We start from the raw sequence: 121896 nt of genomic DNA, 5'->3' as shown, positions 1-121896 counted from the left end.
TGGGTAATCTTTGAAATATGTTTTCCAGAGCCTTGTTTTAGTTGAGATGACATTTAGTATGTCCATATGAAATAGATGTTGTTCCAGCAGTGAAATACAAACTTGGCATTCCGTGCACTTGCTTCCAGTAAAAAGGTTATATGAATGCCAACGCCTGTAGCTGCTGAAATGTGCAGCATGTGAATGGTAACACTAGTCTACAGGGCACAACTTTCTGAAATTACATTGACCTACATATTTTTGCATGATGATGATAAATAGTAAAATAAAAAGACGTTTTTCTTCAGAAACTAAGAACAAACAGTAAAACTTCCTACTGCAGAATGGGGTAGATACTAAATGTGTGCATGTGTTCAGAAAATGGTTAGATAAAATGAAAAATCATCTAAAACAGCAGGAGACCTTCCTTCTGGCTCAAGAATGTTCTTAGTTGCAGATCTCTGACTGCTGTTTAATCTGACTTAATGCAGCAGTTGTTGTTCTCTTAGGCATGAAATGAAGGCAGATTTAAAGTGCCCACATAATTTAAGAATATAAGTCGGTCTGGAGGTGCAGGATGTGCATTCCTAAGTTCCTCAGATTTTTTATTTTATTTTTCCAAATCTATGCCTCCAGTTGTTTATCTGTTTTGAAAGCCTATTTATTTATGTATTTTTCCAATCTCAGTTTGTGTTGAGGCTTGCTGGGTCACTGTGTTGTGAAAAATCAATGAGATGTGATGGGATTTCTCAATGCAATTTCAAGTGATGTGTCTGGGCCCTAAGAATGCATTTGTCTTATTCAAAGAAGAGTTCGTGAATGCAGTTTCGCAGTGGTCTATCTGTATGTTGCCTCCTGAAACACCAAGTTTCAAGAGGTGTCTTAGAAGACCTGTTTTTTAAGGCAGGAACTGAAAGAGGAGTACATTGGAGCTTGTCTCTATCATGCATAGACCAACATGGAAGAGAATGCAAGTACTTCTTCTGTTTATTTGACTATTTCAAATAGTAACACAAAATTTAACTTGTGAAGGAATATTTTATCTTCTTTAAATTCCAGCTACCTGCAGTGTCTGTTACAGTACATATACTATTGCTCTGAGCCATTGTCAAGTGATAAAAGCTCTGCACTCCTCTCAGATTTGTAAGGACTATCAGTTTCGGTAGAACAAGCACTGAATTAACCCATCACATCTTCAAGAACTCCCTGGACTACTTACTCCAATACAGTGTTCTTATTTTTTTCTTCTGGTTTGTGAACTCTCTGCAATTTTTCCACTGTAGGTACAAAGGTATTCCTCCTGGTAACAGGTTTCCTTTTGCAGACCTCTTAGATACGGTTGGCAGATTAGACATTGAAAACATACTTTCTAGGGAGATTGCTCTGATAATAACAACATAATTGTCTTGCAATGAATGTTTGCTTGGGTACCATTAAAGTATTCAAACATCTTACACGTATTTTCTTAGGTGATAACTGGTGTTTTACACCAAACACTGCCAACACATAGTCTCTGTGTCAGGATTTTACAGTGCAAAGGTTTTTAGACATTTGATTTTGAAATCAAATAATAAGATTTCTATGTAGCTTAGAGGCAGGCTATCACTGCAAAGCAAGTACAACAGCTAAAATTAAAGGCTTGTTTGTTTATATTGTTGCCAGTAATCTAACAGCAGTCGGATTAATGGTTATTAAATATGCAATACTCTATGCCAAACTAATACTGAATGCAGGCACAATTATGCTATTTTTTCAATACTACATGATCAGTTTATTATTTTTAAATCATATTTTTCTTGAAGACCAGTAAAACTGCTAAATAATGGGCAGTTATTTGAAAAAAAAATATTTATTTATTTGTACTTATCAAAAAGGGGACATTTTGGAGAGCAAAATTATATGTTCTGAAAAAAATATTTATAAAAGGCTGAATTGTTCTAAGTTTTTTCCTGCCAAACAGTGTGATAGAAACTTCAGATTTTGAGTCTTGCAATGTGTGTCCTGAAACTTTATCTTGCATTTGGATTCTTGGGTCCTTGTTCAGCTATGTACCATCCCTTGATGCTGGCTTTACAGATATAAATCTGAAAAACACAGCTCAGTCCACGTGGTTTGGTGTGTCCATAAACACCGTGGAATTTCTGACTTCATCTGAGGCATTACTGCTGGACACAGCGAAACAGTTTCAGATAAACCTCAGGCTTCATTTGTCTTTATTAGGGATTTCTTTAATTAAAAAATAAACAACAACAACAAAAAAGTTTTATACATACTTTGAGAACTGAATAAAACTTCCAGCAATGATAACTCAGAAACTATGGAAATTACTAATTTCTTTGTGAATTTTCAGAATAGTTTACAATGCAACTCATACAAGAATGCCAGAGAAGTCCTTATAGTGGGAGCTGAGAAACATGGCTTCGTTAGCTCTCATAAGGGGCAGTGAGATGTAATGTTCTTTAACAAGCTGATCCAGGCTATTAGTCTGGAGTTTTTGGTCCTTCATATGGCTACAGATATTCTGCTGAGGATCAGAGACAATGACACAAGAAGTAGCTGCCAGCAGCACCACCACCCACTGGCAGGGGCTTCATGCTGCAGTTTAAGGGTCAAGCCCCAGCCAGTCTGGAGCTGATTATCACAGGCAACCTCATGTCATGGTACTCCTCTGCCCACAAGCTAAACATCTCCCCTGCTGAGATAAGCGAGTGTCTCTGTGACCTGGCCAGAGACAGTCCAGTCATGCAGTGACGTGCAGCGTGCTCACCCTGCCACTCAGCTGCGGTTCCTGTCTGCGCTACAGCCCCCTCAAAAACTGGGGACAGGCAAGGGTTTGGCAGGTACTTGGTGTTTGCTCCAATAGTTTGAAGAAACAGGCATCCACTAAGGACTTCGTCTGGACAAAAAAAATATATAAAAAACAAGTGATAGGAGCATTGAGGTGCAACCAGGTGGAGAACTCTTGTCTGCCTTTCCCTCTCACTACATCTTCTACTTTTTTTTTTTTTTCTTCCCTGCTGCAGCTCATGGCCAGATGACAATTAAAATCGATAAACTCTGATGACTCCCTTAGCAAAAGAGACCTGGAAACACAAAGCAGTTTTTAATGCCATTCTCCTTTATGTTTGGTGAGGAAGCTGGAATCAGTCAGTGCTTGGGCCAACTGCTGCACTGGTGGAAGTCCTGGCTCCTTCCAAAGCTTTCTGAGTCTCTGCTGAAGTGGCCACAGCCAAGACTTTGATCTGGAATTGCAAACTTCATAATCATTACCATTAATCCATTGCACAATTACGTGTTTTGCCACAGATTTATTAAAGTGGTATTAACTGGTATTTCACAATCTCCTCCTGAAGAGGTGAAGCAACTGTAGATTTCTGAAGGTTTAACACTTGAAAGACACTTCAGTGTCTTCCAGTATTCAACAGAAAAGTAATTTCACATAATTTCATCAATGTCAAAACTTAACCCTAGTTGGCTTTCCCTTACTCTTGCCTAGAGTACCCTTGACACCCTCTCTGTCAGCTGAAATGAATGTTCTCCGTATTGGTGGGTTAATTATTTTCAGCATGGGTTAATTATTTTCCATGCTTAGCCTGAAGCACCTTAGCTGTTTGTATTGACATAGAAAGAAATTATAAAATTGAGGGTGTTTCAAAAATATTTGTACATAGAAAAGTAGCTGTTTATGGATTGTTACTGAATTGAATTGAATTTGACTTAGAAATTAGCTCCAGCTGCAGTATAGCCTTTCTTTAAATGGAAAAAAAGACAAATTTTTGTCTGTGATCTAATTATATATCATTTCCATTGAACACCCAGAACGTGCTGGTTGCAATTCTGAGTGGATGACTTAGTACAAGAAAGGAGATTTCTATTTGACTTATTCTTAATCAGAAAATACATTTCTATATACAAAAAGAAAAAAGAAAAAAAAAAAGAAAAATGAAGTTTTAATTCTTTAAAAAATCAGCTGAAAGTTTTTAATTTTCTGTAAAAAAAAAAAAAGTTATTTCCTGGCTATGTGTTTTTTTTTTTTTTTTTTTTTTTTTTTAACTAAAAACCATATTATTGCAATATTATTTCATTTTTAGAAAGGGGAGGTTATCATTGCCTTTTGTTGCACTAGTTATTAAAAACACATTCAATGAATGAAACCTTTCTGCTCTGTTAGTTTTCATGAGTCTTTTAAAATTATCAGACAATCTGTTGAATGTATAGATATTTTTATCACTCATGTCAAAATCCATAAACATATGTCAGTCGCTTAGTTGCACTGTTGTTTGAAATGCTGCATTAATGGAATAAAGATGAATCTTACTGTAGACTCAAGAGCCTGATGCCCACAGCTCCTGGTGCTTTCTCCTTTTCTCTGTCATCAAGTGAACCATCAGAATAGAAATGCTCAAGACTACACCTACAGAACTGCAACAGATCAGAGTCCTGCCTCAGAAGATGATAACAGGCATGTGTAGTCAGTCCTGCAGTAACCCTTGATATACTTGGGAGCTGCAGTAGTACTTCAGACCATTAATTCTATAAACATTAAATAAATGCTTGATCTTTACATTTTTATTTTTTTTTTTTAAATGGATAATTGTAGTGGCTCTTTGACTATGAGACTCAGCTGAAATAGAAAACAGAGAGGCAACATTTTGAAAGGGATTAAAATCACTTTCAAAGGAAATTTTCATTTCACTGTACCTATATTTCAGAAAGCATGGATTTCATCAGAAACCATGCAAGTGCCACTCTTTTCTGAGTATATTGATTGTTAAAATAAACCTGCCATATAATCCTCAAGCCCTAAGATTTCAAACCCATCATCACATAACAACTGAAAGACTAAATCCAATTTCAATATACATAGCTATACATAAAATTTAAGAAATAATGGAAAGTGAGTTATTTCATAGGACGTTTGAGGCTGGAAGGGCCCTATGGAGGCCATCTGCTCCAACCCCCAGCTCAAGAAAGGACACCCAGAGCCGGGTGCCCAGGACCATGCACTGGTGGCTTTGGAAGATCTCCCAGGAGGGCGGCTCCACAGCCTCTCTGGGCAACCTGTGCCAGTACTCTGTCACCCGCACAGTGAAGAAGTGCTTCCTGGTGTTCAGAGGGAACCTCCTGTGTTCCAGTTTGTGCCCTACCGAAAAGAGCTCAGCTCCATCTTCACTGCACTCTCCCTTCAGGTACTAATATACTTGATGACATGCTTCCTGAGCCTCCTCTTCTCTAGGCTGAAATGTCCCAGCTCTCTCAGCCTTTCCTCATAGGAAAGGCACTCCGGTCCCTTTGTCATCTCCATCAGTCCTTTACTGACCCTCTCCAGCAAGCCCATGTCTCTCTTGCATGTGGGAGCCCAGCACTGTGCCCACTGGTGTGTCCTCAGCAGTGCTGGGTAGAGAGCTCTCCTCCCTCCACCTGCCAGCAATACTTTGCCCAACGCAGCCCAGGTTGACCTTCCTTGCAGCAAGGCCACACTGCGGGCTCATCTTCAACTTGTCCACCTCTGTCCCTGGGTCCTCTTCTGCCAGGCTGCTATGTTTTAGTGATTTCAACCATGAGCAGTCTTGGCAACTATTGATCTGAAACACTTTGTCTTCACTTCAACAAGTGCAACTGAGCGCTTCTACATCTCTGGGAGAAATGAGCGAGGTATTCCGGGCAGCTTGCAGGTGCCTGGTCGGCTCATAGACCGTGTGTAACTAACAGTAACAGCTGTACCTACAAACACAGAACGAACTGGCAAGTGGGGTCACTAATAAAAACTAACGGTGTCTGTCTCCTGTATCAAACAGGAGATGGAGGTTGTGAGAATAGGGAGGGAGAGGCTGCACCAGGTTGGCGTGGCTAACCCCAAGACGTGGAAGGGTCTGTAGAAGGGCTCCTAGGTACGTGGATGGTGCCGCTCCGCTGCTGCTGCCCCCGACCTCCCGTGGGACACCCACCCCCAATTTGCACCAAGACGGGCACGGGGAGGGCAGGAAGCATCCGCAGCCACCCCCACGCCGGGCAGGGCAGGGCAGCCCCACGGCGCCCTCCCGGTGCCTCTTCTCCCTCCTCCGCCGCCGCCAGCGGGCAGCCCCGGGGCACGGCCCCGAGCCGGTGCCTCGGCGGGGGCTGGCGGGCGGGGCGGGGCCGGGCCGGGCCGCGGCTCATAACAGCGGGCGGCGGGCAGAGCGGTGGTGGCGGCATGCCGGGCGGCGGGGGGACGGCAGCGGCAGCGGGGGGCTCCGGGCAGGGCAACGGGGAGACGGTGGCCATGGTGGCGGCGGGCAACGGGCGGCAGCGGGAGGGCGCCGCGGGGCCGGGGGTGGCCGACGGTGAGGCGCGGGCCGCGGCTGTGCCCATGCTGCCCGCGCTGGAGGTGGCCGAGGAGCCGGAGAAGGCAGCGGGAGGCAGGAGCAAGGACCCCAACACCTACAAAGTGCTGTCGCTGGTGAGTGGTGGCGGGGGCTGCGGGGAAATCTGCGCAGGGAGGCTTCAAAGCCGCGGGGAGCCGGAGGGACGGGGGAAGGAGTGAGCTGGCTGCGTGCTGGGCTCGCACGGCACTGCCCCTGCAGCCGCTCGCAGCCCGGGACTGCTGGACCTGCGTGCAGAGCCGCTGTTAGCAGGTAGGTCAGCTTCCAGTTTTAGCCACGCTGCTGTATTATAATTATCCTTCCTGTAGGGCTGTGGAAATAAGGCTGTCCAGACTGCCTGGTGTGATCATTGCGAGGCTAAAGTCATTGTCAAGGTTAAACCGGGGCACTCGTGGAAGGAAGCTGCTCTGCAACCGCAGCAGCCTTTATTGCTTCACATATATAGAGAGCATACACCTGTAAGCTGTTCTCTTATCCATTACAGCATAAGGATTAAGGTGCTTTTCCAACCTTAGGGGTACTGTTGTAAGCTGGTTACTGTGTCAAATGAACTGGCTGCCACACTGGAGCAACTATATACAGGTCATGCTTCCTGACCTTTCAGTATTGTGGTTACTATTCCCAATGAGCTGGTCACCATGCCATCGCAGCTACACTTATGTCATGCTTCCTGACATAACAGGCTGTACCTCGCATTTACAAGCTTGTCAGAACCTTATCATAAGAAAAATAGCAAATTTCACTGAAGGTTCTATCATAGTTTCCATGCGGACGTCTTTCTGGCAACTGTACTTCCATCTAAAAAGACTTCATCAGTAAAGGGCTGTTGCTTGTTTCGTAACTTTGCCCTCTTCTGGGAGGGACAGGCTGTTCCAATAAATGCCGTGATGATGAAAACAGCCCATCATTTTCCAGTCCTCAAAACAGGTAGTGATAGTGAAAAATCACATGTTATTCAAACCCAATGCAGTTGCTCTAGCCTTTTTAGACTCTCATGCAACAAAATAATTAGATATAAACAGTCACTTCAAGACTGGTGTTGAGCACAAATTTAAACTTTTGTGCATACTTACGCACACTTCTGAGTCAAGTCCTTATTTTCCAGACCAGCTGGCAAAACATTCATCCTGTGCTGACTGAAGTTTTCAAGTGAAGTATACGTTGTCTGTACAGAAATAATTTGAAAGCTCTAAATATAAACCACCATGAACCCTGTAGCATTGCTTTCAGATCTGTTGCAGGCAGTGACAATTTAGAGTATTCAGAGAGAACTTGGAAAAGTTCCTAAATATTGTAGGTGATATTGGCCTGAGTAAAACAAGGGCATATTTGGCTCAAACATCATATTAGGAAGTCAGAATGGTGAAAAACTGGAGTTGGAAATGTAGGTTCTTTTTATTACCAGCTGCTGCATTTTACAATGTGTTAGTAGTGTCATTCCAATGTTGAGGTAAGAAAGGGGTTAGCTTACCTGCTTGGTGTTCTGGGTCATGCAGTGGAAAACAATAAAAGCGATGTTGTTCAAAGTAGGCATAGGTAGACTTCCTTTGCCTGCATTTACCTGAATTGCATGTACCACTGCTACTACTGTTATTTGGGTATAGATGGTTTCAGGTAAGTGCCTGGATGACGCTTTTTATTTTTTCCCCTCTTATTTTTGTTGTTTAAAAACAACAACAACAAATCTTTCTGGGAAGCAGGGACTTGCTCATATTCCCCTCTTCCTGTATGTGTGCCTGCCACCCACAGATGTCTGTGCAGGTTGGGAGCACGCCCTCTGTGTTACCGGCTTCTGCCCATGGGGTGAAAATTCCCTGCTACAGAAGATCTGCAGGGTTCCCTTGCAGAAATGGTTGTGCCACACAGAGCCAACCTATGGATTCTGGTTGCAGAAGCCTCTCGATGCTACATGGTGGTGCTCAGCTATTGTTACTGGAGCGTATGATGGTTGGGGGAGGATGTGGGTAGTTGAGGAAGTGGTATAGAATCACATCCACTTTTAGCAGTTTGTGCTGCAGCACGCATAATTTTAGCTCAGCTGTAGGTTTTCACACGGTGCTGGTCACTCTTCTGGCGCTGTGTGCAGAGAGGATCCCCTGGCTGGTGGGACAGGCCTGCAGCATTTACTAACCCATCGTGCTTCTCTGAAGGCAACAGAGTGAAAATATCTTGAGCAGCCATGAGAGATGATCCTTCTATACAGTTCTGAAATCTCCAAGCATACCTTTGTTTTGCTCATTTTCTGAGCTCTTTCATCCCTCAAAGCTGTTCGTGGCCCCTCCAGGTGCACCTGCTGCCTTTGTAGGACTGAACAGCTTGCTGGCCACACATGAGCAATGTAATTCTTCCTTTGGTTTGAAGTTTTCAATTTTAACCTGCCAGTGTTTCTCAGGCATTGCATTTTGGTCTGGTTCACTCATTTCACTGAAATAATTTTTCCATTTGTTTAAAACAGCTGAAGTGTCAGGGGGAGGAGGTGGAATGTAACAAAATAGATGACTTTTCTTGTTAACAGCCTTAGACTTTCCTTTGACAGGGCTGGAAAACTCATTTTAATGACACTTTCTAATTAAAGATCCTTTAGAGGTGTTTTTTTTTTTTGTTGTTTTGTTTTTTTTTTGTTTTGTTTTACAGCTTCAGAATTCATGTTTAGAAAAATTCAGGTAAACTCTGGGCCGAGACCTTGAAAGCATGATCGTTTCTTTTAAAGATTTACTGAAGCATTTCATGGAGCATTAAGAGTAAAATTACTGTGGAAGTCTGGGATCACTTTTTCCTTTTACTTTTTTTCAAAAAGGTTAGCTCAGTTTTTAAAGATCAGTGTTTTAGGCATGTGCCAAACACAAAACAGAGTTCTGAAATTTTCTTCGTTTGCTTTCTGCACTTCACTGGGAGGGTGGATAGAGCTTGTGTAATACCCTGTGAATTTAAACAGCTTTTTGTGCCAAGTTCAGACAGCGTGACTCTTGGTATGCGCTCCCAGAAGCCATTCTCAGTTTTAAAGCTGGGTACAGACCAGTACAGATGCCGTGAGGACCAATACAGGATGTGTGGTTGAACTCCTGTAGATGTGGTTGCCTTTTATTTTGGATGGTTAGTGAGCTCCTTATCAGCTTCAAGGTTAGACCAAATTTTTGGGATAAAATGTTGTAAGCATCTGCAGATGGAAGTCTGTGAGGCAGGCTTTTAGCATGCTTCCGTGCTAGAGATGGGTGGTGTGGCATGGGAACAGGTTGCCCAGAGAAGCTGTGGGTGCCCCATCCCTGGGGGTGTTTGAGGCCAGGCTGGATGGGGCTTTGAGCAACCTGATTTAGTGGTAAGAGTCCCTGCCCATGGCAGGGGGGTTGGAAGTGGGTGGTCTGTAAGGTTCCTTCCAACCCAAACCATTCAGTGATTCTGTGGCATTCCTGGGAGTCTCTGTACCATTCTCAGTTAGGCTTTTTGCCAAGCAGTGTAAGTTAGGTGTGATAAATCAGAAGTTTTTTCTTTCCCTGTCGTCATCACCAGCTAGAGCCCATCTGGAACACTGTGCCTGGGTTTGGCCCCTCCAGTACAGGAAAGATCAATTAAACCGGAGTGGGTTCAGTAGAGGTCCATGAAAGTGGTTGGGGTTGGAGCTTTTCTTCTGTGATGAGAGGCCAAGGGAGGTGGATGGGCTCAGCTTGGGGAGATGCCTTGAATGGGGATTAGATCACACCCATAACACTAGCCATCCCACACTTCCAGGGATGTCATCAAGAAGATGAACCTAGGCTACATGGGCATGAGGCAATGGTCATAAATTGAGCAAGAGAGGTTCCTACTGGGTGTAAGGGGGAACCATCCTAGTGAGGATAACTAGGTGTTTGAACAGGCTGCCCAGAGGTCCTGTGTAGCCTCTATCTTTGGAGGTTTTCAGGACTCAGCTGTGTGAATCCCTGACCCTTCAAAGTCTGTGTGCATACTTTCAGCTCCTGCTGTGGGTGTGGTGACTGGATGAACTCTTCTCTGCCTTCTGCAGTTGCTGTGATGGGGCCTTTGTTCTGGGGGGAGACAGCACAGAAAGCTCTTCCACACCCATGGATTTTCCCTGTGTGTTTATTGCTCAGGCATGAATGTAACTGATGAGAGGAGAGGAAATTCAATGCCATGAAAGTGCTTGAGCCCTAACTTTGTGATTATTGTCTTAAGAAACTTTAGTACAGGTATTGTGTCGGTTCCAGTTCCTTGGCAGTGGATCCAGCTGATTCGAGGGTACTGTACTTTGTGCCTGAGTTTGGGAGGCATGGGCTCCACATGAAGTGTTTTCTCTAATCTTTTTTGTCTCTCAGCAAACTATTCAATGTCAGCCTTTTTGTACTGTCTTGCATTATGCCTTTTTTTCTTCTCCTTTTTGAGTAAGGAAAAGTGGCACTTACTGAAATTACTTGCTCCTCTGAGAGTGTTGGACTAGGCTCAAATGGGGCCCAAGAAACTCCCCGCAGCTTAACGGTAATATTAAAGTGATTGCTCGCCAAGTGATTATTATTATTATTTATGGTGCCAAATGTCCTTTGGCGATATAAAAAGTAAAAATGACAGTGACAGGGTGGCCATAGTATATGTAGCCTTTGAAGTGCTATTTGCTTAGAAAATATTAAGGTAGATCTTGGCCAGTCTCCAGTATGATAATATTTAGTAGGAAACTCCATTTTGGTGTTTGGAAACAGGATCTCTTACAGTAAATGTCTTTCCTGTGTTCTATCAGAAGAACAACCATTAGAGTTGGAGAGTTGTATATGTTTTGAATTCTGAAGATGCAGTAAAAAATGATGTTTGTTGGAAGTTTTCTTACTGCATTTGCTGTTGATATTGTGTAAATGCATCTGACTAAAAGTACATATACTTGTTACCCATTGATGTATAAACAATACATTAATTGTTGCTTGATTTAATCCATTTAAACAAAATGTCAGTTTTTGGCCAAACTTAAGATCATAATCTTTTTAATGGAGTTCTTCAGTCATTTCATTTTTTAAGGAAGGCTTTGCAAATAGTTCTCATTATGCATGTGGAGTAGTAAACCCATAATTTCCTTACTTTTCTTCATGTGGCTACATCTATGCTGGGTATTGAAGGGAGAAATCATCTCACTCTCATGCTGTAAAAAGCTAAGAAACCTTCAGCCACTCCAACTGTGAAGACTTTTTTTTTTTTCCCCCAGGGATAACTTGTATTCATGCTTAACTTGTGCTTTGCTTCAGTGCTCACCAGCATATCCTACCCCAGATGACAGAAGCTGATACTAAATAAAAACATGATCCAAAGAAGCACTTGCAGGAATTAAGGTTTAGTCTGTTTTTAAACAACAAACAAAACCCTCCAAACCAAAAGTTTACATAGAAATCTTCACCGGGGAGAACAGGGACTGCCTGTGTAGTAATTGTACTTGGGACTCGTTAGAACTTTACTGCAGGCTAGGCTGATCCTTGCAGTGTCTCAGAGTTGCTTTCTGACCTGAGAGAAAGTCACTTTGTGTCTGGCTAGGCAACAGCCAGGTGTGACTGCAGCTTTTGTAGCATACTTGAGCTCACTTTGAGCTGGGAAGGTTAGGCAGTGCTGCCAGCATGGACAGAACAGGGTGGCATTTAGGACAGGCCATGAGATACCCTTATGTATCTGAGCTGGAGGCTGAAAACCATCCTGCAGGCTTCAGTCTCACCTCTGAGTGTAGTGTGTGAGTGGTTTTGGTTTCATTGGCTACAGCCACAGTGCCAAGCTGGGGATCGATCTAAGTACATCCAGCTGTGGGACGTGCACGCTTCTGTCAACATCCCTGGCTGTTTTCATGGCTGAAAACACCCACATTGTGCCTGGGAATTTTAGTTTAGACTATCTGCTGATGGATTAGACTGTAGTGTGCTAGGATCAGCCATTTGGTCTGCTCAGACCACACAAATGAGTGACTGGGGCTGTGATTAGTGCCATGTGTGCTCAGAGGTCCTGCTTGAGCATTTCTTTAATTTTGCAGTAATTGTCAGGGACCAGACAAGGGCAGGTTGTGCTGGAGGAGAAAGTAAGCCTGTAGGTAGGACAACAAGGCCAACGCAGGCAGTGGCCTTGCTGGTGAGGTACATGGTGAGCAAAGCAGGTTTGGGAACACAAACCATGTTTGGCTACTAGTCTAGACTGCCAGATGGGTCTGTAGTGATGAAGCAGGTCCAAGGTCAGGGAATAAAGTCAAGTGTGTGAGTTAGGGGTCAGGGTCTGGATCAATGAGGTGTTTAGCCAAGGTGGACAAGGCTGCAGGGTGGCCATAACCCAGCTCAGACAGGGGATAAGGACAAAGACTGCCTAAATGCAGCTCCCAAAAGAGGTTTGGGAGAGACCCTGCTGAGGCTTCTGCTGGCTTTTTGTCAAATAGCTGTCTTTAGGGCTGGTTGGGATTTCCCAAAGAGTGCTCTCAGCAGCTGCACCAATGTCAGAGCTGGACCCCAGCACAGGCAGCCAACTCCCGGGAGCAGGGAGAAGGTTCTTGGTCCTGGTACCACCTCCTCTTAGATGCTAACGCAATAAGAGACCAATTAAGAGTTTAAAGTTTAACCTTCTGTAGCTGTGGTTATTAACTTGAAATCAGAACAAATGTCTGTTACTGCGTTAAAGCTCTTAGATTTTAGGTGAGGTCAAAGATAGAAAATTATGCAAGGCTTCCTTCCAGCTTCAGCTCTTCAACACTTTCCCTTGGTGTTCTTTCACTAATATCAATAGAATTACACAATGGCTGAATTGTTCTGTTTCGACTTACTGTGGAAGGTACATTTTTATTGATTTCAGCTGAAAGGAGGAATGGAGCACATTAAAGGTTCTGAAAATGTGGAAGGCTTGCAGAGTTTCCTGCTATGGAGCCATTAGTATAAAAATTAATATACTGGTAAACATCACTGTGACCATACTCAGTGGGAACTGGCTAAATACTTGTGTTAAAGAATGCTTTAATTGAAGTTGTTGTTGTGGTGCATTACAGTAGTGTTCCAGTTGAATGAAACATTAGTACATGCTATTTTCAGAGAAGCTATTTTACAATGATCAGTGTTGGAATTTTGAAAATAACACAGGAAATATATCAACACAAAGGTGTTTTTTTTTTTTTTTTTAAAAAAAAAAAAAGATTTCTGCACTAAAAACAAAACAACCAAACTTTTGTTTCCTGCACAGATGTTGCACAGGTCAATTACGTAAGAAGTTTCCATAAGGGTTCTTATAAGGCAGGAGTGGATCTTGTTGTAAATGCAGTGTGGTGGAGGGCACATTCCAAAAAGTAGAGTAAGGGCTTTTGACTATTGGCTATTGCTTAGCTCTTCAGCACTGAGTGAGTAAGAGCTAAGAAGAAAGGAGAATTAATGAGAGAAGACATAATATTTCTAGTACTGGAAAAAACTCGGATGTACGATTTTGCAGTTCTCTTGTGCAAAAGTTTATAGGCAAATTGATCTAAATAGATGCTTTTTAATATGCAGTAGTATTTGGGCACAAATTTGAGACATTAATTTTTTATTATTCTTAGAATCATAAAATGTATAACTTTGATTTTGTGTTAGCAGCTATAGCAATAATCAAATTGTATTGTTTATGGTGCTCTTTCTGTTTGACAGGATAAAATGGTCCAGTTCTTAAGTGCTCTTTGGTCGAAATACAAAGTTTCAGTGTTGTGAAGAAACAAACATTTGACTTTTTTTTTTTTTTTTTTTTGAAGGACTACATTCAAAGGATGTAGAGGTAAATAATGGCCTCTGTCAGCCTTTCACTTTGGAAAATGTCGAAAGGAACCAGGGCTAAAGATGTGCCTGTGACTGGGTATCTGAGCTTAGTAGAGGGTCATAGTGAATCACTTTGATACCTTATTTGTCCTGTCTTCTTCCTGTACCCATTTGTGGATCTCTAATTTTTTCCACTCCCTATGGTTTTACAGCATCTTACAGAATTTCTTCACTTGCTCTATAAGGTCATCATGTCTTCCTGTTAAGTCTAAAGTTGCTGCCACGACAGTAGCTCCAACATCTGCAGCAGAAAAAATGGAGTTGACCATGGGCTTACTTGGTATGTTTGGTAGCATTATCAGTACTCAGTTGAAGCAGCTCCCTCTGTACACTTGTTACAGATCTTACGACAATACTATATATAAAAGCAGCTTTAGATTTAGTCTTGAAAATAGACTTTTGGAAGAGGATGAGCATAAAGACGGCTCAAGGCCTAATTTTCTTCTCCACTCGTGCTTTTATTCATAGGTCAAGTGCAGCTTGCTTGGGCTGTAAATTTGGCATGGCACAGTGCTGACAACTTCTTTTTCTATGTAACCATGCTCTCATGTGTTGCTATCACTAAAGTAGATAGTGGTCTCTGTCTATTGTGTTCATAGTTTGCTGTGCTAAGTAAAATCATTTTTGAAAGAATGGTACAATTTTTTAAAAGGTACTTTTACCCTCAGGAACACTTTTCAGTCCTGTTTATTCTTAAGTCTTTATAAAAAAAAAAAATAAATAAATCTACCTGCTTATTTAATAGCAGAGTCAGCTGCTCTCTGGTAATTTAATTTCTTTAGAGAGAAGTTAAATTTCCTGTTTGTTTTTTTTTTTTTTTTCCTCTTTTTAAACTAGTATATACTTGTAATTTTGTCTCCCTCTAAATTCTCACATGGCAAATACTTTAAAAACAAGGCAGCCAGTGGTAAAATGTATGTGCTTTGATGTGAGTTTGTGTATTAAATACTTTCCCAGAGAACATACTGTACCTATATGGTTGCATAAGCAACAAATAAGAAAAATATTTTAGAGCTGAGCTGACAGCTGCTAACTGTTTTATTTTTGTCTCTTTCTTGTTAAAACTAGACACTTAAATAGTTTTGGAAGGTACTTGAGAGCTGTAGTATGATAATGTTTTCTGCTGATATTTCCCCCACCAAGTCAAGTCCCAGCTCTTTGGTAAGCTCCTTGAAGGCTTTTTATGATATCTTACAGTGGCGTGAGCTGCCTTTAAAACTTTCCTGTCTGTTGAATGACCTTAGGCTGCAATAGTATGTAATAACAGTCTGAGATCATTCCGTAGAAACAGCATGGGTAGACCTTCTGCATGCCTGTCTGTGAAGAAAAACAATTTTGTGTAGTTCTGAAGAGGTTTTGGGAGCAAACCCCAACTTTTGCCTCCACTGACTTCAGGATAATTCAGTCACTTTCAGTGTTTCAGGACAACCAGGATCTGCAAGCCTCTGCTGCTCCTTTTCCCCTGTGGGCTCCAGGCATGGAATGTGGATCAACAGAAGCATGTCTTTGGAGAACATAAAAATATTTACTAACGTGGAAAAATGGAGATGAAGGAAGGAAGAAGGATGTGTGCGATGAACTTGTTTCAGTGTTGATTACTTCGTTTTCGTGACCTATTTAGCTATGTGGCTGTGCTGGTGTGGATGAAATATCCACTTCATTTCAGTTTAGTAGAAAGTCTTAAATATCCTCCTGTTTGTGAATAAAGCTGAGTTGGTGAGGGCTATCCCTGTTTAAAAATAGCTTTTATAAGCGTGAGCAAATGTTCTGCTGCCTTTGGCAAGTGTAGATAAGTATTTTATTATTTTTTTTTTAATCTGTAAAATGTTTTCTGCACTTTTAACAATGCTCTTTATAAAGACAGAAGGAGCCTATGTTCTTACTTGAAATTCAGTATATATTACTATGTTCTTTACACTTTAGCAAATTAAATTATTTCTCAAAGATCTTTTGGTGTTAAAGTCCATGTCTTCAGTCATCTATTTTAGGCACACAAAATGGTTAAAAAAAATTAAAAAAAATAAATAAATAATAAGCCCTTCACAGATCCAGATCCCGGTGGTTTTGGAAAATTCCATGGGTTTTGTAATACTGGCAGTAACAACCCAGTCTAGACGTGCTCACTTCATAGACAGACATGACACAACAACTGCCAGAGTCAGTCATGGAGGTTAGAATGAAAATCCACTATTTGCACAGCTTCTTTATTAGTAACATAGTGGTTAGTTAATGGATGTGTCTTCAACCTTGGATTGACATGGAACACCAGGGATTAAAAAAGGAAGATGGAAAGCAGCTGAGTACATGATAGGCAAAGAGCGAGGAAGGTCAGTCAACACAGGAAGAAAGGTAATCCCCAATGGTTATTCCTTAAAAGAAATATCCATGTGTTCTTTGCCTTAGAAAATACAAAATAGAAGAGTGGAGGGAGTGTAGGAGTGATGAATGAAACTAGGGAAAAGTGAAGAGAAACAGACCATCTCAGAAGAAGTTTGTTGTTCTTTTACAAAGGACAGGTGACAGCAGCTAAGGCTGGTGAGAGGTTTCCCTGTGTATCACTAAGAACTGCTTTGCAGCTGATCAGTCTCTTTGGAATCTGATACGTGCAGCCTGCATGTGTACTGCCTTTGTGGCCCTTCTACCAGCTCTCTGAAACCCCTGGTGAAATTCTCTTCAACTTCTTCTCTATGGAGAAGCGTCGGAAACAATCTGCTCTCTAACCATGTTATCATATTGCCATTTGCCCAGCTCAAAATAAAAAGCTTCTGAAATGTTTTTGGGATTGCAGTCCTCCAGACACACAACCACCTATTCCCAACCACCATAATGTTTACAAGGCAAAGCTTTTATTGTGTCCTCCCACATAAAGGAAGCAGTGATGGGACAGAGATTCATCCCTAGATGACAATGTTTCTGATTCCAAAACAAACTTTCTCAGAAAATATTTTTAAAACAGGACATTTTCTCCTCTGCAGTTGTTAGTGTGTTGGCTTAGAAACTTTTCTCAAATATTTGTATTAAAACCAAATCTGACATTTTGTCCTAGTAATCTCTCAAGTTACAGAGCGTAAAAAGTTCATGTGCTACTCTTGTCTGTAATGAGGTCTGGTTCTTTAATTTTATTTGCCTTCCTGTTATGTTTTAGATTCCCATATTCTTTCTTTATTGCATGTTTTTCTTCTCAATTCTTGCTTTTTGCGGGGTGGTGGGATGGTGAGGAATGAGAGAGAGAACAAGTGAGGTGTGGTGGACAGCTGAGTCTGGTGCTTGCAGCATGATGCTGCAAGGTTCTAACAAGGTTCCTGATATGAAACCTTAAGCAATATGTGCAGGTACTTGTTTCTATATAGCAACAAACATAAATTAAAAACATAATAATAAAACCTTTATGCAGTACATTGCAGCATCCCAAACTTGAGCTAGTCATATGCAAAATAGTTCAGGTTATATTAGTAACCTATTTGTTGCAGTGAGGTCCCATATAGCACAGTAAATTAGTACACCTTTGGGCTATAGTAGCGCAATGTCTCTGTACCTGGGCAGTCTTATTTAAGAGCTGTCTTCTGTTGTCATCTGCAGAACTGATGATCTTGGAGCATTTTCACTGACAAGGTGTCAACTATTAGTGTAACAACTCCTGCAGGACCTGTTACTGCTGTTGGGTTTAGTTGGTATAGCAGAACATTTGTGCCATATGTGTGGGGAATATCCAGATGACTAAAATCATTTAGGTTCAAGGTAAAGCTTTGGTTCAAAATAAGTACATGGTTTAGTGTATGAGGTTTCAGTTGGCTGTCCCAGAACATAATCAAATGCCTTGGCTCTAAGCTGCCATTCTTGTGAAGCCTCTTTATTAAGCTCTGAAGAAAAAAGAGCTTTAGAATTCTACAGTAAAAGATTTTTTAAGACTAAAATTTAAAGTAGTAGGGTTAGTGTTAAGAAAGCAAAGGCCTGAATATCCAACATATTGATTCAATACAAGTTTTCAGCTCTTTTATTATAGGTGGACATAGTATACCAGGTAAGGACCAGGACCATGTTTGTTTTTCTTGTTTATGCAAAAAATTTGAGAACAGAACTGTTTTATAGTAGACAAGCAGAGCACTGGCCACTGGCAATGTGCTGTGATTTATGATGCACTGTGGTTTCCAGAGTATTGCTTACAGGAAACATGAGTTGAACTAATTCGTCAAAAGCATTAACATTTTCAAACCCAAAAGAGATTTATATGCCATAGTGAACATAATACTTTCATGCCTTTGCTAGTTGAAATTAGGCATGTTCAGGAAAGTGTAAAACTAAAAATCTGTAACACAATACAAAAATAGGTCTTTGTAATGCTTGGTCCCCAAATCTCAGGATTAGAGTTACACTCAGGATAGAGTGGTTTTTGTTTAAGGCCTGTTTGTGGTTACATATCAGAGGACATTCTACTCTTCAAGCTTGGTAGCATTGCACGTTAGAAGTAGAGAAATCAATACATCATCACCCTGAAATAAAATATATTCAAGTTGGCTTTTTATAACCAAATGAAGCTTCTATATTCTGAATAATAATATATAAATAAAAGGAACAGTAACAGTTTTCACTCTTTCCACTGATTTTTCTGGGCTTTGAAATCTAGCATCTGATGTGCTACCTACCTCACTGTGCACATACTTATCTAGGTGGTATTTCAGATGGAAGTCTTCAAAGGTCCAGAACAATTTCCATGGAACATAATACTTTTGATACTGACTTAAAAAAAAAAAAAAAAAATCTTGTTACTTCATGTTATTTTGCTAGGGAAAAAAAACAAAAAAACCAAAAAAAAAAAAACAAAAAACAAGGAAGGGAAAAAATGTGTAAAGAGTTTTGCAGTTCTGTCATTCTTGAGAACTGAATTATTGGGTACTTGTTACTTTTCATCACTTGTACTATATCTGGCAGGTGTGTTGATAATGCAAATTTTCTTATTGTCTTATTTTCCTTCTGTCAATTCAAAGACAGATTTGAACTGAAAAAGTAATTGTTTTCTCCTCTGGACATTATATTAAATAATTCAAGAAGACAGTCTTGCTTGGTGCAGAATTCTAGGATAAAGTTTGATCAGATCCAGTCAATAATTCCTATTTTTTAATGCTATATTTGTAATCTTTAGTGAATAAAACTGTTTTATGAACTGTGTATTGTCTTTAGTCACTCATGTACTCATAGTTTTAAAAGGTGCATTTGAGAAACAGTTGGGCGCATTTTAAGATGTGGTGAGTTAAAACATGATGAGGCAGTGGGCACAAACTGGAATGCAGGAGGTTCAGTCTTACCACCAGGCAGCACTTTTGTACCATGTGGGTGACAGAGCACTGGCACAGGTTGCTAGAGAGGTTACTGAGTTTCCCTCCTTGGAGATCTTCCAAAGCTGCCTGAGCAGGTCCTGGTCAACAAGCTCTTTCTGGCCCTGCTTGAGCAGGGAGGCTTGGACCAGATGGCCTCCAGAGATCCCTTTCAGCCCAACCTTTCTCTGATTCTGTGAGTTTTTGCTGCATTGCACTCAAAAGGCTGATTCAGCAGCTTTTGCTGATGGAGAAGTAGAAAAAATATAAAGACTTCGTGTAGGCATGTACATTAAGTTTATTAAAGGCTGTCTGAAAATTCAAACTGTTGTTTGAAAGTCATTTTTGTCAGAAGAGGATGACCAGAAAGGTGATGTATGTTCTCTGCTGTATTTACCTCACCAAATACCTCTGAATAAGAAAGTCTTGTGCATTGTTTTTCTTAAGGTAGTTTGCAAAAAGTCCTGAAAGACAAAGCACTTTATTACATTTTACATTTGGACAGAATAACAGCGTTGAATGCATTGCTGGCTTTCCTAAATTCCCTTTAATTTCTGTAAAGGTAGTGATAATATATACAGAATCACAGAATTGTCTAGGTTGGAAGAGACCTCAAGATCATTGAGTCCAACCTCTGACCTAACACTAACAAGTCCTCCACTAAACCATATCACTAAGTTCAACATCTAAATGTCTTTTAAAGACTTCCAGGGATGGTGACTCCACCACTTCCCTGGGCAGCCCATTCCAATGCCTAAAATATACAGTATTCCATTTCAATGCCTAAAAATGCACACTATTCCTAAAGTTTATGGACCAAATTCAGTGCTTATGAGCTTAGAAGTAATCTTGATCTATATTTGAGTAGGCATTAGATCTTGTGTTAAATACTGAGCGTGAACAATATGGTGCTTGTTTGATAACTTTAATATATTGAGAATCCAAAATAAGCATGGTGGTAGTTTCTGGTCAGTGTAAGACACTGTGGTCAGTCTAATGTGACATCCCACAGTTGCTTGCCATAGTATAGACCAACACTGAACTACATTCTAGGAAGTGGGAAAAGGTTTTCCTGCCTAAGAAAATTATAGGTATCACTTAAGGGCCAAGGCTTTTGTTTGTAGTCTGTGGTCAATGGCATAACTCGCTTCACTTTCTTAGAACAGCCCAGAAGGAAGGAAGAAGTGGAAGAAATAAAGTTCTGTAGAAAACGTATACGTGTCTAAACATGAGCTTCCCTTCCCCTTCCCCTTCCTCTTCCCTTCCCATGCACAGGCCTAGTCTAGAGAACCTTCATGCATGGGCCATTAATTGCAAACATTACTGCTTCTTTGAGTGAAAACTGCTTGTGAGAGTGGTGCGATCAGCCTCTGAATCTGTATGTTTATCAATTTCAGTACAATTGTTCATCATTATAGAGGAAATGAGGGCTATCAGAACCATTCAGTGATCACTGAAGATTGTTTTCTTTTCCTTCTTGTCCCACAGGTACTTTGTGTCTGCATGTTGACGACAATCCTAGGATGTATATTTGGCCTGAAGCCAAGCTGTTCAAAGGATGGTAACTGACATGTCTTTTATCAAAAATATTTCTAAGCAATTCCTTTTTTTCCCTCTTCTGTAAATTACTTTTAATATTATCAGAACGTCACCCTTTCTTGTTACATGAAGAGGACTGGATGTATTGATTGAAATAGCTTCAGTTAGAGTGGTATGAAAATACCAGGAAACAAACCACAGGTGTACTCAGTACCTGTGTACTTAACTGAAAGGTAAACTGATCCTGGCAGTCAGTGACTGGTCTGGCAGCTTCCCTGTATCTCAGCTGTCACTGTGGTGATGTCACGTGGCTGACTTTTCTCAGTTCACTATTTAAAAAAACAAAAAAACACAACACGCAACAATTTCTATTCCATGTTGTCCTGGAACATTTATTTTTTCATCTTTTCCAGTCAACTATGAAAAAAAGTTGTTTTTTTACTGGTTAGAATTCTTGTCTGAAAATGTTCCTTGTGGAATTCCTTTGGCTGTTTTCTGTCCTGAAAAATACGTGATTTTTTTTTCTGTTGAAATTTCTTCAGGTAGAAGGTTAAGAAACATGTTTTAAGAAATTAAGCTTCACTTTGGGAACAACATTATTCATGATGAAGATCTAGAAAAATTACAAAGTTAATCTGTTTTACACACAGTCCTGCAGAAATTTTTAGTGGAAGAAGGCTTTGCCTTTCTCACATTAAAACTGAACAAAAAAAAATAAACCAATGAGCAGTACTCTCAAGTTCATATCTCTATGTCTGATTTAGAACAACTTTTCCTGTGTCTCAGGGTAGTACTTCAAACATAATAAAGTGCCATGTGGAGCTGGGCTTCTTCAATTGCTTGTGCTGAAGTGGCTGTGTTTTGCATGAAAACAGTAATGCCAAGAAGGTATGAGCATGGGAGAGGTGCAGGTGCAGTCTGGATTCCAATTAATGTTTAATTAGTTATAGCAAGTGGAACATTATCAGCCTCCAAAATGGAGATCTTGGATGCTTTTGCAAAATATTTAACTGTTAGGGTGCACTAACTGAAGACATGGGTTCATATTTTCTCTGATGGAGATATTCCATATGCTCAGTGACTGTACCAATATCTTCTGGGGATGCAGAAAGGCAATTTCAGTCACAACTAGAATTGTAGTTCTTTGTTCTACTGCCTTCTTCCATGAATGAAATGCCACATTCCCACTAAAACAGAACCTTTTGTTCAACATGATGAAAAATACTTTCCACTCAATAAGAGAAAATAAAGGTATTTAGTTGGATCAAGACTTTTCTTTGTCTTCAGCTGCTGCTAGTTTTTGCAGCCACCTTGTAAGTTGTGGAATGACCAGCTGTGTCACTCCATATGCTGATCATACTCATTCCCTTTGCATATTAATTGATAACACTATCCAATCTTACAGTGAAAACCTGCAAAGGCCGATGCTTTGAAAGGTCTTTTGGAAGCTGCCGTTGTGACAGAGATTGCGTCAAGCACGGAAACTGCTGCTTAGATTACCAGGAAACATGCATAGAACCAGGTAAGGATAGAAAAAAAATACGGAGACAAACTCTTATACTGCGTGACATGGGAGGGCCTTGCACTGTAAGCTCTGCTGTGGTCAGATGGCTGTAATCCTGACTTTAAATGGGCCACAAGGGCAAGAGAGGAGAGGCTGAGCTGCACGGTGGATGTGCTGCCAATGGTCTCCCCCTCTTCCTGCCCACTCTGTTGCAACTGCAGGCAGAAGTGCAGTGGCGAAGGCAGTCCTGGGGACCCCCGTGGAAACTTCAGGGCTGTGTGTAGCTGTTGTTGCACACCAGCAAAGCTTGTATGTCACCCTGTGGGGAGAGAGTCTGTGAAGGACTGTGTTGCTGCACTCCCCCTTAAAAAGCACAGGAAGAACTGTGACTGGAGGTCTCAGCTAGCTTTTTGTTTTCGGTGCTTGGGAGTGAGAGAACAGTGACATCCATTGTATTGTCCCTTGCATCAAATACACAGCTAGCATGTTCTGGGGCAGGCCGGGAACAGGAGTGGATTCTGCTTGTTGTGTATTTCTGTCTGTCATCACCCACGTGAGAAAGGGGAAGGACAGAGCAGCTCTGTGAATGCACCCTCCCTACACAGTACTGCGCTGCTCAAGCCTTCTGCCCAGCTTGGGCGTGACACAAAGACAATGTGCCAGCCTCTGGGACAAGGCATGACAACAAAACAGACTGCAGTGGTGGAGAATGGTCACAAAGAAGTTGTCGTGAGTTACCAGGAAGCTGGAAGGCTGATGGGCAAGGGTGTGACAAATACTATGGAGAAATTTTATGGTGAAAGATATTAGTAGGGTAGTAACACTAAGGACATAACTTGACTGTGTTCTCTAATGTAGATTTGTCTTAATGCTTGATGCATGGTGTTCTTGTCATTTAACTATTTTGCTTCTTACCCATCTATATAAGTATTTGTAAAACTTATGAATATAGTCTCATAAATAAAAAATTTCAATGCTGACTTTTTAGAACCAAATGCTTAAATTGAGCTCAGATGTCTGCTTCAGCTGACTATTTTTCAAAGGTCCTCAACATTGCATAGATTTTTTGCATATTAAAATACTTGCATGTTTCTGCTTTGTTTCATCATACCAGTTCAAAGAATTCTTTACAAACAGGAAAGTATATCCTACCAGTAAAGATGGGATATCATATATGTTGAATCATGGTTTTTAATTCAGTAGTCTGAATGTCAGTGGAGAATGAAATGATCTCCAAATAATACCATGTAACCAGAACCATAACATATTTTGCTTTCTCTCAGAGCTGTTAAGATTACTGACATTGGTAGTTACTCAAGTTCAGTATTCATAGAAGTGAGATTAAGTACATATGTCTTGTTAACCAGCTGAGAATGCTTTTAGAGTTTTCTAATCGTTAGTCTTGTATGAAGATTGAATAATGATTGTCCTCTACTCAAACTTCTGGATTTTGCTTTGCTACTAAAAACAGCAATGAAGTTGAAGTCTGCAGGTCTTTCTGTCAGCTTACATAGTAGTTTTGTATGATAACAGACTTATGTCTGTGTCTAAGAGATGCTGAAAAAAGCTGTAATGCATGATGGTGATTGGTAAAATTCATTATGTCTTCAGTGGAAGTCAGAGTAAGTTACTGTTTTTCAAGGTGTTCTAGGTATTCCAAATTCAGACTTAAATTGGGGGTTTTCTTGGTGCAGTTGTTGTGGAGCTTGTTTATAGTATGCCAGATCAAATCCACAAAAATTACCATATTTAAAGAGGTCTGTAAAAAGATTCTTCCTGTTGACCTTTTATGATCTGTGGTATTTATAAGCATATGCTGAATAGTTGTCTTCAGTTGGCTGTGCACTTGAATTGCTTAGCCGCGGCTGTTTCTGTCTTCCAAAGCTTGCACCATTATGCGTGCATGAAATACCTCGGGATTGATTTTCTGTGAGTACGCATTTGAGACAAAGCTTACCATTCAATTTGTTACTTCTGCACTTACACTGGTGTTAACCATTGTACTGTCCCCCTCTCTCATCTATTTGTAGCTCATATATGGACCTGTAATAAATTCAGGTGTGGAGAGAAGAGGCAACCAGAATATCATTGTTCCTGTGCGGATGATTGTGTGGAAAAAAAGGATTGCTGTGTCAATTATAATGCTGTTTGTAAAGGTAAACGCCCTCAGCACATTCCTGCAGTCTCTCTTGTATGTACCTGTGTTTATTTGAAAGGAGCAAGGATGTGGTATAATTTTAAAAACTCCTAATGAAGTTAAAAACTTGCATTGATCAACAAAGGAATTTACTGTCTTGAAAAATAAATTGCACTCATTTGTTTTAAGGAGAGGCAAGCTGGGTTGAAGAAGAGTGTGAGGACATTACTGAACCTCAGTGTCCAAAAGGGTGAGGATATTGTATATTTCCATATCTATGTTCTTTGCTTACATTTCATTTTTGAGATTATTTTCCCTTGTGTGCCCTCATGGGAGCTGCTTGCCTTTCTTATCCACAGCAGGAGCAGCTGCCAGCCAGACGAGTACACTTGTTTGGCCAGTATTTGGTCACGCATACTAACAGATCAGATTGCTCTACCCCAGCAGCACTCACATATCCCAGCACTTGCATGACTTGCAAGATGTGCCTGTTCCCTGCCATCTCTCACAGCTGTGCCAGCCTCACTATTGTCCTACATATTCTCCAACACTTGCTGTCTCAGATATTCTGGGACCCACCCAGCAATCTCAGACTCCTGACTGCTTGTCTTTGTAGTCACTTCTAAAGACCTTTGCCCTTCTGTGCCTGTTCCAACACCAGAGCTGCAAAAAGTGGGCAGATCACTGTCCCATTGTCACTGGCACTGGGACAGAATTGTTTGCAAACTGAGCTACTTTCTTTAGAAGGTGTAAAACATTGCACATGGGATCCTTGTACTTCTGTGGGTGAGCTCTGTCAGGCCTGCTCCTGTAAGCTTCATGTGCCCTGTCTGAGGAGTAGGTCATCTAGTTTATGGCTGTAGCACTTGGACTCAAGTAGTTCCCAGCCGGAAAATCAGCCTGCACTTCATGTGATGTTATTGCTATGGGATCTTCAAATTAACATTAAAGCTTAAGTTGACTGCACACTGTACTTGAATGAATCAGGCATTAATAGAAAGTGACTTAACCATTCGTGACTGAAAAGTGTTCCACTGGAACATAAAGTTTGAAAACATGCTATGGAGTTGAGTTAAGTTACATTCTTGTCTGAAAAGTGTCAAACATCCCCCCCCCAAAAAAAATTATTTTGATGATTTTGAAATGGAATATTTTTAGTAATGTAAACGCACTTCATTTTTTTCTTATCTCATTACTTTTTTTTACTTACGCTAAGATATGCAAATTATATTTATTCGAGTTATAATATTTTCAAACAAGGCATATGTCTTTATGGAATATTTTTATACCAAATGAACACTTTTCATTCTGATTTGGAACAATAACAAACACTGACGCTTCAGAACCTGCTTCAAGACAGACATCAGAGCTTCTTTCTAACATTGAGCCCGAGTCACTGATAAACTTCCACATAGGAGGTTTGTAGTCAGCCAGTTCTTACAGCTTTTATTATTAATTCTTCTTCTGGATTTAATACAAGGCTGTGTGCTAGGAACTGACTAGGATGCTGATTTTTTTGAATGCATGATTAGGGAGTGATACCCCAAAGAGCAGATAAACAAGAGTGTTGTCCAGAACCACTGTCAATAGTATAAATGTCAAATGGCAACTCCTGCTAGTTAACTTGGTTGTATTTTTTTTTTGTTCCTGTTCAGTGCATGAAAGGAATGCATAGTTACTTGACTAAAATTGTTTTAATCCTGGCAAAACCATAAATGTTGCAATAAAACCCAGCCCAGGAAAGGGTGATGTGTGGTCAAAGTTGAATTGAATGGTGTTTACTGAAGGCTCATCTCAGACTGTTAGCACACAGACTTCTCCCAAAACTGACAAGTCTGTAAACAATTCACTTCTTCCTGTGGTGGAGTAGGTAGGAGTGCAGGTGACTTTAGCTCGGTGCTCATTTTGAGGCCTCAGGATATTGATTCTGATTCTGTGCATATTAATGCAACGTGCTGTTGTTAAAATTTTAGTTGGGACTGCTTATATGTGACAGAGGAGACAAAAAATACAGTGTTCGATGAAGTACTTAATCTGAGAAATCCCACTGATTTCAATAAGACGGCTCAAATGCTTAAAATGAAGTACATGTTATATCTTTCCAATACTAGATTCTGTGTTATTTAATAGGATTATAAGGAGCTGTAAGATTTCAAGAGTCATATAGTCCTTCCCACTGTCTCAGGAGTGAAATACTACTTTGAGATTTCACACCTTCTTAAGCACTTTATCCTACTGCTTAACTAGATGGTTTTCCTGGTGTTGAGTATCTTTTGCTGTAATTTAAGCCTACTAATACATGTGTTGTCTTCAGTGAGCTGGAAAAAAATGCTTTGCAGTTCTCTCCTGTGTATTTGAAGGTTATTTACTTTCTCCTTAATAATTGTATCTTTTGTGCTTCTTGTTGAGGCCTTACATACATTTAATGGAAAAGAACATTTTACTTCCTATGCTTCATGGCTGTGCATAGGCAGCACTGTATGCCTGGGGGCAGTAGGAAATTCTCTGTGTAGTGTGTTTAGCTTTTTGTGGAGACTTTTTTTCTTTTTCTTTTTCATTTCCTTTTTTTTTTTTTTTAAATTGTGGTCTAACCAGCCTTCTGGGAAGCAGGTCAGCTTGGCAGCATGGTCCACAGTTCTGGTCTGTCAATCATCCAGGCTGGTGAACCTGCTAGACCACAGCAAGCTTGTGTTGCCTGCGTTATGTTTCCATAGAAGCCAGTTTATAGGAGTGGATAATTACCACTGCATTTCCTTCAGTTTGGAGTCAGGATGTGACTGTGGCATACGTATTTATCCAAGAGCTGTGAAACAGCCTTGTCATACGGCTTGGACACAGCCAGCATGAATCACTGGCAGGGCCAAAGCTTGGGCCTCTGTCTGCTTGCTCATGATAACATATTTTTGACAGAGCAAAAGCTAAGCTACAAACAGAAAAAGTCACAGAAATCACTGATTTGTCTTAGAACTGAGCTCAGATCAGTTTGTCTTGTGAAATAGGGTTTTACTCAAAGGGGATTGCACTGGAGCTCTTCCAAAGAATGCAGTTTAACACGGCCTCTTAAGGGTCACTTCCATGACTATGGAACAGGTCATTGACTGTTTGAGTTATGTGTTTGAGAGTATACAAAGAGCAAAAGTGCCAATATCTCTAGCTGTGGCAATGGTCTATCTTGACAAATTTAATTTATGTGCATGAGGTGATAGGAGGTGGATTTGCAGACAACTAAATCATGTATTCAGTAGTTGGTTTACTCATAAATGTTAAGCCAGCCACAACTACATAAAGTTCCTTTCTAAGGAGTTATTTTAAATTTGTTTTTAAGTTAGACTTAGAGGTAGGTAATATTGAACAGTCTTTGCCTTGAAGTTCATATTTTATTGCAAGAAACTTTGCAGTTAATTTTTTTTAGACCTCTGCATTGCAGAGAATCAATTTGTTTGAAAACAGTTAAGTATTTGTAGAAGTTGCAGAAATCAAAATCTGTGGTGCAAAAAGTATCTGGAATATGGACGAAGGTAGTACATGAAGTTTCCCTGCTCTTTTCTGCTAAAGACTTCAATATTGGCCTGAAGGTCATTCATTTCTTGTTCCTCACTTATTGTCTCTACTAAGCTTTCCAAAAGACGGTAAAATATACCATATAGATGAAAACCAGGCCACAAACATCTCTGCTCTTGTGAGACCCCACCTGGAGTAGAGCTCAGCTCTGGGACCCCAACATAAGACAGATATGGACCTGTTAGAATGAGTCTGCAGGAGGGCTTCAAGGATGATCTGCAGGCTGGAGCACCTCTCCTCCGAAGACAGGCTGAGGGAGTTGGGGTTGTTCAGCCTGTAGAAGAGAAGGCTCCAAAGAGACCTCATTGCAGCCTTCCAGTACCCCCTATAGGGGGCCTACAGGGAAACTGGTGAGAGACTCTGTTGGTGAGTATAGTGACAGGACAAGAATAAATGTCTTTAAACTAAAAGAGGGTAGGAACTGGATGGTCTTTAAGGTCCCTTCCAACTCAAACCATTCGGTGATTCTATGTTACAAATGCATCTTAATATTTTATTCTACCTGGGGTAGGGTAGGCTATGTTCTGACTAATGAAGTCATTTTAGCTGAACTTCTTCCAAAAGCTTCCAACTGTTCATCATCAAAAAAAAAAAAAAAAAAAAAAAAAAAAGGATAGACGTGTTCTGGTTGCCTGACTAATCTTCAGTTTAATGTGGTCACGTTTGTTTTAGACTAAAATCAGGCTTATGAATGTTTTACTTGTCAGGGTAAATTTTTGTTTGGATTTTTTCATGCAGTACCTCAGTAAAGAAATCGTCAACACTTTATAAATAATATTTGTCTTCTGTCATCACTGTTTTATTTTGGGAAACTAAAGTCCAATAAAAAAATTAGAAAACATTTTCATTTTACAATTTGTAAACAAAAAGGAAAAATGAGCTTCTAAATGGCATGTAAAATATATTAATTTCTTTTAGACAAACCTATGTTTTCAGTGGTTGTTGCTGCGCTGCGGTGCTTTCGTGGCCTCACATGTCCTCGTTTATAGGTTCAACATTGGATATTTTTTCTTCAAGGAAGAAGTTTCTGATGACTATTCCATCAGTGATGCAATGTTTTAAGAAATTACAGTTGGAGAGAAATTGTTTGAGCAGGGCTGAAGTTGGGAAAACATAGGTCCTGTGGAGACTGGAAGGAGAGAATTTATTTTTGCTTGTTCCAGTGAAATCAGTTTCTGGATTTGTCTGCCAAGTCCAGGCTGAAATATTATTACAGTGCTCCAGTTATAGGACCACATTTTTCAGTTTGGAGATTGGTAGTACTTTTGGTACAGAAGGAGTTGAGATTCAGTTCTTATTTGGTTAAATAATCTTTATAAGATGAAAGGAAAAAATATGTATTATAGTTGCTGATTAAGGAAAATATAGTGTACAAGTTACATTCAGAGTTTTGTGCACTCTTTGTCAGAAGATAAGTTCTTCTAAATAAAGGAAAACCATGGATTAGCATTGCCTTTTCTCTTTCCCTTTTCATACCTTGAAATGGAAAGATTGGGTGAGGCTCCAATGGAACTGATTTCAAGACAGAGTACCAAAAGACCGCAGGCAGATTATGTGAGCATCTTGACTTATGTTTTATTGTGTGTGTTTGTGAAAATATGCCTTGTCAGGATGTGTGTGTGTGTGTGTGTGTATGCCTTACCTCTTCTGTCAGGATACTTATGCCAGCCTGCAAAGAGAGGGGACACAATGGCTATCTTGCTTGCTGCTGTGCCAGCCTGCAAACCTTCCTGCTTTGGAGGACTAACTTCCTCAGCCTGGTTTACAGTCCCTTAAGGAACATCTCCAAGATTCTTGGGAAAGCTTTCTTGAAATAAGTGATACAAATTTATTTCTCAGTCTCTCTTTTAATACTTGAATTTCTGTTTGTTCAGATTTACCAAATCTCCGGTGTTACTGTTTTCATTGGATGGCTTCAGAGCAGAATATTTGCAGACGTGGGGTAGACTCCTACCTGTTATTAGCAAATTGCGTGAGTAGTTCCCTTGTCTAAGCAATATCATGCTGTTTTACCTCAAAAATCTGTGGGGTTTGTTTTTCTGTATATGCTGCTATTACTACTCGTTTAAATCCTCTGTGTTCTGTGGAAATTCAAATTTTTGCACTGTAGAACAGCTGTGCAGACAGAAATGGAGGTGTGTGAGGGTGGAAGGGCAAGGAGAGGGAGGGTATGAGGAATGGGCTGGATAGGCTTTGGATTTTCAGAAATACCTTAAAAAAAAACAGTTAAGTAACAATTGCTATATTTCGGAGATGGACACTTCCTGTTGTGTGCTTACTTTATTTTTGTGGGGAGAATTAGAAGTAGGAATGCTTTTTGCTCTGTATTGTATATTGTCTCATATTTAGGTGGAATGGCTTTGGAGAAAACAGAAAGTGAGATAGAAAGCACTTCATTCTACTTGAAAAAAAAAAAGGTAGAGAAGGAAGATGATATGGAAGGGCTGGTATGTAGTGTAGAAATATGATGAATCTGAGAAAACCTTCATATAACAAACTTTTTCAGAAGAAATGAGAACTTCATTTCTCATACATATTTTTTTCTGTGGATTTTGTTGTGCCACTACTTTGTAGTGTCTAAGTAACTTTAGTTACTTTTCCTGTCTCTATTTTCCTGTGGTCTGTAAAGAACAGATGACATTTCGTGTCTGAAAAATATGCCAATCTTGTTGTCATTCATAAATTACTACCTGGTATGACTGGTTTCAGTTTGACTAAAAATAAATCAGTAAAAATACTTGCTTTTTTGTACAGTGGTTGTTACAACTTGATCCGTTCCAGAGGATAACAATTCACAGATGTATTTGAGGTTTTAGCTTTTTTTTTTTTTTTAATTGAGGCTTTGAAACAATTTCATAAGCTGTAGTTATTGAAATTTTCAACATCTTGAGCATTGAGAAGAGAGGTTGGCTATTACAATTGGTTATAGCTCTGGCTGAGATACAAGATAGTGGTGTCACAAAGCATCTGTAGGACTTCCAGGCTCCGAAGTCCATTGATGCATAGAAAGTTTCTGCATTCTTTAGTGTTTAGTGCACGTTAGGCTGCAGTGCAACTTTTTGTGGTGACTTCTATAATAAACTTGTATTTCTGTTTCTACGGAATCCATGATAAATTTTGACCACTAAGAAAATGAGTTGCCTCAACCAAATCTTCCAGTATCTTTATCAAAGGCAATTCACCTCTTCAGAATAATGGAGGTTTTTAGTGGTCAAAGCTTAAATTTTTGAAGATTTTTAAGCCAGAACATCTCATAGTGTTTTAGAATAAAATAAAGAACAATCTGGGGAAAAAATATTATTCTGTATCATCATTCTCCATTACTCTGGAGAGACTAAACTAGTAAGTGTCCATAAAGACTTAAAATTTATGAATGGCAGGATGTATAAAGCCATGAATAGTTATTCACATTACCTAATGTGACTACTTACTATTTTCTTAAACTAGGACGTTGCTAAATCCATGGATTTTATTCTTTAAAACACTTGATGTCAAGTGCAGCATTCTATTACATTCCTCATTTATTTCCTGATACTGCCATATGAGAGAAAATAATGGTAATATTTTTAATTCTGTCACTAGGGTATAACTCTGATGCCTCCGTGGAGATTTCTTTTAGAGTAAATGCCTATGAGGCAATATCACAATTTTACTTTTAGCAGCTTTTATTATACACACACACAGAGTTATGTGTTGAAGGTGGGGAATTCAGAATGGTGCTGAGGCTTCTAAGGGAACTTAGATAGAGCCATTATGTGTATTATGAGGTTTGGAGAAGACTTGTTCACATTCTTCTAGACTGTGATATAATAATTTTAAAATAAATCCTCCTCTTGTCTTCAGTTGTCTTTAACTAAGACAACAAACCAAAAATAGGAATGATAACCCCTACAACTTTGGACAAAATATTTTTTAAGTGTATTTTTCTCTAAAACAAAACAAAAACAACCAAGCAAAACCCAACCCACACAACATCAAAAAAAAACCAAAAAACAAAAAACAACTACCATTTAGGAAAATAGCATCAACAACAGATTTGGAAATGGTTGAAATGCATCAAGTGTGTTGCCATACCAAAAAGGGTGAAACTGATGATTTGTTACTTAAGAACACAAAGCTGGAGAGAATGCCCATGTAATTTGAGATTTTTTTTTTTTTTTTTGGCTGGCTCGGCTTCTTTTTTCTTAATTAGCTGAAATTAAGGTTAGGTTAGGTCTCTTCAACTGAGACCTAACCCAAAGCCCCAGCCAATGAGTTCTAAGTGCCTTGGCATGACACTTCTGTTGTTAAACCTTTCATTCTATTCTACTTATATATGTATATAAGTAACCCAGAAGGCCAGTGAAGATTGGTCTTCTTTCTATAGGGATCTTTAGGATCTGTTGAAAAGTTTTTAGTTATCATGTTGTATTTTTAATGTTGTTAATTAAGGCTATTTTTTTTTCCTGAAAATCAGGTCCCGCACATTTGCCTTTGGAAATCTAACTCGAATGAACTTTGCTTAAGTGTTTTTGCCTGGTTAATGACTTCATACTAACAAATACTACTGTGCACAAGTTTTCTCCTTAAGAACCACTTTTTATGTCAAGATAAAGAAAACTTTGAGATTCATTCTATAAAAGCTTATTTTTATTAATATACTTTATATATGTGTGTGTGTATACATATATAAAGAAGAGAGAGTGACTAAAAAAAGTGATTTGACGGGTGACTGAGAAAGTCAGGGCACCACTGTGGTGGCAGCCGTGCTGTCTCATCTCTGAGAGTTCCCATGGTGAAGTAGCTAGTTGATCTCAAGCTGCTCATTTCACATAACGCTCACCAGGGCAACTTTGGAGGGTGTGATTTTTTTTTATTACCTATTTTTACCTATGCATGTGCCTAGGGACTGTAGGTCTTGCTCATATGACCATTGGAGTCAGTCATTACGAATATCAACATTTTGTACTCCTAACATTCAGTCAGCTTGTAAATGAATGTGGGAAGAAAAATGAGGTATTAACACCAGAAGTCTGAAAAATGAAAACTTTTTAGAAGTATGATTTAGAAAAAATAATAAAAAATATGTCTGCATAATAGAAACGTGCAGAAATTTTGTCTGCAAATTTGCTGTTTTTCCTTCTAGAGAAATGTGGAACATTCACTTCCAGTATGAGACCAGTGTATCCTTCAAAAACCTTTCCCAATCATTACTCCGTCGTCACAGTAAGAATTCATGTATATTATGTTTTCACGACTGTTCATTATCAAGTTGTTTCCAAGGCAACAGTGTTTTTTTCTTTTTTTTTTCTTCCTGCATAGATTACAAAAACTGCAGGATTTTGCCTTCAGAATATGGAAATGTATTTATTATACTCGTTGCATAATTTAGATTGTCATTGTATAACATTATAGTTAACTGCTCAGATCTAATTTCTTTAAGTAATCCAGTTCTTCTGAGACCAGCTGCAGGAATTCCCATATAAATGTAAATCATGCCACTTTTCAAAACATCATTTGTATTAATATTTCCAATAAATCGCATATCTGTCTCTTCTTAAAGTCAGGAGTGAGAGCTGCCTGACTTTAAATTGTCAGCCTTGTTCTGCTTCTTCAGGGCATCTTGGCATAGCCCAGACATACATGAAATGAAAGATCTGAGTATCATAGTAGTGTTGGCTCCATGATTGACTGTACCCAAACCTGGATAGAAGTATCCCAAACCTGACCTTGTGAATATCTTCACCTCCTGTGTATAAAGGAAAAAGAAAAAAGGAGGTTGTCAGCACTGAATGCAGGGTTGGAATGCCACATAACCTTCTTAGTTTCATGATGTGAGAAGTAAAATTGAATTAAATACTTGACGATCTGCGTCTTCTTTCTTATCTTCCCGTTTTTTCAGGACTGGCTTTTGATAAATCAGCAGGAGTGCAGGAATGAGATTTTTTAATTGTGTAATCCTGCCAAGTATCCATGTTTCAATATGCATCTAGAGGTGTTAACCATGCTCTATGGCCACTTTAGAGTATCCCTAAACACCATGTAGAGCTTTGTCTCAGCTCCCCATTCTTGTGAAAATTAGCAGTTGTGTTCATGAAAGCCCCAATGGTGTTATTATCACCTTTAATCTAAAAAGAAGTCAGTCTGTGTGAAAGAAGAGCATTCAGTCTGTTAAAGCTACCCAGCAGCTGGTGACTCGGAACTTGTTTAACTGTTTAGAGAATGGTTTTCCCTAGCTGGAGCTTTCGTCCATTGATATACAATTCTCCTTTGAAATGCTTTTAATTATTATTTTCAATCTCACTGGAAAGCATTTAAAAATCGTAAGGTAGGTTTTGGTAGCAATAACAGGTGATGCTGTTAAATTTGCAATTTGAAGGACAGGTGTAGTCTTGAGCTTGGAGTAGGGTCACATATGGATTATTCCCTGAACGTGTCTGTCTCACAAACATGTTTGTGTAGCCAGAAGGGTCATAACACTGCAACAAGGTGTCCTCTCAATTACAGGGACTGTATCCTGAATCTCATGGTATAATTGATAACAAGATGTATGACCTCAAAAGAAATGCATCCTTCACCCTTAGAAGTGAAGAGAAGTTTAATCCACAGTGGTACCAAGGACAGCCTGTAAGTATTACTGCACAGCTGAGAGCATTACAGCTGTATTTTGTCATATTATTTAACATCATTTGACTGTATAGTGATGTTAAAAAAGTTACAGAGGGTACTTCTAAGTCAGCCAAGAAGCATTACTTACTCATCATGATTCAAAATTGCTATACTAGAGCTGCAGAATTAGGAACAGAGCAGTGTAATAGATTTTGTTGAACTTAAATGAAATTTTCCCTAAAGAGAAAACTAGCAAACAAAATTACTAATAAAGATAGCAGATTTTCTTCTGCTCTTAATATCACATGAGCTTGCAGTTAAGTTCTCTAAGGAAATTTTCAGACCAATTACAGTAATAAGCAGTAGTAAAGGTTTGCATTCTACCCAAATTACTACTGAATCTAAAGATGCAGTTTTAAAAGAAAAACTCTTAGTTTAATCATGCTGCTATGGCAAATGTGCTGAGACTGCCATCAAAACCAACTGGCATGGGAAAGTTTGGGTGAGAGCTGATGTGAAGAACTGAGAAGGAGCAGATGCAATCTTTTAGTAATGTGTGGAGGACTGATATTTGAGGAGGAAAGAACACAAATGTAGACTTTACAGTTCACAGAGAAGAAAGTGGTGCAGGAGTCTGGCAGGAAACCATGCTGAAAACAGAAAAATCTGTAAATCATGGGATCTGCCTTAAGATCAGAAATATTGACCTAACTGTTGCTCCTATATTTCAGAGTATGCATTGCTCCTTGGATCATTTCTGCTTCTTCTTGCTTACTCCATTGTTCTTGAGAAATTCCTGGTTTGTAGTACTCAGCTGTGGTTCTGCTATTGCATTATTGCTTCTAGCTGAGGAAGCTGGTAGCTCCTGCTTCTGTCCTGGCTCCCCGCACTGTAGCAGTGGAAGGGGTGTGGGTGTTTGCAATAACGAATCAAGCTGGATGGTATATCAGGACTGCAGATAGCGGAGATGCACTCAGGACAGTCACTTTTGCTCTGCTTAACATTTTTAGTTTTTGATTGTTCTGAAAGGTGCAGAGATGGTGGGAGTGGTTCACAACTGAGTGAACTTCACTAATGACAATGATTATTCTTGTCCTGCAGATTTGGTTAACAGCTATGTACCAAGGTCTGAAAGCTGGTACATTCTTCTGGCCTGGATCAGATGTAGCAATTGATGGGACCTTTCCAAATCTGTATGAAAAATACAATGGGTATGTGAAATTGTGATGGGACAGATCCCAGAGAAAGTATAAAACCTTTCATGTGTTTGTAAATAGTTGTACACCATATGAAAGAAGAGTAGGATCAAATTAACTTCCACTGCAGTGTAGATTCTTTGTCTAATCATTTTGCCATTTCTTGGCAAACGTTTTACAGGAAAGATGTGGAAAAAACACCTCTAAGAGCAGCCAGTCTTGAAGCTTTAGTGCCTTTCCATTTATATTTATATAAGTCATCTATGGGTGTGTTTAGAGTCATTCAATCCAAATCCCTCATAAAGTGAATGTATCAGGTCTTGACATAGCATTATCCCTGAAAGCTAACATCTTACTGTTAAATTGTTACTTGTAAATTGTTCCAGTGTGAAATTACTTTCATTTCAAACTTCAAAAATATTTCACATTAAGGCAGTGATATTTTAGTCAGTGATTGGTCTTCATTGCAATTAAGCATTTTCTTTCTAATGAAACTGCTACATAAATGTATTTATCACCTTTTATTTAATATTCTCACACCTCTTCCAGGAAACAAAGCTTTTCATTTCTATCTTCATTGAATCAGTCTGTCTTCCTACACCTTAATATAGCATGGAAATCCTGATTCTTGATTTACTATCTATACTTTTCTTTAGCGATTTGTACATGTTCAGTTAAACTGGTGATAGGTAGCTGAATTACTGCCCTTGTGGATGCCTCATAACGTTACAGGTCAACATGCCTATTGTTGGTCTGCTTCAGAAATTGATGAGGATCTATTTTGTGACATAGTATGAGAACTAGTACTCAAACTGTATAAACATAAACCCACAAACCAAGACTTTTTAAAAACTTAATACAGGAATGAAAACCTACACATGGCTTTGTACATTAAAATCAATTATTTTGTTTGTAAAATAAACACAAGAAATACTGAGAGCTATATTCTAATCTCATTGCAGTCAGTGGGGAGAATATTGATGTAAGTAAGCTTTAGAACAGGACATCAACTCGTCAAGAATCACGGAAAATTAGATAAATTTGTATTCTGTTAAAGGTGCATTAATGGCACCCAGCTGAATTCAAATTTCTCTGCTAATAAACACTGATTTTGTAATATGTGTGACTGAAGTTTTATATGTGTAGCTCCTGGAAAGATTTAGTTGATCTTGTATGGTTTTGATACAGCTCAATCCCTTTTGAAGAAAGAGTGGTAACTATTCTTCGCTGGCTGCAGTTACCTGAAGATGAAAGGTAGGTATACAATGGCAAGCATAAGTTCTTGTTCCAGTGGTAGTGTGGCATTGCAATGAAATGATTTGTAAATATGATGTCTATTTTAAACAATATTATACATTACTCTAGAAATGTTAAAATACTATTTAATGCAAGCTTGTTTTTATGTTTAAAACCTATTTTTACCGTTATGTTGCTTTATTTCCCTCTAATGTGCCCTGCTTCTGAATGATAGAGTTGTTTCCAATATTCCATATCCATTGTTGAAATATAATCTTTTCAAACTGTCTCAACGTGTATGTAAAATATTACATTTTTGGTACTGTTTGATATAGACCACACTTTTACACTCTGTATTTAGAAGAACCAGATTCCTCAGGCCATAAGTTTGGACCAGTAAGCAGTGGAGTAAGTATTTTTATAGTTTTTTTCTTCTTTTAATTTGAACTCTTGCTCTGATTCTATAATAAAACTTTTATAAATCACATTAGATGAACCAAGACTGTGTTCAATATAGTTATTAGAAAAAGATTTTTTAAATAGACAGCCTGTCCATAATTAACATCAATACAAAGCATGCAATAAACAGCCTATTCAGTAAGTCTAATTTTTATTTTGCTTCAGAAACTTGAAAATCGCCATCTCTTGTATGTTGTTTTATCTGACCCATACAAACCCTTTATGTTGATTTTAGAACAAAACAGCAACAGCAAAAACACACCACCAAAACTTTGTACAGTTTCACCTCGTAAAGAACAGAGATTTTATCCATGATAGTCCAAATTTTGGTGGATAAGCATTTGTGCTATGATTTTCATTAATTTTCCCCAGTCTCTGTGCAAAGTTCAGATGAATATTGGTCTTATCTCCCTGCATTTAGATTTTATGTCTTCTTGGAAAGAGAGTGATAAAAGGGAAGCTCACCCTTGATATAGGGTGTCAAGGGTGATATACATGTACCTTGTATAAGCTGTTGTATATATAAGTCTTTGGGACTGGTCAGTGTTGTTGTTTGCAAGAATACTAAATAGCTTTGTATTTTTACAAATGGAAGTGAGACATGAAAAGGAAAAAGCTCTCAGAAATTCAAGAACTTTTAAAAATTCTTCTGTCTTGACTGATCAGAAAGTTTGAGCATCAGCTGGGTATCTAAATGCAGTGGTGACAACAATAAAAAGCTCTTGCTTTTACAAGGATGGTTTTAAGGACGGTTTGCTCCAGGGCCACAATGGTAATTTGGAGGAAGATTGCTGCAGGCTTGACTTCCTTTGTTCTCTTCAATCCTCTGGTGTTCTGCCACCAGTGTTCGTGCCCTAAAGCATTCTGTATCATCCTCGGTTATGCCCCTGGTAGAGTGAAAAACCTCCTCAATATCGTACTTTACAACCAGTCTTACTTTCTGTAATCTGATTTGTTTAATTGTTTTAAACTGAAGAAACACATAAAAATGTGTAGTTGTGTCTTAGTACAGGTTGGGGCACAGAAAAAAGTAGGACTGATAGTGTAGATACATCCAGTCTTCTGTAGATGGAGGTAGCTCTGAGCTGTGCAGGTGCTAGCCAGGCTTCAGGCTCTCTTTTTTCATTTAGTGTCACGGATGCACCACTTGAGTCTGTTCTCAGTAGATGCAAAAAAAAAAAAAAAAAAGTATCTGAAGGGTTCAGAACTGAAAGCAGTGGGAATAGAGGAAAAGCAAGTTTATTGTGCTATTGAGAATGTTGTATTTTCCTGTCCTCACAGTTCCTCTTCTCATGTGAACTTTGTGCTCCCTGTTGTGCGTTTGGGGGTTGCTGCACAGTTGGTTAGTTCCCCTGTGTCCTTCACCTATGTCTGGACTGCATCTAACCTTGAATGGTCTATAAGAAAAATCCTTATTTATTATTAGCACGTACTGTTGCAGTTTAAACTTATTCACTCTTTCTAGCAGTATTTATCAAATTATTTTTAATTAAAGTGATTAGTAGGCACTACATGCCTGCTTTTGTCCTTGCAGGTCATTTTGGCATTACAGAGGGTGGACAACATAGTTGGGATGCTGATGGATGGTCTCAAACAGATGAACTTGCATAAGTGCCTGAACATTATTTTTATATCAGATCATGGTAAATTTGATTTTGTAAAATGTATCAAAATTTTGAAGGGCTGTTATTATAAAGTAATATTCTGAGTTTATACTTGCATGTTTGTGGCAATGTTAAGGAACCTGTTAATATATATAAACTTCTGTATTATGGGCATGGCATAAGAGATAATCAGTGTGGGTGAGAATTAGGCTGTGAGTGTGGGAAAAAGAAGTGGAGAACACTGAGAGGGATTAAATCATTTTCATATTTTATTCCAATTTTCTTCTGTAATCATTACCAACTGATAAAATAAATCAAAAGGAGAATTAAAAAAAAATAAAATTCATTTTATACTTTTAACTACACTACACAACAAGTCTATGATTTGCTGAAGTGAAAATCAAAGCCACATCTTCCTTTCAGTTATTAATTCTCTTATCCATTATTTAATGGATATGAATATGAATATGAAACTTTGGTTTATTTCTCTGATAGCTTTTCTATGTTTTTATAATTATTTCTGTAATAAGTGAAAGTTGTATCTTTTACCAATCTTTTTTTTTTTTTTTTTAATTTTTTTTCCTGCTTTTGGAAGATATTGGGCTAAGTGAATCTTTGGTCTGACCATGCATGTCTCAGTGTTGCTGATAAAAAGACCTGAGAAATTGCATTTCTGATTTTTACAATTAACTTATGTGTGTCATCAGCAAGGGTACTCCACACTGATACTCACATATTTAAATAAAATTTATTTTCTTGTGCAGGAATGGAAGCAGGAAGCTGCAGGAAAACAGCATATCTGAGCAACTACCTGGATAATGTTCAAGATTTCATATTAGTACCTGGTCCTGCAGCTCGCCTACGACCTAATAATGTTCCAGATGAGTATTTCTCTTGTATGTAGTTGCTAAACTAATTTCTGTTATTTTGTTGTACCGTTTTGTGCTTTCCGAGTACAAACGTATGATATACATATTCCAGGTCATCTAGGGACAAGCTGGGTAATAATTAGGGGGAAATACTGAGTGGTACACCCATACTTTTGAAGACCACTCGACTTTGCAGGTCTGAAAGTGTACATAAATCCTTCAAATTGCTTATGTGGGATGCCTCAGAGTGAAAATACACAAATGCTTTGCTTTGTGAGGGCATTTCTTTGAATGTATCTTCAGTACTCAAGATAGACCCTAAAATCTCCACTCAAGTCTCACATTATTTCCTGATTTGCCAGTTTATATAGAGAGTTGCTGTATTTCAGATTTAAAGAAATGTAAAAATTTTACCATCTTTTACATATAATTTTAAGTATTATATTTCGTTGTTATTTAAAAAATATATATATAAAAAAAATTTCTTCTAATGGTCTGACAACAAACCAGTTGAGTAAACTGCAAATAATCATAAAAGAAGTTTATCAACCTGAGTCAAGATCAATGAATGCCTACAGATTTTAAATTTCTATTCATTAAGCAGTCTAATTGCAGCAGAACACTTAATACTAGCAGTTTTTAATTGATTTTAATGTTCAATACAAGTGCTTCCTTCACACTTCATTGCTTTTTCTGTCTAGATAATTGTTTTCCAAGCCCATTAAAACTTGTATGCCTCAACCCCAATGACTTTAAGTCCTGTTTACTTGGTGGTATTCTAAACAATTTTAATGTTTCCTTTGGAAAGTGTGGGTTCCAGGTTCTCTTTGGACAAACAAGTTCAGAGAGAAGAAAAGCAGAGTATCTCCAGTTTTTGACACATGCACTATTTCCATGAAATATTGTATCTGTCTTTGTAGCACTGAGTATATCTGTGCAGGAATTATTAATGGTTCCCTTGCAAGCGTAATCCTTTATCTACTTCAGTCAGGCACTGAGTATCAGACTCAGGGCAGAGTAACTGTGTGAAATGTAATGGGCCTGTGTTATACAAAACGTCAAGTTAAATGATGTGATGTCCCCTTTTGGCTTAAGTCTAAGAATCTGAATCCTGGCTCGCTTGCTCTTGGCTTTTCTTTCTAAGGATGCTTGCCAGATAAAGCTGCCGTCCTGATTGTTCTATTTGCTTCCTTTTTCCTTAGAGTTTTATTAGCAAGCAGGAAAAATCCAGCTTCATTAGCACAGCATTTAGCTGCCTCTTTTGTGAAAGCGTACTTCTCAGATTATTTTCCTAGCTGTAGCTAAAGTACTTGAAAAATTTAAAACCATAATTAAGCAAGGAAGGAGTGTCTCTGAACTAAAAGTTCATAGAAACAATAACTTGACAGCTTAGTGAATGTTTTGCTCTGCAGAGCTTTCATTCTGGAAAAATGATTTCTGTGTCAGAATTTTTTTTTGAAATTAAATATATTACATAATGGGAATGCTTTCATTTTATACCTGATCTTTTTCAACTTAGGTGACTAATTCTTACATATGATTCTTCCAGTTAACTATGAAGGCATTGTCAGAAACCTCACAGTAAGTGTTGTCTTACCTGTTCTAGCTTAACTTCTACTCAGTATTTTATAGCATCAGCTATTTTCTAAGCTAGTGAAATAGCATTTAGACTTTGAATCAGTGACCTTCCATATGCTGTAAAATTAACACAAAAAAGTAGTTCCTTGTAAGGAAAGGGAAGGTCAAAGTTCAGTGAGGTGTCATGTGGCTGTCTCTGGTTGTGTATTAACTAAGGTTTTGTTTTCATTTCTTTTCACCTCTGACATAATGCTGTATCATGTTGCTCTTCAAACTGGAGAACTTGTGTGTCTGGGCCGTGCTGACTGAGGGCCAAATCAATGTAAAGCTTAGCTCCATTTCCTGGACAAGCTTGCTCTACACCCTTTTGGTAAACAGCTTTGAGCTGGGATAGTGATACGTTTTTGTCAATTCCAACTTATGGAATTTGCTTTTCTGCTCTATACTTCTAGACTTCTGTTCTCATCCCTGCACCACTGGAAAATCTGTTTGTCCCTGTGTGACCAAACTAAAAAACTCTAGAGTGTCTGTGACTTCCAGTGTTACAGAAATGTACAATTATTGTGCAATAAGTGGATAGTCTACTACCACTTGAAAATATCATAATGTTCATCTCTTTGTAATTTTTACAAATTATAGGCAATACAGTTTGGTTCTGTACAACTGTAGCCTGTAAGGAAAAAAATAAGAAGAGTAAATGGTTTCTATAATCTCATATAAATATTCCTTTAATAATTATTGAATGCAAAACCAGTTAGTTTTTGCTCTCTAAGTATTAATATTAATGTGCCAGACCATATGACTCCAAACTTAGAGGAGTCCCATTGTCCTTAATAGAAGCTGTTGCAGATGCTTTTTAAGTGAAGTGCTTTGTAAGAACTGTGCATGAAATAAAGAAAATGGTGATGTAATATACGTTTATATTTTAATTTGAAATATTTCAGTGCAGAGAACCAAGTCAGCCCTTCAAAGCTTATATGAAACAGCTTCTACCCAAGCGTTTCCATTATGCCAACAATGACCGAATTGAACCATTGCACTTTTATTTAAACTCCCAGTGGCAACTTGCTAGGTAAGTTGCAGTTTTCAGTACTTGGTTATACAGCAAAGAATTCATTGTTTTCTCATAGCTTTTGTCTTCCAGACACTTAGAGTCCAATGATAGCTATTGGAGCCTGGAATTTTTGTCCTTGAATTTCTTGTTGCAAGGGATGTTGCAAACAGAAACTACGCTCTTTTCTGCAGTTTGTGCAGACCTGAGAAGGCTCAATTCTAAACTCACAGCTATGGATACTCCCCCATTGAATATGCAGGTAGTGGCAGGCTTTGTGACAAATGTTAGAAATTAAGGTCTCCTTTTTCTCAAGCACATCTTGCCATACTTTAGGAATTTCTGAAGTGAGTCATACATAGTAAGCATGTGTATAACTGTTGTTGAATCAATCTTGTGAGTGATCCACATTGAATTTACAGAACATGCTGTTGTTAGAAATTAGCTTACATGTTCTGACCGATGAAATTACAATCCCCAGAATAAGGGCACCTGCTGTAATAATGTAATTTTGAACACCTCTGTGATACTCCAGGGCTTTCATCATCAAAGTGTTTTTCAGCCCATGTATTCAGTAAGTCCTGTTCTGTAAAACTGAAAACATGCAAGTCCTGCAAGTCAGATTTGGGTTACTAAAAATGAATGCATTTAAGTGATGTATGTGGATCTGACATATGTTGGAGATTTGTTTTTACTAGACTATAAGATGCCCAGCTGAATGCTCTGAATTACATTACTATGTTTATTAAAAAAATAAAATGAAATTACTTATATAGTATACTGTAAAGTTCTGCTTCTTAAATGCCAGTGAAGTGATAATCTCTTACCCTGAAAACAAATATTTTGTTCATGAGTCTTCTAATAGTTGACTTTAAATAGACACTTGAGAATTCCAGAGGAATAAGATTTATGGAGAAAACTATCATTCTAATTTTAAAGGCATTCTTCTCCAGAGCTTGAAGACTTTCTATTCCCTATGGATAAGCCTCTGAAATCTTTAAATAGACAAGTAAACAACACACCATGGAATGTATTCTAAGCTGATAGGGTTTGTAAAGTCTGAGTTATATAAATTGTGATTTTTTTTTTTAATAGGAAACCGTTTGAGATTAAAAGTTGCATGGGTGGTTTCCATGGCTCTGATAATCGTTTCCCCAGTATGCAGGTGAGACTTGAAAAATTATGTTAACTCTTATTTTTAGCACTTTCAGTTTATGAATGTTGTGGTTGCTAGGTGTTGGGATTATTATTATTATCATTATTTTACGATCTATGGTGCTATTCCATCTGCAATTAAAGAAATCAAACATTTCTTTGATTACTATTGTGATGTGCTGGGTAACCCACACAAGGTGGGATTCTATTGGTATAAGTGTCAGGCAAAAATACAGGACTTGCCTCAGAGATTTGACTGTGCTGGTGAGAATATAAAGATGTTCCAAGTTTTATTGTTTTAACATTAAATGCAGGAAAAGAGAAAACTTATCTTTCCAAATCCTTAAATATAGGAATCATAGAGCATGAGATTTCAAATTGGATGGGACCTCATGAGGTCTCTAGTCCTATCTCCAACTCAAAGCGGAGTCAGCTTACTCAGGACTTCATGCAATTGCATCTGAAAACTGCCAAGGATAGGGAATGCACAACCTCTCTGGGCAGCTCCTTGCATTGTCTCATTGGCCTCATGGTTTAAAAAAAATAATAAAAGGAAGAGGGTGGGGGGTTACCATTGTCTCCCTCCCTCCTACCACGTACCACTGGAGAGCATGGTGCTGCCAGCATCCCTTAGCCAGTCAGTTCTTCTGGTCTCTGAGGCTAGTCCACTCTCCACAGTAACTACCACCAGAAGTAACAGTCTTAAACGACAGTAAAGAAGAATGGATTTGATTATTAGAAAACTCCTTTTAAATCATTATAGAGTTGGATAGTTTGACCTGTAAGTCTATGGAGATCCCACCACAGGAATACTCTAAGAACTGTTCAGACACACATCTTGCAGAAATGATTATATATTTCTTTGATTCTGTTTATTGCATAAGTTGACCAAGTGGTCTCCCAACTCTATAATTCTATTGTTTCATGATAGCCTAGGTAACACTGTTGTGAGGTAGCCCTGATGTTTAGCTTGTCAGTCATGTTTAAATTGAGGACAGAGTCTCTAACATCTTCTCTTTAATAAGGAATGTAAGGGAAATATAGGGTATTAAACTTGAGAAACATTAAATCATATTCTCAGCCTCAAACTGATTTGGGCAGGTCACTTAACCTATTCTCAGCTGAGCTCTCTATCAACAAAATGAAAGGCAATACTCTATTTCAAAAAAGTTATCTTCAGGATAAAATCTACTAACAGTTGTGAGTTAAACAGTGTTGTAAAAAGACTTATTTAGTCCCTGTAAAGCATAGATTTTACTCTTAAAAGACTTATTTTACATTAAGATAAATATAAATATTTAGTGTTGACATCAACTTATTTTGTTAACTGTTAATCAAACCTGTATTAATTGTGTATCAGTTTATCCTTCCAGGTTTACTCTTCTTCCCTGATTTGACAATAGAAAATAAGTTGATTTTTCTATACCTAACCCTGGGTTAAACCAACAGGGCCATGTGATGCCAAATGACTGCTTACTGCAGTCTCTCTGCTACAGTTTGACTGCATAAATTTTCTTCAGTGGTTTGACAATAAAGTCAAACTTCTTGCCAGACTTGGGATTGTCAGTTTATAGCATCCCTAATTGGGCTTTTTCATCCTCTTGTAGCTTACATCACACCAGCATAGATTTCATTCTGTGTAATTGCCCAGGTCAATGGAAAGGAGGTAGCGTATTCCTGCCTCATCTAGTTGTGATTAGGCCTCTTGAGTACATTGTTAGGCCACAGATTTTGGTAGCAACAATTGCAGAATAACAGCTTGCATTATGCTAACATCTTAAAAAAGAAGTTAGAATTTTTAGCCTCTATTTTTGCCACACAGCTATGAAATGAGACAATTGCATGGTTTGCAAAGAGCTTTGAGATCTACAGTATGCAAAGCATCTATTGCTCATTCAGTATTTACATGGCAGATGTGCACAAGCTGCTTTACTTAAAAACAAACAAACAAACAACCCTACCTGAATGTCTCAGGGTAAGTTTAAAAACAATTGTCTTGACAACAGTTGAATTTAAGCATTTGCTTCCTATGCTACCTTGCTCTTAGTCCTGCAGTGAATCCTGCTCTATGCTAGCGTAAGCTTTGCGTGGCTGCAGAGCTAAGTAGGTCCGGGAACTGAACCAGATGAAAAAGAGCCAGCAGAAAAAAAAAAAATGTTTTGAACTGACCGAGTTTCTGGATCAGGTTTACCATATGGCTATACAGTTGCTTGTGCCAGCACAGCTCAGGAAGTGGTGCAAGAAAAAGAATAAACAGCTGCCAATGAGAAATAGAAGTCTAGGATATCACCATTCCTTTATCTATTTCAAACAATGATACCAACAGATGTTTTTGCAGATTTAAATTAAAAGTTTCCAAATTGTCTACAGATGTCCTGGTTTCGGCTAGAGTAGAGTTAATGGTGTTTAGCTGCCTGCTGGCTTAAACCACAACAGGGCATGAATAGCAACGTTTATTTTGGCTCAACATTTCCATTAAATCACTTAAATCATTTAGGAGAATGAGCTTAACTTCTTCAAAAGCAGAGGAAAGCAAAGAACTTCATAAATGGATGGAGGCATCTTTTTAAAGGCAATGAGACAGATTTGGTTTTCCTACTACTCCTTTACTATTTTTAAAAATTATTCCCATATCTTTTCAAATATCTGATTACGTGCATTTTACAGGAAAAATAAACTTTTTAAATAAAAGGATGTTTTAACTTGATCCATACAATGTTGCTAAAGTAAAGATAAGGTTTTGGAAGAAAATGCTGAGTGTGAAGATATATTCAGTTTCAACCTGTCTAAGAGAGAATTCCACTTTTCTCTGTGAACCTTAGGCTATCTTCATTGGTTTTGGACCAGGATTCAAGTTTCAAACTCAGGTTGATCCATTTGAAAACATTGAAGTATATAATTTAATGTGTGGTAAGTACAATTGATTGGGGTCTCCTCTGTTCATTAAAAACGTAGTATCTTTTGGATGTTAGAAATCTTCTTTTAGTAAGGAACTTTTAAACGTCATTAGAAAACTGTCCTTAAGATTTCATGCTGATTTTCATTAATTAAAAGCTGTTTGTTTTTCTGAGAAAGATTCAGCTTCTAAATGACTGAGAACTATTCAGGCTGTGCAAGTTAGGCTGCTTATATCTCTATTTTCCACCAGTCCCTGTGCATGCCACTGGCTCACCAATACTAAAACTGCCTACTTTACAATCTCCCTCTTGTCAAGAAGGCATCCTCCCTTTCTCTCTCCTATTTAATTAGAAGCTTAATTCAGTATTAATCCCTCAGGTGACTTTATTCAGGCAGTGTAGTAATAGCAATCACAGTAATGGTTATGAGGATATGGATTCAGCTGCCAGGCAGCTCATTTCCAGGAAGTCTGAGTCATGTCCCCCTTGCCCCATCCAATTTTTCATGCACTTGAGCAATTTCTTGTGAGTTCTGTCATGTGTGTTCTTATTTGTTGTTTTCCTTTTCTATGTTTTCAATTTTAATTATTTTAGATGTTTTTAATTCAGTTAACTGAATTTGAGATTTTCTTTTTGAAATTGACATACTTTCTTAGGTCATGTAACAAACTGTCTCCCTGATTCACCCATGTCTGTGTCACTTGTTCAATTTATGTATTGTATCTTTTAATACTTCAATTTGGATGTTTCCCTGTTCATTCTCATTGTCTAATACCACAGCTGTTTCAAATGCACTTTTTTTTTTTTTTTTTTTTTTTTTTTTTTTTTTTTTGTCTTTTAATGGTCTGCAACTATCTTGTTAGCTTGCAGTTCCATGGCTTGAGAGTCTTGCTCTAAAGCTCACTGTCTCTTCATTTGCATAGCTGCAGTACTCAGGTTCCCCATTTCTTACACCTCTTTGGTCTTCAGTGTACCGGAGAAGTGGGTTTTATTCTAGAAAATCAGACCTGGCTGCCCTCCTGTTTTTCCCCTTTCAAATACAATGTGACTGTTATTGCCTTCTCTTGTGTCTGTTGTCCTTCATTCTGTGTTTCATGGTTTCTCCCAAAGCCAACCACTAGTTTTTCTGCTTTCAAAGTTCATTTATTCCCCTTGAGGTCTTCACCTGTTTTCCATTATCTCCTGCCTCCTTCTCTTTCTTGCCAGGATCCATGCTTGTTCTAACACCTGCTTCTGTGAAAGACAATATGTTGCCAAAGGGTTTGATCCAGAAAGCACTTAACGGGAACACTGCACATGCTTGAGATCAGTGGCAATATTCAGGTATACCATATTTAAACCATGTGTTTAAATTCTCTGCTGGAATAGGAAACAGAGGCCATTAGGAAGTGTGTATTACATACCCTTGTATGTTTTGATGTTATGAAGTGGTTGATTTCCTTGAACCTTCTTATACTCCCCATTCCTTTCTGTATATGCCTCAGGGGAGGGGTAAGGTCCTTACTGGCATCTCATGCAAGCAAGTTCAGTGACAGATGAGACATCTAATGTGTATTCACTGAGATACAGATTTCTTCCGTCCAGTACAGAAAGGGTTAGAAGCCAGCAACTTAACTTTTAGGTAGAAAAATTGTGAAATGAGACAACTTCCTAAGCCTTCTCCTTGCTATGGGCTTTAGGTGTGGTTCTGGACGGCAGAAAGGCATCTTTCCCTTGTCATTTGGGTTCCTAAGGTGCACCTTCTTCAAAGGGCAGCTAGAGAAAGCGAAAACGGTTCCAATTTATGCAGCACATCAGCGCTTAAATCATGAACACCAGATATGTACAACTGATCCTCTTGTCTGAATGAGGATCTCACGTTTTCCAAAGCGTTCGAACTGCTAGACTTGGGGGTTTCTCAGATATTGTGATTTCCTGGATGTTCCAGTTAAAATGATAAGAAGATAAGAGTGTAATTTAGCTGTTGAACTGGGGATGTGAGTTCCAGGATTGATTCTGTGGTGTGGCTTATTTATTTATTTATTTATTTTTATATACTGTTTTGTTTGAGATGTTCATTGGAGCAGGGACTGCTATAGAAAGCTTGATTTATTCTTCCCAAAGTGAAGCAGCTTATTCTGGAGGGAATGAGGTCATAATATGAATGGCACATTGCAGGGAGAAATGTGTTCAATTGCCACATGTAGAAAAGAAAGTTGAACTCTGAACTCCTGTACTCTAAGTGAGTGACCTAACCACCGAGCTTTTGGATGCAAGGCTGTCTCATCACCTGCTGTACTTTGGAAACATTATTTCATAGATTTAGTATGAAGTAGATGGAGAAACAACAAATCTACAAATCCTAGTGAAGATTAAACATGAAATAGGGCTTGGTCTTTTCAGCTTTACAGAATTGCCCGATGCATCTCTGAGCATTGGTGTTAGGCAGCTTTTAGTTGCTTAAGTTTCTTTAACTGCACAGGTGGTTTTGGAATGCAGATTATTTTTATGGTTAGAGTCTACTTTGGTTGGAATTTTGAAGCTTAACATTTTAGAGTTCAGTGCTAAACAGAACCCATGTTCTATGCTGGTTCTTTTGCAGTTTTACACTTTAGTGATATTTAACTGAAGTGTATGTACTTAATTTCCAGATAATAAAAAAAACAAACAGAAGAACACCACCAACAAAAAAAGCCCCCAGACTTATGCCCCAAAACTTAAATGTGTAGCCACAGGCTTCAAGTGTTTGAGATTCCCATTCTGTCTTCTACTGCATGTTTGGATGCTGCAAGTTCACTTTCTTTCAGAAGTAAACTCTCTGTCATTTTTTGTGCTTGTTCTGTCCCTCCTTGCAAGCAGACTAATAATATCCTGAGCCCTAGATGAAAATATATGTGCTTCCTTTTAAAGGGGTCATTGCTTTCCCTTTCAGTTGTTCTGAATAGCAAGCAGTGCAGGATAATTGACTCCCCCATGCTTTTAATCACCCATAACTGTGATCACAATACAAGCAGCAGTGTGTTACGGTCTATTTTTTTTTTTTTTTCATCCTGTTATTTGAATTATTTTGTAGACTTGCTTGATTTGAAACCAGCCCCAAACAATGGAACCCATGGACAGCTAAATCATCTTTTAAGGAATCCCGTTTATATCCCTCAGCATCCCAAAGAAACAATCCATCCTTCTGAATGCTCTGTTGTGGGACAAAGAAACTTTCCAGTGAGCCTTGGCTGTTCCTGCAGGACAGTGGTATGTGCTGAAATGGTTGAAGTTGGGTAAGGCAGATGTCTGTGTTGTATTCAGAGTGAGACTCTGGATTATCTATTTACCCTGTAGTTTTTCAGCTTGTGTTTTATATCTGTTTTTTGATCTAGTCTCAGATCAAAATGAAATCTTGCCTGGGGCTAGTGGGCACTAGCCTGTATTTGCACGTTCATTTTTGCAGTTTTCTTATGTGAAGACACATTCTGCTATGAAGAACCTGGAAAACACTGCAGAAGCAAGCTTTGATGGGGAAAACATTCAGTTCTTGCTTCACTAAATTGTGTTGAAACTTTTTTTCTGTGACTATGTTGTGTCCTTGGGCTGTGTATTTCAGGGCTGTTGATTTGCCTGTGGCAAAAGCATATTTCTGAATATTCTCCATAGCTCCTTTCCTGTAGATGTCAGTGAGTTCTCTACAGGGATAACTTGCAAGACAGAAGTGTTAACGTTTGTTATTTTAAGTGTGGTAGTAGCTCATAATTTGCTTTGTGGAACACATAGGAGAATCTCAGTGTTTTTGCTTTATACTTACAGGGTTTACCAGTAAGGGATTTTCAACAGCGTTTAAATCTCACTGAAACAGAAGGTAAGAACTTTAGCTAGTAGAATAGAATGATAACAAAAATGTAAGAATGATTAACAACATGAAATGTTTAATGTCTAAACTTCTGAGCAAATCTTAAATATGTGGGATAATAATTCTTTGAACTACTCTGGGGTTACAGTTATGTTGTGTATATACTTGGGATTCAGATGAAGTCCTGCTGAGCCATTTGTTCTCAAATAAATGCTTATTCTTGTACGTGTCTCTATGGCACATGTATTATTATCTGAATTTTCCAGCACTGAAGTAATGATTACTCCAGAAGGTAAAGCAAAACTGTTGTATAGGGAAGTATCCAACAAGAATATGATGCCAGCACACTCATAATGAAGCATGGAGTGTTCATGTGATCTGGTTGTTACACAGGATTAAGTCATTGTTTGTCGTAATTCTGCTGTGTTTCAAAACTATGGACACACACATGCCATTTTTGAGCTGCAGTTTGCAAGGCGGTAAATGTGCTCATGACTCATAAAAAAAAATAGACTAGTTTGAGCATGAAGCAAGTAAGACAATATGTGAATAATGAAAATCAAGTTGAAACGGAATATACTAATACCTTGATACTAATACGTTAAAAAGTGACATCAAGATATTAGGTTGTCAGAATGGGAAATAAACTGATAGAGACCTTTGCCATGTGTTTGTTCGCTAAACCCTGTTTCTTAAGCAAATAAACTCTGTATTTGGTGACACCTCACTGTACTTCACTATTAACTACTGGATTTGTATGCCAGCTACAGGCAGGCATACAGCAATAGTTGCTGCTTATTCAGGACTAATTTAAGTCTTCTGTTGACTTGTGTAGCTAGCCCTGACAAAAAGTGGGCAGAGTTTTCTTGAGTCTTTTCCACTAAAAACAGGGCATCTTTTTAAAATGTGTCCCAGAGTCTTTTAAAAATCATTCAGTATTTTAACACCCATGAGAGCACACAGTGACATTCAGTTAGTAAGATACAGAAGTATGTGCTTTTCCCATAGCAGGTAAGCAGTTTCACTAAAACAAGCTGTTAATGTGTAGGTAGAAGCCTGAGTGCCCTGCTGAATCTGGCTTTGAAGAAATATGCCAGGCACATAATCCATTTTAGTCCCATTTTGTTAAGATATGAACCTAAGGTGCTCAATCTACATTTCTGAAACAGTGGGATCTGGGTTTGGATTATGAGTGAGACCTATGTTAGCACTTATTTTAACAGCAGTAATCTGCTTCTAAGAATTGTGCACTTATTAGTTATAAAAGGCATTATCACGGATAATGAAAATTTAGTAGCCAAGCTAGGTGCTCCTCAAGATTATTTAGAGTTTATTAATTACTTTTTCATATTCTGGCTTTGATCGCTGTAACTTGACAGCTTGTGAGAACAATGAGGTATTAATTGCATATTTAGTTTTATGAAAAAAAAAAATAAAATGTTTGCCTTTTTCTTCTTGGACAGAGAAGTAAATGTCATAATCTTGACATTCTTTGTCATGTGGAATTACAGTGAGAAAGGAAACTGCGGCATTAATTGAACACTTTTTTTCCTCATTTAAAACAATTGCCTTGAAGCTGGAGATTTGTGGATGGCAGTGAACTACTTAACGGAAAATATCCTTTGAAGCTTTGATACCCTTCCTTATAATCCCAGACCTGTAACAATTGAAAATACTTCAATTTTCAGCAGCAAAGTAATATTTTTATTATTTAAGATAATTTCATAACGGTCTAGCTTTGCTTAGTTTTTTATTTTACATCAGAGAACTAGAAACTTGAAAAACTTATTTTTTGTTTATTTCCAGTCAGCAAAATAGTCTTCAATGTTTTGATGAAATTTAAATCTATCTTGGAGGCAGTGAGGGGAAGGACCTGAAAGTTTTTGCTGACGTCTTTTGACAGCAGCAGATGATTGCAAGAGCATGTGTTTCTTATGACTTTTATTTACTTTTTTTTTTCTTTTTAAGATAAATTATATTGACTAAGTAATTCTGTTGCTAACTCTGTTGGATGAGGTGGTTGGCCAATCAATATAAACAGGCAGTGTCTTAGGCAAGGATTTGTGCAATATCTTGCATAAAGCACTTTGAGATATTTATTTCCATATCATAGAATCACAGAATTTCTAGGTTGGAAGAGACCTCAAGATCATCGAGTCCAACCTCTGACCTAACACTAACAAGTCCTCCACTAAACCATATCACTAAGCCACTAAACCATATCACTAAGATATACAAACTTTCTAAAGAGGTGTGGCCCACGAGAGAGAGAGAGAGAAGAAAGCTTTTGTGGCTATCGTTGTCATTATAAAGCAAGTCCACATGCATCTGAAGATCTAACCAGTATTTCATTTAGATCTCTATATTTCACAGCCCTTTAAGTGTCGCTTTTAATATGACTTTGTGGGTTATGCTAAAATAGTCCCTTTAGCAGTTTTGAAATCATGACGGTTGGTTTGTGTCCTATATAAATGTTAATTAAAAGCAGATCCCACATTATATATTTATATCAAAACACAAAGTCAACTAAGACTTAAATTTGCATCTTAGATTCATCTATTATTTTAAATGGCAAAATATTTTAACTATACTGTAAAACTGAATTTGGTATGTTTGAATTATGGATATTGGTATTTTACTTTATACTGGCATTGCCAGTTTACTTACTGTGTTATCAGAGAAACTGTACCTTTGATACAAAAAATAATTTCTTTTATTCCATTACTGTGACTTCTCTGTTTGGTAGTTAGAAACTAGGGCAACTGTAGGTGTATGAGAGGAGGGTTCTCAAAAAACAGTATTGACTGAAACATAACAAGCACTACTTCTGTTCTAGTTAAGAAGACAGAGAAACTTACTTTGCCCTATGGACGGCCCAGAGTTCTGCAGAAGAGACATAATTACTGCCTACTTTACCATTACCGCTATGTAAATGCATACAGCAAGGACTACAGGATGTCTTTGTGGAATGCATATACCATTAACAAAGATGTAAGTAACTGAATAAAGGTTAGAAGCAACTTTGAAAAAGTAAAAAGCTTGAATATAAGTTATTACTGAACACCTCTCATTTAGGTTGGAAGAGACTCTAAAGATCATCTTATCCAACAGTTAACCTAGCACTGCCAAGTCTACCCTTAAACCGTGTCATGAAGCATGACATCTACACATTTTTTAAAGAATTCTAGGGATGGTGACTCAACTACCCAGGCAGCCTATTCCAACAATTCACAACTCTTTCAGTGAATAAATTTTTCCTGATATCCAACCTAAATCTCCTCTGGTGCAACTTAAGACCCTTTCCTCTTGTCTTATCACTTGCTTGGAAGAAGAGACTGATTCCCCACTTTGCTACTGCCTCTTCTAATGTAATTGTAAAAAGTACAATAAGGTCTCCCCTGAGCCCCCTTTTCTCTAGGTTAAACAAACCCGGGTCCCTCTCCAGACCCTTCACTAGCTTTTTTTGTCCATCTTTAGACATGCTCCAGCACCTCATTTGTCCTTCTTGTAGTGAGGGGCCCCAAACTGATCACAGTAGTTGAGGTGCAGCCTCACCAGAGCCGAGTACAGAGGGACAATTGCTTCCCTAGTCCTGGCCACACTATTTCTGATACAAGTCAGGATGCTGTTGGCCTTGGCCACCTGAGCACACTGCTGGCTCATATTCAGCCTACTATCAACCAATACCCCTAGGTCCCTTTTTGCCGGGCAGCTTTCCAGCCACTCTTCCCCCAGCCTGTCTGTTGTGTTACATGGGGTTGTTGTGCCCTAAGCCCAGGACCCAGCACTTGGCCTTGTTGAACTTCATACAGCTGACCTCAGCCCATCAGTACAGCCTATACAGATGCTCCTGCAGTGCCTTCCTACCCTCGAGCAGATCAACACACACACCTAACAGGGTGTCATCTGCAAACTTACTAAGGGTGCACTCGATCCCCTCATCCAGATCATCGATAAAGATATCAAAGAGAAATGGCCTCAGTATTGAGTCCTAATACATATAAGATATAAAAAGTCATTTTGTATGATCTTCTCTTTACTTTCCTATGTTAGTAAGGATTGGCTTTGATTCCTTCCTGTTCCTCAGCATGAGCTGTGGTTTTTGCTTGGTGGAGAGAGCAGATCCACCAGGAAGTGGGGAGACCATTGCCACTGGTACTGAGGCCCTGTGAGTCTATGGCTTGGCAACATAGGTCCACTATAGCAGTTTAGCAGGGCTATCCTTTAAGTCTTTAAGTGGTGCTAATAGGAACATTTTGAAAAGATAATCTTTGGACTATCTACAACCATTCATGCCCTGATCCAATCTTTCCGTCAGAAGATCATCCTGATTGGGGGGAAAAAAAAAGTGTTGGTGGAGATAAATCTGGCCTTTGGTGTCCTGGGCCCTATGCTAAAATATACATATACATGCAGATCTCAAGAAGGAAAGTTTTTCAGGCTGATTTTCCAAGTTGGAAAAGATGTACAAGCCAATTCATTCTTGAATTAGGACTGTAGAAGATGCTTTTTGGTTTAATTATCTGAGCCTCATACGCCCAATGTCTACTACACGTAAATCAAACTAAGCTCTGTCAAGGTTGGCTTGTTCTTCAATTTATTGAGAGTTTGGTGGCCTGAAGCAAACATTTACTGTCGCAAGTGTCCATGTGGGGAGAGATGACTAATAGCACAGCTGGTTGCCTCTGATTCTTAGCCTGAATGGGCAAATACATTCACACCAGATCAAGTTATCTTTAATGGGGCCCTCTGACTTTTCATTTGGAAAAAGTTACTGTCAACTAGAAATCTGCAGTTCTGTTCAATCTATTTACAAAATATATGTAGCAGATGGGGGGGGGGCTTGTTTTTCACTGATGAAACAGGGACACCAGTTGAATCTGAAGTCTCTTCACTACTGCTGAAGGCAGCTGTTGCTACATATTTAGAGTTCTTCAATCCCCCACCATGTGAGATTGTTGCAAGTCCATTTTACCAGTGATACTTTCTTCTTGTTCAACAGGACAAATGGCTTTCTGCTACAGAAGATATCTCCAGCTGTTTACACAAGGATGTTCGTATTCCTTTTAATCATAACCAGACATGTTCGTTTTACAACAATCATCCTCGGCTATCTTATGGATTCCTTTCTCCTTCAAGTAAATACATGGCTTTAAATGTTTACAGTATATGTGATTTAAATAATTTGTAATGCAGTAGCTATGTTCTTTTATATATGTTACCGATTGATTAATCAGAGTTTGAAGCAGTGGTTACTGAATTATTGCAGTTCTTTTTAGCATATGAGAAAGAAAAACATTGCAGGTGCTTCAGCCGTTGGTGGGTTGTCCAAGGTCATTTACTGATGCCTGAAAGCTTCTGAACTTGTCAGGTTTCTAACATGGCATCTCATGGAAGAAACTGGAAGGAATATATAAAGCATGAGTCAAGTCTGGCAAACTAAAAAACTGCAAATTCACTTTGTGTGACAGGAATTAGTTGGAACTACCCAACATAAAATTGAGGCATTTGTCCTTAAGTGAAAAACTGACATGGTAAGCTTATTTTATATTTGAAATGCATGCCCTATGTGGTCCTTAGTAAAGGGATTCAATATTTGGTCTGAAAAGTTCAACTCTGGTTCTCAAAACATATTACAAACATATTCGGCTGTTTACAAATGGTTATGTTGAATGTAAACTGTTGTTGATGTGATCTGGAAGCATTCTACACCCATTTCACTGCATAAAGTATTGAGTAGTGGGTTATTTTGACATCCACATCAAGTGTAACTTGCAAAGTCAAGCAGAGCTCCTATTTTTGTGCCTAAATTCTTGTGGTTTACCTTGCTAGGCAGCTCTCTCACTCCCCCTCCTTAGCTAAGAAGGGGAAGAAGTAAAGTAAAGAACAACTCACGGGTTGAGATAAGGATAATTAAATTAAAGGGGAAAAAATAATAATTATTGTTAAGGAAGGATTATTATTAATTAAAAAAATTAACTAAAGGGGGAAAAAAAAGAAAGGGGGAAAGGGAAAAAGGAAAACAAACAAACAAACAAAACAAATAAAGGCTATGTAGAAGTGCAGAAGAAATAAATTACTCTCTACTTCCCACAAATGAGCAATGCTTGACCACGTCCTTGAAGCAGGGCCTCAACACATGTAGCTGGTGTTCAGGAGGAGGACCGATGTTTTCATAATGAGAGCCCACTCCTCCCCTTTTCTTCCTGTTTCCACCTTTTATTGCTGAGTATGACATCATATGGTATGGAATATCCATTTGGTTGGTTTAGGTCAGCTTCCCTGGTGATGTTTCTTTTCTCACTTTTTTGCCCACCCCCTAGGAGGGTTAGAGAGAGTCCTGATGCTGTTCCAGCACTGCTCAGCAGCAGACACAACACTGGTGTGATAACACTGCTGTTCCAGCTACAAGTGCAGAGCACAGCACTGTATGGGCTGCTGCAGGGAAAGTTAACATCCCAGCCAGACCCAGTACAATTCTGTAGGCAGAACAAGTTGGTCTGACATTCATGGAGTGAATTTTATACCCTTCCCTTCAGTTCAAAAACCTGTTCTGATATTTTAAAATATTAAAATATGTGTCCACTGTGACAAGTGCAATTAGCGTTGCTGCTAAGATTATTTTATTTTTGGAACTGGAAATTTCAGCGTATACTGAAGTTACCACTGAGACCCACATCAACTTTGAGAAGTGAAGTTAGGTCAGCTCCATGTTAGCATCATTACATTAATCTTTAAAGTTGTGTTTTAAAGCTTTTAAAGTAACAAATCCAAGTAATTAATTCATTTTTGATTTCAGATTTGATGACAGATGCAAAGAAACCTCACTATGATGCCTTGCTTACCAGCAACATTGTGCCAATGTATCCTGCATTTAAAGGTACATATTTGTGCATTTGAATGCAAGACTGACATCTTGCTTGCTTCCAAATCATGCAAAAGGTCACTGATACAGCTGTCTCTGTGAAATAAGAGCTCCCCAGACTGTGGACTTGGTGAAAATATCCTTAAAGTAGGCCTGTCACTTGTGGGACAAAGACCTACCATTGTGGGCTTGTGATTCCCAATCAACTGGCTAGTTGCACAGGAGTGTAGTATAGATGTCTCCATTTAATGCCTGATATTTCTGCTTGCGTTTCCTTACCTATCTAAACAAGTTTTATACAGTGTCTTCTAGAGAACCTAGATGTCAGTTTTATAGTTATGTGAGTTAAATTCACTTCTATTTTAGGAACATCTCCTAATCTCAGACTTTCCAGGCAGAAATTTAGGGTCTCAAACACTAAGGAAACAGGAAAATAATCAAATCTCTAGCAGAAAAGATATGAAGACCTGGGCTTTTCTAGGTGAGAGTGGACACGAGGCAGTCAGCTAAGGGAGGTTAAGCACATTCCTGGTGAAAAGAATATGGCACATGAAATAGAGATGTGGGTGTACATGCTAGGCACGATAGATGTAGCCTTTGAAAACTGTGAACACCTGTATAATTTACTATTTTCCTAGCTTACCATGCCTGTCTGTACTCTGCTGAAAATTCTTCACAGTTATATTAACATCTCCTACCTTGGAGATGATGCTTACCACTTCCATTGCTGTGTTTCAGTGTTATGGAACTACTTCCATCAATACCTGCTGCCTGAATATGCTGCAGCCAGAAATGGTGTCAATGTAGTCAGTGGTCCTGTGTTTGATTACGACTTTGATGGACTGTATGATACCCCAGAAAAGGTGAAAAGGTGAGAATCTTTTGCATTGTAATCCTTTGCTTCTTTACTCCATTAGAAGTTATGAAGTAATTATGATCCTTGTTAGCAAGGAAGATGTCTTGCTGAGATGGACCCTTGTCAGGTTGTGACAGTTCAGAGAGAGGCAGTAAAATGGCTCTAAACAGACAGAGCTGTGTAAAGCTTAGAAGTAAACAGCAAGCACATAGAAAATGCATGCTAGAAATGTGTCATCCTAAAACCTGACAGTGAGGTGTAAGAGAAACTGTTGCATGTGGAATAATGTCTGTTAGCCTGAAAAGTTATGACATTGCCTCTAGGAGTGAATGAATGGCGTCTTATCCCTAGTATTGTGGTTGATATTCCTGAGTCTATGTATCTAGCAGTGTTACACTATTAAGTTGTCAGCACAAATGTAGTAGTTAGTCCCAGCTAGCAAAATTGGTTTAAGATAGCAAACAGATGGTAAATTCCTGCACCTTTTTATGATAAATCAGTTTTTAGTTGTTATACCTCATCAAACTCATTATTTGGATCAGCCTACAAGTCAAACTTGATATCTGGAATATTAATCTGGAATATGCTGTCAATTTTGATTACAGATGAATTTTCCTTCCAGGACTAAGCATTCTTTTGATTAAATACATGGATTGGTAAAATCAATATGCCAGAATATAGCTGATTATTGCCAGTTGTTCTTTGTACAACTATGATTTGGTAGATTTACTGAAAGATCTTACGCATTTCAGACACCGTGGTAACTCAGAAGTTCCTGTTCCAAGTCATTTCTTCATTGTGCTGACTAGTTGTAAAAATACTTCTGAAACTCCTCTGGAGTGTGAAGGGTCTCTGGATGCCTTGTCTTTCATTGTGCCTCACAGAGAAGACAACAGTGAAAGCTGCGCAGTAAGTAGTCTGTTTAGTCCCCATACACATCAGAAGCCAGGCTTGAACTTGTTTTGCTTGAATATCAGTGATTAGCTAATTAAAGACTGTAAAAACCCTCTGGTCTATCATGATCATCCCAGGAGGGAAGACAATGTTGTAAGCAGAATTATATTAAAATGTGTATATATGCTGAAAATAGGCATTTTCTGTTTGAAGACCAAAACTTATAGCTAGTGGAGTAGTGAGAATGTGTTGAGAGAATCAGTGTGATGAACACATAACTTTCTGTAGCAGTAGTATCTAGTCATAACATCTGAGAAGACTGAAGAGCTTCTAGGAGAAGGTTTCATCCACAAAGAAGATTCAGTTGTAGATCAAATACATATCCAAAAGGAGAAGATGTAGACAGTCTTAAACAGCATTGGTTGCTTCTAGTTCAGGTGCCTTGGCATTGTGATGGAAATAAACATAGCTGTTCTCCATATAAACCAGAACAAAGCATGTGAAGTGTGCTGACCCGTCCTACAGAGAAGATTTACACAAATCACTCCCCAAGTCAAATGCAGTTCTCAGCAACAGCTTTATGATAGAGATGGTGGATAGATGTTGGACTTCACATGGCACTCCTTACTATCACCAGCTTTCGACTGGTGCAGATTCAAGCTATGTGTACTTAAGGATGTTAACTGCATGTACTAAATTCAGGCAAGATTCTAACTATTTGTAGAAGCCAGTGATTTCTATGTTAGAACTTTGCCACCAGTGACTGCGTTTTGCCTTTATAAAACATTAAAATGTTGTTTATTTCCCTGACATACATTTAGTCAATGAATAAATTACATTTTACAAACACTTTTTTCTTCCTCTTTCCCAATAGGATGGCAAGTCTGAGTCTTTGTGGGTTGAAGAGAGAATGAAGTTTCACACAGCTCGTGTCAGAGATATAGAATTACTTACAGGACTCAGCTTCTATCAAGACAGAAAACAGCCAGTATCTGAGATTTTACAGTTAAAAACATATTTACCAACTTTTGAAAAGGTCTGATTTTTCCTATGGAATGTTGTTGTCCATTTCACAACTGATTTGTAAATAGACTGTTTTTAATTAATGAAAACTTTTTTTTTTTTTTTTTTTTTTTTTTTTAAATAAGCTGGAACATTTACTGAGATCTCTTGACCAAAATGCCAGTAGGGAGGAGAGTGGGTGCCATATTTGTATCTCAGGGACTCCTGATGGACTATGTATATAACACGGGATGGCAGCTCCTGTCATTCCCACTTGAATGTGGTAAACCATGCCCATTATTAAGTGTTATTGGCGTTTGATCATCATAGTCTGAGACACAAACAAAAAAAATATTTTTACACGCACTGGAGAAGGAGAAATTTATGAGGTATTGGTTATGATTAATACCCTACTTTAAAAACAGATAATTAGCAAATATCTTACACTTTGGGGGAAATAACTGTGTTCTTGACCATTGAAATACAAACAGCAGCATCTTTCTACTCCTGTTTTCCTTGAAGCATGAATTACATTCTGAGTGTTGCTTGGGTCTCATAAAATAATGCAGCATTATGGTGCAAGAACCTATACTGAGGTTAGCAGTAAGACTGACGTTTGAGACTTCCCCAGCAAGGAATTGGCTCCTAGGTGAAGTTTTGATAGCAAAGTTTTGGTGTGTTGCTGCCCTCTAGTGTCTCCAACATTGAAGGAGAGTTCGATGCATATTTTGCATGTTGTATACGCGTCCTCAGAATTATTTTAAATATGATGCATCAAGTCACCTAAAAATTAGAAAAAAAAAAAAAACCAGAAAGATGCCTGACCTCTCATAAATAATTTTTCATCAAATATAAGTTTAATTTGAAGTAAAATAGATTATTTCTCAAAGCAAAGATGCCTTTTTAGATTTGGTGCATGATTATGTCAGTTGTGGTTTTGAAATTCTTTTTTTTTTTTTTTTCCTCCAAGAAAAGGTATTTTTGCACTAAGATTGTTGCCTTAAAATGGTAATATGATCTTCTTTAATGGCACAGGTTTTACTTCTCGTCACTACAGTAAATGCCCACAGGCAGTTCCATTGTCCATTGTCAGCAAACAGCCAGATCCTAGCTACATTTTTAGCTGTCTCTTTAGTGCTACATCATCCACATTCCAGCTCACATAAGTTATCTGTCTTGAATGCAGACACTGCTAGATGCAAATCCTGAAGAAGCATGTCATGAGCTTTCTTGGAAGCTCTCAGGTCACACACAGCTGCTACAGGTACTCAGGAGTGTAGAAACTCCCTCCTTTTCTAGTACTCATGCTCTTGTCTTTGTAATTCTTCCACTCTCTCTAAAACTGACGAGCCAAAATTGCCTCTGTTATGTATAAAGTTTGGCGTAGTCAATTACACATTTATGTTCTTCTCTTTTTAAAAGAAAGAAAATACATCACGCACAAGTATTTTAAAAGTCTGAAGGGTCTGCAACTGAGCAGAGAGAGGCATTTGACCTTACAGTTTGGTCAGGGCATGGTGGAAGCTGGATTCAAAGCCTGCTGAAGTCAATAGAAGCTTTCCCATTAACTTCAGTTTGAGTGGGCTGATGTCCTGGGACCGTTTTTTTCCTTTAACCAAGTGTATTTTCTTGACCTGTTACAAGCATGTTTGTTTGTTTTTTTTCCTAAAGTAGTTTCACTGTGTGAAATTTAAATGTGTTGTAGCAACCTCACATGACGACATGACTGTGACAGCATTATTCAGTGTAACTGCTTTGTAACTTTGCCTGTGACCAATAAAAACATCGGATGATGTATGCTATTCTTGACCCTCTTTTGTACCAAATGCTACTGAATAGTTGAATGCTAGTACACATATATAGCACTCCGTAACTCTTCTCAGCTGTAGTAGTTATTGACTGTTGATGCCTGATTTCAGGCAAGAGGTGGTGAGAAGTTCCATATCAATCTCATTTATCAAGGTTGGTTTTGATTCAGATTGGCATGGAATAAAACTCCAATAGAAGATAATCTCAATGAAATACACCAATGAATCAGTAAATTTGGGAGATAAACCAATTTCCTCTTGGGACAAAATATTCTGACATCTGGTAGAACTGCTATCATCTCCTGAATGCAAATGTCAGGGATGTTAACACCTTCAGAAAGTGAAGCAATGCCAATTTCAATTGAGAGGCAGCATAGTGAGCCTAGCTCCTGGGTAAGGATGGAACAGGATGGACTTTAGGGAGCAGCTGACTGCTGGTTTGACCTAGGGAAGATTTTGGATGGAAGAGTGGCTGTAAAAGCTGATGTGGTCATCAAGACAGGGTGGTTGCTGAGAGGAGTGTGCGATGTGGCCTTGCCAGAAATTTCCAAGTCAACTTGACAGAGCAGAGAGCTATCTTGATTTCATCTTTGTGTAAATAGTTTTGCTTCTTTTATTTCTTCATCTTTGCTTTTTAAAAATGTGCAATTGTGTCATCTCAATGTTGTGAATAAACACTTTTATTTTTTTCCCATAACTTGTTTATTTACCAATTTTTTTAGGACGGTGGGGCAGGAATGAGCAAGGGGGCAGAGGACATCTCAGGATGGTTTTGCTGCTGACAAAATGTCCTTGGAGTTGTGCCTTCAGAGGTTTTCAGGTTCATATAGCTGGCTGCTCCCCTCTCAGTAACTGTGAGGTATTCACTTGACTAATGTGATAGATTTCTTGCTCTCACTTACCCCAGGCTGTCCCAAGTGTTTTAAAAATAAAATGAGGCAAAATCTGGCTGCCTATATTTGAGAGAGGCCTGTTCTGGTACCTGTGCTTACAACACATCCATCACACACTGGAACCGCTGCATCCACCCAGTGCACAAGAGCCATTTGCCATCAGCACCTGCCAGGGTGCTTGGCCTCAGCTGGAGAGTGGGTGGTCTGGGCATCTGGCTGTCCCTAGGCTGAGGAGATTTGACGTACATAATTATCCCTTTAAATACAAGGTTATAAACCAGGCCTGGCAGTCAGGGAGGAGCTGCTCCTCTGTTGCATGGGAGGGCACTTTCCCTTTTCCAGGAAAATGAGCTTCATGGAGGCCAGAAGACAAAAAGAAAGCCTAAATCTGTGGCTCTGTGGTTAGAGCACTCAGCTGGGAGGAAAGGCCTATTTTTTCACCTCACTTCTTCCAAGATCTGCAGTGAAACTCAGTGCTCTTGCTGAGGAGGCCTCTGTGCCAGGACTAGTTGCCCATCCTACCACCCCAGAGAGGATGCTGAAGGGCAACAGCATCATGAGGGGCTTCTCCTATGGCAGGGTCACCCTGCAGCTGCTGTAATGCTGTGCCCACAGCAGCACCATAACAGGGCTAGGAACCCATCCCAGGGTGCGTGGTGAGGACTATATCTAGCTCTTTTATCACTGTACTGTGGAAAGCCATTTTTACCCTTTTGAGGAGTTCAAGGACAGAGTGAATGTGAGACCAGCAACTTACTAAAGCAAAAATTTCCAAATGTTTTGTTTGGGTTCTGCCATCACCAGTAGCAGCAGCAACAGCAACGTCTCCGGCCTACCCTCATACACCCTGTGGCAACGTCCAGCTGTCTGGGAGCACCGCACTGAGGTGGCTTGTGCATCATGAATGGTACATCTACCATATTTTGGGAACCTTTGCGTTACAGGAAACCAGCCCAGGTTCGGTATCCTGTGACTCAGACTCCCTTGGAAAAGAGTCCAAGTCCCTCACTGAACCGCTATGAGTCACCACACCGGCCTCCAGCCTCAGGAAAGGCTGCTATGGAGACCATGGACAAACTTGCAATAATTATGGAAGCCTGGCTACAGATTCTAAAGGATGCTGTTGCAAATTATCATATTCCTCCTTGGCCACATGTGTTAAATTTGTGTTGCCCTTTATTGCAGATTTAGTCCATTTTATTTTTAGTTTCTCTGCTTGAATAAAACAAATGCAGTGGGATGGAAAACTGAGTCACCCCAAAAGCCCTGACCAATGCCCCCCGATCAAGAGTCAGTGGAATTGCCCTTGGGTTGTGTGCATAACATACGTGAGGCTCTGTGTTCACAGCACCTGGGCAAAGATATAGTCCAGCACCAGCCTCTTTCTGGAGTTTGAAAGAGAAATCATTTGTGTCTCTTCTTGTCTCCCTATGCTGGAAGCTTCACAATCCTGCATCTGTACCAAAGCTTTGAACTTCCAGGTTGTAGAAAGTGCACTGCTCGAGTATACCAAATTCACTTTGAAATCTTGTACCTGCTGGCTGTTTGAAATGGCTTATTCTACCACAAAATTTTGACTCAACTCTCATAATGATGAAACTACATGAAAGCTGTAATTGGCCTTTTTACACTGCAGAAAGTAATTATGTACATTTGGTTCTGCTATTGAAAATAAAAAATGTTTAGGGGAGTGCAAAGTTTACTGATCATTTATGGATACATTTGACTTTATGCAACAGCAAATGCATTTTCAGGTAGCTGCCCCTCTTCTGGTCTGATCTGAGGTAACTGGGAAAAGATGTGTTTTGTTTAGCATACATTTTCTAAAGAAATATGGCCCCAGGATAGTAGAAATCCAGACAAACCATTTGGAAAATTGACTTTCCTAAGCTTTTTATGAAATACTTCGCATTCTTGTAATGAGCTAACACTCCTACTACAAGTTTTAGAGATGAGAGCATTGGGAAGACTGAATTACTGAAGTCTAAAGAATCCAAAACATTATTGGAAGGTTATGCTAGACAAATTGAGGAAGGGCGTTTTTCATATACATTATTGTATATCCTGTGTTTCAGTAGAACTAATTACACTGCAGATGTTGGTAATTTACTTTTCTTGTCCAAATCATATAAGATGCTAAATCCCACTGCTTGCTTCAGCAGGACAGAAATGCAGTATGACTCTATATCAACTGCTTAATCACTGTGACCAGCAGAATCATAGAATCATAGAATATCCTGAGTTGGAAGGGACCCATAAGGATCATCAAGTCCAACTCCTGGCACCACACAGGTCTGCCCAAAAGTTTAGACAATGTGACTATGTGCACAGTCCAATCGCTTTTTAAATTCAGACAGGCTTGGTGCAGTGACTATGAACCCAGGGAACCAGTTCCAGTGAGCAACCACAATCTCGGTGAAGAACCTCTTCCTGATGTCCTGCCTAAACTTCCCCTGCCTCAGCTTAGCACCATTCCCGTGGTCCTATCATTGGTTTTTACAGAGAATAGGTCACCTGCCTCCCCACTTCCCCTTGCAAGGACGTTGTAGACTGCGATGAGGTCGCCCCTCAGCCTCCCCTTCTCCAGGCTGAACCGGCCCAGTGACCTCAGCTGCTCCTCATACGTCTTCCCCTCTAGGCCCTTCACCATCTTCATCGCCCTCCTCTGGACACTTTCCAACAGTTTAATGTCCTTCTTGTACTGTGGTGCCCATAACTGCACACAGTACTCTAAGTGAGGCCGCACCAGTGCAGAGTAGAGCAGGACAATCACCTCCCTCAACCAACTAGCCATGCCATGCTTGGTGCAGCCCGGATACGGTTGGCCCTCCTGGCTGCCAGGGCACACTGCTGGCTCATATTCAACTTGCAGTTGACCACAACCCCCAGATCCCTCTTTGCAGGGCTGCTCTCCAGCGTCTCATCACCCAGTCTTTATATATAGCTAGGGTTGCCCTATCCCAGGTGCAGGATCCAGCACTTGCCTTTGTTAAACTTCATATGGTTGGTGATCGCCCAGCTCTCCAATCTGTCTAGGTCTCTCTGCAAGGCCTTTCCACCCTCAACAGAGTCCACAACTCCTCCAAGTTTGGTGTTGTTGGCAAATTTGCTCAAAACACCTTCTAGTCCTACCTCCAAATCATTTATAAAGACATTGAAGAGGACTGGACCTAAAATGGAGCCTTGAGGGACCCAACTAGTGACCGTCCACCAGCCAGATGTGGCCCAATTTACCACAAGTAGTTGTTCTTGAGGTAGTTTACAGAAATGGATGCCATCTTGGAGTTCACGTAATATAAATCAGGTTGTCCATAGCTTTCTTTCCCTTGCTCCTTTATATACTACAAGGTCAGAACACATCATAGCCAGAATAGTCTGGTTCAGACTGGAGAGGTGGGTGGTGGTATAACAACTGACACTCAAGATTTCAGTGGAAACTCAGCTAATGGATTGGGTGGTAAAATCTGTATATTAAGTCAACAAATTTGGCTGCAGATCTTGGGTTCCAGAGTACAGGATTTGGCCTGATATTCTGTTCATATGGAGAAATGAAGAGTTTTAGCAGGGCTGGGCCAGTAGGCAAGTTCTCAGTTTGTATAAAGGGCAAGGCAAACACATGTTGGAAGATCAAAAATCAACTTGAAGAAGAAGGCATCAATTGTTAGATATCTGCACCAGCTGGCTCTGAGGCAAGTGTCTGTTCCAATGACTTGAAGTCTCTACAGTCTTGTCATCTGAGGGCTGAGGTAGCCATAGCTCTGGAACAGTTGGTGACAGCCATACAGATTCAGTATCTGATGAAAGTTGCATTCAGCGTTCTTAGCTTCCTAATGTGTAGCTCCTTGTACACTGAAAATGTGGAGATCCTTGAACTGACCAGAATAACTCCTTTGCAAAGCAATGATAATTTGCCAAAACAGGTGATCCACACCACAAGGAAGCTTGTGAAAGCTGGACATTTTTGGTGTCAAAGACATGATGGTGAATCCAAAGGACTACAAGTGAAAAGACTTACATACAAGAAAAAGGCATGTGAAGTTTAATATCAGAGTCCACAAAAATCACGAAGCAGTAGATATTTCAGCAAGCTGCCCGGGGTTAGCCAAACAGGGCAAGGTACTTCAGACTTATGCATGAGCTTCTGAAAACTACTGGTTGTGCGCTAAAGGAGAACAATGTCTCCTGAGGGCAAAGGGGCTCATATCTGTAGGAAAAAAAAAATTGCCAAAGCCACCCCATCATGAAGGGCTTATATGCTGACATCCATTGCCACAGATCAACTATAGCTTTGACAAGGAGTGGCATCGTTGGATACTGTTGGCTTTCTGGCTTACCATATCCCGTGCTGCATCAAAAGAAATGTGGCCAGCAAGGTAAGGGAGGTGATTGTCCCCCTCTGCTCTGCTCTTGTAAGACCCCACCTGGAGCACTGTGTTCAGCTCTTGGGCCCTCAGCACAAGGACATGGAAGCATTAGAACGAGTCCAGAGGAGGGCCAAGAGGATGATCAAGGAGCATCTCTCCTATGAAGACAGGCTGAGGGAGTTAGGGTTGTTCAGCCTGGAGAAGAGAAGGCTCTTCAGGGAAGAAACCTTATAATGGTTTTCCAGTACCTAAAGGGGGCCTACAGGAAAGCTGGGAAGGGACTCTTTGTCAGGGTTAGTGGTAACAGGACAAGGAATAATGGCTTTAAACTAAAGGAGGGTAGATTTAGATTAGATATAAGGAAGAAATTAATCACTCAGAGGGTGGTGAGGCCCTGGCACAGGTTGCCCAGAGAAGCTGTGGATGCCCCACCCACGGAGGTGTTCAAGGCCAGGCTGGATGGGGCTTTGAGCAACCTGATCTGGTGGGAGGTGTCCCTGCCCATGGCAGGGGGGTTGGAACTGAATGGTCTTTAAGGTCCTTTCCAACCCAAACTATTCTGTGATTCTATGATAATAGAATCAGAAAGAAAGCTTGCTTTGGTCCCAAGGGAAAAGCTCACCTGGAAGCTCACCTTGAATGGCCTGCTTATGGGCTTTCAACTCCATGGGGAACTGGACAAATTGTTTTCTGGACCAGATATTCTCTAGCAGCATGCTTGGGCTTTCCCAGAATCAGGCTGTGGGGCTCACCCTTGCACCTTGATAAACTGGTCCTAGGAGCAGGTTTTGGGGGTACCTGAGGCTCTTCCATCTCAATGCTTGAGTTAACAGTGCCAATTGCATGCTCTGGGAGAGGTCTCAGAAGTGTAGTGACAATGATACCCCTAAGAACAAGTCTAGTCAGCATCCACCCCCCTCATCCCACCCCCAAAACAAACAAACAAACAAAAACAAAACAAAAACTTGAAACTCTGAGTTTTGTCACCTTTCTGCATCTTTTTAGGTGTCTGCCACAGCTCCTCCAAGCACCAGCATGCAGCTGGGTAGTTGCACTTTGACACTGCTTCAGGTCTCCTGCCATGTAGGCCCACCAAACCTGACCCCAGCTCTGACTCCCATGTCTGTTGATCTCTATCACTGTTTCACAGACCAGTCACACCTGTGGCATCCCAGTGCCTGGGATCCCTAAACTTAATGGCTGCCATAAAGAAGGCAATCTGTCTTCACACGCCCTGTAGCATGGGAAAGGTCAGGGCTTTTATACTGGGAATTCAGGAGCTGTTGCTGAGCTGTATGAGTAAATTTGTCACAGATCAGTTTGTCTCAGACTAAAGTCTTTGCAGATGGTGAGAATAGGATTGAGATGGCTGATGAGCAGGCACCATGTTGCCACAGGTCTTGAGTGAGTATTAGACTTCTAAATGTTAGGGAGTCAGTCTTCTCTATATTTAAGTTAAACTACCTAGATGTCTAGAGCCTAAATCTGTGCCAGTCGTGGATTTGCATATTACATGTCGGCTAAGAAAATGGCCAGGCAGGTGAATAAGGTTTGGCCAATTGAAGTATGACTTTGTCTGGGGATGTTTGGAAGACCAAAGCAATGATACCAGCATTTAAAACAAACAAACAAACAAACAAAAAAAAAAACCAAGTAAAAGCAGAGGGGAAATGGAAGCTTTTACAGAAAGACTCAAAATTTAAATCAAGGAACCTACTCTTCCAGATGTAACTCTTGGCAGAGACTGAATAATTTGGTCTGTTAGAACTGTAATGATGTTGAGCACAAAGCTGGGCTGTCCCCAGGTCTTCCAAAGAAGGAGACTGGTACCAGAAAATTGAAGAATTTTTTTCTGACTCGTGACTGACACAGTGGTCCTGGTATCTCAAAGCCTCTTGGGTCCTGTGCCAGGTTGGAGGCTTACTAAGCATTTCCAGCTGGGTTGGTTAAGAGTTGGTGGTAAAGGTCTGAAATTCTGTGAAGACCATTTGCTTGCCTAGGAAAGGTGATGTGAGGAAATGTATCTCTAAAAAGCCTCTTTTCTTATGCAGATGAGGTGCACCAGTGGTGTTATGGAACAGAGCAATGAAAGCAAATCTCAGGTGATTCTCTGGTTCTGAGTGACTACGAAAGAACAGCTGCTGCTATTTAAAGGTGTTATTCAAACATTATTGAAAGGGTCTCCATAAGTATTTTTAATGAAGGAATTGTATGAACCTAACACCCAGCATTTTCCACCACTGTTTTGAGGCTAAGTAATGTAGGTGTCCACAAACTGGACTCTGCTCCATGCTTTGGCCAAGGGGTCAGCTGTGGTAGAGATGATGGGGAGAACAACACACAGCAGCCCTCTTGGCCACTTGCATGTCCAAATCCGTTTTGCAGAAAAGGGTGTCTACTAAGGAGCTGGATCAGAGAGTTTTTTACACTTGGTTTGTTTTAGACCCAGAGCATCAGACCCCAAATCCCCTTCATCAGACCCGACCTACACAAAACGGATGTGACTCATTGTCTAGGCATGTCGAAGAAGCCAGGAGGGACATGATTTTCCCTTTCAACAATTTAATGCAAGAGCTTATTGTAACATAATTAGTTAACTGGAAAAAGAGGTGTAATTACATAAGGTAATTCCATGGATGGCTGACAAATCCCCAATGCCTATGTGTGGAGCTGTACCCGCCTAAGAAGGAGAAGCAAGTTCATCCCAACATGCGGACCTCAGATGGTTGATGAGTTTTTAAGAGCCATGCAAGGTAAAAGCAAGACATTTAAAATATTTTTCTTTATTATTGCCTTCTATAAGTACACTTGTTTTCTCCTTCATACGATTTTCTGGACACTTCCCGGTGCCAATTATTGTGATGTATTGAGGCATGTCGTGATCCAGGCCAGGTGCCACAGGGATGCTAAAGAAAGTCAGAGGATGCCCAGGGAAGGTCTGTGCGGGGCTTGTTACTGCCCAAAAGCAGGGGAGAGAGAAGATCAGTGAGACCTCAGCCTGTCACTGGCAGCTGCTTCCAGACAATATAATCTGAGCACTTGTTTATTGCTTTAAATTTCCTGCATCCTTGCAGGCATTGACATGAAGAGTGCATAAACACGTCTAACACATGGTGCTCACAGGTGTGTGCAGCTATTGCTCAAATACTTTATGGGGAAATGGGAAAGATTCCCTGTATTCCGTTCTTGTCTTGCACCACCCTCAAAGAAATAGCAGGATTTCAAAGGAGAGATGTAGAAATGAACACCTACCGCCGTCAAGAGCACAAGGACTGGTTTGTGCTTGCAGCCGGGGAGCAGCACGCCCAGCGGCCACGCGGGGTCGGTGTGAGGCCGGGAACCGGCCCCGTCCCGCAGCCGGCACCTTGCTCACAGCCCCCGAGCAGGTCCAGGGAGCACCCGCAGGAGGGTGTACGTGTTGCTTGGGAGCCTTGGTGTGGTACAGGGTCTGGTGGCCTGTTAGTGCCAGCTGGGCTGAGTATTGGACTGTATTGCCATGCTTCTTGCACCATCTATTAATAGCAGCCTATAGCAGCCTATAATGAAAAGCCTACAATGATGTGCTCCAAATTTGCCTCATCAAAATTTGCCTCATCAAAAATAAAAAATAAAAAAGCACTCATTAAATTAAATGTCAGACTGACTTTTTCCTCTTTCCTGTTTTGTAGAAGCAGCCAGATAAAATGCAGTTGCCAGAGCGCAAGTCTGTGTTTTCTGACCAAAGGACAGGTTGTTTCTGTGCAATCCTGGGAGCCCACAGGTTTTCCTGGTGTGGCTGCACAGAGCACAAACACATCTGAAGGTTGTTTTAATAAATCTAATTATTTGGAGAGGTCTTTGACAGAACTGTTAACTGTTTGGAACAAATACCTGTTGCCTATCACAGCCAGCCTTCTACACAGCACAAGGAGATTTTATCTGCCAGGATTACAGGTGCATTTTTATTTTTATTCTAATTTCTTTTTTTTAATTTATTTTTGTTGTGTGTGTGCAACTATATATATCTATGTCCAATTGCTGGAAAATAGTCATATAGTTTCTAAATTGCTTGTGATAAGGCCAGTGGAAAATGCCATGCAGACAGAGAAAATATTACATTCAAATTTTGCACATATGATGTCTATTAATTCTTGATAAAGAAAGCATGTTTTTACCTGGAGAATTACTGTTTGCTAAAGGTTGGCTGAACTTCAAAACTTTGCCAAGTTCATTATATACTTGCAGGAGTCAGAAAAGCCACAATTAAGAATCTCAGTTGTAAGATGGTTTTCCAAAGTGGACTACACTTAGATTTGTAGAGTGGAATACTGGATGAGATGACATATTTATATGACAATGGCATCCTCATGAGGATAACTGCATAATACAGAAAGCTACAATGTGTGTGCGCATAAGGTGAGACCTTACTGGAGATCCTTACACTAGATTTGTCCTGCATTGTCTGACTTTAAGGGTCTGGCTCTCTGGATGATAAATCAAGGTGGGTAACACTGCCACTTCACCTCCAGCAGCATTACGTTGGATACCCAATACGATAACTGTAAAGTAAAATGGCCCCTCTCTGCTGCTGTTTGTTACAGCTGTGGATCATAAACATGAGCAGCATTGCCAAGTGTATAACACAGCAAGCAAGGCTAAATGTTGCTTTCCCTTGCAACGCTGATGCCAGGTAGTTTCCAGTGGGCGTTAGCAATGCTGGGATCCCTTTGGGTCACTGACGGGGGCATGTGCTGATCTATGCAGAACTTTTCCATTGAGGCTCCTTGTCTGAGTCTATGGAGCTGTGGCTGGAATGAGCAATGGAGGGAAAGAAACACTTAATTTCCATGTCATCTTAGAAAAAAGTTTTAGAGTCACACGTGGTGGAAAATCCTCAGCTGGACGTGTCCTATAGAAGGGCAATTACAGCTACAGCACTGATGGGAATCCCACTGAGAGACAATCGTGGCAGTTCCCAAGATAAAGTGACCTGGCCTATTAAATCCTATCATATAGGATTTTAAAAGCTTCATCAGCTTATTGACCTTGGCCTTTTTGACCTCAGAACAAGCCTAGAATTAGCAAAATATTTCTAAATGAGAAAGGCCAAATGTGACTTTCTACATATTTCCATTGTTCTGCATATTTCCTCTGCTGCATAAACAGTGTGGAAAATTCATTCAAAACAAATAGGCTTTTCCACTGAGATCAATGAACTCTAACACTGACCTTACTTAGGGTAGCAGAACTTGGGAATTTGTGAAGGTAACTCTTTTCTCAGCAAGACTGTGTACTTTTATTCCCTGGCTTTACAGACTGTAGTCATTCTCAACTGCTCTCATGTTTTTGTTTCTATTTTTATTTTTCCCTGCTGCTTTTCTTCAAAGATGCATTTCTCTTTTTGCTCTTGATTCACTGGTAAGAAAGTGAAAATTCTGCACAGTAAGAAGCTGAACCCCAGAGGGATGGTTGTCAGTTTACCTGATCTGTCTTCTGATGTTTTACCAGTCCTATCTTCCTGCTGGGCTCTCCACCTGGGGCTGGAGCTGTGTGGCAGCAGAGAGTTGGCTGGGCCATACCTGTTACGGGATCACAGATACGCCATGCAAGTGTGGTGAGACCAAAACCTGAGAATTAGGGCAAAGCAAGTTCCTCCAGAATATGTATGGTATTGTACCAAATCACAAATCCTGTGATGAGATGATTGCCCTTGGAAGCTATTAAATATCTTCTTTGGTTAAGAATACGGTTATTATTTTATTTCTTTTTTTTTTTTTTCAATTGTGTGATTTAGGAAATACAGTATAATTAACATCGTAGCACATCACAGTGCATTAAGATTGTATTTAATACCTTCATAGATGTTTTGTTATTCAGAGGTTGAACAGTATTTTAGATGTATTTTGAAGTCTAGTCCATCATGCTTATCTACCGGATACTCTGTCTTATCACTTGCCTAGCAGGTTGTTCTATTAGCTATTTACAGATTGATTTCTTGTGTAATTTGTGTTACCCCAAGTGCTTATTGTCCAGTAAATGCCCTAGGTGCCGACCTGTGTCCTCCTGGGAGCCTGCTCAGGCACAGAGCCCTGTGAGATTCCCTTAAATTGTTTAGCCTCAGGACTTTGGGTCAGGTTGGTGTAAACCACTGCAAATGCAGCTATGTCAGTTACCTGGGCTGACATAAGTCCTGACAGCAGCTGAAACACTTGTTCTTAGCATTTAGCTTGGGAGCAGGGAAACATATTTTGTAGCTGCTAAAAGCTGTTAAATACCTGCTTATGCTAAGACTAATTTACAACAACAAACATTTTGGATTGTGCGTTTCTTTCAGGAGCCCAATTAATGGGGCCGAGTAATGAAGGGAGGCATCACTGGGCTGTGCTTACCCTGTGGTCCTGCTAGCAACCTGCTGGTCCAGCACACGAGGCTGTTCCTCACAGCACAAACACTGCCACTGTTAGGCTTGGATTTACTGCCCATTAAGCAAATGCATCTGGCACTGCCTCAGTAACGGGCAGGAGCTGTGGAATGCTGTCACAATATACAGGGAAAGGTTTCTGGGGGGTCTTTTCAGAATTGCTCCAGATTTACAGCTCTGGTGGCATGGGCTCAGATGAGAACAGAGGAGAGCCGAAGCTGCCAGGGTTAGCAGTAGTGACTGCAAGCAGTTGTCCTTCAGTGCAGGAGCAAGGCTCAGTCGTGCAGTGGAGATGGGGCCTTAGTCATGCTTCTAAACTGCATTCAGGCTCTAAATGTGTTGAAGGCTTTAGTACAGTTTGGGAACAGGTTCTCTGAAGAAATTTCTGGTATTTCCTGGTTCCAGTCAGGCTGAAAAACACTGTGAGAATGTGGTGGTTTTTGGTATGTCCATTTAAGGGCATGAATCAAAGGAACTGCAGGGAGGAAAGAAGTGGAAAATGAGAGGAAAAATAAGTTAACTGAGCTACTTCCTCTCTCAGATTCTTCTTGGGTTTTGGGCAAAGCCTTACACTGGTATTTCATCCCAACTTCTCCTTGCTAACTACTTCCATATGCAGGCATAGTATAACATCAGTTAAAGCCACATTTAAGCAGTGTTTTTGGTGGTAGGATGCAAAGTCAGAATGGTTGAATTATTATATGTTTAGGTAAGAATATTACTGTGCCTTCTTACATTTAATGTCCTTTTCAGTGTAATGTTAAGAGTACTTTCTTCAAGTGCAATATCTGAAAAAGATGTGCTACGTTACAAAATACAAACGATCTAGTTAGAGTGTGCTATTTCTAGTGATGTGTCCAAAAGTCAGTTTTCTCAGCTGAGCCCCCATCTTTGTGAGACAAACAACTGGACACTGCTCAAAGACTTATTTGTTCCTGTGTGGTTATGGATCATTAAAAGTTGCTCATTCTTGAAGAGTTTGTTAATGAGTGTCTTTTGGATGTTTCTTAGCTCTAAGGAATCTGACAAATTTCCATCTGGAGAGGAGAGCCTATTTCATATGAAAGGGCTATAATCTGTGTCTGTTGTTCACATCTGTCTTGTGTTAGAAAGCTAAGCTGCAAATCCATGCAAATGTGTTATGGGACAAAATTCTGCAATACGATGGCTTAGAGTTATTTCACAAATTATTTGATACTTTGGTCTCCAGCCACCTTCTGTTCAATGATTAATCGAGTATCATTTATTAAATGAGTATTGACTTCACAGTGGTGCTTTACCTTCTGTATTATTAGTATCCTTGGAGATCCATTTTAAGGAGCCAGCCATCTGAATGTATATACCTTCATATGTGAATAAGGTCTTTTAAAAGTGCAGTAGCAAACCCACATCATAGAATTTTCTGAGAATGCAAATTCAAACACCTAAAAGCAAACTCCCAAAACAAGGTATTTTGGAAGGAATGTGAACCAATGTTTTCTCCCATGGAAGTGGCTTGGGATTTCTGAAGTCAAGTTTTTATTCTTGCATCCATATATCTTGGGCACGAAGAATGAAATGAGGAAACATCTTTACGGCTGAAAGGTCCACATTGTAACCATCACTTAAGATACCATAAATTCTACACAAGAGTTCCTTTTTTCCCAGGATACCTTTGAAAGAAAGTCTCACAAACAGTGTGATGCATACATCTCTAGATCTTACAACAAATGATTTAAACTTCTTTACCTTCAGAGGTAAAAACCTCATGCCTGTGAAAAGGTGTAAAATTCATGCTTCTTCAAGAAGAGTACCTATGTCCTTGGAAAAGAAGAGGAATGCAAATTAGTATGCTGCAGTGGTAGCTGAAATTTATGATCCTTGATAGGCTCGGTGGGAGTAACAACTTGCCAAACACATTTGCATATGCAGCATACTTCCTTATTTTACTTCATGGCAGTAGGAGCAACCACCATTAAAATATTCGAATAGGAAGCCTCTTCCATATTTCTCCTCTGGCCTATGAAGCAGCGTGATAGTTTGTCAGATGGTGGTCCAAGCGGCTCTGTCATTGCATTACCAACCAGAGGCCATTGTCATGGGCTGCTCTGGGGGAACCCCTTTGTGGGTGCCTTCAGTTACTGGCTGCGCTCCCTGAAGCAGGGTGCTGCTGCCTCTCTCCAGCCCTGCAGCCTTGTATGCCAGGCACAGCTGGTGGATGGCGCCACAGGAGGACACAGCGCTGTGCAGCTGGGGGATCTGAGATACAGCCCCCACCTGAGGGGACTGGGAACAAGATACAGGTGTGACTCATGAGCCGGTAAGGAGAGCCACAAAGATGATGTGATAAGGAATGGCTATTCACTATAATGCTCAATATCAATTTTCACCATTGTAAAAGAACACAGGTTGGGACTTTAATCAATAGGCGTGAGCAGCACCATAAATACCTCATCTCTAAAGGTGTTACTCACAACCTGACAGAAACATTGTGCTCTTTTTTGATCTTCCGATCCCGAGAGCTTTTGTAGTGGTGGTTATGAATGAAGCCCGTGTGTGTCCTCTCCTTGCTGGAACTAGAAATGACAGTTCTGTTATTACTTGGGGGTGGAGACACGGTAGCAGTTGGACAACCAGTCCTTGTGGTTGTATGAACCTTTGAAGTGTTTCCAGGGTGAACTGAACGGCTGCATCATATTCATAACCTGTAAAAAAAAAAAAAAAAAAGGGAGAGAGAAAAAATATGCTGGAGTGTCTCAGTGAGCGTAAAAGCCAGAGGCTACCCAAAAATATTTCATATGGGACACAGAAAGCCACTTCCTCATGCCAAGAGAATTCCTTGTACTTTTAAGAGGAAGGGGAAATGCTTCTATGGCCTTAAGCACAGTCGGTGAGGCCACTGGAAAGGCTCCCATCGACTTCCTATTAGTTTAGGGCCCTGCTGTCCATCATTAGTCAAAGCTGGTGTTATACTGATTTGCTGCTAATGCTAGCTGAAATCAATGGGCTTGGAAGTTTCTCAAGAAGGATGGACATTTTTGTAAGCTAACACTCTTTCACCACCAGGAAATTCCAGATTGAACTTGTTTGCCTGAAAAGGATTCTTGTTGGAGGGTATGTGTTTTTTCTGAAAACAAGAACTAATGCTTCTGGTGCAAAGGTTAATTTTAAATTCAAAGAATTCCCTAGTTTTAATAAAGGGGCAAAGAAACTCTGTTATTAATGTAGGACCTAGTACAGGACTGAAGTTTCCCTTTTAACTGTAGGGGCTGAGGAAAGTGAGTCTCACTGTCCTTAAGCTGCTTGCTCCTGTCTGAGAAGGATGCTTGGACCATCACCAAAATGTGTAGCTCCTACAATGTTTCTCACCTATGGGCCTGCATGAGCTTGAATCAATGGATATTTTACAGACTGAACCATCGAGTAAACTGATTTGCTCCCCAGTCAATAAGTATATAGTCCAGGTATTTGGCATCTGAGTTCTGTGCTCTGTCTACCATAACACACTAAGGTCATAAATTACGTAGAACCACGTGTAAGTTGGAATTACTCCGCATGGAGGATGAATCAGAAGATCTTAGGAGGTCCCTTCCAACCTGTATTATTCTATGATTTTTATAGTACAGCTCATTAGCTCTTTACTGAGAATTTTACCAGATTTCAGACTTCTGGATTTGAAATGAGTCAGGAACCACTTCAATGCAGATGCTTTAAAAAACAATTTCCTTTCCTTAGCTGAAAAAAAAGTTTTAACCAGTGAAATACATGAAATTAAGCACATAGCACAGATTACTATAACAGGGGTTGAACACTACGGGGATCAACTAGCTTGTTTTAAACGTACCACGTGATGCCCGAGGAACCTGTTGTACTTTCCAATGCAATACTAGGCTTGGCAGAGCAAGCCTGGCCCTGCCCTCCATTCAAAATGTTGAAGAGTAACATTTGATTCATTATTAACAGAACAAGTAACCACAAATCATTTAGCTTATTCCCCAGTGTATGTGTTTCTGGACAAATACAACATACAGCACTTGAGTTTTACCTAGAGCAAAACAAAGCCCCTTAAGAAATATAAAAGGTCATAGTGAAGATTAAATGAAATGCCAAGCCATTTATATAAAAAATATAAATACTTTATTTTCAACTAAAAAGGTGCAAACATGTAACTTTTGGTCACACTTCTCAACAAATGAACTGTCCAAAAAGAGCCATAGTCAAAGACAGAAACAAATGCTCAAGTGGAAAGACTGATTAGCTACAGAAGAGCCCTTCTTCTTAAAGTCACTTGTTCAATAAAATGGAGGCAAATACATTTTGCCCAACAGATGAGTGCTTTTTTAAGGATACAGACACGAAATCTTACACTCTCCATCTTGATCTCAACACACCATTTTGCCCTATCTGAACAATTTCCACTAGAGTATCTATTTCATGCTTTGAATGCATTGTCAGACAAGCTTTAGATCCTACCTATCTTGTTCCAAAAAAGAAGGCTATCACTGAAATTTCAAAGCATTAAACAAAGGCACAAAACTTTAAATTAATTTAGATAACTGTACAAATATATATACATAGTATTTACAATATTAATAAAAAGTAGCTTGTTACAGGTAAATTAACTGCCACAAGCTGTCCAGTCTAATAGACATGATTCTGATTCTTGTTGACCAAGCCATATGAATCAGAGTGTCAGAGCTGAAACATTACGGTCCTGACTAACAGAACACCTTCTGCTTAGCACTTTGCTGGGTAACAGTTTGCATTCCAGCTGTTGCTGTCACTAAAACCAGTGTCAGCAAACGTGCTAATGGTCTCCTTCTCAATTGCACTACCAGATGAAAAATACTGTACCACATATTAAGGGAACATTTGCTTGAATCTGCTTATCCTGCACATTTCCCTTAACCCCTTCACACCACCTCATGAACAGCATGTTCTGAAGCTGTGTCTTGCTGTGGTCCCACTGTCCGTTTTACCTTCTTCTTCAAACCACCGTTTGGGGTCAGTAGACAAATTGTCTTAGGTCACATGGAGCAGTTTGTTGAAATTAAAAAAACTGATTTAAATACCTTGTGCTATTGAATCATGTTTACAAAATGAGATGCAAATCAGTTCAAGTTGAGAATCTAGTTAGCGTCTCCTTCTGGCTTTATGCCATGTCTCCATACATCTTTCTGTAGTACAGAGACTCAAAGATGTCGTTGTCTCCAGGGCAGTTGTAGTGGCACGCGCAGGTCTTGATGAACATCATTTTCCTTTTCATGATCTCCCCATCAGGGCACTTGAACTCCACAGGGAGGGTGGCTGTTCTGTGGGGTGTGCAGCAGCGCCCATCAGTGCAGACACCACAGAACTTAGCTCTGTAGGTCTTCACACTGGTGCAGCCAGACAGCTCAAACTTGATGGGCTTGGAGATTTTGGGAGTGCGAATGCACTTCTTGCCTTTCTGTTGGGATATAAGTGAATACAACATGTTTAGAAGGTAGGCTTTGATGTAGCACTAAGCTTAAATATTAAAAGCAGGCAGATGCACAAATCCTTACAATGTTTTCAACAGGAGAAAGTGTTTACATAGCATCATAATAATGTGTGAAAGAAAATAAGGACATTTAATTGCAAAATATTCACTGCTGGGGCAAAACTCAAACCTCATGACGAGCCACTTGAAATTTACTACTGAAACGTACTGCCTATCAGAACACCACATTTTTTGGCAACATACTATTTTGCCAGCTGATGAAAGCATCCTAGTAAGTCATACATTAAAGTTGAGACTCTTTACCTTGATGTTCTCCTCCAGGTCCGCTTCACAAGGTCTGACCATGCAGAGCCTGCTCTGTTTCTCCAGTCTGCAGAAGGCATTATCGTTGGTGACCCTGGTTGAGATGCCCATGCCGCAGGTCTTGGAGCAGGCACTCCATTCAGTGGTCTGCACCAGGCAGTTGGCACGCATCATGGTTGGGTCTGGACCGTAAGTGTCTTCCAGTCTGTAAGCTGCAGGGGACAGACAACCAGGATGAGGCCACAACCTGAGTTTGCACCCTGAGAGATGCACTGTCCCCTTCCCAGAGAAGTTTCAGCAACCACATTTATCTGAGGGACAATCCCACTTACTGTTGCCCTCTGGCTGCTGGGGTAGCCCCACATCAACCCACCCTGCTACACCTGACCCCAATGCATGCACCCCTTTCCCCTCAGCCCACCAGCCACGGTGGGACCCCCACTCACCGGCAAGAGCAGGTCCCACAGCAGTCTGCTCCTTGGGCTCATCGCAGACCCACTCCTCACAGCACTTGCCGGGGAGCTTCACTCTCCGCGGGAAGGGGCAGTCGGGGCTGGGCAGGCGCACGTCCATGCTGCAGAGGGGCACGCAGCCCACCGCCCCGTCCAGGCAGGTGCACTGGTACTTGCAGCTGCTCTGGAAGGACTCCCCGCTCCGGTACACCATGCCGCCGAAGACACACGGGGCGCCGTCCCGAGCTGCGGGGACAGGAGGCAGAGGGGGTCAGGCTCAGCCCCGGCCGCCGGGACCCCCGTCCCCGTCCCCCTGTGCCGGTCCCCACTCACCGGTGCAGACGCCGATCCTGCGGTTGGCGGGGGAGCCGAAGTCGCAGAAGAGCCCCTTGTGGTGGTCGCAGGGGTCGCGCTCGGTGCACAGCTCGCCCAGCTGCTTGGCGCACACCCGGCAGCAGCCGCAGCCGTCGAGCACCAGGGAGACGCCGGCGGGGCAGCTGGGGCCGGGCCCGGCTCCGCACTGGCACTGCCCGCTGCACTCCTGCCCACGGGCCTCGTCCTGCGCCGGCGGCGGGGGGAGAGAAGGAGACAGCGGCCGTCAGCACCGCCGACGCCGTGCCCGGCGTAGCCCGGGGCAGCAGCAGCAGCGGCGGCGGCACTTACCGGGCCGAGGACGGCAACGAGGAGGAGGAGGGCGGCGGCGAGGCTGGACGGGGACATCCTGAGGCGGCTGCGAGGCGAGGTCCCGGCGGGGCGCTTCCCTTCGGCGGGGCTGCTGCGGGCGGTGTCTGAGCTGCGCTGCACGGCTCGGCTCGGCTGGGCACGGCTCGGCTGTGCTCTGCTGTGCTCGATGCTCCGTTAGCTGCCGGGACAGTGGCTGCGTGACTGCTGAGCCCGGCGGCGGGCGCCCCTTTATAGGCGGCGGCGGCGCGGCCCCGCCAATGGGCTGAATGGGGCCGCGCACCAGCAGCCGCATTCCCCGCATTCCTGCGCGCCGCGCCGCCCGCCCCGCCCCGGAGCGGCCCTGACCCCTGGCTCCCGCATTCCTCCGCCCCCCCCCCTCCTCCTTTTCCCTTTTATTTTTTTAAGAAAAAAAAAATCGCCGTGTTTTCCTCACGCCGCGGCCCGCCCCGCGCCCGGCCGGTTGCTAGGGGCGGCCCGGGAATGCTTCGCCTCCCCCCCCCCCCCCCAGGCCCTCGCCGGCCGGTGCCCGCCGCCCGTCCCGGCGTATTCCGAGCGTTTTGTTACGACCAAAAAAGGTATAATTACCCCGCGGGGTGTATAAATTGACTCTGTGTCCTCCTGAATCATACCGAATATTTGTAATGTGTTCCTTTCCTAATAGATGCTCTCTATGAATAGAGAGAGTGCCTATTTACTCTGAAATATTTGGCACAGCGGAGCGAGTCTGGAGCATGGAAGAAGTGGCTATTATTTTCCCGCTGCCTGTGTGCAGCTGTCATCCCTGAGCAACACAGTCTTAGCACAGCCCTGCTTCACGAGCTCCCTGTCGGACCGTCCCGGGAGGCCAACCAGGCGTGCCACCGTGCTCAGCTGAAACCCCAGCACCGTGCCGTGGATCTGACCGAACCCCAAACCTACGTGTTGTGGTTTGGATTAAACCGTTGCAGATAACTCTCAGGCTTTGCATTTTCTTTTCTTTTTTTTTTTTTTTTTTTTTCTGAGGCTAGAAGGATGGTTCTTCCCCCCACTCCCCGCGCACCATGTGAATATTCAGTGATGTCATGTTGTTTGACCTCCGCTTTGGCACGAGGAATGCCTGCGTTTTGACTCTTGACCCGCAGAAGTATGTTAGCGTTTAATGAGAGAGATTGCCTTCACGCATCTTGTTAGGCAAATTGGAATCTGGTGGGTATATTAAAAGACAGCATCTTCTGCGTGTAGTTGTTCTGCCGCTGCCATATCTCTCCCTCTTTCCATCCCTCTGTACACGTGTGCTCATATCCACGCGTGACACTGCAATATGCATTCACAGGATTCTTGAGGGAGAAAGATACATTTTCATGTAAAGCCCCAGTAGGATATATTGTACCGTAAAACTGTCTTTATATTCTGCCAACCCTGTACTTTGGCTGCTTAAGTCATTTGGATGTCATTCCGTCTACTTGAAGTTCTCCATTAAAAGAAATGAGATTGGCTCTGAAAGAGAAAAAGTCCCAGAGGAACAGTTATGGTAAATAATATATGTTCTCAACCATGAGGCAGCCTGAAATCTCTATTTACTTGAAGAACTCCAATGGCCTCAGTGCTGGGTAAATAATATGTGTACCAAACTATGTATGACATGCATACCAAAATGCAAATGTAACCAGGTAAACAGAATGCCTTTTTTAAATGTCTAAATATGGTAGGAGAACATCAGAGAGAGAGAGGCTCTAGACATGTTTTATAACTTTCCATGTAAGAGGTTTTTTACAGAGAATCAATTTTATTAAACAAAACCTGAGAATCTCACCAGCAGAAAAAGTCTGTTTAAAAGTAACAAACCACCAGAAAGCCAGGAAATCCAAAATTAAAGGATAAATCTGTCCTAAGTCTTCACACTGTGGGCCAAGTACAGCAAGCCCCATCCACTTGCTGCCCTGAGAAAAAAGACTTACACAGGCATTTGGACCTCAGAACTACTTCTTGCACAGACACAAATTGGGAATTAGCCCCCTGAGTTACAAGTTGTGCCAGCCAGTGAAGTGAGTTAGGAATCAGTGCTCTTCAGGTTTGCTGTATTGTCATTTTTGGTTTCTGCGCTGTGAAATGTGACTCACCATCTGCCATGGGGCAAAGGGGCCCTGAAGGTAAGGGTGGTTCTTTTAGGGGCTAAGCTGTCGTTAGCTTGTCCTCTCCGGTGACACTGTGCCACGAGCTGGAGAAGAACATCTTGGCGTTGAGGCATAAAATGGTTGAAATGCACTCATTTTGACTTCCATGCAGGTGTTTATACAGCACATGCTTTTAAGATAGTATATTTTTTCTGCTGAAATTAGGAATTCACTACACTGGCCTCGCAGACTTGTTTACACAGCTATATACGGTATGCGTGTGTCTACATCAGCTTCGGTTGGTGCAGTTCCTTTGGTGAAGTCTTGTAAAACGTACAGGTGTGGATATGCTAAATTCCTCTCTTGTGTTTTTCCTTCTTTTTTTTTTTTTTTTTCCTTCTCCCCCCCAGAAAGTCACTTGATCGGGTATCAGACATACTGAAAACCTGGCAAGACTACAGGAAAGTGGCTAGACTTGGAGTGTTTGTGTACTTAAAGAAAGAATCTTGCACATTTTCAACTTTCAGTCACAGATATTTTTTTATAAGAGCAATTGGAGGTCTGAGCCAGCCCTCAAAGCGGAAATCAAAAGCTCCAGAGAAACATACCCGAGGAATGTGAACGGGATCCAAGAACCATACGCAATGCACATACAGTACTGTCAGTCTTATAGGAAGTCTGGCCATATATGGACACCTGGACCCTGAGCTGTTTATCATCACCGCAGGCTTGTAGCTGGCTTCAGACTCTTCCTGGCTGGCCTCGGCTTTAGTGTGCCAATTAGTTCCTTTCCCAAAATGCTCACCAGGATATTTCTTAAGCATCGTAACAAATGTATCTCAAAATCCAGAGAGGTCTTGTTAAAGTCACGTTCATAGGCTTTTGCTTAAAATGCAGGTTCTGAGCAATGCTTGCTCTGCTAGCTCAGAAGTAGGCACAAAATAAAAATGAAGAGATTTATTCTGTTGTGAATGTGGTTGCCTGGTGTTTGTCTTTCTTAGAAGTCATCTGCTGACTTATTCTATGCATCTGTAGGCATAGAGAGCACTTCTAAAGCAGACTGCTTGCTGCACTTTTACTCGTCCTTCTCTGGAGGCATGTGTGCGCTCGTGAATCAACAAAGGCAGAGGAAAACAGAAAACCTCATTTCCTGGGAGCTGTCAAGCCAGTTATCCACGTCGAGCTGTTGTTTTGCTGTGTTAGTGAGTCATGTGGCTCAACTCTTCCATGCTGGAGCAACAGTGGCTCGCTTCAGCTAACCTTGCCAGTGAGATTTTATTTGCTAATAGTCATTAGCTCTTCTCCAGGGTGAAGCGGAAGGAGAAGGCTGGGTGGTGCACTGGATAGAGGGCATAGGACCTGTGGAAATGTTCACTGCTGAACTTGTGGACCTAGTCCAGGTTTCTTGAGATACTAGATCAGATTCTCTGCAAGTGTCAAGTGGGTCGTTTCATTGAGTGCACTGTTGGCCATCAAAATATCTGCACTTGAGAAGTCCAAGTCCATCGAGCTAAACCTACTCAGCAGTATGAATAAAGCAAACCCATCCAATGTAATTCCCATTAGCAGATCTGAGTTCTCTTGCTTTCTGTAATCATTGTCCTTAAAACTTACGTTCTTTATGTTCAAACTTGTGATGCTTTATTGCTTCTAGAGACACTGGGAATGTTGCTTTCAGCTCTTGGCTTCATTCTTAAAAAATAGCTGGAGTGTTTCACAAATGTGTGTGGTCTTAAAGCAGCAACGTGGTTACTGGAAGTAGAATAATCAAAATGAGTATTCAAAGCACACGTAAAACTGTAAGAAAGAATGATTCTAAGGAGCATGAAGGCAAGGGTCTTTTATCTACCAAACCCTAGGTACAGTATATCTGAATGTATTCTGACAAATTTGCCCTGGATATTTCAGCGCTATACGGAGCAGCATTCACTACATTGTGTAGAGTTTGGCTGTGTCCTACATTTCTCTTGGGAAGCTCAGAGCCATTTACACAGCTCGTAAGAGTCATGAGAGAAGAGGCTTTCAGTTGTCTATTCCTCAGTTTTGGCTGAGGTGCACAACCTCTTGCAACAGTAAGTCAAACTAGTGTAGGATTGAAATGAGTCATCTGCCACTCCTTTGACAATTGTCCTATAAATGGTTAACAGAGTTCATAAAAAATGAGTGGTGCTGGATGGAGAGGAAACATGGTTGGGGACCTGATTCAGAACATTCACCAGAAGTCCTTTGAGGTCCGTCTCTTAGAGGAACCACATGGAAAAGAGTTGGAGGAACACTTCCTTCAACTCCTTCATGTCTAATGTGAGCAGGAGTGAATCAGATCTCATTTTAAAATGCATGTGATCTCATTTTCATTTTTTTCACCTTGCTTCTCTCAGGAGATGTCAGTGTACATTCTGAGGTTTTGCCTTTTGTTTTTCCCAAGCTGGGAAACATCAATGTTTAGTTAAGACTTGACCAGATTAGGGACTTTAATTAACAAATGCAGTTTGCTCTGCAGTAGACTATGGGAGCTGTTAATTTATGTTGTAGCTGCTGTGGAAAATTAGAGTTCTGTGGAGAATCCTGTGGGATACATTTATCCAGGTTGTGTGATGGGGGAGGGCCAATATTTATACGTTCAGGGATGATGAATAGAATAGACCGTTTTCTTTGGGGAGGAAGAGAGATATCACTGTCTGTGAAATTTGCCTCCTTTGTGCTGCAGCCTGAGTTAACTGACCTTGGTATGGTGTAACATGGGCTTTTCTGTTTGCACAGGCCTTCCTGAGGTGGTAGACAGATTGGATTATTGCACAGGTCTACAAAGCCCCTGAAGAACTTGATAAGCACGCTGCATCAGCTGACCTATGACTTTATCATACTAACATATTATTTTAGAGAGTGCTTGATTTTCAGGAAAATGGCTCCCCATGGTTCAGCTGCCAGCTTGGCTGGCTGTTTTTTCAGCAAGTGAACTGTGGTATGTGAACTGTGTAAATACATCTGTACACTGACGCAGACGGGGAAACTAGGATATAACCTACAACGGCCAAGGTGGCTTCCTTATTGACCTGCAGATGTGTGTGAAATTTGGCAACTACCAGACCAGGTCTGAAAACCATCCTGCAATGCTGATCTCTCTGGTGTCTGTGGGAAATTCTCTGTTAGACCGTTTTTCACACAGAGATGAGAAGAGCAGATACTCGAAGAAATGTGCATTGTCAGGGAAGTGGGGACATTTCTAAGATATTTCAATTTCCTGCAGGAACTAGTCGAGGAAACTGAGTTGTGCAGTGGTCCCAGGTCTAGGGCTTACAGCTGTGTTGCAGCAAACGTCTTGATGAGGAGTGGCTTTTAAGTAATAAGCATGAAGTTGTAAAAGTGGTAGGACTCACACCAACGGCAAGTGTTTCTGAGCATATTACACTGTGTACAACATTTTTATTAAAGAGTTTTAAATAGAAATCAAGGTTAGGCTTTTACTGTACCTAGAGTTGACCAAACTTTGTTTTGACCGAGTTGGACAGTGGGGTCTCTATGAAGTTTGAGTCTATGAAGTTATTTGTGGTACATTTCTTGTGAGGAAGTTACCCTTGATGGATCTTGTGGAAAAGTCTGACCTTAATAGCATGGTAAATCTTTATGATTATTTAGGATTCAGTTATGACATAGGATGAAAAGACAGTTCATCAGTTGCCTTTTTTCATTACCTAAGATTTGCAAGGTATTTGGAAATCCTAAAACAGTCCTAACCAATGTTCATCCTGTGAGTTAGGAACTCTGTAATTCAAAATTTTCAGCTGAGTTTTAAAAGCAGATAAGTACTGTCTTTCTCCTCATGTCATTCATAAGATACAGGGTGCTGAATTTCAAATTCCTTAGGAACAGCTTTCTTATTTTACAATCTTAACCCATGTAGACTGTGCCTAAGCCTTAACATATCTTTTTTTTCTTCATAAATGACTTACAAAGTGTGATGATACAGTACATGGCTTCGGAGGTGTGCTTTGTATTTGTTTTTTTTTTTTTTTTTTTTTTTTTTGCCATCAAGCTGCCACAGGGGGGAGTAGAAGGTTGGAAAGGACCATGCTGCCCAAGAAGTCACGGATACAAGGCAAGTGCTGTACTCCAAGTGAATACCCTAGACTGTCTGGTGCATGGAGAAGAATGGGTGTGAGAGGAGAGTGTACGTGCTAGGAATTAAAGGTTTTGTTGGAGGAAGGAGCCGGAAGGTTTATGCAGCTGGGGAGAGCTGAATGGTTCACTGTGTCGCAAAACCACGCTGTTTTTCTTATTCGCTGCAACCAGCTTTTCTATCCAGATGTGAGGGGAATGTGACTGAATTGTTTCCCTGCCTCAGAAGGGAAGATGACATGTGGGAGTTGTACAGGGCTTCCAAACTCCCTGTCAGTCTGACAAAAGGCTTTTCCCACGACTGGACTATTTGCTAATGAAGAAAAAATGCTAGGCAGAGGCAAGGCATTTCTGCAAGGCAGAGGAGACAGTGAGGACTTTGCAACACGATGGGAAAGGGTTGTTTTTGTGGGACCACTAGGGCTGGTGAAGTCCACATGCCCTACATAAAACAGGAGCAGCCGGAAGCAGGCCTCTGGGAGATATGTTCTTACACCTTGGGCCTGATACAGGGCCACCTGCTAGTCCAGGACCCTCAGGCACACAGACACGGTCTGGAGTGGCAAAAGGTGAACAGGGCTGAAGAGAGAGGTGCATGCATGTGTTTGTGTGGGAAGGGTTGGGGGACGGAGAAGGAAGAGGAGAATGTGGTATGTGAAGAGAGCAGTGTAAATGAACTGGCCAAGGATGAGGTGGACTTGGCAGCTTCCTTCCCACCACCACCACCACAACATTTTACCACCATGAAACAATGTTCAGGTCTGTTAACCCATGGGTGAACTCATTTGCCAGAAAAAAAAGAGATGTGTCTGTGGTGAATTCAGTGTGCTTCTGTCCTGAGCCTCTTTGGATGCAAGTCTCCCTTTTAACTTGCCCCTCTGAGCTCTGTATGATACGTATGTTCAATGATATAGCTCCCCAATCTGTACTGGGGAGCTATATCATTGAACAACTTAGTCAACGTTTTTACTTTTTTTTTTTTTTCTGGTGAAAGAATGAAGTAATTTTCAGGAACTACTTATGAATCAAGAAAGCAACTGAAAGGAATAGTTCAGGCACATTTTCTTTTATGAAATCCTCCAGATCTGAGTGTACAGATCCATCATGAGATAGACTAAGTAAGGAAGAAGGAATAATTAAAGGAAAAATGCAAAAAAGACATTTATGTTTTCCTAACCTATCATGAAAAATAACAAAAAATGGTGTGTACTCCTTGCTAAATATGTTATTTTAAAAATGCAAAGGAAAGATGGTGAGCAAGTCTTTTATTATTATTATTATTATTATTATTATTATTATTATTATTATTATTATTATTATTATTATTATTATTATTATTTTATATCTATATTTATATATGTATTTATTTTAATGGCAAAATAGATATGAAAGTAGAAAATTCTTTGGGTGAAATTTTTGTATACCTGTGTTTTTTGTAGACCTGTGATTCTAGGAATAATGAACTATCATCTAAATGAACCTGGGAGAAATCCAATTATTTTTTTTTAAGTATGTTGATAAATTCAGTGCCTGTTCCACAACCTTGTTCACAGAATAACATACACACACAAAAAAGAGAATTAATGGTTTGGTTTCCAAGTAAGACACACAGAATTTGTTTATGCTGTTGGGAGGTAACGTATCAAGGTTTCAATGGAAATATATTAAGTATATTCAAAGTCTTATGGAATGTAAGGCCGATTTTATTCAGCAATAAACATCTAAGATGTTTATACATTTGGCAAACTTGTCTTCAACCACAGGACTGTTCTTAGGGACAGTTGTTGTAAGTTCAAGAGTTAACTGGAGACAAAACTGCAAGTGGAAAAAGCTGAAATCAAATAAATTCAGAGCAACTTTGAATTTGTCCCTTAGTTCCAGTGATGCATGCGTACTAGAAGGAACTCAAGCCAGAAACATACTGAAAGTTGTGCCACTGTTTATTGCACTTATCTGGACTCTTCAAATCATAAAATCTTGGAGAACACAGACCTGAGTCAGAGTCACAGTGTCACATGTAAAGTTACCTGCACTACTGCCCCACTCTTCCTAAAGCACTTTCAGCTTATGTCATCGAATCTTTTCTTCTAGAACATTTGCTAGTTGGCCATGATGTGCGAGCATATAAAAGACAATAAAAAGGAAGGCATCTAACAATGTAAAAATCCTAGGCCCAGGTTAGATTGTTTTTGCTGTGTGCCATGTCAAGATGCTCATTCTGTACATGATGCCTATTCCTTAACATCTGAAAAATGAATACATGTAAAAAGACAAAAACAACAACAAAACCAGCATTATGTAGTTAGTGATTCCATAACCCTTTCTGTGGCTTTTCAGTTTTTGTTGCTTTATTCCTCTCAGAAAAAAAAAAAAAAAGAAAAAAGAAAAAAAAACACACAACAAAACAGGATTTTGAAGTTTGAGGGAAATTACAGCAATCCATTTTGACAGTTTAAGATATCCAACGCTTTGGCTAGATGTGTTATCTCTTCTATTTCTACTCTTCATTACAGTTTAACCCTTGGATAGAATGAATGGACAGCACAGTTAATGTAATTTGTATTAAGTTATTTGTAATGCAACCAAATCATTCTTTTAGTTGAAAAGGTGTAGATATATGTTTCTGGTGCTGTAGGTCACAGGTTTGTTCCTGCAGAGAATACATTGTACATTATGTTCAGAGCTGACACATGAAGGACTTCTGACATTTGAAAAAGGTTGTTTTGCTATGATACAATTCCAGCAATAAAACCACACATGCTGTGTTTCAAGCCAAATTAGTTGATGAATGGATGTCTGATTTTCGTTTCTTGAAGGCCAATCTGAACAAATCCTGCCAAAGTTATGTTATTGCTCAGAAATTGTCATGCTTCTCCTGCAGACCAACACAAAGCAGTAAATTCTCATCACTTAATTATTAAAAAAAAAAAAAAGTAAATTAGAACAGAATGAATAAAAACCAAGGTAACAAAAAGTTCTGTCCCACAGATATTTATCAAGAAAGCCAATCTGGAACACAGTTGCGAGGCTTAGAGCATATTTGGTACTTCAAGACTAAATGAACCAATGTGCTAGAGTTTTGTGGAGAAGTAAGATGAGAATAACAGGGAAGGTGGAGAGAAGAAAACTCCAAAAAGTTAAGGCGGTACAGCTCCCATAATTTATGTGATATGGGGCCACAGCATTGATGATGGGAAACTTCTTTCATGGACAAATGTGAATATAGACACAAGCTCTATGATGCTCTTGACTAGAGACTGTTTTTCCTTGGAAGGAAGTTTTGAATCAAGAGTGCAGACAGTAGATACCAGCTTGTTGCTGTGATGACACAAACATTTTAAACTGTTGTCTTTAAAAAGTTTCTGGTTTAGCTGTCAAACATCATTTAAAAAAAAAAAAAGTCTGAGTTCTCCAGCTTTGGACATATGAAGTACACAGGCATATAACATTGCTCCACAACTGGAATGACAGCTAAGTTTCTTTAAAGGGATAGATAATTTTAAGCTTTATATGTGAAAATTACAACCGTAAGCCCTCCTGACTTTAAAAGCGCTGGATGAATATTCTTCAAACTTAACCTGAGTCCTGGCTTACTCTACTAAACAGCACAGAAACAAAATTTCTAACATCTAGCTATTTTTGACTTTTGAGCATGACCTTTGTGGTTACAGTATTTAGCAGAAAGTGCCTTATCCCACCCCCACATAAGTAATTGTTTTCATCTTGCCCAGAGATTCAGTTTCAGGGGGTGACCAAATATGAACAAGCTTCAACCCAAAGGAATTACTATCAGGAAATGACAATCCACGAAGTGAGTAAGTGTGAGGCTGAGATAATCATTAAACATATACAACCAGTCCCAGCTATAAATAGCTTCAGCAGACTGGCCATAGGACAGTGGTCACATTCCTCATGACCAACTGTAAAATGTTGTCTCCTGTGCATGAGGGGTAAAACTTTCTTCCCTATATGTCAACACTCTTCATCATGTAAAGCACTCACTGACTTTCACATGATTTACATATCAAATCCATGTTCGTTTTAGCAACTTTCTCTTTTTCCTGACCATCATTTTCTGATTCCAAATGCATTTTGACTCTCAGTCCTTTTCACTGCCTTTCCCCATTTCACTTGGGTCATCAATAAGTTGCCTTCTCTGAAACTGTTATTCCTCAGAGCCTCCAGCTCGGGGCCCCATGAATCTCCTTTGCAGTCTTCAGAGTAGCACTCCAGTCTTTTTTATGTGGCTTCCTTTAGGTGTTTCTGAATATGGTTTGATATACTTCTGCTAGCCAGAAGTATATTTTTTATGGGAAATGTGGAAAGCTTTTCAATGGGCCATCAAGGGGTCTTACAGATTTGTTCAGCCTGTACAGTAGCATGGACAATGCTGTTAAGATCTCTGCTGTCCAAGCTGGAAACGTCACTGTGTTTCTTGGGAATATTTTGGAGATGTTTCTGTGGTTTGTCAGAGCTAAAAATAAGCTATGATCAACACACTTAAAAATTATGACAGATTTTTTTTTTTTTTTTTTCCAAGAGTATAAAAGGCAATCAGATGTTTGTTTTCTTCTTAGGGAACCAGTCAGAACTACAGTCAGGCCACGAAAATCCTTTTCAAATCTCTAAATCAAACCTTTTTTTTTTTTTTTTTTTAATTATCTCTTAATCTGTCTTATGCAGGTCATACAGCCTCTCATTTTCTCAACTGAGAAAACTGAAAAAAGCCACAACATTTTTCTCAAAAAAAAGTCACCAGAAACATCTGTAGTCTTTTCTCCTTAAAATTCTAGGGCAATTGGAAAGCTTTCATCAAAGTTTGTTTTCATTAGAAAGAGGCATTCTGATGAAACTGACCATGGGCCTCACTTGTATTAATTTTGTTGTAAAATGAAGATTACAAAAAGTTTGTAATTCTTTCTTTTAACACGTTCCTTTCTGATTTTGGAAGGGAAAAGCATTGGGGTAGTATATTTTGAAATTCAGTTTCTATCAAAACCCACTGGTCTTGACTGGCATGAAAAAATCCTTCCTTTTTTTTTTTTTTCACTTTGAGGGACTTTTTTGATCTTTGTAATTTTAAGTGGGGCTGGAAGAGAAGTTTGGAATACCAGTATTTTTCAAGAAGCAGAAAAAACATTTTGTGGCCCACATTAGAGAACACTTAAAAATATTTCATGATTCATTTTAAGTCATTAAAGCCTATTGTGTAAAAACAAATTTGGTAACAGTTTTACTGTTTTCTGTCACTGTAGTTATTTCTAAAACAAGTCCCAGTGTTGTGAATGATTGAACTACAAGGCCTCTTATTAAGTAGTTCAAAGGCTCAGTTTTGGATGACAGACCTGTAGTAATCACTGAGGACTTCTGTGGAGACCTTCAGCAATCAGTCCATGTCTTCTATGCTCTTCCTTGAGTCCTGCGCTTGAATATATACTGTATTTGCGAGTGTTGGCTCAAGCTTCATTGCTTTGAATGAAGTGGTCCTTGTATGCAGGACTTTATCATTGCTGGTACTAGAGGGGGAGTTACTGAGATACAGCACAAAAAGGCCTGAATCTGGTAAGAGCCAACTGGGAGAACTGAAGTTACTGAGCCATTCTCTGATAATACCCACACATTAGGGCCTTACCTCCCTTCACAGCTACTTCATGGATATTTTATGTTTATAAAGTTTCATCCAAGTGCCCCTGCACAGAACAACTCTCCACACAGCTGTTGTAGCTGGATTTCTGCCATGACTCCTCAAGGATCTCAAGGAAGGGTGACATTGGGGGGGGCATTGGTGACAAAGGATCCCATGCTAGGGACATTTTGAGAGGACTAAAGTGGGTGGTGTTGCAGGTACCTGGAGTCTGAGGAGCTGGTACAGGTTATTTCCTCAGGGATTTTCCTGCCTTTCACAGCAAAGGGCTGTAGCATTCAGCACCTGTTGGTGTTACCAGCAGTTCCTCTTTCAGAATCACAGCTTTTCTGACGGCCACAAGGAAGAGCTGATGTGGGAGCTTCATCTACTGTATCTACCACCTCCCAAAATGCACAGTTTAGAAAAGTCATAATTGCATTTAAAAAAGCAAAGAGATAGCATGACCTCTCTTTCTGTGTATTGATTTGAACCCCATCCTATTTTAAACCCCATCTTCATCACTGAGACTTATCTAACACTGGCAGAAAACACAGGATATTGCTTCTCATCAGGACATAGCCTGCATTTAGTTTTCTTTCAAGTGGTAGGCTTCAGCTTCCCATGTTTTAATTCTTCTTTTTTAATCCCTGTTTTCATTTTCGAAACTATTTGGAGCTGACAGACATTTTTTTTCTTTCCACTTCTGATTTGTTTGTTGGAGTGCTGCCTTCTCACCCTATTTGGATGTTAAGAGGCTCTCTATTTTTCCATTTCTGGAATAGCCATTCACGACACAGTGTTTCTTGTGCAAACCCTCAGAATTTACAGTGTGTTTATTGGTCTCTCACCAACTGCAATTTCTCTCTTGTAATATTTTGTTTCAAAGTTTCTTTCAGATACTGTCATAGTGATTCTGTTCACAAACTAATTCTGTTGGAAGCCTAGGAACTAAGTGACTGTGTTCCTGCAGGATCTAACTCATCAGAGAGTTAAAATATGAGAGATTTATGTAATTTGTTGAACTGGTAAAATTAAGACATAATTGAGGGCATTGTACAATTTTAATAGTAAACTAGTGTGCAAAGATACTGGTTGTGCAAAGTGTTGTAGGAATGCAACAGTAAAACACAGCCCAAGCATTGAAGGGACCACACTCAAGTCCTGATTTTGGCAGTCATGCTGCACAGATTAAGGGAATGTTTGTGTAAAAGAGCTTGTAAACTCTGGGAAAATAGGGGAGAACAAGTAACCCAGGGATGAATATTTCATCAGAGTGCAGGTAAATTGGTTTGACTGTGTGGAGTTTCAGCTGAAAGGAGAGTGGAGCTGAAGCACAAGGGCCCATTGCTATTCTGCCTGGTGCCTAAGCCTGCTGGTACAGGGAAATGTTAATGGACATTGCAAAGCCTTTGTCTTTTTCCTGTTTTATAGCTGTGGGAGTTGAAGTGTGGAAGAAGTCTGCAGAAGCCAATAGGAAGCTGGGATGGGCTTCATGTGTGGGAAGGAGGACCAAGCCACTGAAGAATGCAATGGTGCAGGACCGGTGGTGCAGGACCGGTGGGTGGGAAGAAGTATTTTCAGTCAATAAAATGAAAAATCTACCAAATCTGACTTGCAATGAAACTGTATTTCTGTCTTCCATTGAATTGGACAGCTTTGGGTTAGGTACTTTCTGGAGGCTGGCTCAGAAAGGAAAATGGCATCTATCCTTTGGTTTGAGTGCTACCCTTGAAACCTAATGAACTGACTCAATAAATGAGTATAATAATATTGGTTTAGACAGCTTAGCTTTAAGCCTAAGCATGAAATGGTTCTTTGCTGAAAATCAGGAATGTCTGGGAATCTTTCTTTTCCTGCTGTGGTCCTTGATGAGTTTTGTCCAGGATGTCATAAGAAATGTGAGCTCCAGATATATCACGAGACAGCCTGTTTTATGTGGCAGCTGCCTGCTTCAGAAGAAAATGTTGGAGATAGCTGAACGTGCATGCCGGCTTTGGGATGCTCATCAGCACTAATTCCAAACTTTCTTTTCAGTTGCTGATCTCTGATTAGCACTGTGAAGCAACACAAACACGATAGCTTTAGCCACTAAAAATTATCCCTCTTCCTCTCTCACGGTCTCTCTCATTTTCTTCGGACTAGAATTTTGTAAACAGCCAGATGGAGTTTTGTTTCCAGAAATCTCACAAACCAGATTTTGGTCCCAACTAGCTATTTCAGGCCAATTTAGATTCTATTGAAGGATGGATTTATAAGGAAGATGTTGACAGATCCTGGCCTCTTGTATTGCTGGTGGGAGCCATGATAATAATAATGATTTCTTTTAATACTCTTCCATCAAATGTTCAAAGAAGGAGTTTTTTTTCTTTTGGTGCAAACATCAAAAATGTGGATTTTTATTTTTTTTTCTTCTCTAAACTTGGACAACATCTGTGTTTCTACCATTTCTGTGGGAATGCAATACACCCTTTTCCAATTTTATTAAAAACCACTTTTTTGGCTAGAGTGTGTGCCATTGCAAGCACTTTCATGATGTCTCATATATCTTATTCTAGGAAGCTGGAGTCTGCCTCTTTCGTTTCTACAGGACTTCCTTGCTATGAGAAGTGTACATCAGAACTGTGGTTTTCCTCTCTGGATGCCTTCAAGTTGTTTGCCTTCTTAACCCAGACATCTTAAGCATTTCCAAGGAGTTAAATTACTGTCCCGTGACAGTAAGGTTTTACTGATGCTTATGTTGCGTGTTGTCCCAAAACAGAACTGATGTTAGAGATAGTTTGAGTGTGCTCTGACATCTGGAAAAAGTTATACTGAAGTCTGGCTGCAGTTCAGTTCTTTACCTTTTAGGACAAGCCTCTTGCATTTGATCTGGGCTGGAAATTCTCAACATCAGCTTTTGGAGATGTTTTGATGTGCATGTGTAGAGAAGGATGTAAGAGAAAATGCAAGAGGATCTCGTCTGAATTCTGCTGAGTGGCAAAGAAGGCATCTAATGTCAGTGGAGAGGTTAAGTAGGCTTGTCAGTGTAAGGTAGGAGTCACATTTTTGAATGGGTATCCATATTCTGTAGGCAAACAATTTGTTGACTGCCTGAAGTGAAGACTGAGAGAAGATTTGTATTGGCTCTTGATACCCCACACACAGCACAAAAGCACTTCTCAAGGAAGGAGCTAGCTTTTCTCTGAGCAGAAGAAGGGGAAAACTGCTTACAGTCCTCTCAGCCTTGCTTCAGAGTTTATGGAAAGTGTTGGCCTTGCTTGCTCACCCCTTACAAGTGGAAACAGGCTGGCCATCTGCAGGAGCGGTCTTATTTAGTGGAAACTGCCACATGTAAGAAGAAGGGGCTGGTCCCACAAAGGTGTGGGTTTGTTGACATCTGCTCTCTTTCTGTGTGATTGGAGGGTGCTTGGAAGGTGTGGTCTCATCTGCATCATGCCTCCACTGCCTTTGGCTCGACCAAATTGAGCCGTGCCTGAGGCTGTAAAAGGAGGGGACTGCTGCAAGCAGAGTAAAAACGTCTGTGTGAAAAAAACATTGCTCTTTTCCTGCTCTGTTTCTTCAGTGTATGCATTCCTGCTGGTACGTACCTGAAAAGAGATGGCCACATTCCTGGGGAGAGGGCTTTGGGTCTGTGTAGGTATGTGTATGTGTGTTCCTCTGGGCGTACGTGTTTGCAGTGCCAATGTGAGCATTTTTGTGCTACTCTGGGGCTTGGAGGGTGCCAGTGCTGTTTTTGAAGAAAGGCAAGAAAAGGAAGTTCTTATTTCTTGCAAATGGTTCCTTTTTTATTTATAATTATTATGGTGTTTATTTTTTATTTATTTATTTTTTAAAGATGCACATACTGCTTTTCAAAGGTGCTACTGACAGCTGTGGAAGAAGGCCTGTCTTTATTCAGTGTGTGCCACATTTCATGTAGCCCCTTGCGCCAGAGCAGCCCCAGCATAAACATGGCGGCAGCATTGTGCAGAGTCTCTGAACTGGGACGAAAGGCTGCAGTACAGGACATGCAGGGCAGTCATACATTGGCTATGTGACATGCATTGGATATGCAATGATCTGCCCCATCCTCACCTGCAGATAAGGTATATTTAACTGCAGAGGTTGCTGCATCTTATCGTCAGGAAACAATTCAGTTGTTACCGGCCCCTTTCAGCTGTTACTGGCCTCTACCTGCACTAACTTTGGTGTGCAAATATCTTTTCATTAGAAATTGGACTGTGGGAACTACTTGTGTGTGAATTACAAGGCATCCAAAAGCTTTCAAGCCACTGCTGACTTGGTTAGATTGAATTTTCTGTGACTGTGCTAGTCTTTCCCCATTTTTCTTCTCCCAGACATGATTGATGAGGCACAATCTTGATGAATTCCAAGAAAGGCAGAGGGTAGAAGCAATACTGTGTGGTGATGTTTGTTTGTTTGCTTCTTTGTTTTCAAGAAAGGATATAAAGTGTCTTGAATCTACAATAGTTCGGCAATTGGTCCAGGTGCATGTACATGAGCACTAATGTTATTTTCAGAGAACAGAAGTACTGTGCGATTTTGGCTCAGGGTGGAAGATGAAAGGAGAGCCCCTTTGGACATGAAGCTCCGGTTGGCGGCTGCATTTGGATGCTAGAGGAGCTGCCACCAGAACGCCGGGCTGGCTGCCCATGGCAAGGCTGGGATTACTTTGCTGCTACATGCCGTTGCTCAGCACAAGAACAAGGCGCTTACAAGAAGGTGGCTTTGTGTGGCGATGTGCAGGTCACAGTTCCCTTTCTCTAATGCTATTCACTGCTGCCTCTGTTTATACTCTTCTAGCTCGTGATAAACACCGGGGCATGACAGCCTAAAGATATTAACAATTTAAAGTTCAGATGCTTCTAACGCTTCTGCAAACATTTGGCAGTAAGCCACTTCTCTTTTACCTACTTAAGCCACTACCTCGTTTACCCAAGCTTGGTGAAACTAGAAGTCTGGCTATCTAGCACACTCTGGTTTGGGAGATGAAAGTTAATAAAATATTTCCTCTCTTTTCTGTAACCAGGGCAAGCTGAAGTGCACAAAAATGGTTGCCTGCCAGTCCTCCGTAGGAGGAAAATAGCCTGGCATTGTGTCACTGGAGTGCAGACAGGCAGGAGAGCCAGAAGATTTGTTGTCAGGAACCCTTGCACGTACTCTGGGGCGGCAGCTCAAGTTTTTAAGTTACACGTACGTATTGCACAACTTCTGAAGAAAAGAAGTCCTCCAGATGATGCAAGCTGAGTGAGTGATATGTTCTAAGGATGCCAGTGTAAATTTACCCTTTTACACCTGAGGAGCTGACTGGTTTAAGCTGCCATCTCAGAAGCTGTGTGAGCTAGCCCACACTGTGTGCTGTGCTGTTCTGTTTGCCCAGAGCCAAGCGAGGCTGTCTGAATAAGGCTTGTGAATCTCTACAGTGCCCTGCATTCACAGATGAGACTGCAGCAGAGCCATATGCCTCATTTTTAAAATTGGCCTAGGTTCCAAAACACAAGGGTGCTTTATATAATTTTCTGGCTTCCTGATCTTCTTCTCCTTCTTGAACTTTCTTCCTCAGACCTAGCTTTCCTCCTTCATCCCCACCATTGCACCCAAACAAATACTCTGGTTAGACCTACGTGGGCAAGTGAGGGTGCCTGCCCCAATGGCAGCTCTCATGACCAGAGCAACCCTTCCACCTCCTCTGAATGATATGACAGCCCTTGGCTAATGCACATGCTCCAGAATAGTGTTTGTCCTGTCAGAGAAAAAGACATCAAGCTTATAACTGAAGGAAAAAGCTATCTAAAGGAGATAAGAGTAAAAGAGATGTTACTGCAGTTCTATATTTGAAATAGTTACGTATGTGTGTGGTAACCCAAATGATGGGCGGACTGCACTTTCCCATTACCATAATTACATTTCCTTTCATAGCTAGGGTTGGGGACACATCCAGACATTACAGAACACATCAGTAGATTTAGTGTGGCTTACTCAGTCTCCATTTATCAGACTATGTCCCAATTATGTCACATTTAGGAAGCAGAATAATTTTCTGGTTATAGCACACAAAATTTGTGGCATACTAATCCTAGTCATCCTACTGTATGACCTTGGAGAAGTTGTTTTACTTCTCTTTGATGGTAAAAAAATTAACTTGCCTCATGGATGGATTTTAGTACCGTGCCAAGTTAAAAAAAAAAAAAAAAAAAAAGTCTGAATCTAAAGTTAGCCTTCTAAATCCATATTTAGGGGCTAAATGGGGTGATTTGTTTTCCACAACCCTGAGCACCCAGCAACTGTCTCCCACTGAGGCCAGCTGGAGATTTTGGGTGTTCATCAGTCTGAAATGTGAAGCAAAAGAAGGGAAAGGCAGCTGCTTGTGTGCACGTGAAGAGAAGCTCACTGATGTGATGACAGGCAGGAGCAGCAGTCTGTCTTTACAGGGTGGTTGTCACAGTGACGGTGGTGGGGTGATGCAGGTGGGATTAATCTCACTATTTTTGCACTCTAGAAGTGGGATATCTGCCTTAGGCTGGTTGTTCACAATCCTTTTAGAGGATCCCTTGGTTCAGTGGACTCAGAGCAGCTCTCATTGGAGGCAGATAAGCATTCCCCAATGCATCATTCTGCCCACCTATCTGGTCACAGGATGAGTTGTCCTCCAGAGATGGTCAGCTCTGCCCACTGAGTGCAGAGTTTCATGTATGCTTAGACAGCTCGCTCAGCCTCTGCTGACTGTAAAGGCAGTGGGTGACTTATAGTGCATTAGGTAAGTCCATGTGTGTTGCAGAGCTTTTCGTAGCTGCAGAGAATGGTGAAACCCTACCACAAGTCTGAGAAGGTTGGTTGTGAAAGTTATGATCAAGTGAAAGCAGGGAGAAATACTTGAGACTTGCAAGGAATAAGGAATATAAACCTGACTGTAATCAATGAAAACCTATTCCGTATTGATGGGATGGTTTGTTTCCACTGGACAGCTTTGTTCTTCAGGGCAGTATTTGAGGAGGAAGATTAATTTTCCCACGGGAGAAATAAGCTTTGAATAAGTCAGCTAAAATGGATTGTTCTTATGTGCACCGCACATCTATAGGAGAAACAGAAGACGTTTACATGCTCCCTGAGGAGGAACCATGACAAGCAGACAATTAACCAATTCCCCCAGATTCCCCAATTTAAAGAACCACGTAATGGCTTAATTGAGTTGAGTTGCTGAGAGAGCAGCACTGCACTGAGATTCGTGCTGTGAAGTGCACGATTCCCAGAGGCATCCATCAGGTTTTAAAGAATTGACTTTCCATGCTAATTGACCCAGATGTGCTTGATTTTACCTCACAATCTCTACTTCATTCAATTACTGGTAAAGAGAAGCGAATGAGAAAAAAAGGCTCCATTTATCTCATGTACTATATTAAAAGGAAGCTTTCCTAAAGCAACATTTTGTACTGCTGAACAAATTGTTCAGCCTGAACAGGGGCAGCATTTATGGCACTTATTAAAAAAATTATTATTTCCCAAATGACCGAGCATGTATTTTGTAAGGAATAGAGAATATTTGTTAAGCCACTCTGCTTGGCAAAGGCAATGTAGGCATCGTCAGCAGAAGAATAAGCATGGTACAGATGGATGGACGGTGTGTGACCTGCCTGGTCAGGCAGTGTTCAGAAGCACAGCGGGAAGTCCGAGCATTCTCATGGCTGGAGGCAGAGCTGGCCCGCCTGATCCATCAGTGCACGAAGGAAATCACACAGTTTAGCTATTTTCAGCTTTACGAAGGCAAGGAGCCAACTGGGAGGAATAGGCTTTGCAATGTGAATGAGCAGCTGAACTCTTCCATGTCCCAGGACAGTAGGCACCCCGTTTTTACAAGCTGTGTTCACCTTTTATGTATGGGTAAACATCCCTGGAGCACACGGAGTAATTAGCACAACACTGGGGTTTCCAGTGCATTCTCTGTGTGTGTGTGTGCAGGACCCTGTTTTTTGTTCCTTGTCAGTTCACAAGCATTAATTCATTTATAAATCAAGCATCTTTGTGTGGTAGGGACTGAGTCCTCCTCTCTAGCAGCATTCCTGGAATACCACTGGAGGCTTTCTCTCATAAAGAAGTGTGCTCTCTACCTGGTTAATGATTTCAAACTTACCTCAAACAGTGCCAGCAAGAGACGTGTCGAGTAGCTTGTGTGTATTCATATTTAAACAGACTGTGTGAAATTGAAATTAGCTTGCACCATAGTTATGGGAGCAGAATTTAGCCCCCAGTGCTTGTAACTAGCCATATTTTGTGCTGACCAGTCAAGTTATGGAGCTCTGCTGTGAGGTGAAGGTGTTTAAGACATTTACTTCTTTGTTAAGTTTTATGCCATACATGGTCAGCTGTGGTGGTTTTTGTTTTGCTTTTTTGGGGTGTTGTTGTTGTTGTTTTCTTCTTTCCTCTTAAGAAGGCTCTCCTCCAAACTGCTGAATCATGCTGCAACCTTAGACAAGATGATTTTTCAGAATTTGAATCATAGTTGAGCTCTCTGGATATCAAGCTGTGAAGCCACACATGGGCTCAGCCGTTTGGCAGCCACCGAGTACAGCTTTGGCAGTATCATATTCACAGGCCAGATGTTGGATGGTTCAGCCACCACATGTGGCATATTAGAGAATACAGCAACAACATGACTAAAAATTGCAATTTACTCTAAATTTAAATACCATAGTTTGTACTGTTCTTCATGATTTAGTCCAGGTATTAAGAACCAGACTGCTTTATGCATGAGTCGGTATCCCACCTTACAAGAACTCCTTACCTAACAAGCCCACATGCAGTGAGAAACTTCTTTTGGTGTACAAGCTGCTTTTTGGTCTTGCATTGCAGGGTCCCCCATGAGAAGCTGTCCTAGTTGGGCCCACTTCTGAAGTTAGTTAGATGTTTTGATGTGTGCAGGATTAACAAAAAGTATCATGACCCAGTGGAACCAGCACTAAGAAAGTCAGGGTAGTACCTGGGATTTGTAAATGCAGTATGATCATGTTGTATTCATGTACTGCTGTAACCTTGCAGGCCGCAGTGATGAATGCCTTAGCAATAGAGACAATCTCCATTAAAATAGGATTCTTCTTCAAAGCTATGCTTCTGCACTCCCATTCAGTTGAGCTGCTTCCCAAAAGTGCCTTTTTTAAAATAATGTTCTGTATTCAAATGGTGTGTTTTGAACATGCTGAACATTTGTGCATGTGAAGAAAGAAACTGAGTCTTGACAGTTCCATTCCTGTATCAACACTGCTTTATGACCACAAAACTCAGTCTGTGAAAACAGCTACTGTTGTTTTGCTGGGCATTTGAAAGAAATATCTTTATTCTTTCATAGTGAGCACTAAATCTGGGCAGGAATAAACAATGAATCACCTAGGCCAAATTACTTCCTTATGCCTGCAGAAAACACAGTGGCAAAACTTTTTTTTTTTTTTTTTTTTTTATGAGGGTGACTGAGACACATAGTAGCAAAGTGCTCATCAATTCATCAGTTTGATTTAACATATTTCAGCTAAATCTTAAACTTGAGACCTATGGAGAAAAGAACTGAGGGAACACGTATAAAACCCATTTACACAATGCAAGAATGTTCCCGTGAATAAGTGGATACTGAAGGACTGATAATTTCACTGTGCCTGCTATGCTAAAACTGCACCTTGAAGTCTTGCTGAAGGAAGGTAATATATCTGACAGTTTTCTTTGCATGCCAACCAGTTAAACTGAGCTGTTTTTGTGAAGAAATAGCACTGGAGTGGAGGAGGACTGGTGCTGGAGTATGAGATACGGCATAGATGAGCAGAAGGGAACACTTGTGTGTGTACCAGGTAGAGAGACAGGAGGCTCAAAGGGGAACACTGTCCCAAAAGGAAGAAGGGATTTAGAGACAGGGAGAAGCAGTGTTGGAAGAAAAAGGTCTTCTTGGGGTCCATGACATAACAAGAAGAGCAGCAGAAAAAAATATGAAAGAACCGAGATAACTTTTTGTTTCTCTTGTTTTGTATTTCTGTAGCTGGGTGAAGCTTGGTTCCTTGAAGTAGAACATCAAATGAACAAAGCAGCATGGGTCCTTGAAAGAGAATAAAATGGCTGGAAGAAGAAAAATTCCCAGGCAAAGTATATCATTAGGGAATTTAGTAGCAACAAATTCAACTGGCCAAAGAATCTAGAAAATTTGGAATATATTTTTTCCAAGGAACAGATATGTATAGTCATTATCTAAGTAAAAGATGGTATGTTTTGCACTGTTCTAAGAGCAGAAAGGGTCTAACTTTCAATGAACACTTCAATACTAAAAGTGAGAACTAAAAGGAAGGAGGAACAATGAAGAATCATAGCGGCAAAGGATCTTTCCCATAGGTTCTCGAAGGTTCGTCAGTCTTAAGATGGAAGAAGACTAGCTCAGTCAGTCTAAGTTCGTCAGAAAACTCTGCTTTCAGTGGGTGTAACTGTAAAAAATGCTAAAGCAGCTGTTATGATGTACTATGGTGTATTAATTATTATTTGTCTTATCTACAAGTCAGCAAAGAATGAAATTACTGAAGATAGTCTCAGTAGTTGAGTCACACAGTATTTTGGTTCTGGTTCTGACAGAAGAAATTCAGGTCAGAGACTGGTGTATTGACGGTTTACTTTGAGTTTAATAATGTAAAATAGAATTAATTTGCTTTTTCATCCTGAAAGATGATGCTCCCAGGATGAAGTCAGAGTAAAATGGATGTGGTAATTCTATGCAAATGAAATATATTCCATAAGATTTATTAAAAGAATTCAAAAGAAACTAGAGGAAGTTTTTAAAAGCAGAGATTTTTGGTTCTTGGGAACCAAGCCAACTGTAATGGAAGCAGATGCTTACATGGAGTCCAGGATTTACCACTTAAAACATCCAAATGGCAATGCAGCAACATGCTTGCTGTGTTCCTGGAATTATGAGATACACATGAAATGCTTTTAAAATGTTTAAATTAGTCAAAGATTTAGTCATACTGAGTGCAAAGAAATCTGTATGGTAGATCATCTCTGCCTACATTTCTGAGCTATTAAGTAACTTAGATACTGTTAATCCTTTCCTCATTTTATTTCTACAACATAAGAATCTCATACTAGAGATACTGGATGTCTTGCCTCAAATGTTTCATAATATGTAATTCCAGCAGATTTATGTGTGCTTGCAGAGAGATGACATCACCTTTTATACTGTTGAAAGGGGGAAATGTCATTATGCAGACACCCTGTGTCATTTTAAAGCAGACAGGAAGACAATAGTATTGTTCAAATGTTGAGTTCAGAAACAATAGAACTGCTTACCTAATATGTGCTGAAGTTTTAAGTCTACACACATCTTTTGTGGAAACCCTAGAAATAACCTCGATTTCCTTCAGCTCAGTGACTGATGGACACCTGGTGCAACACAGGATTTAGCAAGATAGTTTATTCAGTAAGCAGTAATTGCCATGCACTAGCCAGGTACTTCAGTTTAAATACCTTTTGAAGGGAGAAATAAATCCTAGAAAAATTTGTCATCTCTACTACAAATTCCAAAACCTACAGTATGTTTGGAAGAAAATCAGACTTAGTTAAGGGACTGACAATTATACAGAAGCCTTAGAAAACCTTGAAATAACATTCCTTCCTTCTTGATTTAACAACCAAATTACCAACTTGATTTTGTTACCCCAAGGCAAGCAACTGTGTACTGAAAATTCTTACCTGCACAATGGAATTGAAATGTCACAGGTTTTTGTATCCTGGCAGGGAGGAGAACACTGGGAGAGGATAACTAAAACTCTTCAGTCTGTTGTGTTACATGTGAAGAAAACATTTTTTTAGGGGATATGTTATTTCAGTGGGTGCTGTATATACATATATATAAGTATTTCTTGAAATGAGGTAGTGGTTTTCTTACAGCTAGGATATACCACAGAACAATTATTCTCCTATACACCCCAGGATAGTTTGGATCTTAGTTATTTCTTAGTTTTGTACTTGCTTTGTAAAATGAAATCTAAAGTCATTGTTTTGGGTTGTTTTGTTAAAATCTAAATTTAATTCTATGATTGATTATCACTGCTTTGATTAGGTATGAGTCACTATCTATCATCTCTCCCTTCCATTACCATACCATAAGAGGTATCTTTTTTAGCACTCGAACATAAGAAAGCCTTAGTTGTCCCAAGTCTCAGTTACCCAGTGAGATCTTACCAAGCCTCTGTTTTTGTTTTCCTTGATATTTGTTTTCCTTGAGGTTTCTTTTCCTTAGACTCACTGCACAAAGGTTTTGAATGACAGCTCTATGCATTTCTTCAGAAACTGGATGTAGGTAAAGAAATTGAGGAATGGCAAACTTACATTGTGTAAGATCAGAGTCACTGAGTCTATATCAGAAATGATGGCTAGAAAAATGAGAGGAGCGAGGAAAGTTAAAAGAGTTTTGCAAGACAGGCATTACCTTTTCTAATCCACTGAAAATAATGGGAGTATTTTCTGGATCGGTGTTCTCTCATTCAGGTAACCAGAATATAAACCGCATAGATTCTTTTCTAGAAACATGGAAAAAAATAAAAAAAAACATTATCTGGAAAATGGATCATCTTTTTCAAGACGTACATTCTTGCTGCATTAGACCAAAAAAGCTTGCCAGGCAAGCACATGAGCTTCTTTTACACTGGTGTTGCAAGAATTATTTCAAAGACTTCTCTTGTATTAATTCTGTTTCTATAGGCCCTGCAGAAAGATAGTTACTGGTTGCTTTCCAATACATTGATGGCAAAACAGGCTTTTCAAGAAAATGCAATCAAGAGCTTTCTTCCCTCTCCCTGCTAGAATACTACTGAAGTTTATTAAGGACATCAGCAGCAAAACCCGTCTGAAAAGAAGAGGCTATTACTTCAAAGGAAAATAAATGTAAACAAATAACAAAAACACAGATATAACTGCAAATGTTACAGCTGTTTGCCTAGCCTCTTCATCTCCCCACACAAGCTGTGGTTTTGTCTACATTGTTTGTGACTTTTGAGTGGAAAAGGTTAGGGATTTTATATTCTTTATTTTTTTTTAATGTCAGCTGGCAATCACCTTCAGGACAACATTCATAAATTACTTTATGTGCTTGAGAGCAGGAAATTTTCTCTCCATGCAGAGGTCCTATACTGCATGTTGCACTGATGAACCTCCTGGATTTGTAGGGAAGTTGTTTTCTCTCATGGTATTTTAGAAAAGTTCTAAGCCATTAGTACAACTGAATCCAGCAGCACCATAAAGAAGGGAGATAGCATAAAATCTTCAATTTCTACTCAGAGAACTTGTTATCTAGTATGGATAACATCATCATCATGCATGAGTAGTGCACAGGAGAGTATCCATCATGCATGGGTGAGTGTCATCATCATGCATTCTAGGCATGGGCTTACGCTGGAGCCAAGAATCTGTAGCCCATTTCCTTTCCCTTTTCCCTGTAGCACTTGCTGTTCAGATAATGTGAGACTTGTACTGTTCTCCTACCTCCTAATACTGCTTGCAGCTGCATGCAGCCTTTCATGTCTCCTTCAGCTTGAAGTTGTACGTCTGCTGGAAAATCCAGCCACAAGACACTTTAAGTAGCAGCTTGATCTTTGTCAGTGAGATCAACTCAATTTAGATGCATACCGTTGAGAGGTCAAATCTGGACTGGAATATGTTAAGGGCTGTCAGAACATTGTAAGCAGGAAAGACAGACATTGCAACCAGCAAGTGTTTGATTCCAGCAGAGAGTCTTGTAAATGGGGATGTTTAATAGACCGTGGAGAAGTTAAAAGGAAGGATTAGACAACTGGTGGGGTCAAGTGCACTTAAGTAATCATAAATGCATAGGGTAGTGCTGTAATTAAAAATGCTCCTTCGCTCTCTCGGTTGGCCTTGGCGTCAGAGCTGTGCCTAGTAGAGACATAGTCTTAGTTCCAAGGGGCTTCTCTTAGTGGTTGAAATCATATGAAAGCTTCAAAACCTACGTATGTGCTTAAATTTACAAAGATGGGGGAGAAAATGCCTGAATCGTTAAGACTCTTGAATAATCAAATTTTACCACATTCTACTCTGAAGTAAAGGTATTTGTGGTAGCTGTCTGGAAAGCAAAACTTTCCAAAGAAAGATTCAATTTTTATTTTGCCATGTTTAAAGAAGTTATTTTTAATAACTGTTTTTATTAAACATGTAAAATAGTTTTGATAATATTTATCAGAAACACTTTGATACAAGTGTCTGAGAAAACTGTAAGCAACTTTTATTTTTTAAATAAAAGGGCATTTTTTACTAAGCAATGTTTCTTGACTATTTTTACTATCTGTAGCAAACACACAAGAGTTATGTAACTCCATTAAATGCTTAGAATAACATTTCCAATGCACACTTTGCTTGTTAAGTTAATGGAGTGTTTTCTTACGCACCAGGATAGAATCACATGATGAAATTTGAACTGATGGCTTTAGGCTTTCATTCTTTTTGATTACTTATTTGGGTCAGGCATTTAGAAAGAAGATAAATATAATACAAAAAATATTGACCTTCTCTTTGAAAACATGTTTTTAAACAAGGATGTGAGTTGCTGCTTTGCACTTTGTGATGTGCTTCTAGCTAAGTTCAAGTTCAGATTTACCTATAATTTTTAGTGACAGGAAGTTTATAAATGTCCCGTTCTCAGCAGTGGTGGAAATGTATGAGGCTGAAGTCTGAAAATACTAAAAGAGGCAAGAAAGGGCTATCTGCCCGCTAATAAAAGGATTGTCCAGAATATGATACTCATGTGACCCAAAATAGCACTTCTGTTTCTCTCATATTATATTTCTCGTATTTGGCATACAAAAAATCAGCTGGGATCTGGCTTCTTAAAAACCCTTTTTAAAAGAAAAAATAAGTGACCTTGCTTCCTTAAAAGTCCTGGCCCTTCATGTTCCTTCTACAAGCTTCAGCTGTGTCAAGAGTAAGAAAATAGCTTACCCTGCTGTCCAAGCAAAAGTTTTCAGGAAACAGAAGTTAGAACTGGATATGGAGTTTATATGGAAACTGCTAGAGTTACAATGGAGCTTGTTTAGCATCAGTAAAACTGCTAAAGTTTAAATAACATTGTATTACTAAGATTTTTTTTAACTTTTTTGTTGTTGTTGTTGTTGATGTTTGTTTGTTTGTTTGTTTTTAATCTTTAATAGAAAAGGCAAATGACCACTCAGAAACACCGAGACTGCATTGGACAACAAGCGAAATGCCTCACAAAAGTACCAGAGGCTGGTATGGATTACAGAAGGAGAAGGTAGAATTGCCCTCCCAGGATCTTTGCAGGCCCCATCTTCAAGTGTCTGGGACAAACATCTGCTAGGCCATAGGTCTAGAGAGAAATAGAAGGACAAGCAGGTTTGGAAACCCTTGAGAACTCGTTTGCTGGAGATCATTAGTGACGTTTCAGGTCAAAAGCTCTCCAGTGATTTGTGTAAATCCTGAATGCTGTCTTCCTGCCTGGATATTAAAGGCCTGCATTTCTTGTCATTACAATGTGCAGAAAGCAGTTGTTCTGGTATTCTGTCCCTGAAAGGGGGATGTTCTTTTAGTACTGTATATCCTGAGATTGGGCAAAACATGAAAGCAAAATCATAAGGAGCTGTATTACTGCCTGGTTCTTAGTAAGATAATAGAGAGTCTCAGAGGGTAAATATAAGCTGCTTTTTTACTTACTTTCTTAACGTTGTTTTCTGTGTTTTGTGCATTCTGAACAGTGCAGGCAGGAAAACAGAAATTGGCCTTTCTTCTCGGAATACTTAAAATTTCACTGAAAGCACATCTCCATGCCTTTTCAGCCCTGCAGAAACATGTCTAAGTTTGTACAGCACTGAACAGAACAAGACCTTGGGCCCGTGACTGTCGATTTCAGGCCCTGCTGCAGTACAAATAATTGACAGGAGTTATTTGTTGTGAGAAAGCAGATCCGTTCTCGATCAGTGATACCCAGTGAAATGTAGGCAAGGTTTCAAAACAGAAATCGGAGTCAGAGCCCGCCCAAGCTGTGTTGGAACTTTGCTCTGCTTCCTTTGAACCACTCCCTTTCCATCAGAGAGGAAACGTGTGGCACGTACTGAGCTCATGGGGCTGCTTGACCTGCCACTTCTGCCGTGTTTGTGTGAGTGTGGAAAGAATACTTCACACTTTAAGGTATCCTTTGTTTGCCTGCTGCATTGTCACGAGTTTCTTTTCAGCAGCAAAGAGTTGTGCTCAGGACTGTAAGTGCTGGAATCCATCCATAATAAACTGGGGTCTCTAGGAGAAAGATATTTCAATGAAAAGCAGTCCAAATTGTCTTCAGAAGTAGAAAGAAAACATGCTGTTACATTCAGGCGAAAGCTCTGTCACACACCCTTGTGTGTGCTGTCTGTGTAGCTGCTGTTCTCTGCTTAGCGCTGGGGTAGAAGCCAGTGGGTTGCTGTGCACCCAGCAGGGCTCGGTGCCACCCTGACGAGCTGCCCCATGCGTGTGGGCAGAGGCTGCCCAAGATGCCAGCCTCACCAGAGGAGCTGAACTGTGTCCTTGTGAGCAGAAAACCTGCTGCCTTTCTCTTTGTGTTGTGGGGAGGAGGCTGCCGGCTGCTGGAGGCTGAGCCTGCAGCACCGTGTCAGGCTGGAAGCCTCAGCAGCTGGTTTGCCAAGGGAAGATTTTACATTGTGTTGCCTGAAGACAAGCATTCAAGCAACAGTTAAAATGGTTGAGCAGCTTGTCCATTAGAAAACAGTGTTTTTTTTTTTTGTTTTTTTTTTTTTTTTTTTGTTTGTTTGTTTGTTTTTTTCACAGTCACTTCCCAGTCTTGGACATCCAGTCACTAGTTCCTTAGTTCCTGCAGAGATCCAGCACTGGCATGAGAAACTTCTAAGCATTAGGCTGCCCTGTGTGCTTGGCACCAAATTCAGACAATTTTGGGAACAGTTCAGATCTTCTGGAGGCTGGTTGTTGGTGTGTTTCTTTTTATTTTTTTTTCCTTTCTTTCTTTCTTTTCTGTATTTATTTCCATAAGAAAGTGTTTCTATTTTTAGAACTTGGCCCAATTTGTGGAACCCAGTGGCTTGAGTTTTACTGTTGTTGTTTTTCCTCTCTTCAATCAAAATGAAGTGGTTCTGGCTGATCTGAGCCGAGCGATAGTGCTGGTTCTCTTCAAGTTATACTTGAGGAGTTTTTGTGAGTGCATGAGCGTGTGTGTGTGCATGGAAAGTTTCTCTCCATTTCCTGGAATAAAAGTGGTCTTTTCTGCCTCTAAATGCTCAGTGCTTGTAAATGTCTCTGTTAAGGCTGATTTTTTGGAACACTGTGAAGGGAAGCAGGCCTAAAATATGATATATCATCAAAGTGATTTTCGTATTTGAGGCTCATCTACTCAGTCTCTAGTTTTCTTTCTTGATGCAGGTATATACCACAGTGTTCAAATGGATAATGAGCTTGTCTTCAGCCTGTAGAGATACAAAACACCACATTTTAACACCTGTGGAACATCTGACAGCACAGCAAACTGACAACCAGAGCAGTGACTGAAAGCAAATATCCCTGCTGTCCTGTGGCTACAGTGTGTATGCATGGCTTGCACACCCTAGTTAGCCTCTGGGTAAAAGAAGGGTTGCTACCTCTGTGTGGTGCTATGCTGAAGCCAGTTGGCTCTTTTAGCTGTGCTGCTTCCAGAGCCCAAGGGATTTTGGTGAGCTTGGAGGGCTGCCCCTCTTCATACTCTACACATAGAGTACAAATCATCACTTTGAGATAATCTATTCTTCTGTTGCACAGGCTGTCCAAGTGTATGGGAAGACAAGTGTCTGTAACCTGCTGTTTGGGAACTTTCCAAAGAAACAGGGAAGAGCAGAGCCCATTTCTCCCACTTTTGAAGGACCAGGGTGAGTAGTAATCAGCCACTTACAACCTAAGTGCAAATGTCCACCAGACCACTGGAGACTGTCCTGTGGTTAATTCTGCAAAGCACGGCCAGGAATCTGTGCTCTCTGTTGAAATTTAGGCTATTTTTCCTTCAGATTGGGACTTTGGTTTGAAGAGGGGAAAGTCCATTGCAATAATTCTGAATGCAAAACCTGGGCCACCAAGGATAGAGTTAACATTGATGCATGTCCTCATGGTTTTCTTGTTTGCAAGATAGAGAGGCTTGCTGCTTGGAGTTGGCCTCAGCAGTGCAGAGAATGGATGTGGTTACCTGTAGGCATGTCCTTCACAGTGCCTGGTATGTAGCAGCCCAGCATCACAGGACTGATCACTGGCTTCCTCAACACCAGGCATCCCCGCAGCACTGCCTCCGAATCTCTTTCTGGATCTAGACTTTGCTGTTTCTAATGAGCATAGACTCAAGGCTTTCCCCACAGCACTTAAGGGCATCCAAAAATTCCCAGGTTATTATATGAACATTTGAATGCTCTCATCAAAATATCAATTAATGTGCAAACTGCTTCCAAATGAAAGTCTAGCTTCAGGTCTTAAATCCTATGGAGAAAAAGGCACTCTTATGGAGTCTAGCATTCCCTGGGTCAGAAGCACCTCAGGTTCTTTCTGCCTTCTGACTCTGGATTCTGGAAGTTCAGAAATGTGTAAATCTCAAAACAAGTCTTATTTTCCATTGATTTCCATTTTGCTTTTCTTAGTCACAACATTTTTATTTTTTTTAACATCAGCTTGAATTTAATAGAAATTCAAGAAACATTCATTCTCTTGTTGCTTTTTAATTTTTTTTTTCACTCTAACTTGCCTGCCTACTTTCTAACCATGCAATGTGCACCTAGAAAAGAAACCTAGACTAATTATTATAGTCTAAAAATATATTTTTTAAAGGAGTGGAAGTGCTAGCTTCAGTTTCCTAGGCAAGTAGTTACATTCTGTCTACTGCATTCCTCTGCCACTTCCACTGGATATGGTATTCTTCCTCAATTTGTGCCCTACACCTTCACATAGCATGATAGAGTGCTGTTAAATATTTGCTGTCCAACATCCCAGCAGCGACTTCACTATAGCGGCAGTGATTAAAGTAAGCCACCAGATGAGCTAAAATTAGTAGCATGTTCTTGTGGTATTTAGCATCAAGAATTCATGTTAGTCCAAAACTTTCAGAGTAAGATGTGTTTTTAACCATGACTAGGTAACACAATAACTTCTGACATAAATCAGCGGCACAATTAGCTACGGTTACTTTCAGATGAGGAATGTTTGATGGTGACTTTGGAACAGCAGTATAAGAGGATCACTGTGTGCCATCTGCACTGATACCTTCAACTGTGACCACTGGTTTACAATGGAAGCTGACATGTTATGTTGGTGGATAAATTAGAGGAGGTTTACTGTGAGCAGAGGAAGAAAATAATCAGGAACGTCCAGCCAGCCAAAAAATCTGGGCAGGAGGAGATGAGGGCTGCTCCCCTGGTGTATTCACAGTGGGTACGAGCTGTTCATAGTGGCTGAAACATGATTAGCTAGAGATGCATGACCGCTAGCTAATTCCAGGGAACTTTGCTGCTGCTCCCTAATAATCACAGCATTTCACAACTCTGCCAGAAATAAGAGGTCCCCCCCTCTTCCCTCCTCCATTTCAGCACATTCATTCTGTAGTGGCAGAACTGGGACCTGTGAAGCTTGTGTTAGAATGCTAATTTTAGCTTTTCTTTAATTTCACCATGCTAGAAGAAAAAAATATCCCTTAATTTGCATAGTCCTTTTACTGGCAACACTTGGCCTTTAACATGAATGTGTTCAGCTTAAAGAACCAAAACCACCAGTACTTGCTGCTCCTGAAATTATACCTATTTATTTGATTTCACACACCCAGACTATTATACCCTGTAGGCTAACACTCTATGTCACAGCCAGGGACACCAGACCTGGTGATCCTGTGGGTGCTCTTGGGTCAAGGCTGGGGCTGAGCTGCCTTTAGGACCACCTGACGAAAGGCTGCAGAGCTGAGGAAAGCCATCCACTGAAATCCAAAATGTCATGGCTGGTACCAAACCGTACCTAATTCCTCTCTTGGGGAAGGAGGAAAATTTTATGGGGAGGGAAGTAAGGTATGGCAAGGCAAGGAAAGGCAAAGCATGGCAAGGCAAGTCATGACTGTCTTATTCTGGGAGTTGTAGATTATGTCAAGAATTTACAGTCCAGATGCAGGAAACTCAGCTAAAAAAAGAGATGCAATAGAAACTCAGCTAAAAAGTATCTGACCTTATTCTCTGTGTTTCCTGTAGAGGAAATTTCTTGTTCTTGTCACTCAGTAGAGCTGCAATGGCATGACTGGGAAACAGCTGAAAAGCTTGTGTTAGATAGATAACTTTGATCTTGTCCGTATTCCACTACCAGTCCCCAGGTTTGTTTAGTATCTGGCTCATTTTGTTTGATACCTGATGGTGTTACATGCCCACATTTATGTTTCATTGATGTAAACACTTGCTGCTCCTCCTTGCCAGAAAAGAAACAGCAGCAACCATCAGCTTGAGCTTTCAAAAAGGAATCAGGCAAGGGAACAAGGTGAGGGTGCCATGGGGAAGAGGAAGGAAGGGACCCCAAGTCTGAGCCCTCCAAACTTTTCAAAGGGAACAGAATTGTGATGGTTTTGACTAAAAATTTGAACAGTCTCTATTAAAGTCTGCTTGCTACCAGCTCAGCAGCCAGATGGTGGATGCTTAGAGGTACTCCTGATTGTTTTCATTTCTTTCTCCTCTTTTTCTCTTTCCTGAAGGGCTCATATTAGCCTTCTCAGTGCATACATTAAGGGCTTCAGTAAACAATCCAAGGAATGGTTTTTGGACACAACTATGAGACAGAAGATTTTTCTTAAATGTATATTTAATTCAGAAATGCTCATGACTATTTTGTTTAATCTATTTAATTTACATATTTCTTTTTCTGCTACTTTGAACTGAAATCCAAGTGCTTGGAACAATGTCATGTAGTTAGTGTAGGAAAAACAAGGAAAAATATCATACATTTTGGAGGGATTGTTTTCTTGAAATATACCACAGCTTTTACACAGAAAATATTCTGAGTTTGTAAAGTTGCTAAGCTTGTTCTATGCATCCCCAATTGTTTCAGCATTCCTTGAAAATTGTATGTACTAATGGATTTCACAACTACATTGCTTCACTGTTTCTTCATGTCTCATAAATTAAATGTCTTTTCAAGTTTCCTCAGTTGGGAATTGTGGATTGTAGAAATGTCCTTTAACTAACATTGTCTCTCACTTGACAGGCACCTGGAAAGCAACACGATTTGTTTTGTGAAGAAAGGTAATTTCAGTCTGGAAGTCCATGAATAGCTTTCTGGTTTTTGCATTTACTGCTGCTGCTGAGGACATTCACTGTGCTGGGGACCAAAAGTTAGGTACTTGTTAGTGTCTATTTCTTCCTGTCTGGCATGGCCTGTGTTGGTTAGATTTATGTGCATGCAGATGGATACAAGTAATCTCTTGGATGACTTGAATTCAAGCAGGAGTAAGTCCTGTGCTCTTCAAGTTTTCCAGGTTGCATTTTCATAAAAAATCTCTTTAGGATGAGGTCTTTGGACCCTGACAACACCCCTGAATGTCCCTGAGACCCAACAGCAGATCCAACCCACAGGCATACCTGCCTGGTGTGGCAGACCTCAGGGCAGCAGCCGGACGAGAGCTCTGCCCCCGTTGCAATGCTCCCATGGCACACTGCAGCGGCCGAGGCTCAGCCAGGTCCTGAGAGCACTGCTGTCTGCTGTGACACCCAGCAGCTTCATGGCCAGCAGGGCAGCACCACACCTGTTTCCTCTTACAGCATCATGGCCCTGGCTTTGGGCATTTCTGTTCCATGTATTTCCATATCAACATTTATGAAAAATTTATTCTTCTAAAATATGAAGGAAGTGGTTCCTCATTCTCTTAATGATGCACCAGGAATGTTTGTTCTGCTGATTTGACTGAAGATTCAACCTTTTCTGGCCCTAACAAAATTGTAATAAAAGCCTGTGTAATAAAGTAGCAGAAGAAATGGTGGGATAACAGAAGCACTTAAGTACATTTGTAAAGATCCCATTCTTACAAGGGTAAAAGTGGCATTATGATCAACAATGCCACTAGAACGCAGAGGACAGCTGTTCCCCAGTGAAACCAGCAGAAGCCCAAAGCTCCAGCACTAACTGATTAGCAGCATTGAGCTTGTACCGCTGCAGTAGGAGAGGAGGCTGGGTCGTTGGCTGGTGCTCACAGCGTGCTGTGTGCTGGTTGAAAGCACTCGATGCCAGGTGTGTGTGGGGGGGACTCTATGTCAGGAGGTATGAGGGTAAGGGGAGATGTTGGGGCAGAAGCTTTGCAGATAGCTGGCCAGCCCTTCCAAAGCCCTCCTTTAAAATCTGGCTTTAAAATCTGCATGCTGGAGATGTATTGGTAAACGGTTTTGTTTGGTTGTTTTGTATTTTCTTTGTTTTGTTTTGTTTTCAGGAAAGCCTCACATTATTTTCCAATAGGTTTGACCACTGCATTGATCACTGTTCAGCAGTGATGCTGAAGCTCTTCAAGGCTGCGCTGCTCTGGAGCAGCCATCCAGAGCCTGCTCCTTCTGCCCTTGCATCAGGGTCAGCTTTCAAGAGCCCATTTGACTGCTGGCTGTGTGATGCAAGGTAGGGAGACTTCTCTGTGCGGTGCTAAGCACTGCGTCTACATGGATTTTCCCAAGGCGGGATGAACCTTCTCCAGGCTGCCTGACAATACCACAATATCATTGCACAAAGGTGCTGTTGTATAGGCATATCAAGACCATAGTGTCCTCATGCTTTGCTGAGCTCTGGGCTTTTCAGCCCATGGGAGCTATTAGTTGGTTTCTGGCTCCCTGTTGACCGGCATTTAGAGGAAAGTCTCACAGTGGTGTTGTTTTCCCAAGAGATTTCTACTGCTAAAATACGCTTCACTACAATCTAACCAAACCAGATGATTTTATTTATTTATTTTTTTATTGGAAGTCCTATCTGATGAGACCTGAGAAAGTGAATTGACTTGATAATGACATGGAAATGTTGTTCTTTAAAAAACATCAGTGTACAAAATGGAGACTGGAGGAAGGAGGAGGGGGGGAATTAAGTTTAGGACTTAATTCCTCCACGCTCAACAGCTTCATTTAGAGGAAGAATACAACAAATCTCTTGTTTTTGCAGCACAAGGGCTTTATACAGGTAAACACGTCGAGAATTTTGCCTGTAGTGTTTGCCCAGCTAGACCATAAAGAATCCCTGTGAGCGGGGGGAGCTGGTGACACTGAACGGCCCCAAGGAGCTCTACTTTCCTCCCATGTCCATCTGCCTGAGTGCCAGGCAGTGAGACCGCTGGAGTTGTGCTATTCCTGTGAGGCCATCCAGCACGTTTATTCTGAGTACAGACGCAGTGGTCTTCCATTTTGCAATTACAGAAACAAGAATATCCTGTCGAGCTTTCTCACTTTCTTCCCTTCCCTGCTGCCACTGCTTGGTATGGCTGTAGGGAATATAAATGGAACAGGAAATTTGACCGCGTCCAGGATCAATGTCATTAAAGACACGTCTTGTTTTAAAATCTAATTTTATATAACTGCTCCGTTATATAATATGCTTTTGTTTGTCGTCTTGATTTTTATCGACGTAGTGTACATTCCCCTGGACCTTTTCATGAAGGAATGTTTATACCTGTGGGCAAGCGCTAATGGCAGTGAAAGGCTTGCATTCATGGGAATAGCATTTAGCAATTCATGGTTGCCAAGGTAAGCAGCAAAGGCATGCCCTCTGCCACTCCACTGCCTCTAAAAGAAACAGTCTCTAAGGTAACAGGCTAGCACCCCTTGAGGCCAAAAATCTTTAGCTTTTTAGACAGAAAAACACATTAAATAATACCAAGAAAAGCATTTTTTCTTTGTCCAGACATTTTTTCTTCACAACAGAGAAGGGGCTCAAAGTGTTCTATTTTTGGTTCCACGCAGGAATTTAATTCAGATGCTGCCCAGTGCTTTGTGTGCTCAACACCCCTTTGACAGTTGAGTTTCAGGGGCACATAGGACTAATGAGCCAAGGCATGACTGCAGTTGGAGGCTGGCGTCTCCCAGGCCTGTGGCTGTTGTTCAAGTGAATAGGCAATTTCCCTGATTAGCCTGGAATTTGCAGCATTATCTGGACTGTTAGTTGGCGTGAGCCCTTTTTCCAGGATCACAGGCAACGTGGGAGACTGAGTCACCTGAAGAAAAGATCTGCAGAGGCAGTGCTGGCTAGATGCTGCTTGTTATGGGACAGGAGAATGGGCTTCTCTTCTCCACTTCATCTTGTTCTTCAATCTATTGCCATCTTTTATCTTACTGCAGCAAGAAGGGGAGAAGTAGGTGGGTCACCACATTTTCCCGGTGTAAGAGTTTAATTGGAAGAAGAAAGAAACACCAGAGGTCTATTTTAAAAATTGAGTGCAAAATCTGGATAATCTTGCTGATAATCTTGGTGTATCAGAACCCATTCCATATAGAGGAAGACTTGCCTTTATCTCCTATCTTGTCCTTTATCTCTTTTGGGAAATGCAAAAGAAACATTTTCCGACATGATTTTTGTCTAAGCAACTCGGGTTATTGCAATTGCTTTACAATTATAAAAATGACAGTTCATGGACTGTAACTGAGTAATACAGGGCATACTTGTTGTCATATGCATTTGTGTGTCTGGTAGAGTTCCTGGAGTTGTAACAAAAGCTGAAAGATGCTTCCTGGAAACCTTTTGTAAGTTGTTCAACTGACTTGATGCTGACATTAATATGTTTTTACTCAGAATAAAGGCAGATTGATAATCAGACCTTACCATACCTTCAAGCATGCAACACATGCCTCACATTTCTGTGGGTGTTTGGGAATAATAAATCATATGCTACTGAGTTGAGTCCTAACAGTGCAGGGGGTCACCTACTTTCAGTCTGAGAGAAATAAAACTGCCCTGATTGTGTTCAAAAAGACATGCATCAGAATTCACTTCTCCATTTACTTTCACTTCATGTTCTACAGACTAAAGAAATGTGGAATAACTACAGACTTTCTAATGTTTCAAAATGTAGTAACACAGAGAACATTAAAAGGGGAAATTAATTTGTTACGCTGTCCACCTCAGAAACACCTACAATGTGATAATTTGTTATTATGCAAAAGATGCAAAATCAAGGGCAAGCTAGAGCTAGGAAGTACCAAGACATCATGCATGTCTCCTCCTCATTCAAGTCTGAGATGTAAAAATGGACTAAAGTTTCACTTCAGGTAGGAGATATGTAGCAAGTTGTGAGAAATGGCATGTCTTCTGACATGCTCAGGCACCTAAACAGCCATTGTGAAACATACCCCTCTAAGAAACATTATACATGTACTGTTCCTGTGGAAAGATAGAATGCTGGGAAAATTAAAGTAAAAACTGAATGCTCATACTTAACAGTGTGGTTTGTAAGGCCTGTCTTTCAACAGCCATAAAACATCTCCATTCCCATATCAGAAAGATGAAAATTTGCAATTGCCATCTGCTTAACAACTCTTAACTGCAACCGTAAAAATGTACTAGTTTCATCTAACTTACTTGCTATCACATTTCTCCTTCTCTCTGATCTATAACTCTGTATTTTTGCAGATCCTAAGGCATAGTGTTGTGGTGATTTTACCCTGCTGGGCAGCTGAACTCCACCAAAACTGCTCTCTCACTCCCTCCTCAAAGGAAAAGGGGGAGAAAATAACATAGAATTGATCTTCAAATATACACATAAACTGACTTCTCTGGCTGATCCAAAATTCAACAAGGTCACTAGAAAGACTCCTAGCTAAGCATCAGTCTATCCCCTTGGAGCCTCAAGCAGGACTTTTTCTTATAATATGTTACCTATATTTCGGTAGCTCATCAATAGATGAGGGACAGAGACTGCCTTCGTGAGATTTTTTTCACATTCGGAGTTTATTCATCCATTTAGCAAAAAGCTGGTTGATGATGGAATTTCAAACAACCACGGTTTTCTACAACATCTGGATACTGGAGTTTTTAGAATATTCTTCCTATAACATTTTAACTTACACAGTGGCCAAATAGTTTTGTCCCAGAACATTGGCAACTTCATTTTAATTTGTGTTTTCAGTTCAGACACACATCAGAGAGCCCAGACTTCTATACAGACCGTATCTAAATGACTCAAACATCTTGATAGTGCAAAATTGAACTGGAAATGATATAAGACTTTCTTGTCATATATCCAATACTTCTGGTTTCAGTTGGCACTACCAAAGTTTCAGCTTTTCTTTTGTACTGTTAACATTTATCTCCATGTCTATCCCAGATCTAGAAGCACAAAAGCGTAGAAAAACATTTGTAAAAAAGACCAACCTAATATTTCAGAAAGCAAGGCAAGCTGTGGACAGTACTGATTCTAAGAAAAGGCAAAGGTCTTTTATTTCATTGAAACTACTTTACCCATTCTCACCTCAGTGTTTTCTAGGAAACCTCAAGATATTAAAACCTGGATCCATTACATGAACACAGACAAATGTAGTAATGGTTAATGATATATGTATTCACAAAAGAAAAACAACTGTGAAGTGCATTACCAGGGACAGATTTATTGTATTTGGTAGATAATAGCAGGTACTCATGAAGTGTTTCTCTCAACCAGTGTGTTTATTGCTACACCAAAATTTAACTTCCTTCTGCAGTGTTTCTCTAAAAATGCTGTTATACACCATGGTTTTTGTCTTCTGAAAACAGGACGCCTTAAAAAAACTTTAATCCATTTACAGCTAAAATACTGTTTATCTTTCAATCCCAGGGACTATGTGTGTGGTTGATAAGGAAACACTAGTCATTTTATCCTTTGTGCACTGCCACTTACCCCATCAAAAATAATATGTCTGGTTATTATAAATGATTTGCACCTTGTGGTGCTTTCCTGGTATTTGTGCTTCTCAAGATGTCCCTAATTTTCTACAGTAATATCATAGTGAAACTGAGGCTGGTTTAAAGGTGATGATACATGAACCAGGAAGAACCCTGCCTTACTTTCTGCTAAAACCACCAACATCCTTTTACTTCTAAACTGAGCACAAGTGATGGGAAGTCACTGAAAGACAGTAAACGTGAACCACACTTAAATGTTAACTGGTTTTAAATAGAATTTTGACAACACACAGAAAACTATTTATTTTGAGACTTACAGGACTTCTGCAGGATGAGTTGATGCAAATACAATGAAAATTGTAATGTTTGCATAAACTATAAATAAAACATTAAAGAAACCCAATTCCCACCAGGATCACAAGCCAAAAAGAAGTAAGAATAAACAAGATCATTAATATACAAATTCATTGATTTTTTTTTCACCTTAATAAACAATGAACTCATTAATATACCCATATCTGCATATATACATACATACATATATATATATATATATATATATATATATATATATATATACAGACACACACAGAACTCAGAGAAAACTAAAATGTTTATCAAGGCCTGTTTCCCAAACTATTACTTATGGGAAACAGTCAAGGGTTTAACAGAAAGACACTAGTTTCTTGGATTTATACCTAGTGCTTTTTGAGAGAGTGAGTTAGGTTCTAGAAGGAAACGGAGGATACTCAGAGAAATCTCTAAAGGTAGAATTTGTCATAAAGCACAGACTGATACAGACAGAAACCCAGTCTCACACTATGCGCATGAAATTGTCCACATCTGCATGTGCATACTCACTCATGCAAAACATAAAATCTCCTTGAAAAAAGGAGTGTCATCATTATTACATATAGTAGAAAAAAAAACAAAAACAAAAACCCTCTTGAAAAATTGAGATGGAATAATATCAACATCCAGTGTTTGAGGGAGCAGAGGAAATTATACAGTATCGGTTTTAATTTTGTTTTTTTTTTGACAGTTCATCCAAAATTAATGGAAATGCCTCTTAGTCCTTTGGGTTCAAATCAAAAACCACTTTCTCTTGTTCAGAATCTAGTCACAACTTCCATTTCTAATTATTAATGTAAATTACTACTGATGTAGAGGTGATGCAGTAAGCTACATTAACATAATTTCCATAGATGCATTATTAACTAAAGTCTATTTTTCTTGCAGACATACTAATGTCTTTATACTAACTGTATAAAAGTAATCTTATTTTTGGTGAAATACAGAGCTGAGGGAATTACCAGCCATACAGATAAAGTAAGGTTTGAAAAATGAAGATAATTTTACTAGAATTGAAAAAGTCTGCTTTGGGATTTGAGGAAACTGAAGTTAATGACCCAGATGCTTTGAAAGCTACTTACTCTTCCCACAACATTGGCAGAAAAGAAAAAAAATACATTTAAAAGTTACACACCCAATAATACTTCATTGGTTTTCCACCACAGGGAAATAAGGTAACATTGAAGTACATTAAATATTCTTCCCATGTATTACACAGAAAGAAATCACTGGTATTGGCTCAGCTACATCTTTGTTCGCCAAGACTTTGGTTAGTGATTGTGGCCACTGAATGTTCTGCCACTGTCTTCATGCAACGAGTTACAATAATTTACTACATGGATGAGTTAGAAATAATTAAGCTACTTAAAAAACTATTTAACCATTCATCCCAGGTTATCCTCTTGCCTCACTGTACTGCAGTGTCCTTACGTGCTTTGTGCCATCTGAGCTCATCCACCCCAGGATGGCTGAGTGCAGCATTTTCTGGATGCAGGGAGGCAAATGTGGTTTTGGCAGCATACTAAGTGTGAGGGTAGAAATAGGCCTAAGGGGTCCTGTTGTGGAAAAAGGCGGTGGGCATCCTTCAGTCAGTTAGGGTCAGATGAGCATAGCAACTTGTTTGTGAGGACTTGGCTATGCTGACGTGCAACTTATGTTGAAATTCAAGGTCACAGGGAACAAGTCAGAGGACCACAGCTACATGAAAATTACCCATGGATTCAGCACTTTCCAAAAGGTTAAAAGGATCTGGGGGGATTTTTAGCTGGTACAATACAAAGCAAGTGTGGATGAGAATAGGATGCATTTACAATCTCAATGAAAAAAAAAAAAAAAAAGAATGAAAAGGTTAACCAAATAACAACAAAACAACAAACATTTAAGCTGTGATTTATATTAAGAGGAATGTGATTTTTAAGATGGCAAGATAAGAGAGGCAAATATGTTATTCTGCTTGGCTCCTAGTTACAATAATGAAACAATTTTTTTGGCAAGAGATTTCGGAAGAGAGTAAAAATTTTAAGTTTAGAAAATATGACCTACAAGAGAAAGTAAAGGAACTGGTTTTGTTTTGTCTAGAAAATGGAAGACTAAGACACGACATATTAACATAATTCTTCAATATATAAAATGTTGTTATGAAAAGAACAGTGAGCGTTTTCCCTTCTTTTCTCTTTGGGAACAGGACAAGAGATCCACTTAATTCTCAGCAAAGACAGAAATTAGATTTCATGTGAAAAT

General features: G+C 40.2%; 2 protein-coding genes and 1 long non-coding RNA gene across 4 annotated transcripts; 2 read left to right on the top strand and 1 right to left on the bottom strand.

Moving 5' to 3' along the window:
• Nucleotides 1–6132: 6132 nt before the first annotated feature.
• LOC101800212 (ectonucleotide pyrophosphatase/phosphodiesterase family member 1) lies at nucleotides 6133–62041 on the top strand. 2 transcript variants are annotated; one of them, XM_038176886.2, is made up of 25 exons: nucleotides 6133–6418; nucleotides 20917–20989; nucleotides 22373–22489; nucleotides 24502–24627; nucleotides 24798–24858; nucleotides 30044–30141; nucleotides 33295–33374; nucleotides 34656–34775; nucleotides 35859–35968; nucleotides 37142–37207; nucleotides 37525–37597; nucleotides 39183–39291; nucleotides 40017–40148; nucleotides 41671–41702; nucleotides 42644–42771; nucleotides 43846–43915; nucleotides 46728–46815; nucleotides 49855–50030; nucleotides 50580–50631; nucleotides 53459–53613; nucleotides 55625–55760; nucleotides 57422–57502; nucleotides 58226–58358; nucleotides 59096–59252; nucleotides 60112–62041. In XM_038176886.2, exons 1-25 carry the CDS (start codon nucleotides 6173–6175, stop codon nucleotides 60277–60279), a joined length of 2787 nt encoding a protein of 928 aa, XP_038032814.1. In that variant the 5' UTR covers nucleotides 6133–6172; the 3' UTR covers nucleotides 60280–62041. The 2 variants fall into 2 exon arrangements, with proteins under 2 accessions (XP_038032814.1, XP_038032815.2); XM_038176887.2 differs by lacking the exons at nucleotides 6133–6418; nucleotides 20917–20989; nucleotides 22373–22489 and adding an exon at nucleotides 23061–23237.
• LOC113843230 (uncharacterized) lies at nucleotides 6430–16064 on the top strand. The gene is made up of 2 exons (XR_003496449.2): nucleotides 6430–15277; nucleotides 15532–16064. It is a non-coding gene; the product is annotated as an uncharacterized lncRNA (long non-coding RNA).
• A 15756-nt stretch (nucleotides 62042–77797) lies between the features above and the next one.
• Nucleotides 77798–80828, bottom strand: CCN2 (cellular communication network factor 2). The gene is made up of 5 exons (XM_027454509.3): nucleotides 80584–80828; nucleotides 80254–80479; nucleotides 79915–80166; nucleotides 79469–79680; nucleotides 77798–79132 (listed from the first exon to the last, which is right to left on the bottom strand). Exons 1-5 carry the CDS (start codon nucleotides 80638–80640, stop codon nucleotides 78836–78838), a joined length of 1044 nt encoding a protein of 347 aa, XP_027310310.1. The 5' UTR covers nucleotides 80641–80828; the 3' UTR covers nucleotides 77798–78835.
• Between the last annotated feature and the right edge of the window lie 41068 nt (nucleotides 80829–121896).

This window comes from Anas platyrhynchos, chromosome 3, assembly GCF_047663525.1.
Source record: "Anas platyrhynchos isolate ZD024472 breed Pekin duck chromosome 3, IASCAAS_PekinDuck_T2T, whole genome shotgun sequence".
Taxonomy (NCBI): Eukaryota; Metazoa; Chordata; class Aves; order Anseriformes; family Anatidae; genus Anas; species Anas platyrhynchos.
This window is presented reverse-complemented; position numbering and strand designations above follow the sequence as displayed.

Bases quoted from the DNA above. Each gene is read 5' to 3' on its own strand.
- LOC101800212 (XM_038176886.2), top strand. From the start codon at position 6,173: ATGCCGGGCGGCGGGGGGACGGCAGCGGCAGCGGGGGGCTCCGGGCAG. The intron at 34,776-35,858 runs GTAAGTATTACT...CTTGTCCTGCAG, and splicing joins AGTGGTACCAAGGACAGCCT to ATTTGGTTAACAGCTATGTA. The intron at 37,208-37,524 runs GTAGGTATACAA...TGTTTGATATAG, and splicing joins CAGTTACCTGAAGATGAAAG to ACCACACTTTTACACTCTGT.
- CCN2 (XM_027454509.3), bottom strand. From the start codon at position 80,640: ATGTCCCCGTCCAGCCTCGCCGCCGCCCTCCTCCTCCTCGTTGCCGTC. The intron at 80,480-80,583 runs GTAAGTGCCGCC...CCGCCGGCGCAG, and splicing joins TCGTTGCCGTCCTCGGCCCG to GACGAGGCCCGTGGGCAGGA. The intron at 79,133-79,468 runs GTAAAGAGTCTC...ATATCCCAACAG, and splicing joins ACCTGGAGGAGAACATCAAG to AAAGGCAAGAAGTGCATTCG.